General features: G+C 43.9%; 6 protein-coding genes and 1 pseudogene across 14 annotated transcripts; 4 read left to right on the top strand and 3 right to left on the bottom strand.

Moving 5' to 3' along the window:
• Window positions 1-7,160: 7,160 nt before the first annotated feature.
• On the bottom strand, window positions 7,161-12,361 carry LOC120056747 (annotated as a pseudogene).
• A 465-nt stretch (window positions 12,362-12,826) lies between these two features.
• On the bottom strand, window positions 12,827-15,718 carry LOC120056424 (proheparin-binding EGF-like growth factor). Its single transcript, XM_039004583.1, has 6 exons — window positions 15,294-15,718; window positions 14,739-14,942; window positions 14,370-14,544; window positions 14,107-14,262; window positions 13,899-13,986; window positions 12,827-13,782 (listed from the first exon to the last, which is right to left on the bottom strand). The coding sequence occupies exons 1-5, from the start codon at window positions 15,337-15,339 to the stop codon at window positions 13,914-13,916; spliced, it is 654 nt and encodes a 217-aa protein (XP_038860511.1). The 5' UTR covers window positions 15,340-15,718; the 3' UTR covers window positions 12,827-13,782; window positions 13,899-13,913.
• Window positions 15,719-16,389: 671 nt separating this feature from the next.
• On the bottom strand, window positions 16,390-23,134 carry LOC120056840 (heterogeneous nuclear ribonucleoprotein H-like). 3 transcript variants are annotated; one of them, XM_039005076.1, is made up of 11 exons: window positions 23,074-23,134; window positions 21,487-21,598; window positions 21,219-21,374; window positions 20,941-21,084; window positions 20,230-20,368; window positions 19,054-19,250; window positions 18,708-18,814; window positions 18,474-18,609; window positions 18,252-18,335; window positions 18,008-18,103; window positions 16,390-17,072 (listed from the first exon to the last, which is right to left on the bottom strand). In XM_039005076.1, exons 2-11 carry the CDS (start codon window positions 21,569-21,571, stop codon window positions 16,981-16,983), a joined length of 1,236 nt encoding a protein of 411 aa, XP_038861004.1. In that variant the 5' UTR covers window positions 21,572-21,598; window positions 23,074-23,134; the 3' UTR covers window positions 16,390-16,980. The 3 variants fall into 3 exon arrangements, with proteins under 3 accessions (XP_038861004.1, XP_038861005.1, XP_038861006.1); XM_039005077.1 differs by having other exon boundaries at window positions 19,063-19,250; XM_039005078.1 differs by having other exon boundaries at window positions 16,993-17,076.
• Window positions 23,135-29,744: 6,610 nt separating this feature from the next.
• zgc:110540 (deoxynucleoside kinase) lies at window positions 29,745-36,036 on the top strand. The gene is made up of 7 exons (XM_039004582.1): window positions 29,745-29,931; window positions 31,413-31,528; window positions 31,658-31,851; window positions 31,977-32,124; window positions 32,353-32,468; window positions 34,504-34,603; window positions 34,707-36,036. The coding sequence occupies exons 1-7, from the start codon at window positions 29,838-29,840 to the stop codon at window positions 34,731-34,733; spliced, it is 795 nt and encodes a 264-aa protein (XP_038860510.1). The 5' UTR covers window positions 29,745-29,837; the 3' UTR covers window positions 34,734-36,036.
• Window positions 36,037-41,724: 5,688 nt separating this feature from the next.
• LOC120056839 (ankyrin repeat and KH domain-containing protein 1-like) lies at window positions 41,725-83,265 on the top strand. Of its 6 annotated transcripts, none has more exons than XM_039005075.1 (34): window positions 41,725-42,132; window positions 55,665-55,818; window positions 57,345-57,501; window positions 59,035-59,182; window positions 59,381-59,528; window positions 59,623-59,856; window positions 60,036-60,130; window positions 60,225-60,462; window positions 61,022-61,213; window positions 61,685-61,794; window positions 62,237-62,324; window positions 62,506-62,633; window positions 62,911-63,054; window positions 63,171-63,273; window positions 63,446-65,170; window positions 65,466-65,587; window positions 65,706-65,817; window positions 70,625-70,770; window positions 73,165-73,307; window positions 73,412-73,625; window positions 73,757-73,932; window positions 74,044-74,206; window positions 74,645-74,740; window positions 75,205-75,321; window positions 76,052-76,238; window positions 77,321-77,780; window positions 77,899-78,054; window positions 78,307-78,456; window positions 79,475-81,021; window positions 81,249-81,422; window positions 81,690-81,932; window positions 82,134-82,297; window positions 82,441-82,605; window positions 82,704-83,265. In XM_039005075.1, exons 1-34 carry the CDS (start codon window positions 41,857-41,859, stop codon window positions 82,761-82,763), a joined length of 8,535 nt encoding a protein of 2,844 aa, XP_038861003.1. In that variant the 5' UTR covers window positions 41,725-41,856; the 3' UTR covers window positions 82,764-83,265. The 6 variants fall into 6 exon arrangements, with proteins under 6 accessions (XP_038861003.1, XP_038861000.1, XP_038861002.1 ...); XM_039005072.1 differs by having other exon boundaries at window positions 65,463-65,587; window positions 82,104-82,297; XM_039005074.1 differs by having other exon boundaries at window positions 59,020-59,182.
• Window positions 83,266-84,285: 1,020 nt separating this feature from the next.
• On the top strand, window positions 84,286-90,052 carry LOC120056838 (eukaryotic translation initiation factor 4E-binding protein 3-like). Its single transcript, XM_039005069.1, has 3 exons — window positions 84,286-84,603; window positions 87,104-87,265; window positions 89,626-90,052. Exons 1-3 carry the CDS (start codon window positions 84,465-84,467, stop codon window positions 89,655-89,657), a joined length of 333 nt encoding a protein of 110 aa, XP_038860997.1. The 5' UTR covers window positions 84,286-84,464; the 3' UTR covers window positions 89,658-90,052.
• Window positions 90,053-94,459: 4,407 nt separating this feature from the next.
• On the top strand, window positions 94,460-99,552 carry mat2b (methionine adenosyltransferase II, beta). 2 transcript variants are annotated; one of them, XM_039004580.1, is made up of 7 exons: window positions 94,460-94,594; window positions 96,220-96,414; window positions 96,638-96,752; window positions 97,865-98,011; window positions 98,153-98,346; window positions 98,452-98,565; window positions 98,766-99,552. In XM_039004580.1, the coding sequence occupies exons 1-7, from the start codon at window positions 94,475-94,477 to the stop codon at window positions 98,940-98,942; spliced, it is 1,062 nt and encodes a 353-aa protein (XP_038860508.1). In that variant the 5' UTR covers window positions 94,460-94,474; the 3' UTR covers window positions 98,943-99,552. The 2 variants fall into 2 exon arrangements, with proteins under 2 accessions (XP_038860508.1, XP_038860509.1); XM_039004581.1 differs by lacking the exon at window positions 94,460-94,594 and adding an exon at window positions 95,180-95,345.
• Window positions 99,553-118,693: the final 19,141 nt, after the last annotated feature.

Below are 118,693 nucleotides of genomic sequence, written 5' to 3'. Positions count from 1 at the left end.
TAGTGGTGACTCTGGGATTATCTGTCCAAACCTGTGTCTAGTGGTGACTCTGGGATTATCTGTCCAAACCTGCGTCTCGTGCTGACTTTTTGCACTTTCAACATACAGTAAAGGTTGTGGTCTGCAGGAAAATGAGTACACTGCTCTTTTATGCTCTATCCCACCCAACAACTAGATGAAAGGAGCTTCCTGAAACAGAGATGAGAGTTGGGTAACTGTCTGTGCATCATATCCTGTCTGTGGGAGAGTCACACCGCCAGCATTGAGGAGCAGTGACATCAACATGCAAATGATCCCAAAACCACAGTTATAATCAGAGCATTAGATATTTTTACCCCCAGACAGGTCCCTGTACCATCCTGCTCCCTTCCTGGTGCACAGGAGGTCTGTGTGGAGTGAAACAGGCTCAATTGTTCCCAGCAGGACCTCACAGGTGTCCACAGAAATTAGACTTCCCTTTGTTTGCATAGCACTCACCCACAGTAGCTAGTAGACCCCTTGTAGGAGCACACACCTGACACAACATCCCTTCCCTGAAATATATTTGTATATGTTTTATTTAGATATGTTTATATTCAGTTTTGTACTCATGTTATATTGAAGAGTGGAAAGGGGTCAATTGATCCAACAACAAGCGGCAGCAAACCAATCCATGGCATGATCCCCATCAGGAAATTAGTCTTGTTTTTAAGACCTGGGGCCTCGTTTATAAACCTTGTGTATGTACAACATTTGCCCCAAAACATGTACTTGGCAGTTCTCACGCAAAAGTTGGCATTCATAAAAAAAACTAAATTTGAGGTGAGAATGTGCCTATCCTCCCGCAAACATCAGACCATGCGTTCGCAGTTTCTAGTGGTTGAAGCACTGCATTGCAAGAAGGCAAAAGTAGAATCGTAGTAGGGTTCATATGACGACACTTTTATTCAAAACCTAAAAACAGGTAGCTAAATATAATAACAAGATGGAATCATTTGCTGTTAGTGAGAATATATTTTTTTTAATCTTTGCATTCTAAAATAATTAGAAGTATGCATTTATTTCCCATGATTTATTTCGTTTCCATGAACTGCAGAATAAATTCCCCACCTTTTCTGACTGTGATGATGTCATAGGCTACTCGTGTCACGAAATAGCCTATAGGCGAACAACAAGTTAGCACAGGCTACCTACCATTCCTCCCATCTCTCATTCAATTGGACCCACGTCACAGTAGTAAACAGATAAGCTATTTTAAGTATTTTGCTCTATGCGATCCGAAGCATAGTTTAACAATAGAACAGACGGTTCACCTTTCCCATTGACGTTTGTCATTTACAAACATAATAAATAATACATATATCATAACCATTGCAGAATAAAATCCTCACCTTTTCTGGCCATGATGATTTTTTTGCTCTATGCATACGAAAGGGAGCATGGTTTATAACATACAGTACAATTGAAACAATCTATTTACAGGTCCACAACAATATGCAACGGTCAGATACAGCAAATGTCACAAGAAAACATTCTGCTAACACCTCCAAAGACATTTGATCAAGTTCGCGATCTCCATTTATTTTCGATAACCTAATGCAGGGATCGTCAACTATATTAAAAACGCGGGCCGTTTTTTTCTTGAGCGCCATGTTTAGGGGCTGCCGGTACATAAATTACATATCATTTGTAGACTGCAAATTGACCAGAAGAATCCCAAACAGATATAATATTTGACTAAAACATAATAATTTCAGACCTTGCTTACATTAGTCTTTCTATTATGCATGGGAATACTTGAGAACATATGTCCTAAGTTAAAATCACTTGGAGCTGATTTCCTTGTCTTTTTACAGTATTTTATGTCCAACTATGAAAAAATAAATTCTCATTAAACTTGGGGGGGGCAAATAAAACCACCCGCGGGCCACCAGTTGGGGAACCCTGGCCAACTGTCTTGGCCTAATTCCAATACATCCGAACTATAGAGCAAATAAGGGCGTTATTGTCCCCATAAAAGGTGGAGTTATATCGCTGGTTCACATGCGCACAGTTTTAAGACATGTCCGATTTTCTATGGGAAACAAGCCCCAAGTTTCTGTTCCAAAATGGCGCACGCTGATATTTAGTTTAAAATGTATGTTTATAAATGAGGGCCCAGGAACAGCTGTTGATTAATATAACATAGTGAAATCCCACCGAACCCAATGAAATCCTTGTTTCCAGGGAAACTAGAAACTGCTGTTCTGGTCGATAGCGGACAAAGGACTGGTACAGTGAAAAGAATTTGTTCAGAAATGCCAGCTGACGCCATTCTTTGTGACCAATATTTCCTACGGTACAGGGTGGAGGTGTATGGGAGCTTTGTCCCCACAGGCCACGTTCTTGACAGGTCAGGGTGGAACAGTAATACCGTCATCGAAGCTCCATCTCACACCAGTGGTTCAATCACATATTTGACACTAGTTGTTGTTGGGATAATACATTCCATGTTAGTTGCATTGGTAATTACATTTCTACATTGAACAGAAATATGAAACGCAACACATAGTGTTGGTCCCATTTTTCTCTAAAATGTTGTGCACAAATTTGTTCACATCCCTGTTTGTGAGCATTTCTCCTTTCGCCAAGTTAATCCATCCACCTGACAGGTATGGCATAGAAGCTGATTAAAGCTGATTAAACAGCATGATCATTACACAGGGGCACCTTGTGCTGGGGACAATAAAAGGCCACTTTAAAATGTGACGTTTTGTCACACAACACAATGCCACAGATGTCTCAAGTTTTTATATTTTTGTTCAGTATAATAAGGAGTGCATTAGTATGTACTTCAGAAATGGAGAAATGTCTAGTGAAAGCTATTTGTGTCTGCTGGAACATGAGTAAGGAAGAGCTCTTGGAATTCCCATTAAATATGCTACAGATACTTTCCATATCTACACACATAGGGGAGAGAATTCCATGCATTCTGCGATAGAGAGCTGGTTTTCTCAGTCACTTCCTTCATGGCCTGATAACCCAGTGTCACTGTCAAGTTTCTTTAAATAGACACAGGGCTGTTCACACAGCCACAGACTTCTTAGGAACGACAAATTTGTTGTGCGAAAGATTATTTGCATAATTTGTATTTGGCCAACATGGGATGTCTGTTTATTCACAGATATCCGTTACATTCCAGACAATATAAAAACGCCCATAAGCCATCATTCATTTAAGTTAGACTGGTCTCAAAAATGAATAGCATAAATTATATAGAAAATGCTACAGGTTATATTTGAGACTGCAGAGAGAAAACAAACATCCATTTCTGATTTAAAAAGAGAGGCTGTGTCACTCAGGAAAAATGGAAAGTATGCCAGAACTGGGATTAGGTCTTGGCATGAAGTCAATATTCACAGTACAGTGACTACAATAGGGTGCAGTGACTACAACAGGGTGCAGTGACTGCAACAGGGTGCAGTGACTATAACAGGGTGCAGTGACTACAACAGGGTGCAGTGACTACAATAGGGTGCAGTGACTACAACAGGGTGCAGTGACTGTAACAGGGTGTAGTGACTACAACAGGGTGCAGTGACTATAACAGGGTGCAGTGACTATAACAGGGTGCAGTGACTACAACAGGGTGCAGTGACTACAACAGGGTGCAGTGACTATAACAGGGTGCAGTGACTATAACAGGGTGCAGTGACTACAACAGGGTGCAGTGACTACAACAGGGTGCAGTGACTGCAACAGGGTGCAGTGACTATAACAGGGTGCAGTGACTATAACAGGGTGCAGTGACTACAACAGGGTGCAGTGACTGCAACAGGGTGCAGTGACTACAATAGGGTGCAGTGACTATAACAGGGTGCAGTGACTATAACAGGGTGTAGTGACTACAATAGGGTGCAGTGACTACAACAGGGTGCAGTGACTACAACAGGGTGCAGTGACTACAACAGGGTGCAGTGACTGCAACAGGGTGCAGTGACTGTAACAGGGTGTAGTGACTACAACAGGGTGCAGTGACTGCAACAGGGTGCAGTGACTACAACAGGGTGCAGTGACTGCAATAGGGTGCAGTGACTACAACAGGGTGCAGTGACTATAACAGGGTGCAGTGACTATAACAGGGTGCAGTGACTACAATAGGGTGCAGTGACTACAACAGGGTGCAGTGACTACAACAGGGTGCAGTGACTGCAACAGGGTGCAGTGACTGTAACAGGGTGTAGTGACTACAACAGGGTGCAGTGACTGCAACAGGGTGCAGTGACTATAACAGGGTGCAGTGACTACAACAGGGTGCAGTGACTACAATAGGGTGCAGTGACTACAACAGGGTGCAGTGACTACAACAGGGTGCAGTGACTACAACAGGGTGCAGTGACTACAACAGGGTGCAGTGGCTACAACAGGGTGCAGTGACTACAACAGGGTGCAGTGACTACAACAGGGTGCAGTGACTGCAACAGGGTGCAGTGACTGTAACAGGGTGTAGTGACTACAATAGGCTGCAGTGACTACAATAGGGTGCAGTGACTACAACAGGGTGCAGTGACTATAACAGGGTGCAGCGACTACAACAGGGTGCAGTGACTATAACAGGGTGCAGTGACTACAACAGGGTGCAGTGACTACAACAGGGTGCAGTGGCTACAACAGGGTGCAGTGACTATAACAGGGTGCAGTGACTACAATAGGGTGCAGTGACTACAACAGGGTGCAGTGGCTACAACAGGGTGCAGTGACTATAACAGGGTGCAGTGACTACAATAGGGTGCAGTGACTACAACAGGGTGCAGTGGCTACAATAGGGTGCAGTGACTACAACAGGGTGCAGTGACTATAACAGGGTGCAGTGACTATAACAGGGTGCAGTGACTACAACAGGGTGCAGTGACTATAACAGGGTGCAGTGACTACAACAGGGTGCAGTGACTACAATAGGGTGCAGTGACTACAACAGGGTGCAGTGACTACAACAGGGTGCAGTGGCTACAATAGGGTGCAGTGACTACAACAGGGTGCAGTGACTACAACAGGGTGCAGTGACTACAACAGGGTGCAGTGGCTACAACATCTACAGTAGGGTTTGGGTCAATTCAGAAAGTGACTTGAAATTCATGAATTGAAAATTAGATATGGTTATGACTTTAGTGGTTAGAAGGTACGTGTAACATCTGTTTGGACACATCACATGCAGTGTGTTGATCTCAAACATTGTTTGTGTGCTATGTTAGGTAACTCTGTACTTCTAACAGGAAATTAAGAAGATTAGATGTACCGATGATTAGAACAAGCCCTAAAAGCCATGTTTCTATATTGACCAAGCCACAAAGTGATCATATAAAAGGACCAGATGTTTCTGTACTCACCAATGAGAATGTATATGTTGTGTACGTTGACAGCATATACTGTACAGTGCATTCGGCAAAGTATTCAGACCCCTTGACTTTTAACACATTTTGTTACGTTACAGCGTATGGGGCGGCAGGTAGCCTAGTGGTTTGAACGTTGGACTTGTAACCGAAAGGTTGCAAGATCGAATCCCCGAGCTGACAAGGTGAAAATCTGTCGTTCTGCCCCTGTTAACCCACTGTTCCTAGGCCGTCATTGAAAATAAGAATGTGTTCTTAACTGACTCGCCTAGTTAAATGAAATAAAACAGCCTTATTCTAAAATGGATTCAATTGTTTTTTCCCCCGTCATCAATCTACACACAATTCCCCATAATGACAAAGCAAAAACAGTTTTTTAGAAAATTTTGCAAATGTATTAAAAATTAAATATCACATTTCCATAAGTATTCAGACCCTTTACTCAGTACTTTGTTGAAGCACCTTTGGCAGCGATTACAGCCTCGAGTCTTCTTGGGTATGACGCTAAATACAACTGTATTTGGGGAGTTTCTCCCATTCTTCTCTGCAGATCCTCTCAAGCTCTGTCAGGTTGGATGGGTAGCGTCGCTGCACAGCTCTCCAGGGATGTTAGTTCGGGTTCAAGTCCGGGCTCTGGCTGGGCCACTCAAGGACATTCAGAGTCTTGGCTGTGTGCTTAGGGTGGTTGTCCTGTTGGAAGGTGAACCTTTGCCCCAGTCTGAGGTCCTGAGCTCTCTGGAGTGTGTTTTCATTAAGGATCTCTCTGTACATTGCTCCATTCATCTGTCCCTCGATCCTGACTAGTCTCCCAGTCCCTGCCGCTGAAGAACATCCCCACAGCATGATGCTGCCACCACCATGCTTCACCGTATAGATGGTGCCAGGTTTCCTCCAGACGTAATGCTTAGCATTCAGGCCAAAGAGTTCAATCTTGGTTTCCTACGGGCCAGATAATCTTGTTTCTCATGGTCTGAGAGTCCTTTAGGTGCCTTTTGGCAAACTCCAAGCGAGCTGTCATGTGCCTTTTACGGAGGAGTGGATTCCGTCTGGCCACTCTACCATAAAGGCCTGATTGGAGAGTGCTGCAGAGACGGTTGTCCTTCTGGAAGGTTCTGCCATCTCCACAGATGAACTCTGGAGCTCTGTCAGAATGACCATCGGGTTCTTGGTCACCTCCCTGACCAAGGCCCTTCTCCCCTGATTGCTCAGTTTGGCTGGGTGGCCAGCTCTAGGAAGAGTCTTGGTGGTTCCAAACTTCTTACATTAAAGAATTATGAGGCTACTGTGTTATTGGGGACCATCAATGCTGCAGAATTTTTTTTGGTACCCTTCCCCAGATCTGTGCCTCGACACAATTCCTTCGACCTCATGACTTGGTATTTGCTCTGACATGCACTGTCAACTGTGGGACCTTATAGAAAGGTGTGTGCCTTTCCAAATCATGTCCAATCAATTGAATTTACCACAGGTTTACTCCAATCAGGTTGTAGAAACATCTCAAGGATGATCAATGGAAACAGGATGCACTTGAGCTCAATTTCAAGTCTAATAGCAAAGGGTCTGAATACTTATGTAAGGTGCAAAAATGTAAAACTGTTTTCGCTTTGTTAATATGGGTTATTGTGTGTAGATAGATTCTTTGTTTTTCTTATCCATTTAGAATACGACTGTAACGTAACAAAATGTTGAAAAAGTCAAGGGATCTGAATACTTTACAAATGCACTGTATAAAAGGTGATGTAAAACTTAGATTTAGCAAGGTGTTCGCCTGAGCATGACCCAAGCGTTTGTCACTTGTTCTCAATATCCTCATTACCACCACAACTCAGAACCCTACAAAGTTAATAAGTGGGAGAGATATCAAGGGTTGAATCTTCGTAATATTTAACAGTGTATGGATCTATGCGCACTCATATCTGTGCCAATATTACTGCGCACCTCAAGCTCCTTAATTTTCTCATTCGCCGTCTTCTGTTTGTCAGTCAGCTGTGTGTTGATATCTTCTTTAGACTGCAAGATGAACCTGAGAGAGAAGAGAGGGAAAGATGAGAGAGGAGAGGGAAAGAGGGGAGAGAGAGAGGAGAGAGGAGAGGGAAAGAGGAGAGAGGAGAGGGAAAGAGAAGAGGAGCATGAGGAGAGAAGCAAGAGGAGAGAGGAGAGGGAAAGAGGGGAGAGAGAGAGGAGAGAGGAGAGGGAAAGAGGGGAGAGAGAGACGAGAGAGGAGAGGGAAAGAGGAGAGAGGAGAGGGAAAGAGGGGAGAGAGAGAGGAGAGAGGAGAGGAAAAGAGGAGAGGGAGGGGAAGGGGAAAAGGGAGGGGGAGGGAGGGGAAAAGAAAATCGAGAGAAGAGGGGAAAAGAAGAGGGAAAGAAAGAGGAGAGAGGGAAAGAAAGAGGAGAGGGGGGGGGAAGAAGAGAGAGGGGGAAAGAGGAGAGAGGAGAGGGAAAGAGGAGAGGGGAAAAGAAGAGGGAGAGGGAAAGCATGAAATCAGGGTGTGAGGGGAGAAGCCCTTCACAAGAAGTCACATTTAAAAAACAGTAAAAAAAAAAATTACAATACAACATTGTAAACCCAACATTAACCCTTGCCATGCTAGCGAAAGGCATTAATAAGAGCACACATTGAATTCCAGTTAAATTTGGGCACGATGTCGCCTAATGATAAACTGAGGCGTTCTTGTTTTCGGGATAAAACAGTACACTAACTGTACAAGACTCAACAAAGGACATTGTCTAAGTAGAGGGAATCGAGACAAATTGAAGGATACAGACATTTATCGACACACACACACACACACACACACACACACACACACACACACACACACACACACACACACACACACACACACACACACACACACACACAGAGGAAGTGAAAGTGAATGAGGGTTCAAATTAAATCAAATCAAATTTTATTTGTCACATGCGCGAATACAACTGGTGAAGACCTTACAGTGAAATGCTTACTTACAAGCCCTTAACCAACAATGCTTTCAGAAGTTTTAAGAAAAATAACTATTAAGTAAAAAAATAGATCAGTAAATTTTTTTAAATAAAGGTAACAAATAATTAAACAGCAGCAGTAAAATAACAATATCAAGGCTATATACAGGGAGTACCGGTACAGAGTCAATGTGTGGGGGCACCGGTTAGTCAAAGTAATTGAGGTCATGTGTACATGTAGGTAGAGTTATTAAAGTGACTATGCATAGATAATAACAGAGAGTAGCAGCAGCGTAAAAGAGGCACGGAAGGTGACTGGTTATGTCATGACGGTGGTGGGAATTTCATTCGGATCTTACTACATCAGGTCTATATGTGTAATGGGTTTCCCCTGACAACCAGGCTTATGTTTCAAAATTGTGACGTGAGATTTGCGCTCCGATCTTTGGACAGGATGAGATTACATTTAGGTCAGCATAATTGTGCTACTGAAGATCTTAAGTGACAGCAACATAAACAAGTTACTTCATGGGAAGTGTTCTCTTGGTGAATAAAGACAGTAATCAGCCAGAGAGTGCTACTCACATGCATCCTACTCCTTCATACATGTGGGTGTTGTCCGGGAAGGGTTTTGATTTCTGCACGTGTCAGGTTGGCATGTTTCTTCATGCCAGTGAGCTGGTCGATCTGAAGACCTGCCAGTTTCACCTTTTGTTGTGTGTCAATCTTTTTCCATTGCAGCTCTGCAAAGGCCTACATGAACAAATAAGACAACATTGTGTCAACATCAGCCCTGAGTTCACATACTATTTTTATTTTTAATTTAACCTTTATTTAGCTAGGCAAGTCAGTTAAGAACAAATTCTTATTTTACATTGATGGCCTTTTTGATGTTGGTGGGGTTTACAATTTTGGGACTTTTCTATTGCAACAGGTAAGCTCAAGTTTTTCACAGCTAAAGTAAGTATTTGAAATGTTTGCAAATAGTGAACCTAGGTCTGGTCAAAATATTGATGATCCCTCTCTGCTCTGCTGCAGCTAGCTATCAGGCTAGCTAGCTTTGCGCTTTTGACTTGGCTAGCTAGTTTTGTTTTACTAGGTAGGTCTAACCTTGGTATGAATAATTGTGTCAAAGCTAATTTTCATGTAGCTATCTAACCAAGAAAAGAATTGTCAAAAGTTATACTATCTGTAGCTAACCTAACTGCCACGAGTTTAGCTAGCTAGCTGAATTAAGAAGCTAACGTTATCTAGCTAGCGCACAACCCTCCTTTGTTGTAACTGACACTTATATATTTTTCGACAACCCAGCAGTTGAATCATGTCCCCGGTACAGTTAAAATTTTTCGACCATTGTATTCAATAAAAATAATGAAAAGAGGGTTTCATATTTGACCTTCTTCGGGTCTAAATCTATAGGGGCCGCCCTGTTGAACACAACGAGAACGTCACAACAAACCACGTTCCTAAACTAGCCTACCGTTTTTGCCTTGTACATCTACAGCTGCCCACTGTCCAGAATCACTTTTACAAAAGGACTATAAAAACATTTGATTCAATGATTATGGCTGTCATATTTTTTCAGCATCAGCAAAGCTGAACACATTTTCTCTGTATGTGAGAGTAGCCTAAATGGCAGGGTTTCCAGTGGTGGAAAAAGTACCCATTGTTATACTTGAGTAAAAGTATAGATACCTTAATAGAAAGTTACTCAAGTAAAAGTGAAAGTCCCCCAGTAAAATACTACTTGAGTAAAAGCCCTAAAAGTATTTGGTTAAAATATACTTAAATATCAAAAGTAAAAGTATAAATCATTTCAAATTCCTTATATTAAGCAAACCAGACGGCACCATTTTCTTGTTTTTTAAATGTACGGATAGCCAGGGGCACACTCCAACACTCAGACATAATTTACAAATGAAGCATTTGTGTTTAGTGAGTGCCAGAACATAGGCAGTAGAAATGACCATGTGTTCTCTTGATAAATTTGTGAATTTCACAATTTTCCTGCCCTGCTAAGCATTCAAAATGTAATGAGTACTTTGGTTTGTCAAGGAAAATGTTTGGAGGAATGTAGTAAAGTAAAAGTTGTCAAAAATATAAATATTAAAGTAAAGTACAGATACCCCAAAAAAGCTACTTAAGTAGTACTTTAAAATATTTTTACTTTAGTACTTTACCCCACTCGGGTTCTCCAACTGGCACCCCGGTTTTATTCCCCCCACCCAGTTTTCTGAGTAAAGAAACAATTTTTAAATGATTTGTAGATGAATAGAGCAAAGTACAGAGAGATCCTTAATGAAAACGCACTCCAATACGTATTGTATCCCCCTAGAGTCTAAGGGCTGGGTTTCTACTAAGTTAACATATGGAATTGTTTTAAGATGGTCAAACCAAGGATCATTTAGCTACACATTTAGCTACACACTACACATACATGGGCTACACATACAATAAATATGTATTGTATCCCCCAAGAGTCTAAGGGCTGGGTTTCTACTAAGTTAACATATGGAATTGTTTTAAGATGGTCAAACCAAGGATCATTTAGCTACACATTTAGCTACACACTACACACACATGGGCTACACATACAATAAATATGTATTGTATCCCCCAAGAGTCTAAGGGCTGGGTTTCTACTAAGTTAACATATGGAATTGTTTTAAGATGGTCAAACCAAGGATCATTTAGCTACACATTTAGCTACACACTACACATACATGGGCTACACATACAATAAATATGTATTGTATCCCCCAAGAGTCTAAGGGCTGGGTTTCTACTAAGTTAACATATGGAATTGTTTTAAGATGGTCAAACCAGGGATCATTTAGCTATTTGATTTGGAATTATATGACCCCTGTAGGTATCCCCCAAAAAGATGTAACAATTATTTGATGAAACATTGAATTTGGCCTTATTGCTATTAGCCCATAGAAATACATTTAAATAACAGATTCATACATTGGAAAAACAGGCAAAAATGTAATCAAAAGGAAGTTGTTTTGAATTGTCTGTCCTATATCTGAGAGATATAAGCTCTGAAATATTTTTACAGTGGAATTACCCGTATACCTTTGAAGTGGAAATGACCCGATTCACTTTCTTTCATTTTTTCGGCACAGTACCGGGTTACCTTTAGACAACTCGTGACACCCCTGCACATCAACTCGGTACTGGTACCCCTTGTATGTGGCCAAGTTATCATTACTCGTTGACTAGGTACTGGTACTTCTTGTATATAGCCAAGTTATCATTACTCGTTGACTCAGTACTGGTACTCCTTGTATATAGCCTAGTTATCATTACTCAGTGACTTGGTACTGGTACTCCTTGTATATAGCCAAGTTATCATTACTCGTTGACTCAGTACTGATACTCCTTGTATATAGCCAAGTTATCGTTACTCGTTAACTTGGTACTGGTACTCCTTGTATATAGCCAAGTTATCATTACTTGTTGTGTATCTATTACTACTTTCTATTATTTCTCTATATTTTTCTCTCTGTATTGTTGGGAAGGGCCCCTAAGTAAGCATTTCACTGTTAGTCCACACCTGTTGTTAATGAAGCATGTGACAAATACAATGTGATTGACTGTGACTCTTGTGGGGGTCGTAGAGCAAAACGGACAACACCATCGTGTTCGTGAGAGTCTCATCTTAGTGTGATGCCGTTCGGACGCTACAGATGTTTTCGTGAGAGGACCGACTTTCGGGATGTCTCCTGGTCTGACAAACGTCGCTGTAGCTCGGCCACCTTTCACTGCAGATGCGGAAGGCAGATACTGTATCTCTAGCTTAAACAGACAGATTTAATTTATTTATTATGCCTTCAGCGGAGCATAAGGGGGCCTCAAGCAGAGAATTTGAAAATATATATTTGTATTTTAATGCCCAGCTCATGAGGCCCCTTTTTGATGTGAGGCCTGAGGCAATTGCCTCTTCTGCTTAATGGTAAATCCACCAGTGCTTTGACCCCACTCTCTGAGAGTGTCTCAGGAAGAGTTGGGATGTGTAAAAGAACAAATGTCCAATTCACACATGCGTATTAATACATACTTGTACATGTGTGAAATAGGACAAATATAAGCACCCGCCAAATTATTATTATTGCATTCATTGAAATGTCCAGGTAAAAAAATAGGGAAGCTGTTTAGCAATCAGCTATCCCCCATACCTATAGTATTTCAACTACAGATGGTCACTGTAGAATGTGTTTACCAAGCCTGATTTGTGATATCCTATCTAAATCGAGAGATTTGTTTTACCACTGCAGCTGCAGGAAGTGCTTCCTAGGGGGTTTACTGACCGTCAACCAAAATGGCGCCAGTGGTTAAACCACATAAACTGGCTATTATCATAGCACATAATGTTCCCAGAGTATCTCCAGTGACTGGTAAACATGATTGTAACAGAAAGAGTGTAGGTAAAACAGTGTTTTGCGAATCCATATAACTTCATCATCAGTAAAGAAAATAAAACAAGAAATTACAAGAATGAGAACTACATGTAATTTGACTGTGAAAAGCTGTGTTTATTTTTCCCCCTTTTCATTCTGAAAACATTTCTCAAGTTGATGTTTCATCAAATTGCAGTTTTACATCAAACTCTGTCCTTATTCCTCACATTTTTTACAAAACGTTTCATTTCTATCATCATTGATGGTTCAACCCTCACTCTATCAATCAGTGAAATAGAAGCAAGTACATAATGAATGCTTTTTCACCTTCACAATTTCTTCTGCGTTTCATTTTTTATTTTTTTAGGTTTATTATTTTGGTATAACCAAAAATGTTAGATCAAAACATGAGCAGCATGTTGTTTTACGCTATAAATACATATTAACATAGATTTGACAGAATACAGAAGCATACAAACAAACTGCCAGTGCACTCTGAACATAAAAAAGCAAGTACAAATCGGAATAAGTACCGCTTAAGTATTAAATAAATAAATTATTTAAAGGACTGATTGATACAATACACCAATACTACAATGAAAATTCTGGTAAAAACCACATACAAAGACCAAATGAAACATAGGCACCCTTTGCTACAAATAATGGAACATTTCAGATGGAGAAGGAAAACTTCACACAGCTGAGAGCCCACAATAAATTCCCTTTTGTCATACTGTACGATAGCTTGAGGGATGAGCGTCACGTTGGTAGTGACACCAACTGACAACAATCTAAATTCCCTAAATTCTCTCCTCGGTCTGTTTTAATTCCTCCGTGTCATGTAAAATGACTTCAGTCAAGTTAGTATGCCCCAATTAGTTAATGGAGATTTCTGTTCCAATTGGGAAATGGCCCACGCATATAATCATGGTTTGCTATCCGGATTGTCTTTCAGGAAGTCTGTCAGACCATGCCGGGCAGGTGTCCTACGTGGTAGACATAATCCATCTCCTCCTACGTCGCCACAGTTTCCTCTTGGGGATGAACTTTATCTTAAAATGAACTGAGGTAGAATTGTCATCCTCCTAGCTGGAATAGAGCACATGGAAAAACAATAAGCAACCACCTATTTACTTAACTTTATGACAATGCCTCAGACAAACTGTACGAGGTCATGAATCATTATGCAATAGAAAGACACTCACTCTGTCACTAAACTCTTAAGGATATGGGACCGCCTCAAGCTTGACCTTCTCCTCATTTTCAAGGTTGTATTGACCTTGCTTATGATACCTGATATGACAAAGGAGGAAAACAATATGTGTTATTCGTGGACAGGACAGAGGCAAGTTGGTGATCCTGAAACATCTCAAACCTTTCCAAAGACAGAAACAAGCTCTGAGGCACACTGACCTGATGGCCATTAATATGGCGACGACTGTCAGGCACAGAAAGGACACAACCACTGCTACCACAGCCAGTGCTATTGTCCTGTTGTAGCCTTCTGCTTCCTTTGTCACTGGCAGGCTGAAAAGGTGACACCGCTCACCAGAGTATCCAAGCAAACATCTACAAAGAAATACAGTAAACAGTGACTTGAGTTTGGAGACACACACACACACGATAAGTGTCTAACAAAATACAGATATGGCGCTGAATGAGGGGATGGGGCTCACATGCAGGATGGCTCTCGTAGTTCTCTCAGGTATTGGCAGACCCCATGAATGCAGTAGTCTTTATACTTCCTCAGACAGGGGTTCCTCTTCTTACCCTTTCCCTTTCTCTTGCCCTCCCTTGTCCTGTCTGTGTAAGGAGCCACGGGCAGATCTTTCGGCTTGGTGGAAAATGCCACTGGAGATGAGCGGAAGATAGGAACAATATATTTATTAACAACAAATAATTGGGATTCAGAGAGATAAGATCCATATACATTGTAAATAGGTTCCGTATTAAACATTCCATATGCAAAACGTGAATCTTTGAAAACGTTGTAGACTGGAGGGGCTGACGAATACCTAGAAATAAACTCTGGTAAACTACTGTACCTTTTGGAAACTCCATTTCATAATCCCCAGACAGATAGTCCTCATCACCATGTTCATAATAGTATTCCTCGTCATATTCTAGCTGGTTGTCTCTTATTTCCGCATCATTGTGGAGGAGACTGACCACAGCTAATTGGGCAGGAGACTTATCCCCGTGCCTGTCAATGGTATTGGCAGAGGCACCACTTGATATCCTGAAAGACACTGGAGACACACATAGGAAACTTTATTTACATGAGATGGAATGCAGCCACACAAAGTAGGATAATTCCTCCCAAGCTATAGCAAGAGAGAGAGAGGGGAAACATGCTCTGACTCCAGTTCATTGACACTTTAAATAGTTTGACATATTAGGCTGTACATCTTAAAACCTGCTATAAATGTTAATATATTGCATATAGCCTACTATTATATATTCCTAAAGAATATGATTATTCTATACATTGTTAGAACGGCTGGGCTAGCCTATATAATATACCCCTATAAACAAATCGCTGCAACATTGTCACGATTTGGTTTTAAATCCAGACCAGTCATTGGTGCCGACTCACTCACCTGATCCATAAACGATAAAAATTGCAAATCTGAGATAAATATTCATTGTGGTTTTTCTTTTTGAGTTAGCGAAAATACACTCAGAATGAGGCGTAATCCTTTTGATATAAAATTCCACGGTACGATCTATGCCGAGTTAAACGTGTCTTTGTCCAGTAGGCTAAAGGTGTCGCTGCTTCTCTGCTTGTGACCTCTGTATCCCAGTCTACTGCTTGGGCGGACTGTTGGAAAAGAACTGTTCATTTTCCCTACTGGTGCAATTATGTATGTTGCCTCCCAATGATTCATGGCCACACCTTTCAATAAAGGAGGCAGAACCTATACTGTAGTGTGAATTTCATGGCAAATTACATATTGGCTATGCCTAGTATTCAATGAGCGGACATCCTAATTTCATTATTTCTGACATTCCGTAGCCTCTAGTGTGATGATCAGCCCAGCAGCACTGAGCCAGCGACCACCGCAGGTTATATGCACCCTGTTATCCAATTGTAACTGCCTATCCTATAAAAAGGGAAGCATTCAGTGTATACCTACCTAATCATGCACGTGCTAGAAAAATTCATATTTTTTTAAACTTTCAATTTACAAAATCTCAAGCGATCACTATAATTAATTTATTAGAAAAACCTGATTTGTCCGAGAATGTAAGTTGATAGAATATGTCAAATAAATAAAACGGACGGTATTTAGCCCACGCGCGCATATTGACAGGCACGTTGTCGACCAGTACCGGTGCGCTTTCTGTAGGTCTAGGTTAGGGGGATATTACCAAAAAGAGTACGGCGAATAGGAAAGAGGTATTTTGCAGCGCACAATTTGCCCAGCGCAGTCCGGGTTAGGACGTCAATGTAAATAAGAATGTCTTCTTAACCGACTTGCCTAGTTAACCATTTTTTTAAAACAAAGCACAAGTATGCGCTAAATAGGTCAACAGCGCCACCAAGTGTTAGAATGGGGTAGTAGGAACTAACATAAATGTAAATGAGCATTCTTTTTATAACAGGAAATAGCCTTTAGGTGTCTGGGAAACAGGCCCGTGCTGATTGCCCCAAAATATATTGCTTTAAAAAGGAATGACAAGAGAAAATATGTTAACAAGTTTATTAACGATGCCCAATAGAATCAAAACCAAGACAGTGAGAGGGGATGAGACAACTATGACAAGGTTTAAAACATTTAGCAGTTTGTGAGTCAACCAAAAAGAATATCCTGTTTATTAAAAAAAAAAAAAAAAAAAATCTATTACAACATGCTCTTTAACATTATAAAAATCCCTCCGGCTCAAAGCAAGTTTATAGGAACAATGAATAAGGAGCTGAAAATGTTTGTCTCGGAGGAGCAGTCATGATTACCATATTTACAAAAGCACACGTTGCTTCAAACAGAATCCAGTCATTCAGGCTTTAACTACAGGTATAACTAGGGCGGAACCGAAATCAATCACCCCATGCGGTCTCAGATTCACAATACAAAATAAAATAAAAAAACAACATACTGACTCCAGTGAGTTAAGTTTAAGAAAGGCTTGGGTAAAAACATGCCCTCCCCTCATCTTTCATACATTACAGCTGAACCACTCCAGTCTGTACAGAATCTGTAACACTCGCAAAAAACAAAAAAAAACAGAACATACTTTGCCAACAGCGAAGAACCTAGTTTTCCGGCTGCCCGCCCCCCGGAACCCCTACATGCCCCATCCCGCTCCCATGCTGCCATTCATGCCCACGGAGCCACGGCTGCTGCCATAGTAACTGCTGCTCATCCCGCTCTGATTACCTAACAGGAATAAGAAATAGCAACATTATTACCGACGCAGACTTACCTTCTCCAATACAAACTACGCAAAAATATACATAGAAAGTGGATACTCATGGATGCGCACCACAATGGTAAAATGACAACAAAAATTGGAGACACCGTGTCATTTTTTGGAGACATGTTGTTGACATGGTTATTAAAAATAGTGTAGACGTGACTGCTAACTAAAACATTTTAGCTGGCTAGCTAATCATCTTAGCTAAATGTGGGGCAAACAATTCAGTTGTTTACCATTCATTTTAGGGATTGGGGCGGGGGGGAAAAAAATCGATAGTTACCTAATGATATTATTTTACGATATATTGTATTGACAATATCGCAATATTTTTGAGCTAGTTGGCTGTACCTGCACCGAAACACCCATTATTGTTCCCTCATAGCTTATTCTCCACTTTCTTACATAGGGAGACAATTTGTTTTTAGCACTTTTATTTCCATGACTAATCAAAACTAGCTATCATGGATTTCTCATCCCTCTGCAACAGACATATGATGAGCAATAAAATCACAGTATGGAATCACAATACATATAGAATCATGAGAATCGCAATGCATATCTTATCGTGAGGTACGTTGGCAATTCCAAACCCTAGTTAAATTTGCCACAACAAATCTTTTTGCTAGTAAACGGGACGCTGTCTCCACAATGGCAATGTGTCTCCAGCAATGTTAACTTTTTGACATCTCCGCTTTCCAAGCATATATGACCCCATGTAATACTTTGGTAAGTGATGCAAATCGTGAAGTATGTAGGGCCAGGATGTAAAATATATGTATAGAGGTTAGGAATTTTTCTTATCTGATATGGTAAGTAAAAAAATGAAAAGAAAGAAACTGTGGCTTAATGTTAGTAACAACTCTCCTGTGACAGGCAGCAGAGAGCTGAAACTTACTGTAATCATTGTACCCCCCCATGCTGGACTGGCTGCTGTAACCACCTGTATAACCAGTACTCATCTGTTGGCTGCCTCCGTAGGAAGACTGGTTGGCTGTGGAAAATAGAACTCTGTCAAATAAAATACCTTACAACAATATGGTGTATGTCCAATTAAAGCCAAACTGATTCTGCACACAGAACTACACCCGTTGGCCCAGAATACACTTTTATGCCTTCATGTACTTCCCATAAAAACTCACCCATAGCCCCCATCATCTGTCCACCATAGCCACCATTGCTGCCCCCTGCTGTCGAGTTGAGGAACAACTCAACATAACGGTGCTCTGAGGAAGAGAGGGCAGTGTGAAACAAGGCAAACATCTTGATTGGATTAAAAAAGACAGAAGGTTTAGGATGCAACTACCCAGACAGAAACAGTGATGATGACCCACACACAGCACATTAAATTACTGCAGACTCACGCATGTTGGCTTTATCCTTCGACATGGCTGCCACAGCATCCTCATGCGTGGCAAACTCCACGTCAGCCTCTCCAGTCACCCTCCCGTCTGGCCCGACCTCGATGTGCACACGCACTGGGTTCAGCGGAGAGAAAAACTACACGGGGGGGGGGGGGGGGGGGGGGGAATGGCAACAATTAGCATTACAAGTCAGTGACTGAGTGTGTATATTACGTAACTAGTTCTGGTACTCACACTGTAGATGTCAGTCTCTGTTGCCCGGTAAGGAAGACCCCTCATGTGCACGCAGTGACCGGTCGTACTCTGAAAACTTGAACCACTGTCACTATAACGATCTGAACCTATAGACGTTCGGAAAGTCCACAGAGTTAGAAGGCTTATGATTAGTTCCACCCACAAATACAGTAGAAATATACAAAACTCCAGTATGCATTCTAACATCCAAAAACATGGTAAGTTTTCCCATGCTGCTGTGTCCCATCACCATCCACCTGTGATTTCCAAAGACACAGCAGAACGTGAAGAAGAAAAAAAAGAAGAAGAGGGATGGCAGGGACAGAGAACTGAACTATATTCTCACCAGCCTCACCTCCACCGTAGCCCCCACGACGCATCCTGTCGAAAGAGCCTCCTCGGCTCATGCCGTTGTAGCCGCGGCCGCCTCCACCACCGGGCCGGTCGTAGGGGCCTGGTCTCTGCATGCCGCCCATGGTTTTGCGTGGGGGCTCGTAGTTCGTCCGCACCTCTGCATTGCTGCTCTTGAATATCTCAATATACCTAAAAAGGCACACAGACAAGCATTAGACCAGGGTGCTAGTACCAAATTGTTTAACGACTATTGAGGAGAGTACTGTACACGAGCAAAACAAAAATCAGGTAGCACTAAGGACATAGGACTGTAGCATTTCCATCCTGTTACTCACATCCATGCATGTCAATCATAATATCTATAAAAGAAGTAATGTCTCAAATTAGTTGTGACTTTCACTGACTGAACATTGAGGTTTCTCTTGTTAGGGTTAGTGACATATAGCCACTGGAATGCTACAGCTATTTTCCTGTAGATTTTTAAAATAAACTATCACTGAGAAATCCAGAAAAATGAAACACTTTTTCTTATGGTTACTCAAAAGAACCATAGAGAAGTACACTGTCACCATTATGCCATTAATAAATAAATGCCATTATTGACCCCAGAAAATCAAAGCTTTCCTTGTGACTGCAGGATCCATGGCCCAAGGAAGACTGGGTCTCAGTTACATCTGTGTGCCATGAGGGCCTGTGGATTAGTGCAGAGTGAAAACTGGTACCATCTTGGGCAAAAACACCATGGTGTCAAGGTGCCATTTTTAGAGAACACATTTAAATTCGATTCAAAATTAACTGGATTTGGGGGGGGTAGATGAAAAGCATTTTATTTGTATCTGGCCCAGTTTAGTGATGTATATTCTGAATTCTCCATCTACATTACAAAAGGTGTTTCCTGACACCTTTGAGTGGAAGTCATTCGAAAACTTCCTCACAAAACCAAGTCCAGGACAATCACTCAGCACTAAGGTATGTTTTGGCCCAAAAATACGAGGTGCGTCTCTGAATTCGAAGAGACTATGGGCGATGATCTGAAATGGATACATGTATGAATGGTCCTTGTAGCATGTGCAGGTTCTTGGCATGTGTCATTACCACAGAAGACGATTGTGGTAACAGGTGAATACCATAAGAAAAGCAGCTTAGCCAGCCAACCATCCATCCCCACCTGTGCCCTATTCTTTCCTTGTGTTTCTTTAGAGCCTTTTCAGCTATATCCTGTGAAGCAAACTGCACGAAGGCCTCCCCCGTACTCCTCCCCTGGAAGTCCACCGGCAATGTTATCCCATTTGGCACGATTTCCAACCCTTCAACCCAAGGACAGATAACCCCAGCGGGGGGGACATATTAAATCACATGCCCATTCACAGAGTTGTTGCTCTTTTTCTTCAAAAATAACAAAATGAAAAGGGGGGAAAAAAACACATCAGACACGAGAACCCTATGAAAAATAACCTTATGAACAGCGTGCCAGATGACTGTCAGCATTTGTATAATTTATTTACTTACTGTTTTTTGTACTTCATTCTGGGAACATAAAATAAAAAAGGGACCCATAGAATAGTAGGGAGAAATGAAGTTAGTGCTTGTTTGCACCAATTAATAGAGTGGTGCTATGGTTGAGTGGACGACTAATGTAAGATTAATCCAAAACAGAAGTATCCATCTTGGCTCTAATTAAGTCTCAGTTCTGATGGACTATCATAGTGATGTCATATCACAGAGATCAGATCCCAATTAAATGTCAAGAGGCCATTAAGATAAGAATTTTCCTTCAGCCAAGTCTAGAACTACAGGCAGTGTATTTTCAAAGCTATTTTGATATCAACTGAGGGTGATAATCTTAATTGGACTGGAGGACAAAGGGCACCAAACACACCTAAGAAGAACTGGACAATCTCCTCCTTGCTACAGCCGAAGGGAAGGCCACGCAGCCTCACAAGCCCGTCCCCCTCAGTCTCTGGGCTGTTTGGACCGGTGTGCTTCATGACCCAGTCCATCTCCACGTTGTTCGATTTGAATACTGAGACAGAAAACAGAACATGTGGATTCTTTAGCATCTAATCTCATATCAGAACCTGTTGGCACAATCACCTTGAAGATAATCATAATTCAAGATACTATTGGAATCAGAAGACAAACAAAATTAATGAATACCTTCCACATATCGGTGACCCAGGGTCTCTCGGTCTTTCTTGACTGCAATCTTCAGGTCGTCCTCTGACTCCAGCTCTACGAAGGCCTCGCCGCTTGGCCTACCCTCACGAGTGTAGGTGAAATGGATGCTTGTCCCATTGTTTGCAACTTTACAATCTGGAATATTATTGCACCAATTTAGTCACCTGAAAAACTTACGATATACTTACAGGCTTTGTTTTTATTAGGGGGAGAAAAAAAAATAAGTATCCATGTTTGTTTTTTTTACCAGAGAAAAATCTTGCCACTTCATCCACAGCGCAAGACCAGGGAAGGCCACGAATACGCACCACAAATCCCTCTCCATCTGCCATGGTTATTTTATGATCGGTCAGCCCTGGCTTGAGAGACAGTCAAAGTAAGCTACTATACATCAGGGGTCGGCAACAAGCTGCCCTCGGGCCAAAACATACCAGCGAGGGATCTTTTTAGGTCCCTCTGTTTGAGGGTTGTTTGTTTTGGGTATAAAAAAATATATCACCAGGATTTTCAGCAAAAAAATTGTTTAATTAAGGTATGTAATTGTTATTTACAAATAAAATGTGTTTTTGTGCTTAATTGTGGACAATTTGCAGTGTACAAATAATATTATCAGTATTAATTCCGGCCCACAACCATCGATCAGACATAAATGACCCGCAGCTTAATCTAGCATACCAGTACAATACAGTCAATGCATCTAGATGGGTAACTAGCGTTTAAAGATGCACTATGCAGAAATCACTCCGCCATTTCCTGGTTGCTAAAATTTTAATAGTTAGCTTAATTTCAGTTTATGGTGACAAACAAGTATACTGTAGAGAATCCTTATTCCATCTAAACCACTGTTTGAATCTCTTTTCCATAACCAAACATATTGTATTTTCAGTTGGACAAAAACGAAAGTAAAACATGCGCAAATTAAACTTAAAGGGAAGCATAGAAATAACGCAAATCTAACACATCTACCGCTTCTTATGCTTGTTTAATGAGAATGACAAAACATCTATGTGAATTTGGTCCATTCGCCCAAAAGTCTCCTATTGCAGATTTGACGATAACTGGCCATATTAAAAAGGATCATGGTTTAGCGTTCTCGAAATATAAAATGTTTGTCCATCTCGCAAGAGTGTGGGACTTTGCTATACCACAGCTGACTATCAAGGAGAACAAACGGGTCAGGCGGGAGCCATTTTGGGAGGTAAAGCCAGAACTCACCAGTCAATACATCTTCAAATCAGAACCCGGGAAACGCAGAATCTGAATGAATTTAATTTCGGAATCACTAGCTAGCTGTTACTACATAGGCAAACTGTAATACATAATATTTTACATCAGAGTCTATTAAACTCCTGTATCAATGGCATGGCCATTTGAGTTGCTAGCTAAACAGTCATTTTTAATTTGGATGGGCTGCTCCTATACCAATCTCTGGCTGGCCTAAAAAAGAGCCAATGTGAGGTTGTATTTAGCTGACGTTAGCTAGCTAGGTAACATTTCAATGAATGAGTAGGTAACCTTAGATAGCTAGTTAGATTATGAGTTTAGACGTATAATTATCTTGCACGTCTGTTATAGTTAGCGACTAAATGCCCGAATTATAATCTACAAAACCAGCAACAATGTTGGTAGTTTTCTAGCTAGCTACACAAAGCATGCTATCCGCACGCAGACAAAGACGTCGCAGGCCTCAAGACTACCACGGCTTAGCAAGCGACCCGTTCATTAATCGAGGTCAGTCTGCAATTAGAAAAGTAATGTATAAATGCTTATACTTGAAACCTGAGTTAGCTAACCTTTCGGCTTTAATAGAATGCGACCACTGAAATGAAAATACCTGATGTCTTTTCTAGTCGGGTGTTCGGCGTGGCTAATGTTCCTACAATGCCGGAACCGCAAAACAAAGATTGCGAAGTTCTTCTTTGAATATGTATTGGCGGATCGCAACCAACTGAAAGGTGCATACACCGCCACCTCCTGTACTGGAGTGTGAGGACTCCCTATTAATCTATTTATCTTATCTGGCCCTGTGTATCTGCCTACTGTTCTGGCGTCTGAATTAATTACACTATGTGACACAAAAGGGAAGGGAAATAGGACGGGGAAATGGAAAGAACGATTGCCCTACCAACTACCCAACCCTACGCCCATTAAAACCTCACCACTATCCCACTACTTGGCCCTATCTGATCCTACAGCAGGCCGGCTGCCTGGGAGGACGGGACAATATCGTTCAACACACATTGAAACTCATCTGCAGTAAAATCTCGTACACATAAGTACTTCTCTGCAATTGCTACCACAACTATTTATCTATATTCTGTCATTTGCGTTTCATTTATGCTGTGCAGTTGATAACCATGGTTATGAACAGATTGTGAAATCAGACATTCACATAAAAACATTTTTTTTAAATTAAATGAAATAGTAACACCAGTCTTATATTTAATACATTACTATTAAGTCCAAATATAATGATTTCTCTATGACAAGGCCCCACTATGTCTGATTTCTCTATGACAAGGCCTAACTATGTCTGATTTCTCTATGACAAGGCCCCACTATGTCTGATTTCTCTATGACAAGGCCCCACTATGTCTGATTTCTCTATGACAAGGCCTAACTATGTCTGATTTCTCTATGACAAGGCCTAACTATGTCTGATTTCTCTATGACAAGGCCCCACTATGTCTGATTTCTCTATGACAAGGCCTAACTATGTCTGATTTCTCTATGACAAGGCCTAACTATGTCTGATTTCTCTGAAGGTTCCTTCTTTCCCTAGAAAGTTTTTCCTTGCCTCTGATGCCATTTGCTTTCTTTGGGTTTAGGTCTTTGTCAAATGACTTCATAAGATTGCATAATTTGTTTAAATATGCACAAATACAATTGATTAATTTACACTGAGTATACAAATCATTAAGAACACATGCTCTGATTCAGAGGGGTTAAAGCCCCCCCACCTCTCTGATTCAGAGGGGTTGGGTTAAATGCAGAAGACACATTTCAGATGAATGCATTCAGTTGTACAACTGACTAGGTATCCCCTTTCCCTTCCCTTTCTTCCATGACATAGACTGACCAAGTGAATACAGGTAAAAACTATGATCCCTTACTGATGTCACTTGTTAAATCCACTTTACTTCATATCCACTCAATAATAGGATGGTTTTCCATATATATACACACAGACCAGTCCAAAATATGGACACACCTATTTATTCAAGGGTTTTTCTTTATTTTTACTATTTTCTACATTGTACATTGTAGAATAATAGTGAAGACATCTAAACTATGAAATAACACATATGGAATTATGTAGTAAACAAAAAGTGTTAAATTGCCACCCTTTGCCTTGATGACAGCTTTGCACACTCTTGGCATTCTCTCAACCAGCTTCATGAGGAATGATTTTCCAACAGTCTTGAAGTAGTTCCCACATATACTGAGCACTTGTTGGCTGCTTTTCCTTCACTCTGCTGTCCAACTCATCCCAAACCATCTCAATTGGGTTGAGGTCGGGTGCTTGTGGAGGCCAGGTCATCTGATGCAGCACTCTCCTATATCAAATAGCCCTTACACAGCCTGGAGGTGTGTTTGGGTCATTGTCCTGTTAAAAAACAAATGATAGTCCCACTAAGTGCAAACCAGATGGGATGGCGTATCGCTGCAGAATGCTGTGGTAGCCATGCTGGTTAAGTGTGCCTTGAATTCAAAATAAATCACAGACAGTTTCACCAGAAAAGCACCCCCACACCATCACACCTCCTCCACCACACTTCACGGTGGGAACCACACATGCGGAGATCATCCGTTTACCTACTCTGCATCTCACAAAGACACAGCAGTTGGAACCAAAAATCTGAACTCATCAGACCAAAGGACCGATTTCCATCGGTCTAATGTCCATTGCTTGTGTTTCTTGGGCCAAGCAAGTCTCTTCTTATTATTGGTGTCCTTTAGTAGTGGTTTCTTTACAGAAATTCGACCATGAAGGCCTGATTCACGTAGTCTCCTCTGAACAGTTGATGTTAAGATGTGTCTGTTACTTGAACTCTGTGAAGCATTTATTTGGGCTGCAATCTGAGGTGTAGGTAACTCCAATGAACGTATCCTCTGCAGCAGAGGTAACTCTGGGTCTTCCTTTCCTGTGGCGGTCCTCATGAGAACTAGTTTCATCATAGCGCTTGATGGTTTTTGCAACTGCACTTGAAGAAACTTTAAAAGTTCTTGACATTTTCCTAATTGACTGGTCTTCATGTCTTAAAGTAAAAATGGACTGTTGTTTCTCTTTGCTTATTTGAGCTGTTCTTGTCATAATATGGATTGGTGTATATATATATATATATATATGGTGGTCAGACTGATAGGCAGTGGGGAACAGCTGGAGTTGGGCTTGAACAGGGGGACTGCTTTCGCCCAAACTTTAGACTTCTAATTCATTACATCATGAATTACTGGGCAAGTTCATTTTGCATCTCCCAGTACCCCGGGTGGGTAGAAATGTCACTTTAGGACCAATGGGCACTGGGCAATGCAAAACAAATTCGCCCAATGAAACGAGGTCTAATCGTTTTCCACATAGGTAATTCATGTGAGATAAATCTAAGAAATGACTGAGAAATTATCTGCTTAGGGAGATGGATACAGGCATCCTGGTCACATGGCCCGCCCATCTGAGCTGTGCTTTCATAAGCAGTGTGGGAATGCTCATCATGTCGGCTCCATTGAGAACTACAGTGTCTGAGATTATGTCCTGCCACTTGATCCTCAGGAGCTTCCTCAAACAGTTCAGGTGAAAGTGGCTTAGTTTCCTGGCATAGCGTTGGTAGACTGGTAGGGGTCGGACATAAGTAAGGGTCGGTAATGTGACTGCCTGGTTAACCGTTTTGTTTCCAGTTTGATGCCTGTCCTTTCCCACACCAAATCTCACAGACGGCCAAAGGCTGCACTAGCCTTGACGATCCTGATGTTCGTTTCATTGTCTATGTGAACACCCCAAGAAGTTCCGTTACCAAGGTAGGTGAATTTGACCACAGCTGACAGTTTCTGACCTTTCAAATCAAATCACATCAAATGTTATTAGTCACATGCGCCAAATACAACAGTGAAACAATACTTACAGTGAAATGTTTACTTACGAGCCCCTAACCAACAATGCAGTTTAAAAGAAATACGGATAAGAATAAGAGATAAAAGTAACAAGTAATTAAAGAACAGCAGTAAAATAACAATAGCGAGACTATATACAGGGGGTACCGGTACAGAGTTAATGTGCGGGGGCACCGGTTAGTTGAGGTAATATGTACACGTAGGTAGAGTTATTAAAGTGACTATACATAGATGACAACAGAGAGTAAAGAGTGGTGTAAAGAGGGGGGCCACTGCAAATAGTCTGGGTAGCCATTTGACTAGATGTTCAGGAGTCTTATGGCTTGGGGGTAGAAGCTGTTAGAATAGGTTTTGTTGTGCCCTCTTCACGACTGTCTTAGTGTGCTTGGACCATGTTAGTTTGTTGGTGATGCGGACACCAAGGAACTTGAAGCTCTCAACCTGCTCTACTGCAGCCCCGTCAATAAGAATGGGGGCGTGCTCAGTCCTCTTTTTCCTGTAGTCCACAATCATCTCCTTTGTCTTGATTACGTTGATAGAGAGGTTGTTGTCCTGGCACCACAGGGCCAGGTCTCTGATCTCCTTCCTATAGGCTGTCTCGTCGTTGTCGGTGATCAGGGCTTCCACTGTTGTGTCATCGGCAAATGTAATGATGGTGTTGGAGTTGTGCCTGGCCGTGCAGCCATGAGTGAACAGGGAGTACAAGAGGGGGCTGAGCACGCACCCCTGAGGGGTCCCTGTGTTGAGGATCAGCGTGGCGGATGTTTTGTTACCTACCCTTACCACCTGGGGGCAGCCCGTCAGGAAGTCCAGGATCCAGTTGCAGAGGGAGGTGTTTAGTCCCAGGGTCCTTAGCTTATTGATGAGCTTTGAGGGCACTATGGTGTTGAACGCTGAGCTGTAGTCAATGAATAGCATTCTCACATAGGTGTTCCTTTTGTCCAGGTGGGAAAGGGCGGTGTGGAGTGCAATAGAGATTGCAACATCTGTGGATCTTTTGGGGCAGTATGCAAATTGGAGTGGGTCTAGGGTTTCTGGGATGATGGTGTTAATGTGAGCCATCACCACCCTTTCAAAGCACTTCATGGTTACAGACGTGAGTGCTACAGGTCAGTAGTCATTTAGGCAGGTTACATTAGTGTTCTTGGGCACAGGGACTATGGTGGTCTTACAGACTCGGACAGGGAGAGGTTGAAAATGTCAGTGAAGACACTTGCCAGTTGGTCAACGCATGCTCGCAGTACACATCCTGGTAATCCCTCTGGCCCTGCGGCCTTGGGAATGTTGACCTGTTTAAAGGTCTTACTCACATCGGCTGCGGAGAGCGTGATCACACAGTCTTCCGGAACAGCTGGTGCTTTCATGCATGTTTCAGTGTTATTTTTCTCAAATCGAGCATAGAAGTAGTTTAGCTCGTCTGGTAGGCTCGTGTCACTGGGCAGCTCTCGGGTGTGCTTCCATTTACATTTACATTTTAGTCATTTAGCAGACGCTCTTATCCAGAGCGACTTACAGTAGAGTGCATACATTTTATTACATTTTTTACATTTTTTTTTTTACATATTACATATTACATATTACATTTTTACATACTGAGACAAGGATATCCCTACCGGCCAAACCCTCCCTAACCCGGACGACGCTATGCCAATTGTGCGTCGCCCCACTTCCCTTTGTAGTGTTTAATAGTTTGCAAGCCCTGCCACATCCGACGAGCGTCAGAGCCGGTGTCGTACGACTCGATCTTAGTTCTGTATTGACGCTTTGCCTGTTTGATGGTTCGTCGGAGGGCATAGCGGGATTTCTTATAAGCTTCCGGGTTAGAGTCCCGCTCCTTGAAAGCGGTAGCTCTATCCTTTAGCTCAGTGCGGATGCTGCCTGTAATCCATGGCTTCTGGTTGGGGTATGTACGTACCGTCACTGTGGGGACGACGTCATTGATGCACTTATTGATGAAGCCAATGACTGATGTGGTGTACTCCTCAATGCCATCGGAGGAATCGCGGAACATATTCCAGTCTGTACTAGCAAAACAGTCCTGTAGCTTAGCATCTGCTTCCTGTGACCTCTTTTTTATTGATCTAGCCACTGGTGCTTCCTGCTTTAATTTTTGATGGTAAGCAGGAATCAGGAGGATAGAATTATGGTCAGATTTGCCAAATGGAGGGTGAGGGAGAGCTTTGTATGCATCTCTGTGTGTGGAGTAAAGGTGGTCCAGAGTTTTTCCCCTCTGGTTGCACATTTAACATGCTGATAGAAATTAGGTAAAACAGATTTAAGTTTCCCTGCATTAAAGTCCCCGGCTACTAGGAGCGCCGCATTTGGGTGAGCGTTTTCTTGTTTGCTTATGGCGGTATACAGCTCATTGAGTGCGGTTTTAGTGCCAGCATCGGTCTGTCGTCGTTCAGTCACAACTCGGTGAAACGTAAGATGTTACAGTTTTTAATGTTCCGTTGGTAGGATATACGTGCTTTCAGTTCATCCCATTTATTTTCCAGCGATTGAACGTTAGCTAGCAGGACAGAAGGCAAAGGCAGATTAGCCACTCGTCACCTGATCCTCACAAGGCACCCTGATCTTTTCCCGCGAAATCTCAGTTTCCTTCTCCAGCGAATGACTGGGATCTGGGCCTGGTCGGGTGTCTGTAGTATCTCCCTCCCATCCGACTCATTGAAGAAAAACTCTTTGTCTATTCTGAGGTGAGTAATTGCAGTTCTGATGTCCAGAAGCTCTTTTCGGTCATAAGCGACGTAGCTGCAACATTATGTAAAAAAACAAAATTACGAACAACGCGAAACAAACAAACAAAAAAGCATGGTCGGTTAAGAGCTGATAAGACGGCAGCCATTCCCTCCGGCGCCATCTTCACTTTATTTAAGTATCAACTAACTACATCATATGTTATCGCAATCTGGTGTGCACGACAGCACAGTCGATGACGTGGCACGCAACCATTGGTTGATGTAATGCGATGCCTGTCCATCTAGACGGGCAGGAGCTCAACCAAGGGTTGAACATGACCTTGTGGTACAGGGTGAGCCATTAAGGTCTTTGTCTTGGATTCTTTCTACTAAAATATCAGACTTGCCTTTTATAAACCAGCTATAGACCCACCAAATTGGGGATTTTTGAAGTATGGGGAAGCATGGGGTTGAATAGATATCTCCACGACTCAATGGAGAGCATTTCCATTGAGGAATTTCAGTGTATTCAATATTCAAGGCTTTAATGCACCAGAAGACTGTGAATGTACCAACTACACGAAGCTTGAAGAATACTTGTAGTTCGGTGTCTTGTGGGTCATGTAGTATTGAAGCTTTGGTCCATCCCCGGAAGTAGTAACATATATATCCTCGGAATTCAATTTGATCTGATTATCGCGCTACTCTGCTCCTGTATGTCCCTTGGGCTCACTTCGGTAACTTGGCTATATCTAGGTTTTGAGTTTATAACTAGCTAAATAATTTAGCCAATATCACATTCTTTATAATGGCAACACCTCCTAAGAGAATATGTTCAAGTCCAAGTTTTGACAACAGTTTTGAGAAAAGAACTAAGAAGATATCCATTGAAGGAAACATTGGTGAGTTTGCACAGCCAGCTGGCTACACATTTAACGTACACAATCTGAGAGCTAGCTATCGATATATTTCTAAAATTAGATAGGTAGTTAACTAGCTATGTAGATGTTTAACTCCGTGTTTGGTCTGATTTTACTCAACTCATCCTGCCGAATCAACAGCACACTAACGAGTACATTGCATTCTGTTCACTAAACAACTATTGGCGGCAAAACAATACATTCTCAATCTTTGCCTGCATTTTATTACTCCGAAATACTTAACGCTAGCTAACGTTATCTAGTTGTAATGGCCAAGTTAGTTAAATTGATACGCTGGCGAAAAATAACTACACTAGCTAGGTTTCCATCCAATTAGACATATATTCTCAACCGCAAAAAAGCCTGCATTTTCCCAGGAGATGCTTCCATCAAATTGACTTGTTGCGCACAAAAGGCTGTGAGTGATTACCTTGTGCAGTTAAATTCTCATCTACCGACTAATTAAACACAAACTAAATGTGTTTCAATATCATTTTCATATCTACTTATGGTTTGCTTACGAAAAATGTGTTTATAGAGTGTGCCCACTCTTGTATTGGTACGCGCTCTCTAGCCCACAGGTCGGGTTTAGGTTGCGGATAAACGGCAGCCATCATGTCACCAGAATAAGACCCTCGATATTTATTAGAACAGAACATCAAACTCATCCGTTACCTTGCACTTTTACCAACCTGTGAAGTTAATGTATTTCATCTGTAGCCTAATAAACTGCATGTTTCCCGAGTCGTAGTGGGAGGACCACATGTGACTTGAATTAAACATCAGAACAGATTGTTTATAACGTTACTGCCTTGGAGCAGAAATGTATTTTTGGGTTAAGATCACTTAAGAGCCCCTGGGGCAGCATAGTTGTTCCCCCTTTTTTTATATGTACCTTATTCAACTTAACATTTCAATAAAGCAAATGTTAGCTGACTTGTATATTTGACTGTTAGCTAGCTTTATATATTAATTCAACATGAGTAGAGGTTGCAAAATGGTTCGCTAACTAGCTTGCTTTGATTAGCTTAGCATGTCGTTGCTAGCTGTTACATTTGACACAACTGGTCTCCTGAAGAATCTTAGATATTGTCACATTTGTCTGACTACTGTAACACAACTTGTAACTCGACGTTTTATTTACAAGATTCTCAGTTCAAACGTCTAACATGTTTAAAAGTTTTGTATCTGTTGTACTCTGCCCTTTGACATTTTTAGAAACCAATCTGATTGTTTAGGGCAGAAAAACCAATCATTGTTTCTGCCCTAAACCAATCATTGATTCTGTCAACCTGCTCCAATGTATGGCTTTGGGTTCTCGTGAGCTAGCTATACATGTCTTGCTAGCAGAGTGCAAATTATTCTGGTTAACTAGCTAACTTTAAAAAAAAAAAAAATGTTTGTCTTTTCCCTAATATCGTTATATTGGGATACTGCTTGAAAAGTGTTTCTGTGTGTTGCAGCTGCAGGGAAGTCTACATTTGTGCAAATTTTAGAAAAGTCTTCAGAAGAATGGGAGGTCATACCGGAGCCCATTGGGAAGTGGTGCAACGTTCAAAACACTGACAATGAGTATGAGGTAACTGCAATGTTATGTCCAGTACATAATGTTACGTAAAATGTTATCCCATTTTAATGTTCAATTCATGTGAGTCACAATGTTGGACAATTGGTCCTCCGCTTGACAATGATGTGTTCCCTGTTCCAGGAGCTCAGCACATCTCAGAAGAGTGGAGGCAACCTGCTGCAGATGCTGTATGACAAACCTAGCCGCTGGTCCTACACATTCCAGAGTTACGCCTGTCTGAGTCGTGTCCGTGCTCAGCTGCAGCCCCCTTCTGCAAAGTTGCAACAGGCAGAGAAACCTGTCCAGTTCTTTGAGCGCTCTGTTTACAGTGACCGGTGTGTACCCGTCTGGTGGTTGATTGGTTTAGTTGTAAAATCAGAATACGACCTGAGAACCTGTGATAGTGGTATGACTGTCTTTATTTCACTGAGTCTGACTTGTAATGTGGCTCTTTTGTCAGGTATATATTTGCCTCCAACCTATTTGAGTCTGGGGACATGAATGAGACCGAATGGGCCATTTACCAAGACTGGCACGGTTGGCTGCTCTCTCAGTTTGAGTCTCAAATTGAGCTGGATGCCATGATCTACCTTCGGGCTGACCCACAGGTGAATAAAGCCTTTACGCCCTCAGTTCACAAGTGTTTGAACTGCAGACAGTTTGGTGGTCAGATTACTTTCTATTTTATTTATTTTTACACAGCCATGTGCTTAAGGATTTAATTTTCATCTTTGAGGATTTAATTTTCAATTTTCAATTATACTGAAGTGCTTACATGGTCTATATATTTCGGCCTGGCAGAGAAACTAACCCAAAAAATGAAATCTGTCTTTCAGAGATGTATGCAGAGGCTGCACCGCCGAGGACGGGAGGAGGAACAAGGGATTCCAATTGACTATCTGGAGCAACTGCACTATAAGCACGAGTGCTGGCTGTACCATCGCAGTACTCAGTAAGTGTTCACCCATTTATACATACAGCGCATTTAGAAAGAATTCAGACCACTTGACTTTTTACACATTGTGTTAGGTTACAACCTTATTCTAAAATGATTTTTTTTTTTAAACGTGACACTTGGCATTCAGGCCAAAGAGTTGAATCTTGGTTTCATCAGACCAGAGAATCTTGTTTCTCATGGTCTCATCAGACCAGAGAATCTTGTTTCTCATGGTCTGAGAGTCCTTTAGGTGCCTTTTGGCAAACTCCAAGTGGACTGTCATGTCCCTATTTTATTGAGGAGTGGCTTCCGTCTGGCCACTCTACCATAAAGGCCTGATAGGTGGAGTGCTGTAGAGATGGTTGTCCTTCTGGAAGGTTCTCCCATCTCCATAGAGGACCTCGGGAGCTTTGTCATATTGACCATCGGGTTCTTGGTCACCTCCCTGATCAAGGCCCTTCTCCCCTGATTGCGCAGTTTGGCTGAGCGGCCAGCTCTAGGAAGAGTCTTGGTGGTCCCAAACTTTGTAATAAATCTGCAAAAAAATGGCCTGTTTTCACTGTCATTATGGGATATTGTGTTTTTAGATTGAAGCAAAAAAAAAAAAGAATGCTGTAACAAAATGTGGAAAAGGGGAAGGGGTCTGAATATGCCTGGGAATACAGATATGCATCTGTTTGGTCACAGATCCCTTGAAAAGGGGTAGGTGTGTAGATCAGAAAACCAGTCAGGATCTGGTGTGACCACCATTTGCTTCATGCAGTGCGACACATCTCCTTTGCTTAGAGTTGATCAGGCTATTTATTGTGGGATGTACGTACATACCCCAACCAGAAGCCATGGATTACAGGCTACTTTTGCACTGAGCTAAAGGGTAGAGCTGCCGCTTTCAAGGTGCGGGACTCTAACCTGGAAGCTTATAAGAAATCCTGCTATGCCCTCCGAACGATCAAACAGGCAAAGCGCCAATACAAGGCTTAGATTGAATCGTACTACACTGGCTCCGACCCTCAACTTTGATTTGATGTTGTCCCACTCCTCTTCAATGGCTGTGCGATGTTGCTGGATATTGGCAAGAACTGGAACACGCTGTCATACACGTCGGTCCAGAGCATCGCAAACATGGTCAATGGGTGACATGTCTGGTGAGTGTGCAGGCCATGGAAGAACTGGGACATTTTCAGCTTCCGTGAATTGTGTACAGATCCTTGTGACATCGGGCTGTGCGTTATCATGCATAAACATGACGTGATGTCGTTGGATGAATGGCACCACAATGGGCCTTGATCTCCTCACGGTGTCTCTGTGCATTCAAATTGCCATTGATAAAATGCAATTGTGTTCGTTGTCCGTAGCTTTTGCCTTCCCGTATCGTAACCCCACCGTCACCATGGGGCACTCTGTTCACAACGTTGACGTCAGCAAACTGCTCGCCCACGTGACGCCATACACGTGGTCTGCGGTTGTGAGGCCGGTTGGACATACTGTCAAATTCTCTAAAACTAGTTGATGCTAGAGAAATGAACATTCAATGCTTTGCTGGACATTCCTGCAGACAGCATAGCATGCCATTTGCACCCTCCCTCAACTTCATACATCCGTGGCATTGTTGTGACACAACTACACATTTTAGTGGCCTTTTATTGTCCCCAGCACAAGGTGGACCTGTGTAATGATCATGCTCTTTAATCAGCTTCTTGATATGCCACACCTGTCAGGTGGATGGATCATCTTGGCAAACGAGAAATGCTCACGAACAGGAATGTAAACTCATTTGAGAGCGCTAAGCTTTTTGTGCTTATGGAACATTTCTGGGGTATTACTTCAGCTCATGAAACATGGGACTAAAACTTTACGTGTTGCGTTTATGTTGAGTGTGTTTTAGCCAATATGCAACTTGTTGTTTTCTGTGCTGGTATTAAGTGTTAGACTATCATGTCAACTTTCGTCCCATTTTCACAGCATAGATCGAGTGGTTTCTTTGTCAAAGGGCTTGGCATTACTAGGCGTTTGGGAATGTTATCAGTGTAATATTGTTTCCTACTTCTAGACTTGATTTTGAGTACCTGAAAGATATCCCCATCCTGGTGCTGGATGTTAATGATGACTTCAAGAATGATCGAATTAAGCAGGAAGCTGTGCTGGACAAGGTTAGTGTTGGTTTGCACTTGTATCATCAAGAGATTGTTTAGTTCACCTCAAATCAGAATTTGTCATGGCTTACATGTGTTTTTCATCCCGGTTTCCACACAGGTCAGAGAATTCCTCAGCACGCTGTGAGCTAGAAAGGATACCGATGTTAGACTGCACCAGCTCACTGGTCTTATGCTACAGACTGCATCATTCCTGACAGTTTATCTACTTCCATGCCTCAAAGATTACACTGGTCCTCCATGCCTTAGATAATACTGGCAGAGAAGATTTTGGTAATTTTCTTACTTTATGCAATTCTCATTTTCCTGTTGGGTGGAGAAAAATGTTTTTAATGACGTTTGAGTGACGTACAAAATCATTTGGTGTCCCCCGGTTGGTAATTTGACCATGATTAGATAGCCGGCTGGTGGTAAATTAGTCTAATCTTAAAACTGTTAGCTGACATTGGCTTATTGACTGACTGTCAGTTACTGACATACAGTAAGAGAAACTGCTGCACAACAAAATTTAGAATTTGCTCCTGGTATATGCTATTCTAACTCTCAACAGTAAATTGTAACTCCGACTGAGTTACTAAAAAGAACATTTGATCCGCGGGCATATTAAAGGGGCCGCCAGTTTCTCATCCCTGGTCTGGAGACTGAAGATAAATTGAACAGGTGTATGAGTGCTGAGGTAGAACAAAGCTTGCATACAACAGTAGGACTAGGTGGTTGGACACCTGCCTTACCAACTACACCAGCTCACTGGTCCTCTTGTGTCATTCAGACTAGAGATTAACAGGCACTTGAGAAAATGTATTTACCTGCTCATGACAGTCGGTATACTTGAAAATGTATGATTTTTAGGGTTGCCAGATTTACGTGGAACTTTATCTATTTTAAATGTAATGTGTAAGGTGCTGTGTGCTTGTTTTTAATATAGTCAGTTAATTAACTTTTTTTTTTGTATATATATTGTGATTACATAAACGCACAGATTAAGCCTAGTCCAATGGAGATTCGTAATTGAGAATGCTTTTTAGTCCAGGACTAGGCTTAATCTGTACTTGGGAAACCGGACCCAGGAGTTTCTGCAGGATCTTACACTGACTGAATTTGATTCAGAAAGATTTGGTACCACCACCAGAATGTCATTGTTCATTATGTGTAAGGTCCTCCTATAGCTGTTCTTAGTCTGATTGAAACACTAAACTTTCACTTCAAGTGTTGTGTGTCACAATTTTAGATTAAACGGCTCTTTCTTACCGAGCCACATGATGTGCAGTACATCTGTGGCAGGTGGCTGTCGTTTCGTTCAAAAGGGTTAGATCCAAACATGAGTTTTACTTTGTTTTTTTGTGTAATATGCTGTGATGAAATATACCACTTACAATTTGTTGTTTGATGGGAGTTACATATTTGTTTCTGAAATAAATGGTAAAAAATTGTGACTTAAGTTGCTATATAGATATATTTATAAGATGACAACAATGGTCACTCAGCCTCAAGTATGATTTTTGAAAAAGGGTTTGTGGTTGAGACCATGGGACTGACTGGTGTTTGCTTTCAGTTGGCTTGACTGAGGATATTCAATACCATAGTGGCCATCTAGCAAAGGTAATGCTGTGCATGCTTAGTCACTATTGGATTCATTAAAGGGGCAATCCGCAGTTGAACCAACAGTGGGTTCTTCGCACCTCTGTCACAAATGTAACCACTCTAAAATTCATTGACAGTGCTATGGATGCATGGACTGACCATCCAAGATAGCGAAATTATAGTTTTAAACATGTTTTGAGGCTGTACATGGTTTGTTTATATTTGTAATGTTTACAGACATTGGAGTAAAACAAGCTTATAGTTTGGGTTCTGATGTTGTGATACGCTAAGCTTGAGGCATTTCTAAGTTATATTCTTCAAGTTTCATTGAGTATATAATTAATTTATAAGTCCAAAAAGGGCGGGAGATTGCTTATATATATTTTTTTTTAAATATCCAAGATGGTGTAGTAGTCGGACGTGTGTCCTGTCCAGTGTAAAATAAATATAACGATATTTAATCTCACTTTCCATCTACGGCCTGAATATCCTTTTCTGCAAACCGCCTCACCTAATGTGGTACGAATATGCTATTATTATACTTCAGAACCGGAACCCCCATCAGTAACTAGCTAGTAGTCAGTTAGCCACCGATAGCGGTCTTCACCGTTATCTTGGACGCCTGCCAGCCTCAGTTCGGTCAATACCTGCCAGTCTGCACAGCGCGATATCAACCCAGAGCATATCGTACAGCTTTTTCTCTACCACATCTCCGGATTCCTACCGCAAGCTCTGAACCTTTTACACCGGATCATCACAGCTAGCTAGCTGCAATCCGAGTGGCTACTCTTGGATAACGTCTCTGTCCCAAAGCAAGCACCAGTTAGGCTTGAGCTAGGCCTGTCTCCTGGCTACCCGAAGAGGTCCACCAGCTAACTCTTGGGCTACAATTCCTCTTGCCAATTGGTCTGGACCCTTTATTGCTGACACGGAGCCGATCCATCACGACTGGTCTGCTGATGTAATTCGTCCGAGGTGGTTTCAACAGGCTCTTCCGTTGCGACGTCGCCGAAGGCTACACATGCCTCTCCCTAATGGCAATGTGCCTTGTCTATTGCTGTTTTGGTTAGTGATTATTGTCTTATTTCAATGTAGAGTCCCCAGCCCTGCCCAATATAGCCCATTTGTCCCACCCCCCACACATGTGTTGGCCTCACCTGGCTTAACTGGTGCCTCTAGAGACAAAACCTCACTCAATGCCTAGGTTTACCTCCACTGTACTCACATACTATCATACCCTTGTCTGTACACTATGCCTTGAATCTATTCTTCCACGCCCAGAAATCTGCTCCTTTTACTCTTGTTTTTTGGAACGCACTAGACAACCAGTTCTTATAGCCTTTAGCCGTACCCTTATCCTACTCCTCCTCTGTTCCTCTGGTGATGTAGAAGTTGCTCCCAGCACCACTCCCATTCCCCAGGCGCTCTCATTTGTCGACTTCTGTAACCGTAAAAGCCTTGGTTTCATGCATGTTAACATTCGAATCCTCCTCCCTAAGTTTGTTTCATTCACTGCTTTAGCACACTCCGCCAACCCTGATGTCCTAGCCGTGTCTGAATCCTGGCTTAGGAAGGCCACCAAAAATCCTGACATTTCCATCCCCAACTACAACATTATCCAACAAGATAGAACTGCCAAAGGGGATAAAGTTGCAATCTACTGCAGAGTTATGTCATACTATCCAGGTCTGTGCCCAAACAATTTGAAAAAATCCACCTTTCCAGAAACAAGTCTCTCACCGTTGCTGCTTATTATAGACCCCCTCAGCCCCCATCTGTGCCCAGGACACCATATGTGAATTGATTGCCCCCCATCTATCTTCAGAGTTCGTACTGTTAGGTGACCTAAACTGGGAAGCTTAACACCCCGGCCATCCTACAATCTAAGCTAGATGCCCTCAATCTCACACAAATGATCAATGAATTTACCAGGTACAACCCCAAATCCGTAAACATGGGCACCCTCATAGATATCATCCTAACCAACCTGCCCTCCAAATACACCTCTGCTGTCTTCAACCAGGATCTCAGCGATCACTGCCTCATTGCCTGCGTCTGTAATGGGTCTGCGGTCAAACGACCACCCCTCATCACTGTCAAACGCTCCCTAAAACACTTCAGCGAGCAGGCCTTTCTAAACGACCTGGCCCGGGTATCCTGGAAGGATATTGACCTCATCCCGTCAGTAGAGGATGCCTGTTTGCTCTTTAAAAGTGCTTTCCTCACCATCTTAAATAAGCATGCCCCATTCAAAAAATGTAGAACGAAGAACAGATATAGCCCTTGGTTCACCCCAGACTTGACTGCCCTTGACCAGCACAAAAACATCCTGTGGCATTCTGCATTAGCATCGAATAGCACCTGCGATATGCAACCTTTCAGGGAAGTCAGGAACCAATATACACAGTCAGTTAGGAAAGCTAAGGCAAGCTTTTTCAAACAGAAATCTGCATCCTGTAGCACTAATTCCGAAAAGTTTTGGGAAAGTTAAAGTCCAAGGAGAATAAGAGCGCTGCCCACTGCACTGAGGCTAGGAAACACAATAAATCTACAATAATCGATAATTTCAATAAGCATTTTTCTACTGCTGGCCATGCTTTCCACCTGGCTACCCCTACCCCGGCCAACAGCTCTGCAGCAACTTGCCCAAGCCCCCCCCCCCCCGCTTCTCCTTCACCCAAACCCAGACTGCTGATGTTCTGAAAGAGCTGCAAAATCTGGATCCCTACAAATCAGCTGGTCTATACAATCTGGACCCTCTCTTTCTAAAATTATCTACCGAAATTGTTGGAACCCCTATTACTAGCCTGTTCAAACTCTCGTATCGTCTGAGATCCCCAGAGATTGGAAAGCTGTCGCGGTCATCCCCCTCTTCAAAGGGGGAGACACTCTAGACCCAAACTGTTACAGACCTATATCCATCCTGCCCTGCCTTTTCTAAAATCTTTGAAAGCCAAGTTAACACACAGATCACCGACCATTTCGAATCCCACCGTACCTTCTCCACTATGCAATCTGGTTTCCGAGCTGGTCATGGGTGCACCTCTGCCACGCTCAAGGTCCTAAACGATATCATAGCCGCCATCAATAAAAGACAGTACTGTGCAGCCGTTTTCATCGACCTGGCCAAGGCTTTCGACTCTGACAATCACCGCATTCTTATCGGCAGACTCAATAGCCTTTGTTTCTCAAATGACTGCCTCGCCTGGTTCACCAACTACTTCTCAGACAGAGTTCAGTGTGTCAAATCAGAGGGCCTGTTGTGCGGACCTCTGGCAGTCTCTATGGGGGTGCCACAGTGTTCAATTCTCGGGCCGACTCTTTTCTCTGTATATATCAATGATGTCGCTCTTGCTGCTGGTAATTCTCTGATCCACCTCTACGCAGATGACACCATTCTTTCTACATCTGGCCCTTCTTTGGACACTGTGTTAACAAACCTCCAAACGAGCTTCAATGCCATACAACACTCCTTCCTGTGGCCTTCAACTGCTTTTAAATGCTAGTAAAACTAAATGCATGCTCTTCAACCGATTGCTGCCCGCACCCGACTAGCATCACTACTCTGGACGGTTTTGACTTAGAATATGTGGACAACTACAAATACCTAGGTGTCTGGTTAGACTATAAACTGGCCTTCCAGACTCACATTAAGCATCTCCAATCCAAAATTAAATGTAGAATTGGCTTCCTATTTCGCAACAAAGCCTCCTTCACTCATGCTGTCAAACATACCCTCGTAAAACTAACTATCCAACCAATCCTTGACTTCGGCGATGTCATTTATAAAATAGCTTCCAACACTCTACTCAGCAAACTGGATGTAGTCTATCACAGTGCCATCCGTTTTGTCACCAATGCTCCATATACTACCCACCACTGCGACCTGTATGCTCTCGTTGGCTGGCCCTCGCTACACATTTGTCGCCAAACCCACTTGCTACAGGTCATCTATAAGTCTTTGTTAGGTAAAGCTCCGCCTTATCTCAGCTCACTGGTCACCATAGCAACACCCACCTGTAGCATTTGCTCCAGCAGGTATATTTCACTGGATATCCCCAAAGCCAACACTTACTTTGGCCGCCTTTCCTTCCAGTTCTCTGCTGCCAATAACTGGAACAAATTGCAAAAATCACTGAAGCTGGAGACTTATCTCCCTCTCTAACTTTAAGCATCAGCTGTCTGAGCAGCTTACCGATCACTGTACCTGTACACAACCAATCTGTAAATAGCACACCCAACTACCTCATCCCCATATTGTTATTTATCTTCTTGCTATTTTGCACCCCAGTATCACTACTTGCACTTCATCATCTGCACATCTATTACTCCAGTGTTAATGCTAATTTGTAATTATTTAGCTTCTATGACCTATTTATTGCCTTAACTCCCTAATCTTCTACATTTGCACACACTGTACATAGATTTTTCTATTGTGTACGTTTGTTTATGTTTAACTGTGTTTTTGTCACACTGCTTTGCTTTATCTTGGCCAGGTCGCAGTTGTAAATGAGAACTTGTTCTCAGCTGGCCTACCTGGTTGAAAAAAAAAAAAAGGAAATTCCTCGTCCCAAATGCCAACCTCATCAGTGGCTTTTGGAAAGGGTTTTATGGTCTAATAAAAGTGACATGGTTCTGAGAGATTGAGTTGAAATATAATTAAATTTTGTATATTTATAGACAGAGACTGACATGAAAATGGAAAGAAGTGGCCTCTTACTGTTGCATTGTTTATGTACCCCTGAAAAATCTTGGCAAAGATCTAGCTTGAATCCTAAGTTGCTAAATATATTTTTGGACTTATAAATTAATGATATATACCCCATTGATTTTTGAAAAATATTATTTATAAATTCCTGATGAGCTTAGTTCAGCTGTCATACCCCATCATAACCCAACATGTTTTACTCCCAATTTTTAAACAATTTAAAAACACTATGGCCTCAAAACATGGTATAAACTATGTTGATATCATGGATGATCGGTCTTTGCATCCATACCTGTCTATGAATGTGAAAGTGGTTACATTTATCCATGCCCACCCCTTACTCCTTACTTAGATTTACGTGTATTTTGGGTATACGTTGTGAAACTGTTAAGATATTACTGCACTGTCGGAGCTAGAAACACAAGCTTTTCTCGCTACACCCGCAATATCTGCTAAACACGTGTGTGTGATAAATACAATTCGATTTGATACCTCAGCTTTGTACCAAAACGGAAGTGTCGTATTGTTTCAATTAAGGATTTCAAAATTTGATAACGCGACAATACATTATTCATATTTGCAAGGATAGGCGTGTCACGGAGGTGGCACTTTTTGTGACAGACGTGCAAGTGTCCAATCATCTTCCAAATATTCCGTTTCAATTTGTTCTCGTAAACCTACCTTGACGTCGCGTGCTTTCCTCTGATTAGCATCTTTTCAAGCCAACGATATGTTGGTATTGTATTTTCCTGACCAATTATGTGCATGGATTCTGAATAGAGGCGGGCTAAGAGCGAACTATAGCTAAGTACGTTCGGTTGTTAGAAAGTTAATGGCTTGGAGGAAAGAGACGCTCTTCTCGCTTCAGGATTTTTCTGAAGTATAAACATAATTACTAACAACCTCAAAGAAAGTTTAAGACAATATTGCGTCTATTAGAATACAAAATACTAAGGAAAGTATGCAGGATGCAGTAGCCGGGACGGCAATGCTGACAGACGGCTTCGAGGACGAGATTGACTCTGTGACTCCGCGCTCCCCTGCCGTAGGAATGGGAGTTGGAGCCACACCAGGACCCGGACTCGGGGGTTTAGGGATTGGTGTTGGTGGAAAGAAAGTCCGCTTGTTTGGCGAGGCTGGTGGGCCTGCAGCTGACCGGCTTGATTTCCAGCTCGCAGCGGCCGCAGTGCTTTCCTCCGGCCCTGGATCTGCCAGCGACGATGATGAGGTATCTGAGGTAAGCAACTCATGCTAGCTAAACTAACCCAGCGAAACTGGTTAAGATTCATCTCAGTTAACGTTGCCTAATCCCTTCTCTTTCGACGATATCATGAACCCTCATTACTTTCTTATATCAACAAAAATAATATCAGTCAGATGTCTTGTAATTTGGCGGATAGTTTGTAGTCGTGTGGCTAGCAAGCTAGTAACATGTTCTGCTATTTGTCATATTATGAGCAGTATTTTGGCGGAGGGCTTCGATTTAGGCCTGACGTAGTAGTAGCACACACGGCGCCATCAACTGCGAAAGTTAGCTTGCTAGTGAAATTTAGCTAGGTAGTAAGTGTAGCTAGGTAGTTAGTGTTAACCATACGTTTGTTAGCCTGTTATAGGACAAACTGGTCAGTTGTTTTTAACAGGTAACAAGGTGAAGACATGTTAAGTGTCAGATATGGTAACTGGTATTCAATCATGCATTCACTTATTCATTGTCAACCCAGTTGTCTATTTGGCTCTAACGTTGCTTAACTAGCCAGCTGGCTAGGCACATTCGCCCTCATCTTTGAATAGCAAGCTAATTAGTTACAAGTTCTCTTAACTTGACATGCAGTTTTTATGAATTTCTTTATTACTTCGCCAGGGTTGATGGCACACTTTCCAAACACAACATATTAGGCCTACTATGTGATGTTTGTTGAGAAGCATGATGCCGAGCTGTCAGTCAAGATGCTTACTGGAGTGGTGATGTAACATAATTCAGCAAGGGTTTAGAAATGCCCCAGTGATCAAATCAAACGTGACATTTCAGAGTGAGCTAGTTATTTCCTCTACCTATTCTAAAATGACTAATCTCATATGTAGGGTAAAGTAATGTTCAGGCAAGACACACTCACACTTTGATTCACATTGGAATGGGTACCTGTTCATGTGATGAGCAAAAATAAATTGCCAGAATATTTTTTATTTGTATACACTTATTTTCCCCTTTGCCAGAGTCTTATCTGTACACTGTAATTGGCTACTCTCAGTCTCGGAAGGAGTGCCTGACCAGTTTGAAGAGAGTGTTGGAATAGGATGATGTGCCTCTACCATCTGGTTCCTCTGTGTGTTCTCACACTCACCTCAAGGAAATTCAAATATTTTTACACAATTAATTTTCTCATTTTTCTTTTTCCTCTATTTGGTATTTAAGTTAGTCGACTTTTGGTCACAGAAATGTTTGAGAAATACATTTTTCATTAATCTGTTAATTAGAGGGATCCTAACTATTTAATTGACGTCACCTATGAAAATAGGTGATGTCAGAATAGTGTAGACACACACACTTCATCGTAACGCACATAAAATAAAAAAACACACACACTCAGACAGAGGTTCCTGTTTCCCAGAGCTGTGTATGATTCCTCCCCTTTCAGTCTGCAGGACAAGGGTGTCTGTTGCCTTGCATAGCTCATAACGGGTGCCACTTCCTCCCCTTGGGTTGTTGGTATTTTGGTTTGAATTTAGGGGTGTAATAGAGGGGGAGGGGTCAGTGGGGTATAGTTACTAGCACTTTTCCCAGGTAGACTCACCATTAGTCTGCATTCTTAGATCAGGCAGCCATTTAAAGGCCCTGGCTGCAACACAAGCTGTTTATTAGGGCTGTGACAAAGCAATGCTTTTTCCATGGCAAAAATGAAAACACGAAGCAGCCCAAACTCTTAGGTCCTTTAAAAACCTGCTGCATGTGAAATATTGGTTGCTATAGCTTGGAAAATAAATCTGAATCTGGATGACAACATAATGTTTGTTTTCAACATTAGGGCTGTTTTCATAAAGAAGTTAAATCCGTTTTGTTTCATTGCTACGATACTAACGAGTATCGCGATACTGGTATCGTCCTGCCCCTTAATATATTTTTTTTATTCAAAAGAATGCATTCGTACAGTTGCTTATAGGGTTTCACACAACTCAGAATGTATGTGTGCTATGCTTTTGAGATGTGATGTTAATTCCAGAATATTCTCAACAGAACAACAGGAAGAGTATGTGTAACATGCACAGCTCCTGGTGGTTGTTGTAAAGTTGGTCAGGGTGTTGTCGGCTGCAGGTGAGCCTAGCGGTTAGAAGCGCTGGGCCAGTAACAGAAAGGTTGCTGGTTCGAATCCTCGAGCCGACTAGGTGAAAAATCTGTCTGAGCAAGGCACTTAACCCTAATTGCTCCTGTAAGTCGCTCTGGATAAGTGCGTCTGCTAAATGACTGCCATGTGGGGAGAATCAGCCATGATTGCTGTAGTCGTGTGAATGAGACTTGGTGAATGCCAGGCTGGTGAGCCAGAAGTGTGGGGTTCCACTTCACAATGATCCAACTGTCACTTCCTCTTTCAGAGATGGAGATCGACCCAACTTGACATTGATATTGATCTGTAGATTTTACCACAGCATGTTTTGTAAGTACAAAGCTGTACAACATTTAGGTAACAGTTAAAATGTTCCAATGTCCAAGAGGGGTCTACTGTGCTGCTAGTGATGGTTTTACACACAGATGTAGTGGGTTTTGCAAATTCTGGCTTATCTCACAGCTGGCCATGTGCTGGTAATTTTGTTTTATACTTTAATACCGGTGATCACATTCTCTTGCACTACGGCATGTTGCATGAATTAGGTTAGTGATTTGATAATGATTTTTGGTCAAATGCACTATAGACAACATGCCGCTTTATTAGTAACCCAACCATACAGATTTCTATGTCAAAATAATTAATAGTAAGAAAACGCTCATGATACAGTGCCACTGAGGGCTTCCTTCCCTGTTTGTGTTGGAGTAACGGCAGATTGACTGGGATTATTCAAGGCCCCTTGACCACAGGATGTTTTAGTCTTTAATTCCCTGTGAATCTATTAGGCAAACATATTTCCATTGAAGGTTTAAATACTGTAGCAGCTCAGTACTGTGTGGCTGAGGGTCAGGGGTCGACTACTGGACAGGAGATACTTAATTACCGGTGCCATGTACAACAGAAGTTATTTCTGCCGTAAGTCTTCACCTCATTGTTATTTATGTGTGTGTTTTTGTGGACTTTGACTTGCAGGTAATGTCTTGTCACAGTGTACTGTACTAGTTTATCTTTTCTTTGTCGTGAGGTTCACATGGGGGCCAATCAGAGATAAGATGGCATAAGTAAGTACCGGGTAATTGTAGAGCAAAATAGTGTACCAAATAGCATGATTGTGTGCAAGTAACCATGTTTCTATCCATTTTTTTCCTGCAAGTAAAGTCATACGGTATGGAGAGAGAAAATCACGGCCACTGTGATGGAAACAGGAAGTTTCGGTACAATTTTATAAATGCTGTTCGTTTGACATGGTGGGATGTTTTTGTGTCAGTAAAATTATGCGAGGAATGGCGGTTGAAACGCCCTCATGCGCAAATGTTTTATATAATAACCATCATATCAAAATGAACTTGGGCGTCACACGATAATGTGGTGTGTGGTTCTTCCACTAAGACTTGGGGAAACCATGCAGTTTTATAGGCTAATGATGAACTTCACAGGATGGTAAAAGTACACAGTGATGAGCTTGGTGCTCCTTTCCAATAAATATTGAGGGTCTTATTCTGGTGACATGATGATAGATGCTTGATTGACCTTAGTGAGAATATATTCTTAAATATTGTAACTAACAATCTTAGCTAACAAGATTAGGAATGAAAAGTCAGTTTAGTGGTGGAATGTCATTTTTATTTTCCTCATTGTGCTCCAGCTGAGAGGTCTCAGAAGTGTATGACATTTTGGCAGAAGTGGGATTTGACCAAAAACGAGCTAGTTTGTAGGGAGCAATGATGTCATGTTTCATGACAATTATTAATAATCTATAGATCTGTTTTAATAAAGCATTCTATGATTTAGTTTCCTTCCTCACTTGCATTACCCGCCTAAGTATAATGTAGGACGTAAGATCATTTACAGGCTCCATCTCTTTCTCCGTCCCGCCCTGCATCAGGGTCTGTCTCACACACACACACGTACGTAGACAGATGCGTGGATGAGGTAATCAGTTACTTGTTTATGTGGCCTCTTGGTCAGACACACCCTGAGACGTACGCACAATTAAAATTGTATTTGTCACATGCTTCGTAAACAACAGGTCTAGACTAACAGTGAAATGTCATTTTCCAACAATGCAGATGTAAAGATATATATTTTTTAAAATAGAAATGGTGACATGAGGAATAAATAGTCAATAAAGAGTAAAATAACATTGATATATACAGGGACTACTGAGTCGGTGCAGGGGTACGAGGTAATTGAGGTAGATATGTACATACATACACGGCATTTGGAAAGTATTCAGACCCCTTTTTCCATATTTTGTTATGTTACAGCCTTATTCTAAAATGGATAGAACATTTTTTTAAATAATCAATCTACACACAACACCCCATAATGACAAAGCAAAAACAGGTTTAGAAATGTTTGCAAATGTATAAAAAAAACAAAAAAAAACATACCTTTTATTTACATAAGTATTCAGACTCTTTGCTATGAGACTGAAAATTGAGCTCAGGTGCATTCTGTTTCCATTTATCGTCCTTGATGTTTCTACAACTTGGTTGGAGTCCACCTGTGGCAAATTCAATTGATTGGACATTATTTTGAAAGGCACACACCCGTCCTATATAAGGTCCCACAGCTGACAGTGCATGTCAGAGCAAAAACCAAGCCATGAGGTCGACGGAATTGTCCATAGAGGTCTAAGACAGGATTGTGTCGGCACAGATCTGGGGAAGGGTACCAAAACATTTCTGCAGCATTGATTGTCCCCAAGAATACAGTGGCCTCCATCATTCTTAAATGGAAGCTATTTGGAACAGCAAACTCTTCCTAGAGCTGGCTGCCCGGCCAAACTGAGCAATCGGGGAGAAGGGCCTTGGTCAGGGAGATGACCAAGAACCTGATGGTCACTCTGACAGAGCTCCAGAGTTCCTCTGTGGAGATGGCAGAACCTTCCAGAAGGACAGCCATCTCTGCTGCGCTCTCCAATCAGGCCTTTATGGTAGAGTGGCCAGACGAATGCCACTTCTCAGTAAAAGGCATGACAGCCTCTTGGAGTTTGAAAAAAGGTACCCAAATGACTCTGACTATGAGAAACAAGATTCTCTGGTCTGATGAAACCAGATTGAACTCTTTGGCCTGAATGCCAAGTGTCACGTCTGGAGGAAACCTGGCACCATCCCTACGGTGAAGCATGTTTGTTGCAACATTATGCTGTGGGGATGTTTTTCAGTGGCAGGGACTGGGAGTCTAGTCAGGATCGAGGGAAAGATGAACGGAGCAAAGTACAGAGATCCTTGAGTTAAAAACCTGCTCCACAGCACTCAGGACCTCAGACTGGGGTGAAGGGTCACCTTCCAACAGGACAACGACCCTAAGCACACAGCCAAGACAACGCAGGAGTGGCTTCTGGACAAGTCTCTGAATGTCCTTGAGTGGTCCAGCAAGAACCCGGACTTGAACCCGATCGAACATCTCTGGAGAGACCTGAAAATATCTGTGCAGCAACACTCCCCATCCAACCTGACAAAGCTTGAGAGGATCTGCAGAGAAGAATGGGAGAAACTCCCCAAATATAGTTGTCAAGCTTATAGCGTCATACCCAAGAAGACTTGAGGCTGTAATCGCTGCCAAAGGTGCTTCAACAAAGTACTGAGTTTTTTTTATTGGGGGGGGTGGGGTAGATCAGCTTTAATAGCACAGATTGTATCTTCCATCAATGCAATTGTCTGCAGTATTTCCAATCTGTATATGTAAATATATACAGTACCAGTCAAGTTTGGACACACCTACTCATTCCATGGTTTTGTTAGGGTTCGCTCCTTACGTCCGTCCTTGTCAATCATTGGTTCATTGGTGAAATTAGCATTATGACTATCTTTAATTAAATCATTCAAAAACTTTTATTAATGCAATTGCAGACAGAAGTTGACAAACAGGAACATAGCACGCATGTTTCTGAGTAAGTTCTGCATCAAACAAAAGGGCTCAAGTTGTGTTATTAAACTGAAGTCCCGCCTTAGTGATGTCACTGACTAGGTCATTACCGTTATACTCCTGAGAACAAAATCTTGCATCCATAGCTATACAAACATAGAGTTTCAGTGTTATAAAAGCTAGGCAATAATTGTCCCCTCCCCAAAGTTGATTTATTGTGGAATGTCTGAGTAGTCTCTTATCTCCCACACTCCCCTGCGGAGTTCTGTCTCAGTCACACATCTCTAAGAGGGGTCTTCTTTATAAGAGAGAGAGAGAGAGAGAAAAAGAGCAAACAACTGTGGAACAATTCTAAAACTATATAATGAATATACTGTATATATATTGTTAACTTCTTTCGGATCATTGGGACGCTAGCGTCCCACCTCGACAACATCCGGTGAAATTACTGAGTGCGAAATTCAAAAAACAAAAGTAGTAATATTAAACATTCATAAAAATACAAGTGTTATACACCATTCTTTAGCTTAGAATCTCGGTAATTGAACAGCTTTGTCCGATTTACAATAGGCTTTACGGCGAAAGCATAGCATTTGATCGTCTGAGGACAGCGCCTCACCCACTTCCTGCATGAATTCAACATGAATTGATAACCTGCACAGGTGTCACAACTCAAAAATAGCGATAAAATAAATCACTTACCTTTGAAGATCTTCATCTTTTTGCAGTCCAAAGGGTCCCAGTTACACAATGAATGGTTGTTTTGTTCGATAAAGTCCTCCTTTATATCCCAAAAATGTCAGTTTATTTGGCGTGTTTGATTCAGAAATCCACCTGTTCCAACTCGCCCAACAGGCCTACAAAGGAATCTAAAAAGTTACCTGTAAACTTCGTCAAAACTATTCAAACAACGTTTCTAATCCAACCTCAAGTACCCTAATATGTAAGTAATCGATCAAATTTTAAGACAGAATAAACTGTGTTCAATACCAGAGAAAAATTATGAGGAGCGTGCACTCATTCACGCGTGCCAAAAGACTAGAGTCCCTCTGAGGGATACTTCGAAAGAATACGAGTACTTCTTCATTTAAAAAAACAAAACAAGCATGAAACAATTTCTAAAGACTGTTGACATCTAGTGGAAGCCATAGGAACTGCAATCTGGGTCCTAATTATTAGACTTTCCCATAGAAAAGCATTAAAGTCCAATGACCTCAAAAAATATTTTTCCTGGATGGATTGTCCTCGGGGTTTCGCCTGCCCAATCAGTTCTGTTATACTCACAGACATTATTTTAACAGTTTTAAAAACTTTAGAGTTTTCTGTCCAATACTGCCATGTATATGCATATCCTAGCTTCTGGGCCTGAGTAACAGGCCGTTTACTTAGGGCACCTCAGTCATCCAAACTCCCGAATATTGCACCCTAGCCTTAAAACGTGAATCTGTAGTCTAGGACCCTATAAATGTAAGGAGGGAGTGGTCTTATAACCCCTCCCCTGCTATTAATATAACATAAGCATAATCAATTATTCTAATACATCAAACATTTGTACAGCCCCAATCATGACCCCTAGGTAAACCCTGACAATTTCTTTATTTGTAGTATTTTCTACATTGTAGAATGATACTGAATACATCAAAACTATGAAATAACACATGGAATCATGTAGTAAGCAAAAAAGTGTGAAACAAATCAAAATAATATTTGAGATTCGTCTAAGTAGCCACCCTTTGCCTTGACAGCTTTTCACACATGGCATTCTCTCAACCAGCTTCATGAGGTAATCACCTGGAAAGCATTTCAAATAACAGGTGTGCCTTGTTAAAAGTTTGGAATTTCTTTCCTCTTTAATGCGTTTTAGCCAATCAGTTGTGTTGTGACAAGGTAGGGATGGTATACAGAAGATAGCCCTATTTGGTAAAAGACCAAGTCCATATTATGGCAAGAACAGCTCAAATAAGCAAAGAGAAGTGACAGTCCATTACTTTGACTGACCTTCATGTCTTAATCTGGAAAATGTCATGAACTTTTAACGTTTCTTCAAGTGCAGTCTCAAAAACCATCAAGTGCATTGATGAAACTGGCTCTCATGAGGACCGCCACAGGAAAGTAAGACCCAGAGTTAACTAATGAACGTATCCTCTGCGGCAGAGTTAACTGCACCTCAGAAATTGCAGCCCAAATATATGCTTCAGAGTTCAAGTAACAGACATCTCAACATCAACTGTTCAGAGGAGACTGCGTGAAATCAGGCCTTCGTGGTCAAATTGCTGCAAAGAAACCACTACTAAAAGGACACCAATAAGAAGAAGAGACTTGCTTGGGCCAAGAAACACGAGCAATGGACATTAGACCAGTGGAAATCTGTCCTTTGGTCTGATGAGTCCAAATTAGAGATTTTTGTTTCCAACCGCCGTGTCTTTGTGAGATGCAGAGAAGGTGAACGGATGATCTCCCCATGTGTGGTTCCCACTGTGAAGCATGGAGGAAGTGGTGTGGGGGTACTTTGCTGGTGACACTGACTTATTTAGAATTCAAGGCACACTTAACCAGCATGGCTACCACAGCATTTTGCAGCGATACGCCATCCCATCTGGTTTGCGCTTAGTGGGACTATCAGTTGTTTTTCAACAGGTCAATGACCCAACACACCTCCAGGCTGTGTAAGGGCTATTTGACCAAGAAGGAGAGTGATGGAGTGCTGCATCAGATGACCTGGCTTCCACAATCACCCGAGCTCAACCCAATTGAGATGGTTTGGGTTAGACCGCAGAGTGAAGGAAAAGCAGCAAACGAGTGCTCAGCATATGTGGGAACTCCTTCAAGACTGTTGGAAAAGCATTCCTCATGAAGCTGGTTGAGAGAATTCCAATTGTGCAAAGCTGTCATATATATATATATATGTAAATGTGAATACTTATGTTTATGTGTTATTTCAATTTTATTTTTAATACATTTGGTACATTTAATACCTTTGTCTTTATGGGGTGTTGTGTGTAGATTGATGGGGGAAAAAACGAATTTATCCATTTTAGAATAAGGCTGTAACTTAACAAAATGTGGAAAAAAGTCAAGGGGTCTGAATACTTTCCGAATGCACTGTAGGTAGGGGTAAAAGACACACCCCTGAGACGACAGACGCTCCCCTCAGCTGGAGCACAGAGCACAACATTCCCAGCCAATCCGCTCGGCACAGAGAAATACCCCGGGTATGGTTTCAATTACATTCACCGCAGTCTTTTTTTTCTTCTCTCTGAAAGAAAAATGAAAATGGAGAGTTGCTGACCACACCCTCCTCCGACTCAGTCATCGGGTCAGTTCTTTTGGCAGAGCCTCAGGTCCATTTGCGCCGGTGACGCTTGCTGATATCGGGCAGCTTTCGAGTTGTTAGTCGTCCAGTCTGTAAAGAACATTGTAGGATATTGTACGGTTGGGTATGTCCGTGTTAGTAAACAGATTTTGCTTCATGAACGGCTTTGTCTACTGCTATTCCCGTGATCCAACACACCGCTCTGTCCCTGGATGGTGACCGAAGGTGATGGCTGGAATGTATTGGCACACTCTGGTGCGCTTCTGCCCTGTAGACCCTCACATGGTTGGATAGAGGCAGCTTGCTCGGGGGTCCTGTCCAGTGCAGGAAGTCCTTCCCTGTGGGCCATAAGGCAGGTATATGGAGGTCACAGAGAGAGTAGGGGAAACGTGCTGATCAGCTCATCTTGGCGCTTAATGTAATTCAACCAAGGCTCAGGGCCTAAGCACTGTTCAGCTCCGTCTCCAGGCAACATGCTAGAGGGGATGGAGCTTAGGGATGAAAAAAAAACTTTGTCACTGGTGCTCTCGTGCCAACTACTAGGCTATACCTACGTGTCGTCACAAAATGGTCCTGCCCATGCCTCTGTCAGAATATGCAAAAAATATGGCATTGTTTTACCTGTGTACAGTGTACAAAACATTAGGAACACCTTCCTACTATTGCGTTGCACCCTTCCCTTTTGCCCTCAGAACAGCCTCAATTCGTTGCCATGGACTCTACATGGTGTTGAAAGCATTCCACAGCAATTCTGTCCCTCGTTGAGTCCAATGCTTCCCACAGTTGTCAAGTTTTCTGGATGTCTTTTGGGTGGTGGACAAATCAAATCATTCTTCATACACACAAACTGTTGAGTGTGAAAAACCCAGCAGCGTTGCAGTTCTTGACACAAATTGGTGCACCTGTCACCTGCTACCATACCCCGTTCAAAGGCACTTAAATCTTTTGTGTTGCCCATTCAGCCTCTGAATGGCACACATACACAATCCATTTCTCAATGGTCGCAAGGCTTAAAAATCCTTATTTAACCTGTCTCCTCATCTACACTGATTTTGAAGTGAATTTAACAAGTGACCTCAAGAAGGGATCATAGCTTTCACCTGGATAGTAAATAGGCATGACGGGAACCACACTTGCAGAAACCATCCGTTCACCTTCTCTGCGTCTCACAAAGACACAGCGGTTGGAAACAAAAATCTCTAATTTGGACTCATTAGACCAAAGGACAGATTTCCACCGGTCTAATGTCCATTGCTCGTGTTTCTTTGCCCAAACAAGTCTCTTCTTCTTATTGGTGTCCTTTTAGTAGTGGTTTCTTTGCAGAAATTTGACCATGAAGGCCTGATTTCACGCAGTCTCTTCTGAACAGTTGATGTTGAGATGTGTCTGTTACTTGAACTCTGAAGCATTTATTTGGGCTGCAATCTGAGGTGCAGTTAACTAATGAACGTAACCTCTGCAGCAGAGGTAACTCTGGGTCTTCCTTTCCTGTGGCGGTCCTCATGAGAGCCCGTTTCATCATAGCGCTTGATGGTTTTTGAGACTGCACTTGAAGAAACGTTAAAAGTTCTTGACATTAGACATGAAGGTCAGTCAATCTGGATAAAGGTAATGGACTGTCACAACCTTGTCACAACACAACTGATTAGCTCAAACACATTAAGAAGGCAAGAAATTCCACAAATTAACTTTTAACAAGGCACACGTTAATTGAAATACATTCCAGGTGACTACCTCATGAAGCTGGTTGAGAGAATGCCAAGCGTGTGCGAAGCTGTCATCAAGGCAAAGGGTGGCTACTTTGACGAATCTAAAATATACACTGCTCAAAAAAATAAAGGGAACACTTAAACAACACAATGTAACTCCAAGTCAATCACACTTCTGTGAAATCAAACTGTCCACTTAGGAAGCAACACTGATTGACAATAAATTTCACATGCTGTTGTGCAAATGAAATAGACAAAAGGTGGAAATTATAGGCAATTAGCAAGACACCCCCAAAAAAGGAGTGATTCTGCAGGTGGTGACCACAGACCACTTCTCAGTTCCTATGCTTCCTGGCTGATGTTTTGGTCACTTTTGAATGCTGGCGGTGCTCTCATTCTAGTGGTAGCATGAGACGGAGTCTACAACCCACACAAGTGGCTCAGGTAGTGCAGTTCATCCAGGATGGCACATCAATGCGAGCTGTGGCAAGAAGGTTTGCTTTGTCTGTCAGCGTAGTGTCCAGAGCAGAGGCGCTACCAGGAGACAGGCCAGTACATCAGGAGACGTGGAGGAGGCCATAGGAGGGCAACAACCCAGCAGCAGGACCGCTACCTCCGCCTTTGTGCAAGGAGGTGCACTGCCAGAGCCCTGCAAAATGACCTCCAGCAGGCCACAAATGTGCATGTGTCTGCTCAAACGGTCAGAAACAGACTCCATGAGGGTGGTATGAGGGCCCGACGTCCACAGGTGGGGGTTGTGCTTACAGCCCAACACCGTGCAGGACGTTTGGCATTTGCCAGAGAACACCAAGTTTGGCAAATTCGCCACTGGCGCCCTGTGCTCTTCACAGATGAAAGCAGGTTCAAACTGAGCACATGAGCACATGTGACAGACGTGACAGAGTCTGGAGACGCCGTGGAGAACGTTCTGCTGCCTGCAACATCCTCCAGCATGACCGGTTTGGTGATGGGTCAGTCATGGTGTGGGGTGGCATTTCTTTGTGGGGCCGCACAGCCCTCCATGTGCTCGCCAGAGGTAGCCTGACTGCCATTAGGTATCGAGATGAGATCCTCAGACCCCTTGTGAGACCATATGCTGACACATGCACATTTGTGGCCTGCTGGAGGTCATTTTGCAGGGCTCTGGCAGTGCACCTCCTTGCACAAAGGCGGAGGTAGCGGTCCTGCTGCTGGGTTGTTGCCCTCCTATGGCCTCCTCCACGTCTCCTGATGTACTGGCCTGTCTCCTGGTAGCGCCTCTGCTCTGGACACTACGCTGACAGACAAAGCAAACCTTCTTGCCACAGCTCGCATTGATGTGCCATCCTGGATGAACTGCACTACCTGAGCCACTTGTGTGGGTTGTAGACTCCGTCTCATGCTACCACTAGAATGAGAGCACCGCCAGCATTCAAAAGTGACCAAAACATCAGCCAGGAAGCATAGGAACTGAGAAGTGGTCTGTGGTCACCACCTGCAGAACCATTCCTTTTTTGGGGGTGTCTTGCTAATTGCCTATAATTTCCACCTTTTGTCTATTCCATTTGCACAACAGCATGTGAAATGTATTGTCAATCAGTGTTGCTTCCTAAGTGGACAGTTTGATTTCACAGAAGTGTGATTGACTTGGAGTTACATTGTGTTGTTTAAGTGTTCCCTTTATTTTTTTGAGCAGTGTATATACCGAGATCATATGACACTTCGAATGCACACGGGGCGATTTTATTTAACTAATTATGTGACTTCTGAAGGTAATTGGTTGTACCAGATCTCATTTAGGGGCTTCATAGCAAAGGGAGTGAATACATATTCACGCACCACTTTTCCGTATTTTTTTGTTGCTGTTGAATTTTTCACTTCACCAATTTGAACTATTTTGTGTATGTCCATTACATGAAATCCAAATCTATTTAAATTACAGGTTGTAATGCATCAAAATATCAATAACGCCAAGGGGGATGAATACTTTTGCAAGGCACTGTATATCCATAAAAATTATGCTGATTCTTGATTTCGACTGGCTGAGAAAAGCTGCCTTCACTTTCATTACTATGCGACAGCTGGCGATCGAATTTGAATATTGATTTTTTTTTGCAAATGTCTGAGAGACAGACAGCAAGGTTTATACAAATCTCTGCTGTTAAACTATATGTCAGTCTAAAAGAAATGTGAGAACGTCTAGATGCGTTTTGATAGTGGAGATTAAGTTTATAAATTGCCTGGCTGGGCTGATGAGACAGTGGATAGTGCAGTCAGATGGAACAGAGTAAATAGGCTTTTTAACGTCATATTTAGCCGGTGGTAACTTGTGGAATAGACACCGGCTGGAATGGGGTTTTAACCAATCAGCATTCGGGATTAGACTCACCCGTTGTATAATAGGAACCACTATTGTTCTCATAAGCTGATATAGTTTTTAAAAAACCATCTGTTTTTAAAATAAATATTATTACAATAACTCCTTAAGGCGATGGGTTTCTCCCAGCAACTATCTTGAGCAAAATTAACATCAGCATGCTTCCTAACTTTCTCTCGTCTTTCTCCTTGTCTCTAGGTGGAGTCCTTCATATTAGACCAGGAAGACCTGGACAACCCCATGCTAAAGACGGCGTCAGAGCTGCTCCTGTCCAGCGCTGCCGACGGAGCTGATCTCAGAACAGTGGACCCAGAAACACAAGCCAGATTGGAGGCTCTGCTGGAAGCAGCCGGTACGTATCGTAGCACCATGCAGTGAACCCTTCACCTGTTACTTTATTTTAAATGTTATTTATTTATTTTGAATGCCCCTGTTTTGATCACGTTAAATTACGAAGATGTTACATGCTAAGGCTGCTTCAGTCCTGTTCTCTTTATCAAATAGGACTGCTGCTCTTTTTGGACTTTGAACGTTGAAACCTGCTTGAAACTCCGCCCAATTTAGTATCAATGCTTAATTAAGGCCTACAATTTAGTTTGTACTTACATACTTTCTGATGTTGGCAGGCCTGTGTCTGGTGTTTCTGTTCCTACCACTGTGCTGGGACATGACCCTGTAGGTGTGTAGAGATGGCACATTGCCAGAGAGAAATACCTGCATAACAAACGCAAGTGCTCAAAATAGATGTTCAAATCCCTGCTGCACTGCAGCCTGCGTTTACCCTGCTGCACTGCAGCCTGCGTTTACCCTGCTGCACTGCAGCCTGCGTTTACCCTGCTGCACTACAAATCAAATGTATTTATAAAGCCCTTCTTACATCAGCTGATATCTCAAAGTGCTGTACAGAAACCCAGCCTAAAATCCCAAACAGCAAGCAATGCAGGTGTAGAAGCACTACAGCCTGTGTTTACCCTGATTTGCATGTGTTTTGGTTTCTGTAGTCCACCTACTTCCCATGTTGGATTGTCTATGGGGGGTGTAATACTGATCAATTACAGTGATCAGTAAATTTGACTGCAGGGTGCTCATAGGCTAAGTGTTGCGAGGCAATTATCAAACCGGCTACAACTCTCGCTCAGGCCTCTGTTGAGCTAAGCAGAACCAGCCCATCAAAGCACTTAGCCTTGGTCTGTATAGTTAGTGCCTCGCTGCTGCCTCTTTAGTGAAACGAAAAAGCTTTCTGAAACAATGAAAGAAGTCTGTGCGTCTAATTTGATGCGCATGAACCGATGGATGGATGGTGTGGTGTGCAGCAGGTAGACATGCAGCATGTTAGCCATGTCCCAGCCAGTCAGTCAGTGTATGGGGAGTTGGTACAGGCTAGCGCAGCACATGAGATGGTAGGTAGCTAGGCTTGCGGGGGCACCACGGGGAAGATTAACATGAACAATGGATTTCGATAGAGCAGCAACAGCTTCCATCATGACTCAACACTGACCTTTAGTACACTCTGCTTCTGTACATGTCTGCCTTCCATCTATCGTTGTCTCTGTGATTGTGTGTGTGCACATTTTAACATCTGTGTAACCAATCATGTGGCGCATGCAGTGGTTTTTGCATACTGTAAGTAATATGGACTCGTGCTTCTGTTCTTAAGCTCCAATGTTGTCTGATCATCAGATTCTCTTCCATTAATTCAGTTATTATGCGCACTTACTCAGTCATGTGATCCGGTTCCCCCCCTTTGATATGTTTCCTCAACGCTGTGTTCACCACTTGATAATACAGACAATGTGTTTGTGTTCTCTTTACACCTGTTGCATAGTTTAATTGTGTGTGTTGTATGCTGCTGTGTGCCTGACCCTGGATCCTCTGAAGGTATTGGTAAACTGTCCACTACCGATGGTAAAGCCTTCGCAGATCCAGAGGTGCTACGCCGCTTGACGTCGTCCGTGAGCTGTGCGCTGGACGAGGCCGCTGCCGCTCTCACACGCATGAGGGCCGAAAACACACTCAACGCCAGCCAGGCAGACAAGTATGTATCTCCTCTGCTCTAGTCTAAACATCCACCGCAGGTGCACTACACCATATTCAGGGATCTTCCCTCACACCAGTCTTGTCTAGGCCATATGTTTCCTTTCGACATGTTGTGCTTTCTTGTGTTGTGTTTCGACATGTTGTGCTTTCCTTTCGACATGTTGTGCGAACATCTGACAATTCCTTAATTGAGAATTTTTAAAGGGGGAAAAAATCTTATTCCTATCATTTAAAGTGTTATTTAACACTGTGAGAACAATATTTTTGTGAACCAAATGTTTAATTTTGTCGTTTTAATAATGTTGGTAGCAACGTGTGAAAAAAGTTGTGGCAATCTGTTGTTCAAGTCGACTCCAAAACCCGTAATGCAATGGTCTCTCTGGGCTAGCTAGGTAGCTAGTTAGCAAACATAACTACACACAATAATAGCAAAGTCAATAACAGCATGTGAAGTAGCTACACTAGTTAGTGCAGTTTGTTTAGGCAATTTTACAGCTATCAATTTAGGAGTCTACAATCTCACAATGTGCAACCTGCAGAGTGGAGTCTGATATTTGCAACGGTACCATGCAAAGCACCCTGGACTGAAGAGCAGACAAATAGGAGAGGTGTGATAGGCCCGCTGTTAAATTACACATTTCTGGAGGTAGTAATATTGCACAAATATGATCAATGGCTCATTTTCTCGAGATGACGACCTCCTGCGTTATGACATCGGCCAGTATTGAAATCTGACGCTTTATCACTGCAATGTTGAAGCTAGGAACACAAGCATTTAGTTAGATATCACTGCAATGTTGAAGCTAGGAACACAAGCATTTAGTTAGATATCACTGCAATGTTGAAGCTAGGAACACAAGCATTTAGTTAGATATCACTGCAATGTTGAAGCTAGGAACACAAGCATTTAGTTAGATATCACTGCAATGTTGAAGCTAGGAACACAAGCATTTCGCTGCACCTGCTATAACGTCTGCTAAATATGTGTCTGCGACCAATAAAAATGTATTTGATTTGTGTGATGTTTTCACAATGTAAAAGGCATGCCTTGTCTCTCTCTCTCACTACACTGGAAGTTAATATCTCAATGTTACGTCATACTGGCTGAAGTTCTGCCTGCTTGAACGGCAATCTGATACACCTGAAAACATGAATCGATAGGACATCGCTCAGAATGAATCATTACTTTAGCGGTCTTTTCTCCTGGCCTTTGTTTTAAGGCTGTAGTTGATTTTTTTAAGTCCGTTGGTAGCTAGCTAGTGCTCTGAATAACTCCCATGATTCATAGAAGATGCTTTGTCTCTACTGTTCTCTGACTTGATCACTGTTTTACTGAAACGGTTTAAGGTGCCATATTGGTTCAAAGGCTGTTCATGAAATGTACTGCTCTGTCCTGAATGAGGCCTTTTTTGTTTTAAACTTCTTAAGAGTGTGAGTGACGGTGTGAATTGTGACAACGGTGTTCAACCTATCGATGCTTTGTCCTGCGCAGCCACAGTCCCAGTAATTGTAGCAGTCTGGTTATTTTCAGCCGTAGCTTGGCGGAGGCGTGCTCGGACGGGGACGTCAACGCTGTGAGGAAGCTGCTGGATGAGGGGAGGAGCGTCAACGAACACACAGAGGAGGGAGAGAGTCTGCTCTGCCTAGCCTGCTCTGCTGGGTACTATGAACTTGCACAGGTATAACGAAAACACACACACACACACTGACCTTTAGCCACTCACAGTATACTGCTAACATTGTTCTGCCTTTCTGTCATAGTTTCCATCCAGTTCTGTAATCAAATTTAGTTGAATATCCAAATGTTGCAGAGCCAAACCTGATCCGTTGGTTATTTGGCTGTCTGTTTTAAAACGCCGATGTGTGTCCTCCTGCAGGTCTTGCTGGCCATGCACGCTAATGTTGAAGATCGGGGGATCAAGGGTGACATCACGGCCCTCATGGCAGCAGCCAGCGGCGGCTACGTAGACATAGTCAAACTGCTGCTGGTACATGGGGCTGACGTCAACGCACAGTCCTCCACAGGTAAACACACACGTCAAACACCACTAGGTGCTGTGACCGAGACCAGAAACCATCACATCTACTTACATAAACACTGACGCTCTGTCCCTGTCAGGTAACACAGCGCTGACGTACGCGTGTGCGGGTGGCTTCCTGGACGTGGTGAAGGTGCTGCTGAAGGAAGGCGCCAACATCGAGGACCACAACGAGAACGGCCACACCCCTCTGATGGAGGCGGCCAGCGCGGGTCACGTGGAGGTGGCCCGGGTGCTCCTGGAGTACGGGGCTGGTATCAACACGCACTCCAACGAGTTCAAGGAAAGTGCCCTTACGCTGGCCTGCTACAAAGGTACGTCCTGGACAATGAACCCTAACCCTTTGCCCGTGCACCAGAGAGATCAGAGGTCTTTATCCAGAAATCAGTGACTCAAGTGATCCACTTATGTTGACAAACAGTTTGTGAAACAGGAAATGTAATTGTAGGGATGAAGCACCCAGAGCATTTTTCCCTCTTGTCACCACACACAGGGCACCTGGACATGGTGCGCTTCCTGTTAGAGGCTGGGGCTGACCAGGAGCACAAGACCGACGAGATGCACACAGCACTCATGGAGGCTTGTATGGTGAGACGCGCACAGAGACGCGCACAGACCCGCACTATTAAATTGAAGGTGCAGTATGACTGATGAGGTCTCCTGTTCCTTTGCTCCTCTTCAGGATGGGCATGTGGAGGTGGCGCGGCTGCTGTTGGACAGCGAGGCGCAGGTCAACATGCCCGCTGACTCTTTCGAGTCTCCGCTGACGCTGGCGGCCTGTGGGGGCCATGTAGAGCTTGCTGCCCTACTGATGGAGAGGGGCGCCAACCTGGAGGAAGTCAACGATGAGGGATACACGCCCCTCATGGAAGCTGCACGAGAGGGCCACGAGGAGATGGTGGCGCTGCTTTTGGCACAAGGTATGGCCTTCTCTTGCTCTCTGGTTTGAATGAAACTAGTGTTCCCAGTAGATAGGTTTTCCCTACTATATTGAACCTCCAGCTTTGTGTAAATACAAAAGTCGTCTTTAAAAAAATAAAATGTAATGAAAGGCGAAGGAGGATTGAGTCAGTTGTCCAACTGAAATGTGTCTTCTGCATTTAACCCAACCCCTCTGAATCAGAGAGGTGCGGGGTGGTTGCCATAGTCACAATCTGATGTCTTCGGAGTCCGGGGAACAGTGGGTTAACTGCCTTGCTCAGGGGCAGGATGACAGATTTTTACCTTGTCAGCTCGGGGATTCGATCCAGCAACCTTTCAGTTACTGGAAGGAATGAAGTGACATGATAATATTTAGAGTTTTGAGCTCATGATCTAATTGGGTTGATGCCGAAGGGACAAGATGGCTTTTCCAGAACTAATTGAAATACTTTTTCTGTGGTCAATATCCAGTGGAGGGAGTAGGTTAGTGCTGTTTTTAAAGTGTGTTCCCAGCTGAACCATCTTGAATCCTCCCTCTGTTGTCTGTGTGGTCTGCAGGTGCCAACATCAATGCTCAGACAGAGGAGACCCAGGAGACTGCCCTGACGCTGGCCTGCTGCGGGGGCTTCCTGGAGGTGGCTGACTTCCTCATCAAGGCCGGGGCCGACATCGAGCTGGGCTGCTCCACACCTCTCATGGAGGCTGCACAGGAGGGACACCTGGAGCTGGTCAAGTACCTGCTGGCTGCCGGTGAGCAGAACCTCTCCCCTCTGGACAGCCTCTCTGTTTGGCTGTCTCAAAACAAACTCCACCAACATCTATTTGAGATGACCTCAACTAACCGGTCCCCGGTCCCGTCCCCCCCCCGCACATTGACTCCGTACCGGTACCCCCCCTGTATATAGTCTCGCTATTGTTATTACTTCTGTTCTTTAATTACTTGTTACTTTTTTATTTCTTATTCTTATCTGTATTTTTTTTTTTACTGCATTGTTGGTTAGAGGCTCGTAAGTAAGCATTTCACAAAGGTCCACACCTGTTGTTTTCGGCACACGTGACAATTTTTTTTTTTTTTTATTAAAAATATAATTGGGTTTGAGCATTTGATCATCATTTCATAAATTATTGAAATTGACTCGGTTATTCCCAAAACCCACATTTATTTTAAGTTTGTGGTTGTTATATCTGTGTGTAATTCGACACCTGTGCTCTTGTCCCCAGGAGCCAATGTCCACGCCACAACGGCGACGGGAGACACGGCGCTGACTTACGCCTGTGAGAACGGACACACAGACGTGGCGGACGTGCTGCTGCAGACGGGGGCTGACCTGGTGAGACCTCACCCTCTGGAGAAACACAGTTCATGTCCATGCACAGCCTTTTTTGTATTTGAGTTGTTCACACGTTTGCGTAAGTGTGTGTGTGCTACTCGAATGGTACCCTATTTTGTTTTCTAGTGCACTACTTTTGACTGGCGCCCATAAGGCTCTGATCTAAAGTAGTGCACTATATAGGGTCCTTATAGGGCTCTGATCTAAAGTAGTGCACTATATAGGGAATAGGGTCCCATAGGGCTATGATCTAAAGTAGTGCACTATATAGGGAATAGGGTCCCATAGGACTCTGGTCAAAAGTATTGCACTATATAGGGGATAGGTTGCCATTTGTGACGCTGTCTCTGTGTTGTGTAGATGCTGGATACGTCGCTGCTTGAATAGGCTCTCTGTTTCTACTTGTACACTTTACACGCTCCTGTCTCTGTTTGTCTTACAGGAGCATGAATCGGAGGGGGGCAGGACCCCTCTAATGAAAGCTGTTAGAGCGGGCCACCTCTGTACTGTACAGTTCCTAATCAGCAAAGGTCTGCTCCTTCGCTGTGTAGCAACACCACACACCAGACATCTGACACGTTGTAGCTTGAGCCGCATTGCTCATCAGATAAAGCCTCATTGATACAGTAGAGTATATAAACGTTATAGGGTTGCTGTTGTTTTCATGTGGCCTCAGATTGACCCTGTTCTTGGTCTCTCTCCCTCCACCAGGAGCTAATGTGAACAGGGCGACGGCCAACAATGATCACACAGTAGTGTCTCTGGCCTGCGCCGGGGGCCACCTGGCCGTGGTGGAGCTGCTGCTGTCCCATGGGGCTGATCCTACACACAGACTGAAGGTGAGATCACTTGTCCCAAGCTCCTGGGCACAACGGTCTCAGGAGTGACCAGGGAGGAAATCTGATATTAAGAATGCCACACTGCAAGCATTATAATGGACTCCTGTGTAAACAAACCTTTCTGTAACCCCTGTAAACTCAAACCTTTCTGTAACTGCTGTACACACAGAACTGTTTCCATGTCTTTGTTCCTCTTTTAATTCTTGATCAAATTGTAACTTCTCCCAAGATCCTGATACTAATGATGACGTGTGTTTTGTGTCAATCTCTCACCTAGGATGGCTCCACCATGCTGATCGAAGCTGCTAAGGGCGGTCACACCATCGTGGTGTCCTATCTCCTCGACTACCCCAACAACGTCCTGTCGGTCCCCGTGCCAGACTTGTCTCAGCTCACACCCCCCTCCCATGACACCTCTCCGGTAGGGACTTCTACAAACATGTTTGTTTATTGTTGATACCCGTTACAATTTTTATATGTTGATTCCAAGTATTGATACTAAATATACTTTTCTAATATCCTACCTAACCTAAACAGGCTCCACGAGTTCCATTCCAAGCCCTGGCCATGGTGGTGCCTCCTCAAGAGCCAGACAGAGTCCCCTCCAACATCACAACGCCTCCACCCGTCATCACAAAAGGTCAGATCATACAACGTGTGTTAACAGTAAATACATGTCTAACTTTGCCAAGAAGACCACGAGACACCATTTGACTGCACAAGGAGTCAAAGCGTTCCATTTAATGATTACTGCGATATTGTATGGTACAACCTCGTGGCTAACTGGTTGTGTTGTCCTGTGTGGCTGTCAGGCGGTTCCAAGCAGAGGCTGAGCCCCCTACAGGGCAGCCCCGTCACTGCAGGCGGTCCAGACGCGGACCTGCTGTCTCCCTTCCACCCGTACCAGCCCCTAGAGTGCATCGTGGAAGAGACTGAGGGCAAGCTGAACGAGCTTGGCCAGAGGATCTCCGCTATAGAGAAGGCCCAGCTGCAGTCCTTGGAGCTCATCCAGGGAGAACCTCTCACCAAAGACAAGATCGAGGAGCTGAAGAAGAGCCGCGAGGAGCAGGTCCAGAAGAAGAAGAAGATCCTCAAGGAGCTGCAGAAGGTGGAGCGCCAGCTGCAGCTCAAGACACAGCAGCAGTTCACCAAAGAGTACATGGAGGCCAAAGGCCTGAAGGACGACCCGGGGCAGCTTGGCCAGGCGGCAGGGGTGGAGCAGCCCGGCACCCCCCTGCCCTTGCAGGCTGCAGAGCCGGGCTCCGACACCGAGGGGGACGGGGAGGGAATCCACCACCACCATGATGGACAGCCCCACCCCGCCGCTGAGGAACAGGAGGAAGAGGACGATGATGAGGAGGACTACGCCAAGCTACCTCAGGTGGACACCATCCTGTATAGACAGGCCCAGGAACCCCCGCCACCCGCTCCTCCTCACACCCAGGCCCTGCAGAGTCCCGCACCTCCTCACACCCAGAACCTGCAGAGTCCCGCACCTCCTCACACCCAGAACCTGCAGAGTCCCGCACCTCCTCACACCCAGGACCTGCAGAGTCCCGCTCCTCCTCACACCCAGGACCTGCAGGGTCCCGCACCTCCTCACACCCAGGACCTGCAGGGTCCCGCACCTCCTCACACCCAGGACCTGCAGGGTCCCGCACCTCCTCACACCCAGGACCTGCAGGGTCCCGCACCTCCTCACACCCAGGACCTGCAGGGTCCCGCACCTCCTCACACCCAGGACCTGCAGGGTCCCGCACCTCCTCACACCCAGAACCTGCAGGGTCCCGCTCCTCCTCACACCCAGAACCTGCAGGGTCCCGCTCCTCCTCACACCCAGGACCTGCAGGGTCCCGCACCTCCTCACACCCAGGACCTGCAGGGTCCCGCTCCTCCTCACACCCAGGACCTGCAGGGTCCCGCTCCTCCTCACACCCAGGACCTGCAGGGTCCCGCTCCTCCTCACACCCAGGACCTGCAGGGTCCCGCACCTCCTCACACCCAGAACCTGCAGGGTCCCGCTCCTCCTCACACCCAGGACCTGCAGGGTCCCGCTCCTCCTCACACCCAGGACCTGCAGGGTCCCGCTCCTCCTCACACCCAGGACCTGCAGGGTCCCGCTCCTCCTCACACCCAGGACCTGCAGGGTCCAGCTCCTCCTCACACCCAGGACCTGCAGGGTCCAGCTCCTCCTCACACCCAGGACCTGCAGGGTCCCGCTCCTCCTCACACCCAGGACCTGCAGGGTCCCGCTCCTCCTCACACCCAGGACCTGCAGGGTCCCGCTCCTCCCCTCCTGCAGGCCCGCTTCTTACCCTCCCATCTCCTGGCCACCCAGCAGTCCACAGACTTCAGTACGGCAGACTACCCCGTCAGCTCCAGCCCCGATCTGGAGAGGGTGATGGTGAACCAGCAGCAGATGTTGTGGCAGCAGTTGACAGACCTGGGACCGGGCCTTCTCACCCAGGCCCCTGAAGGACTCATGGTGGCCACCCCAGCACAGACCCTCACAGATACTTTGGACGACATCATGGCAGGTGTGTGTTCATAAACACGGTCCTCTCTTTGCTTAGTGCTCTCGGTCCAGGTCTCTTTTGACATTTTTATTTTTAACTCGACTGACCTGGTTAAATCAGAAAATAAAACTTCTAACCATTAATGACTGCTTGATCCCTCATCCTTTTCCTTTGCACTGAACTTGGTTTCAGTACATTTTCAACATACTTTTCCAAATGGTTTTAATCCATCTTAAATTCGAATGGGATGTAGTTATATTTTGTATTTTGAAGGTGGACTAACAACTCTGCTTCCCTCTCGCCCCTGTGACAGCAGCGGTGAGCAGCAGAGTCCCCATGTTGAGCACGACGGCCTCGCCCACAACACAGACGCCCATCCATTCAGTGTCCCCACACTCCATGCTCCCCCTCTACCCCTCCGTAGACATTGACGCACACGTACGTCACACAACATGTCTAACAATGCACAGGAATAATAACACGCTAGTTTAGCTAATAATAGTCTGACGGGTTGTTTCTGGTCAGGAAAATAACACCTGACTGTATCTCTTGTCAGACGGAGAGTAATCACGACACCGCTCTGACGCTGGCCTGTGCGGGCGGTCACGAGGAACTGGTGTCGGTGCTTGTCGCCCGCGGGTCTAACATCGAGCATCGGGATAAGAAAGGTACACAACTCCCATACTTTGTCTTTTTCTATGTTTTGTAGCAACAAAAAAAAAACATGTTGGGGTCAATTATCAGGGAACTTGATCATTTGTGTTTAGAAGTGGGAGTCCATCTGTATTGTTGGAAACGGACCAATTGGATGACTAGTTTTATTAACAGATCGGCATTTGACCGTTTTTTGACTGAGTACTCGCAGGATTTATTTTCTAGTACTTGAATGAAAAATATTATTAGAACACAAAATACATATGTGCACATTGATCTATAGGCCTATGCCAACAGTGTGTGACAAATTTCCTATTTATCCTAACCCTTACAGAGAACACATCCATAATGACAAAGCAAAAACGGGTATCACATTTACATAAGTATTCACACCCTTAGCACTTTGTTGAAGCATCTTTGGCAGCGATTACAGCCTCGAGTCTTCTTGGGTATGACGCTACAAGCTTGGCACACCTGTATTTGGGGAGTTTCTCCCATTCTTCTCTGTAGATCCTCTCAAGCTCTGTCAGGTTGGATGGGGAGTGCTGCTGCACAGCTGTTTTCAGGTCTCTGGCTGGGCCACTCAAGGACATTTAGAGTCTTGTCCCGAAGCCACTCCTGCGTTGTCTTGTCTGTGTGCTTAGGGTTGTTGTCCTGTTGGAAGGTGAACCTTCGCCCCAGTCTGATGTCCTGAGCGCTCTGGAGCAGGTTATCAAGGATCTCTCAATACTTTTCTTCGTTCATCTTTCACTTGATCCTGACTAGTCTCCCAGTCCCTGCCGCTGAAAAACATCCCCACAGCATGATGGTGCCAGGTTTTCTCCAGACGTGACGCTTGGCATTCAGGCCAAGGAGTTCAATCTGGTTTCATCAGACCAGAGAATCTTGTTTCTCGTGGTCTGAGAGTCCTTTGGGTACCTTTTGGCAAACTCCAAGCGGGCTGTCATGTGCCTTTTACTGAGGAGTGGCTTCCGTTTGGCCACTCTACCATAAAGGCCTGCTTGGTGGAGTGCTGCAGAGATGATTGTCCTTCTGGAAGGTTCTTCCATCTCCACAGAGGAACTCTGGAGCTCTGTCAGAGTGACCATCGGGTGCTTGGTCACCTCCCTGACCAAGGCCCTTCTCCCCGATTGTGCAGTTTGGCCAGCTCTAGGAAGAGTCCTGGTGGTTCCAAACTTCTTCCATTTACGAATGATGGAGGCCCCTTCTTGGGGACCTTCAATGCTACAGAAATGTTTTGGTACCCTTCCCCAGATCTGTGCCTCAACACAGTCCTGTCTCGAAGCTCTACGGACAACTCCTTCGATCTCTCATGGCTTGATTTTTGCTCTTACATGCACTGTCAACTGTGGTGTGTGCCTTTCCCACTCAATCAATTGAATTTAGCACAGGTGGACTCCCAAGTTGTAGAAACATGTCAAGGATGATCAATAGAAACAGAATGCACCTGAGCTCAATTTCGAGTCTCATAGCAAAGGGTATGAATACTTATGTTTTTTGTTTTTTATAAATTTGCTTAACTTTCTAAACCTGTATATTCTTTGTCATTATGGGATATTGTGTGTAGATTGATGAAAAACATTTATTTTATCCATTTTAGAATGAGTCTTTAACGTAACAAAATTTGGATAAAGTCAAGGGGTCTGAATACTTTCTGAAGTGTGTGTGTGTATAGATATTTGTTTTCACTCACTACCAGTCAAAAGTTTTAGAACACCTACTCATTCTAGGGTTTTTATTTTTACTATTTTCTACATAATAATCGAATAATAGTGAAGACATCAGAACTATGAAATAACACATGGAATCATGTAGTAACCCAAAAAATGTTAAACAAATACATTTTATATTTGAGATGATATATTTGAGATTCTTCAAATAGCCACCCTTTGCCTTGATGACAGCTTTGCACACTCTTGGCATTCTCTCAACCAGCTTCACGAGGAATGCTTTTCCAACTGTCTTGAAGGAGTTTCCGCATATGATGAGCACTTGCTGGCTGCTTTTCCTTCACTCTGCGGTCCGACTCATCCCAAACACTCAATTGGGTTGAGGTCGGGGTGCTTGTGGAGGCCAGGTCATCTGATGCAGCACTCAATCACTCTTCTTGGTAAAATAGGCCTTACACAGCCTGGAGGTGTGTTGGGTCATTGTCCTGTTGAAAAATAAATGATAGTCCCACTAAGCTCAAACAAGATCGGATGACGTAGCCACACTGGTTAAGTGTACCTTGAATTCTAAATAAATGAGACCGTGTCACCAGCAAAGCACCCCCACACCATAACACCACCACCTCCGTGATTTACATTGGGAAATACACATACAGAGATCATCCGTTCACCCACACCGCGTCTCACAAAGACACGGCAGTTGGACCTAAAAATCTCTAATTTGGACTCCAGACCAAAGGACAGATTTCCACCGGTCTAATGACCATTGTTCATGTTTCTAGGCCCAAGCAAGTCTCTTCTTCTTATTGGTGTCCTTTTAGTATTGGTTTCTTTGCAGCAGTTTGACCATGAAGGCCTGATTTTTCACGCAGTCTCCTCTGAACAGTTGATGTTGACATGTGTCTGTTACTTGAACTCTGAAGCATTTTATTTGGGCTGCAATTTCTGAGGCTGGTAACTCTAATGAATGTATCCTCTGCAGCAGAGGTAACTCTGGGGCTTTCCTGTGGCGGTCCTCATGAGAGCCAGTTTCATCACAGCGCTTGATGGTTTTTGCGACTGCACTTAGACACTTTCAAAGTTCTTGACATTTTCTGTATTGACTGGCGTTCATGTCTTAAAGTAATGATGGACTGCCGTTTCTCTTTGCTTATTTGAGCTGTTCTTGCCATAATATGGACTTGGTCTTTTACCAAATACCTCATGAAGCTGGTTGAGAGAATGCCAAGAGTGTGCAAAGCTGTCATAAAGGCAAAGGGTGGCAATTTGAAGAATTTAAAATATATTTTGATTTATCCCATTTTTGGTTACTACATGATTTTATGTGTTATTTCATAGTTTGGTATCTTCACTATTATTCTACAAAATAGTAAAAATAAAGAAAAACCCTGGAATGAGTAGGTGTGTCCAATTTGACTGGTACTGTATATATTTTCAGAAAAGCAAGTGCAATTTAAGATTATTGTTTTGAAACCGTAATATCATCTGGTTATATTATATCGTTGTACACAATCTTCAAGAAGGCAGTAACCTCAGCATTGGCACTTGCATAGAGGCCTTTTGGCTCTGCAATGGCATAGCCTTGCTTTGTTAATTTAGCAGACAAGACGCTCATATTTCCCCAAGTCCTTATCACAGTCAAGAAATGTATTTTATAGTAAAAAAAAAAAAACAGCATTTAATATAACAGAATAAAATATATTTTTCCAAATGAAAAAGGTGGCGCTGCGACGTAATCCCTATCACATCTGAAACAGTTGTCAGTGATTATTTGAAACGGGGGCTCAAACACAATCTGTGTTTTCGATATACATCCGTTCTATTTAGTTTTATGACTGTTCTTTGGATAAACAGTTCCCCACAGTGCATTGTGATGAAATACGGCCACAACATCTGTTTGGTGAATAATTCTGCTGAAAAATACGTAGTTTTTTTTGTCTCTATCAAAGGTTTTTGCCTATTTTCAGTGTGGAACCTGTCTATATTTAAGGGGGTTATAGCCTAGGCCAGGGCTATTTAACTAAACATTAATAAAATATCTGCAAAACAAATCCCCACCAAGAATCTGACGTTCAGTTCCTAAATGACAAGCACTGTGGTGGTTGTCGTCTATCGTGTGGTTTCTAGCGCCTTTGGCATGTTGATTTAGATTTTCTTCACATGACTTTGGCTCTAGTGTTTGCACGGTTTAGATACAAATTATTATGACCCCCGTTACTGAAAGCTATGACTCTCAGGAACACATACGCGACTTCTGTTTCCTTCTGATGCTAACAAGGACTCGTTAGGACTCACACTCGTTAGAGTGTGACATAAAACATCACCTAATGACCGAGGGAAATTAATTAAAATCCTACTTCCTGATTTGACAGATCTTTTATTTATATTGATGCTTCGTTTTCAGATTTTTAAATGACCAAATTACTTTTAAGAAGCTTTTAATCGTTTTTTAAAATATATACAAAATAAGGCCCTGTCAGCAACATTTCATTAAGAAAGGGGCTTTATTGTGGTGTTGCTTTTTTATACAGTTCTTCTGAAGAATAATTGCATGAAGAAAATGTCATGCTAACCGATTCTAATTGGCACAGTAGCAAAGTTGAAAATAGATGGGCCGCAATTATTTCAAAACTGCAGCTCTTTATTGGAACACATATTTTCCTACTTCAGGATTAAACTGTCATCTTTTGGCAAGAAATGTAGCTTGTGTATCCCATCCGTTAGATATGTTTTTATAGGTATTTATTTCTGTCAGACTAAACGGGAACTTGTGCACGCGCTCAGCACCTGGCGCGTAGGAAGCGGTCGGAACGCAATTGGGTGAATGAGACATGGAGGGGAAAGGGAATCTGGAAGAACTTTGATGCTTGGCTTGGTTTCTTTTGTTGTGTCACGCAAATGCACATGTACAAATGGAACACTAGAGTCAAAGCAAATTCATTTTAAAGACGACAAAATATATAATTTGGACAATTTGACTTGCCCCTAGAAAGCATTCCACCAAATAGTTTGACAGTATTTATAAAAAAATAAAAATAATAATTGATCTCTGGTTGAAGATTGACCTTTGTCGGTTCGAGCGGTCGAGTACTCATGCCCATCCTTAATATGTTGGAGAGTAATCTAAATGTCTCTAACCGTCTGTCCCCAGGTTTCACTCCTCTGATCCTGGCTGCCACAGCGGGTCATGTTGGCGTGGTGGAGATCCTGCTGGATAAAGGAGGGGACATCGAAGCCCAGTCTGAGAGAACCAAAGACACTCCTCTCTCCCTGGCCTGCTCTGGAGGAAGACAGGAGGTGCTGCTCTGCATGTCATATTTCGTGTGAACAACAGGACGAAGCAGTGCCGTAAAAAGCGAGACATATTAGCGTAGCCACTTTCCCACAGCACTCTCACCGCAGCTACACTTCAGAAGTCCCAACACTAGCATTCCTGCAATTTCAAACTCATTCGCAGGGAAACGGCTCTAATTTATTGCATCGAACATACTATGCTACATTTAAGGCTACATCGTCCCAAAATACCATGTAGGCCTAAAGACATAAGTCTAATGTCCAGAATTTAATCAATATAATTTGTAAATTAGATTTAGCTACAATATCACAGACATTGTAAGTAGATGGAGCCCCAGGAAGCACCACATGTGGATCGCTGTTTATTTTAGTTTTTATATTTCTAGCAGCGTCTGTCTCCCCTTCTGGATTTTAGTAAACGTCATATTATTTCACACATCTCTTTGTCTACTAAACATTATCTGAGCTGCATGTGATTGAACAAGTCATTGGAAGCATGTGCTCCATTCGTTACCTTCCTTGTAGACAGAATAAAACTGTTTTTGGGGGCGGATTACTATTAATGTAAACCAACTGATACATTAACGTGCTCATTTTCAATAGCCTATAGAAGAAACAAGGAAACTGAAAGAGAAGTTATTTCAACTTGGTAATAATACATTTTCTTTCAATTTGCTCTAGAATCTAATTATCAATATAATAAAGGTTGGCGTAGGATATTTCCTTAAAGTAGACTCAAACAGCATATGTTGGATATGGATTGGCTTTAGCAAGATGCTGTGGAGATTAATTCATTTTCAGCACATTGAGTTTAAAAATATATATATTAGAGATTCTACACAGCGGTTTGTTCTGGCCAATCCCCTCAATCTCTCCATCGATTGGTTGGGTCATTGCCACCAATAGGCTATCAGATGTGGGGGGTTTTTTAGATATGAAAAGGAGACGTTAAATGTGACTAACCCGGCACTGGTAGGAAAGTGTGGAGATGACTGTGTGCTGATTGACCAGTAGGATAGGTGTGAATGAACTCGTTCTCAACTGGCCTACCTGGTAAAATAAAATAACGTGTGAATGTTCTGAAAGCTTCATTTTAATCAATCATATGAATACGATAAGAGCCCCCCCCCCCCGTCGTCGTCGTCGAGACCTGATGGGTTATCAGCAGAACAACAGTCTTGCTGTGTCTATGACATGGTACGCCGATGAAGACGGTTATGTTCCACATTGGGTAAAATATCCCTAAATTCAATGTCTATCATCTGCTATTGTCTACATGATTTACAGCAGGTTCTAGTAAGATTCAACAGAGAAAGCATCAAGGATTAATGACTTTGTCCAAGCCGACAGACAGAAACAGAAAACAGTCTATTGTGTAGGATAGGCTATTGCGCAACACCCAACTATATTTTCCTTTCTATCATTAAGGACCATGGGCTTATAAACAAAACGATCAAAGGATAATTCACAAGGGATTTGTTTTTCCCAAACTTATTTCATTCAGGTCAGTCTTTTGACAGAAACCTGGAGATTTTATTCTTGGAGTGAAGATATTTCGACACCGTGTCTAGATGATTAAAGGCTACACTGCTAACTTGTGTTTGGCCCGCAAATTGATGTGTGATCATAATCATTATTTAGCGACCCACGGTATACGTCCCACCTAATGAAAATCATTGGCTATTGTAACTGTGTGTCTCTAAAATAACAATGTTTCATTTTTTATAAGTCATGTTAGTCTTTTGTTTTTTAAATTACCAAATTTCGGCCTTTTACAAGATCTTCATATTTTCAAATGAACTGTATAACTGATCACATTTGTGAAAGTATTCTGCCCAGATCTTCTGTTTTGTGTTATTTAAGTGTCTTAATGTGTTTGCACCCCAGGAAGAGGAGCTGTTACCTTTGCAGGAACTAATGGGAATCCTTAATAAACCTCAGGAAGAGTAGCTGCTGCCTTGGCAGGAACTAATGGGGATCCCTAATCAAATACAAACACATACATATTTTAGGCCGTAGCCTGAAAAACAGCCAGACATGATTTATGAAAAGCAGTGAACATACACATTGTTTCACATTCTTGAATAACAGACTCATAAACACAAACATGCTTGCGTCACAGCTGTTTCCGCCCAGGGAAACTCAACGTATTGTAGCCTACAGTGCGTTGAGGGCGAGTACGCAGCGAGCTCGGCTCTTAGAGTAGCTGCTGCTGCATAGAAACAGCTAATGGTGATCCTAATAAAAACAACAAAATAACCCCTTAGTGAAACAGGAGGCAGAATGACAACCTGACAGACACAAACTCACTGTCTGAACCAGCTTAACACTACATACATTTAGATAAACGATAGAAGTGTCCTGTGGATTGACTAACCTGTGGTCCATTCACTCCAGGTGGTGGAGCTGTTGCTGCTGCGCGGGGCCAACAAGGAGCACCGTAACGTTTCAGACTACACTCCGCTCAGCCTGGCCGCCTCAGGGGGCTTCGTCAACATCATCAAGATCCTCCTCAACGCTGGAGCTGAAATCAACTCCAGGTATCCACAACCAGCCCTCCTTGCCACAGTTTGTGCAGGCTGTGCCTCTGTCCCAATATTAACAGTTTGTATAATCATACCCTCGCCCTGTCTGTTCCCCTCAGGACTGGGAGTAAGCTGGGTATCTCTCCTCTGATGCTGGCTGCCATGAACGGTCACGTCCCTGCGGTCAAGCTGCTGCTGGACATGGGCTCAGACATCAACGCTCAGATCGAGACTAACCGCAACACGGCGCTGACCCTGGCCTGCTTCCAGGGACGGGCGGAGGTGGTCAGTCTGCTGCTGGACCGCAAGGCCAACGTGGAGCACCGCGCCAAGGTGGTAGCAACTGCAACAGGCTGGAGCCTGACATGTCGTCATGTTGTCTGGGCGTGTGTCAAAGACATTAGAAATTATGTTCTTGTCTGTGTGGTGCTGTCTCACTGACCCATTTATACGTTCTCTCTCAGACTGGGCTGACCCCCCTCATGGAGGCGGCGTCGGGTGGCTATGCTGAGGTGGGGCGGGTGCTGCTGGATAAGAGCGCTGACGTCAACGCCCCACCTGTCCCCTCCTCCCGAGACACCGCGCTCACCATCGCTGCAGACAAGGGCCACTACAAGTTCTGTGAGCTCCTAATCAACCGGTAATATCTTAATCTTTTATGTACAGTATGACAGTGAGAAGATCCTTTCAGTCAGAATATCATTCCTCTCTAGTCTCTCTTCCTCTACTCAGCCTGTTGTCCTTCTCACAGAGGTGCTCACATTGACGTGCGCAATAAGAAGGGAAACACTCCCCTGTGGCTGGCGGCCAACGGCGGCCATTTTGACGTGGTGCAGCTGCTGGTGCAGGCTGGGGCTGATGTCGACGCAGCAGACAACCGCAAGATCACACCACTCATGGCTGCCTTCCGCAAGGTGGTACACACACACACACACACACACACACACACACACACACACACGTATGAAATAGTGGAGGCTGCTGAGGGGAGGACGGCTCAAAATAAAGCCTGGAACGGCGCGAATGGAATGGTATCAAACACATGGAAACCATGTGTTTGTTGTATTTGATACCGTTCCACTTAATCCGCTCCAACCATTACCACAAGCTCATCCTCCCCAATTAAGGTGCCACCAACCTCCTGTGGTATGAAACTAAACTGTGATAAAACACTAGTGTCACTTTCTCCTATAAGTAAATTGGTTCTGATACTGATACACAGTTGAATATCTCATTATATGACCTATGCTCCCCGTTAATTTCCTGTTCTTAGCTAATGACCCCGGTGGTGCGTAAATGGAAGTGTATGTATAATAATCCCAGGAGCCTGACCTCTGAACTCTGTCTCACAGGGCCATGTGAAGGTGGTTCAGTACCTGGTCAAGGAGGTCAACCAGTTCCCCTCAGACATCGAGTGCATGAGATACATTGCCACCATCACGGACAAGGTAAGCTAAAACGGACAAGACCAACAACCCATTCATTGAAAATGACAAAGGGGGTCTCCCGAGTGGCGCAGCGGTCTAAGGCACTGCAGTGCTAGCTGTGTTACTACAGATCCTGGTTCGATACTAGGTTGCGTCGCGACCGGGAGACACATGAGGCAGGTGTACGGTGTTTCCTCCGACACATTGGTGCGGCTGGCTTCCGGGTTAAGCGGGCATTGTGTCAAGAAGCAGTGTGGCTTGGCGGGGTTGTGTTTCGGAGGACACACGGCTCTCGACCTTCGCGCCTCCTGAGTTCGTACGGGAGTTGCAGCGATGGGACAAGACTGTAACTACCAATTGGATATGACGAAATTGGGGAGAAAAGGGGGGTGGGTATATTTTAGAAAATGACAAAAGGTAAACTTTTTATTTTTCTGAAAGGAAGTGCGCTTCCAACAGTAAAGTTTGTCTCGTACTCGTCCTAGGACCTGCTGAAGAAATGTCACCAGTGCATGGAGACCATTGTCAAAGCCAAAGACCAGCAGGCAGCAGAGGCCAACAAGAACGCCAGCATTCTGCTGAAGGAGCTGGACTTGGAGAAGGTAAATTACTTTTCCATCCAACACAACCGTCTGCTCCTCATGGATTTACAGCTCTCTGTAGATGTTGTGTGCATCCCAAATGGAACCCTGTTCCTGTAGGGTTCTAGTCAAAAAGGTAGTGCACTACATAGGGAATATGGTGCCTATAGGGCTCTGATCTAAAGTAGTGCACTACTTAGGGAATATGGTCCCTATAGGACTCTGGTCAGAAGTAGTGCACTACATAGGGAATATGGTGCCTATAGGGCTCTGATCTAAAGTAGTGCACTACATAGGGAATATAGTGCCTATAGGGCTCTGATCTAAAGTAGTGCACTATATAGGGAATATGGTGCCTATAGGGCTCTGGTCAGAAGTAGTGCACTACATAGGGAATATGGTCCCTATAGGACTCTGGTCAGAAGTAGTGCACTATATAGTAGGGAATATGGTCCCTATAGGACTCTGGTCAGAAGTAGTGCACTATATAGTAGGGAATATGGTCCCTATAGGACTGGTCAGAAGTAGTGCACTATATAGGGAATATGGTCCCTATAGGACTGGTCAGAAGTAGTGCACTATATAGGGAATATGGTCCCTATAGGACTGGTCAGAAGTAGTGCACTATATAGGGAATATGGTCCCTATAGGACTGGTCAGAAGTAGTGCACTATATAGGGAATATGGTGCCATTTGGGATTCATCCTATGGGTTGTAATCATCCATTTGTTTTTTTTCTTGTTGTGTACAGTCCAGGGAGGAGAGTAAGAAGCAAGCCCTGGCCGCTAAGCGTGAGAAGCGTAAGGAGAAACGCAAGAAGAAGAAGGAAGAGCAGAAGAGGAAGCTGGAGGGGGAGGAAGAGGGGGAGGAAGAGGAGGAGGAGGAGGAAGAGGAGGCCAAAGTAAAAGAGGAGTTAGAGGACCAAGACTCCTCTGAAGGTAACCACCTTTTTACTAGCTGTACCTGAATAGCCTCTTATATAGCCTAGCGCGGCGGCACCTGAACAGCCTCTTATGTAGCCTAACGCGGCGGCACCTGAACAGCCTCTTATGTAGCCTAACGCGGCGGCACCTGAACAGCCTCTTATGTAGCCTAACGCGGCGGCACCTGAACAGCCTCTTATGTAGCCTAGCGCGGCGGCACCTGAACAGCCTCTTATGTAGCCTAACGCGGCGGCACCTGAACAGCCTCTTATGTAGCCTAACGCGGCGGCACCTGAACAGCCTCTTATGTAGCCTAACGCGGCGGCACCTGAACAGCCTCTTATGTAGCCTAACGCGGCGGCACCTGAACAGCCTCTTATGTAGCCTAACGCGGCGGCACCTGAACAGCCTCTTATGTAGCCTAGCGCGGCGGCACCTGAACAGCCTCTTATGTAGCCTAGCGCGGCGGCACCTGAACAGCCTCTTATGTAGCCTAGCGCGGCGGCACCTGAACAGCCTCTTATGTAGCCTAGCGCGGCGGCACCTGAACAGCCTCTTATGTAGCCTAGCGCGGCGGCACCTGAACAGCCTCTTATGTAGCCTAGCGCGGCGGCACCTGAACAGCCTCTTATGTAGCCTAGCGCGGCGGCACCTGAACAGCCTCTTATGTAGCCTAGCGCGGCGGCACCTGAACAGCCTCTTATGTAGCCTAGCGCGGCGGCACCTGAACAGCCTCTCGTAGCCTAGCGCGGCGGGACACGGCCTCTCGTAGCCTAGCGCGGCGGGACACGGCCTCTCGTAGCCTAGCGCGGCGGGACACGGCCTCTCGTAGCCTAGCCGGGCTCCTGAAATCAGCATGGTTTTACTCTTGAAGATGACCGTCTCTGTCTGCGTGAATTAAAGGATATTCAAGTCAGTTAATTAAAATAGTTAATTTTGCAGATTATTTTATGTTCTTAACTGAAAGAATGACGTGCTCATATTAATTTCAACTGAGACAAAGCCATTCGACATCTTTATAATGTGCTTTTGGTTGTTTCAGTGGCCCAATGGTAAAATAAGGGTGAATAACCTTCCTTATCTCATGCTCTGTTTAGACGGTGATGTCCCCATTGACCCGCCCAGCGCTACCACCACCACTACCATCGGCATCTCTGCCACCTTCGCCAAGAAACGAGCCAATGTAGCGACCACACCCAGCACCAACCGCAAGAACAAGACCATGGAGCCCATCATCCTGCAGGACCCCCAGGTGGTGCTGGCTCAGCAGAACACTGACAAAAACAAGATCCACAGGGAGCCCAGGGGCGGCGGGATGCCGGGTGGCAGCGACTCAGACAACCTGGACAGCACCGACTGCAACAGTGAGAGCAGCAGCAGCGGAGGCAAGAGCCAGGAGCTCAACTACCTACCGGACATGCCCTCTTCATCTTCCTCATCCTCGTCTTCATCGTCTGCTCCCTCGGGGGTGAGCCAACAGCCCCAGCCGGTCCCTGAGAAGAGGCACATCTCCCGAGACCACAAGGTCACAGTGTCCATCTCCAAACCACACCAGAAGTAAGAGACCAGGTCTTAATGCTGAAAAGCTGTGTCCAAACTGGGAATTCTTAAGTCTAAACTTGTGAATTGTCTACAGTACACCGCAGGGCTCTCTGTTTCTTTTTTTTCTTCTCAGACTCCATGACTGCATCAACGTCCTGGCGCCCAGCTCCCTTCCCCCCTCCTTCAAAACCATTTCACTGCCGGTCACCTCGCCCAACAGCAAGATGAACCTCACCAGCCCCAAGAGGGGCCAGAAGAGGGAAGACGGCTGGAAAGAGGTGGTACGGAGGTGGGTTGGCCTCAACTCAAACAATGGCTACTGTAGTTACGGTTACCTTTTATATTTACTGTGACCTTTACTGTGACCTTTACCCTTAAAGAGTGCAGTAAGGGTACAGCATCTCCCTTCCTCTAGTTTGGAATTTATAACTGTCACTTCTTGTTAACTAACCATCAACTGCACCTGGTATCTACTACATAGTTGTTAAGTACAGCCGTATGACCCAGATATTAATGGAATGGCTTGTTTGTCTTCTGTCAGATCTAAGAAGCTATTGGTGCCTGCCTCTGTCGTGTCTCGGATCATGGGCAGAGGTGGCTGTAATATCACTGCCATTCAGGACGTGACCGGTGCTCACATCGACGTGGACAAACAGAAGGACAAGAATGGAGAAAGGATGATCACTATCAGGTAAGACCGGCCCACTGATCACCACCAGGTAAGACCGGCCCACTGATCACCACCAGGTAAGACCGGCCCACTGATCACCACCAGGTATGACCGGCCCACTGATCACCACCAGGTATGACCGGCCCACTGATCACCACCAGGTATGACCGGCCCACTGATCACCACCAGGTATGACCGGCCCACTGATCACCACCAGGTCAGACCGGCCCACTGATCACCACCAGGTATGACCGGCCCACTGATCACCACCAGGTCAGACCGGCCCACTGATCACCACCAGGTCAGACCGGCCCACTGATCACCACCAGGTAAGACCGGCCCACTGATCACCACCAGGTCAGACCGGCCCACTGATCACCACCAGGTCAGACCGGCCCACTGATCACCACCAGGTCAGACCGGCCCACTGATCACCACCAGGTCAGACCGGCCCACTGATCACCACCAGGTCAGACCGGCCCACTGATCACCACCAGGTCAGACCGGCCCACTGATCACCACCAGGTCAGACCGGCCCACTGATCACCACCAGGTCAGACCGGCCCACTGATCACCACCAGGTCAGACCGGCCCACTGATCACCACCAGGTCAGACCGGCCCACTGATCACCACCAGGTCAGACCGGCCCACTGATCACCACCAGGTCAGACCGGCCCACTGATCACCACCAGGTCAGACCGGCCCACTGATCACCACCAGGTCAGACCGGCCCACTGATCACCACCAGGTCAGACCGGCCCACTGATCACCACCAGGTCAGACCGGCCCACTGATCACCACCAGGTATGACCGGCCCACTGATCACCACCAGGTAAGACCGGCCCACTGATCACCACCAGGTATGACCGGCCCACTGATCACCACCAGGTATGACCGGCCCACTGATCACCACCAGGTATGACCGGCCCACTGATCACCACCAGGTATGACCGGCCCACTGATCACCACCAGGTAAGACCGGCCCACTGATCACCACCAGGTAAGACACTCACCTGCTTCTCTCCCTTTGGTCTTCAGAGGAGGCACAGAGTCGACTCGGCACGCTGTGCAACTGATCAACGCCCTGATCCAGGACCCAGCCAAGGAGCTGGAGGACCTAATCCCCAGAAACCACATCCGCACCCCTGGCACCAGCACCAAGATGGGCTCCACCTACACCACCTCCACAGGGGCCACCAACACTACGGCGGCCGGCTCAAAGGGTCTGGCATCAGTGTTTCCGTCGTCCGCTGTGTCCTTCCAGACCCCCCCGGTCTCTCAGCAGGGAGGGAAGATGGGAAAGAACCTGTCCCCCGGGGTGAGGCCCCCCTTTGTTTCATTGCCCCTGGTGTACGCCAACCCACATCTGGCCCTGCTGGCTGCCCAGACCATGCACCACATCCGACACCCACGTCTTCCTATGGCACAGTTCGGTGGCACCTTTTCTCCATCGCCTAACACCTGGGGCCCGTTCCCGGTGCGGCCCGTCAACCCTGGCAGCACTCACAGCTCTCCCAAGCACAGCGGGAGCACTGCCCCCCGGCCATCCCCTGTCTCCGCTGCCCATCCTGAGTACACAACTCCTGCCTCTACAGCAGTCCCTGCAGCCACCGCCTCGCCCACCAGCACTGCCCCCTCCGGCACCCCAACGCCCTACTCTGCCAGGAAGCAGCTCTTCTCTGGCGAACCAAAGACGACCAGCATGACAGCTGTCACTTCCACAGTGAGCAACGTTCCCGCCACGCAGCTGGCCCCTGCACCCTCCACCATGCCCTCTACGCCGTCCTCCCCTTCCGTGCCCATCGCCCCGTCTGCACAGCAGCTGCTCGTCTCCAAGCCAGAGCCTGCTGGTGGCACCACGCCTGGTAAAGAGAAGTCCTCTCCAGATGCAGCACCTGTCCAAGGTGGAGCGTCTGAATGTTCCAGCTCCAACGGCCCCATGTACTTCACAGGTCCTCCAACGGCTCCACCATCACTGCCCTCCCAGCAGCCAGACAGCCGACAGCATCAGCTTCCCCTCCCCTTCTCCCCCAGCACAGAGCCCAGCCCCCCGGCCGCCCAGCCTCCCTGCTCCCACCTGCCCTCCTCTCACACTGCACCAGCAGGGGGCAGCACCGTACCTCACTACGCACAGCCTTCTCCCTCGTGCGTGCAGCCCTCGGCTCAGGTCTACCCCATGCCAGCTGGGACATCTCCACAGGACCACCATTCTATGTTTGTTCCCTCTGGAGCCTCCCAGGAGCAACACCAGAAACAGCAGCAGCAGTATGCCAACCAAGGCATGGCACCCCCTTCCATGGGCATGATGAACGGCTCCCAGATGCACAGCCACAGGGGCAAGACCCAGCAGCTGCCCCCCAACTACGGCCCCACCGCCCTCTTCAACCATTTCAGCAGCATGTTTGACAGCAACCAGGTGGGCAACAATCAGGTGTGGGGAGCATGTCACCTGCCTGCCCGGACCCCTCCGGAGCAGCCCTACATGGGAGGCATGGGACAGATGGAGAACGTGATGCCAGCTCCTGACGGCTCCAAGGCTCCAGGGTATCGCTGTAACTCCCAGAGGATTGTCACCAGTCCCATTGGTAAGCAACAAGGACCATAGATTCCACTACACACACACAGCAGGAAATAACACAACATAACCCATAATACCATGTAACCTAAGAAAATAATTTGGTTCCAGAGAAACAGAAATTCTACAGGTTCCACAAAGCAGCACTAATCACGTTTATATTGACGTACTTGTTCAGTTTTATTAGTGGTTTGTGCCTAAATATTTTAACCAGGTCAGTTGACCTCTTTGTTTCAGGCATGCACCACATGGACCCGTCGGGAAACTCCATCTCTTCGTCTGCTGCTCTGACCAGCTTCGCCACCAGTATCTCTGGCAGTGCAGTGTACCTGCAGGGTCCATCCCCGGTGGGAACCCCCTCCTTTAGCCGCCAGCACTTCTCCCCTCACCCCTGGAGCGCCTCCACCTCCAGTAAGAACACAGCACGGGGCAGGGGACGGGGGACAGGGGACAGGGCAGTTCATTCATAGATCTACAGTGTTTTTCAACCCCCCCCCCCCCTTTTTTTTTTTTGACAACAAAGTAGCTTCAATGTCTACTTTTTGGTAAAAGAATGAAATTAAATTAAGCCTAATCAAAGGATTTCATGTAATTTTATCTTAAGTCTTCTTTGATAAATCCAACATTTGGAAAGTTAACAAGCCTTTGCCCCCCCCCCCCCCCCCCCCCCCCCCTCAGGTGAGTCCCCGGTGTCCTCTGTGTCGTCCCCTCTTTGTGCGTCCACGGTGACCACGGCTCTGATTCAGGCTAAGCCCAGCAGCAACAGCCAGCAGGACCGCAAGGTGCCCCCACCCATTGGCACTGAGCGCCTGGCACGCATCCGCCAGACGGGCTCCGTGAACCACGCCATGCTCACAGCCAGCTACACGCCGCCTGTCGGACAGGGGGGCATCTGGTCCTTCGGCGTGGGCAGTGCGTCTGGTGAGTGTTTTGGAGAGAGGTGGATCGGGTTAGTGTACAGTTGTAGAGGAATGGATAGTTGTAGAACTGATCATCTTTAATTGTGTTTTAAGATGTTTATTATAATGCTTTGAAATGTATTGTAAATGTTTTGAACATAACGATTAACTCTCACACGATACAAAATCTCAGTCCTCCCCTGCTCTTACCCTCCACCTTTAGAGGCGATGTCAGGCTGGTCTCAGCCCCTGATGGGCGGTCACGTGATGCACCAGCAGAGTGGCTTCTCCCAGCACCAAGCCATGGAGCGGGACGACACCGGCATCGTGAACCCCTCCAACACCTTCCATCAACCCATGCCCACCAACTTCATGGACTTCCCAAAGGTAGCGGACAGACACTGCTAAATAGTTGATGCAAAGATTTTGTGGTTGGAATGATCCAATGAGAACTATCACAATTTTTTTTTTTACATATTTAATTTAATTTTTTTTACCAGTTCTGTCTTTTTTTAAATGGTCCTTTCTAGGGTTTGCCAATGTCAATGTATGGCGGGACGATCATTCCTCCCCACCCTCCTATGGGAGAGGCCCCTGGGGGCCCCATGTACAACGGGCTCCATAGCGCTGACCCTGCCTGGAATCCCATCATGAACGTGGTCTCCAACGCTGCAGAGACTGCAGAAACCCAGCAGGTAAGCACTCCCATCAACATCATTCACTTATTTTCACCATTAATCAGTCTTCCTCGGTTGTGGTTTTGTAACTAAGTGATGAAAACGTGTCGTTTCAGGTCTGGCCTGGGACTTGGGCCCCGCACGTTGGAAATGTGCACCTGAATCACGTCAACTAAACACATCTAGCGATTGAAGCATAGGACCATTTAACAAGACTCATACACGTTTAAGAGAACCAGATAATTACATAATATACAAAGATATTAACCTAGGGAGTGTCCAGAAACTGAGAAATTGGATGGTCGGACACCATTTTGATGTGCCTAACTAAAAAGATGAATTCAGTGTGGGCTGTAACGTGTTTATCACTGTCTATGAACAAACCGATTGCCTGTTAAACAGGATCCATTCTTTGCGTAGTATAGCCATTATTTTGACTTTAAAAGCCCCACATTTAATTGTTCTTGGTCTGCAGGACTGTACGCTTATTTATACTCAGCCCAAGAACTAGGTGATAACATAAAGCGAGAACTCAGACCTTTTTAGTGGTAAATACATGTATAATTGTTTACATACTAAAAAAAAGAAGGGTTAAAACCAGATTACATGTCGTATAGTGACTCTACTGTATTAATGTGTAATATTTACCTTAATAGTCAATAAAAAGACAAAACTGTACTGTTGTGCCTTTATTCATATTGTATTTACCTCATGACGACATACACCTCATGATTATCTCTGCACACTTTGTTGATATGAAGTGCCCTTGGTCTGTCTATAGAAGTAGGAGACTGCTCCTGTGTGGCATGTGTACTCATGATGATGTAATCGCTCACTCTGACTGAATGTTCTGGCACGGGGTCCTATTTATCATTCACGGAGAAGTTTCCACGAGAGACTGCAATCGGACACTTCATTTTACATTCACTAAGAGTCTACCCAGAGAACACCATAATGTCAAAACATAAAATGACCAACGTTCAACTAGGATTGCTATCTTTTGTTATCTAACTTCAAATTGATTATTGCTTATCAACACTGCCTTGTTTGAATTGCACTTGTAAACAAGTAATGCCGGAGATGTTTACTTTTTTCCCCCCAACAAGATTGACTGGGAATTTGATATATTTGAGGAGAGACCAATCACTCAAGCCATAATGGGACAGTAAAGTAATCTAACATTTTTTGGATGATTTAAGAACAGAGGACTGGAGGCTGGTGGGAGGAGCTATAGGAGGACGGGCTTATTTTAGTGGCTGGGATGGAATAAATGGAACATACTGTATCAAACATATGGAAACTATATGTTTGATTCTGTCCCATTCATTCCAGCCATTACAATGAGGCCATCCTCCTATAGCTCCTCCCACCAGCCTCCACTGGGAGAAGAACATTGTCATGACATCACAAACATATAGAACGTCAAGTATATTTGGGGGATGGGCTATTGCGTTAGTAGTATTTTGATTGTTTTAAATGCAAACTTTCTGTTATGCTATGCATCTGTCCTCGTTTGCAGGGTATATAAAGATCTACCAGGTCGAATCATGTGACGGTTCATGTCAGTTCATACGGAGTTCGCATATGTGATTGGTGAGCTTTAAAATGAGATGTTGCGCAGGTTGATACAGTAGTGAGGTGATTGTGAAACTCAAACTAAACCACGCCTCAAATCAGCAGATTTTTCATAAACACCTGCACGTGGCTGCTAGAGCTCACTGCGTAGTGCGTCTCCCAGCGCCGCAGTCCCCTAGTTGTCAAACAAAACTTCAGAGTTGGCGCAGCTTTATAATCTTACAGGCTATAGTAGACATCGATCACAAATAATTTGCAGTGTGTTTTTTGTTGTTGAACTGTTCATTCGTCTGCTGACTACGATGTCTTCTAACGGTACCACCAGTATAGGCCTAAACTGCCCTATTCCCAGTCGCTTTGAGCAGTCAAAAGACTGGTCTCAGCTGCCCGACTCCTACAGTCAGACGCCTGGAGGCACCCTGTTCTCCACGACACCTGGAGGTAAGTTTAGCAAAATAAGGGACTACTTATCGTATTGAAGAACACACTGATACGGCCTCGGGCGTGTAAGCGCTGCGCTAGTTTGGAGAACAGCACATTGCGCACAATTGCATGAAGATATTACCTGGGAGCTTGGTGACGCTTTTGTCCAGTTTTGAATGAACGGTTATGTACTTACATTCCTATTGCATTAAATGCACTTTTACCTTTTCCAATAATTTTAGTTGAATCATCCAATAAACATTGTATTGTATGGATCCAGCAATGACATTCAATTATCTCTGTCAAGGTGCAGTTGATCCGATTTATCAACGTGTGTGTGTGAGGAGGACATTGTGTGGCCTTTACAAGGAGTCCAACGTGGAGGGGAGAGAGGCTGAAGGAATGGGGTTGTTTTCACTGGTGGTGTTACATAGCTGGAATTGCTGAGGACGTTACGGCTCAGTTACAAGGAGGCACTACAGGGGTAGAGGAGTTTGTAAAGCCAGGCAACACACCTGAACTGAGGGGACTGAGATCCAGAGACTTCTATTGAACTGTATGACAAAAGAGTGCATAGGTGTGATTGCGTTCAAATTATTTTCCCAGTACAGCATATGAAACATGTCAGACCAGTAGATTCTCAGAGGGTGTTTTCACATATAGTCCTCTTTATAGTGAACTCGGGTAAAGAAAAATAATTATAAAAAAATATTTTAAGCTGCAAAACAACTTTTGCCTTTGCCTTTGAATGAGGACTCAGCTATTTTTCCAGTTCATTTCACCTAAACCCAGAGGCCTCTTTGCATTCACATTGCTATGTTTAGAAAGGAATCAAGATATTTTTCCAACATGCACTCTGGGTTTTTATAAAGTGCAGTACAAGCCATTCAATCAGAATGTGTTATCGGACAGCTAGATATACCAACTTACATTTTGGAAGCTAATAGATTGCATTTAGTTAAAATGAGACATAGTTGTAATCAGACGATACTATTAACATGTACATTTAATTGGTAACAGAATAAATAGAAATATAATAAATAATGCTGTAATTGGAAATTGTACACCCAATGTAGGCTACTGCCCCTTTAAGAGCAAGAATAGATTTTGGAATTTATGTTGTGATTCTCACCAAATATATTGTCTTCTCACGCTAATCAAACCCCACAATCAATAAACGGTTTATGGCGTTCTCTTTGCCTATAAATCACATATTGCTAAAAAAATAATCTAAACTAAAAACATAACACATGTTTGAGTTTCTGTGCGTCCTTGACAATCGCTAATCAATATCCAATCAATATTCAATATCCAAAAACGGGATATTTCGCGAAACCTGCACATCTCTTTTTTTTAGTGGCACCAGTGTGCGGATTTATGGCATGGGAAACGGTGTTACAGTAGTCTAGTGTGTGTGGTGCGGGAATAATGACACGCGAACCTGGGGAGCTTTGCGTTCACATTGTCCTAAAAAAGGGAACCGGACGATAGAATTCAAACAGACCACCTCTCGAGATGGCTTCGGTTCGGGGGCTCTTTTGAGTGTGCCGAGTTCCTTTTCGAGTGTTCACACTGCACAAAAACGAATCACAAAAATTGGCTGAAAGGGACCAAGTGTGAAAAGACCCTGATATAGTTGCTAGTAGTATAGGATCCAGATCAGATCAAGGTGAGTTATTCTATTGAAAAGTACACACGGAGTATAGACCGCCCACTTTTCTATGTAGCCTGCACTAACACACCTTGGATAAATATTGTGCACAAGAATACCTCGTGATCTAGACGGATTGCTGCACATCATGACTCCTGGTCAGTGTTGCCAACAAATTTTCATGGTGAGTTGCTAGAGGCAGGTTGATTTGTTGATAAAAGTTGCTAAATGACGTTGCTGTCATTGCGTGATAACGTAAAACTGCGTCATTACGTAGAATACACAATAACGTTTTAACTAATTAACTTGCCATCTCGGCAAAAAATATGATTTGACATTTGTTCAGGTACAGACTCCCACTCTTTTCTGTACTTCTTTCTGGCTGTACATTTTTGATTGAGGCATGTTGATTGATGTAAGTTCTGTTCAAGATCAAACATTCGTGACCAACTATATTCATTGGGTTTGGCCCGTCGAATCCGTACTACTGCTGCTGCAGTCAGCCAACAATGATTTGCAATTTGCTGAAATTGCTGCTGGCCTGCTGCTGACGTCACTCACAATGCACTTTTGCAGCCAGGCACGTGTGTTTTGACTGAGTGTGTGACAGAAAATCGTTTTCGTGTCATTTAGAGGGAAAATGTGTGGATTTTAGCGTTCGAGTCACTTTTCAAAAGTTGCTAAATGTTCAAAATACATTTTTTAAAGTAGCTAAATTTGTTGCTTGGTGCTTTTTGAAAAAAAAGTTGCCAGGGTAGTCTGAAAAGTTGCTAAATCTAGCAACAAAATTGCTAAATTGGCATCACTGCTCCTGGTACTTCTGTGTTCTTACCCCGAGACAGACACTTCAACCCTTTGTCCTCACAGGAACCAGGATAATCTATGACAGAAAGTTCCTGCTGGAATGTCGGAATTCACCGATCACACGTACCCCTCCGTGCTGTCTCCCCCATATCCCAGGGGTCACGGCGCCGGCCCTGCACCCTCTGGGCAAGCTGAAGGAAATGGACGAGAACAAAGACATCCCAGGTTGGTCTGGTCCGACACTACTGTATATCCTATGAGACCCATTAACCTCTTCCCCTAGCCAGGCCTCTTGGTTACCTGCTCTCCTAAACACCTGACTCCTCTCCCACATGGCTTTGCAGCAGATGTTTTTACTGAGCAACTCAAGAGGGAACACCTTTTTAAGGGCTCCTCAAGGAAATACTTGAGAAACAAGTTCTTGTTTTGTTATAGAAGCTGTGCAAGGACAGTAAATCAAGTCATTGCACTTATTCTGTCTTAGTTCACAGTGTAGGGAAATGGAAAGCAGTTGCTATGTCTGAAAGGCATCATGTTTATATCCCAAGATACAAATACACTGCTCAAAAAAATAAAGGGAACACTAAAATAACACATCCTAGATCTGAATGAATGAAATATTCTTATTAAATACTTTTTTCTTTACATAGTTGAATGTGCTGACAACAAAATCACACAAATTATCAATGGAAATCAAATTTATCAACCCATGGAGGTCTGGATTTGGAGTCACACTCAAAATTAAAGTGGAAAACCACACTACAGGCTGATCCAACTTTGATGTAATGTCCTTAAAACAAGTCAAAATGAGGCTCAGTAGTGTGTGTGGCCTCCACGTGCCTGTATGACCTCCCTACAATGCCTGGGCATGCTCCTGATGAGGTGGCGGATGGTCTCCTGAGGGATCTCCTCACAGACCTGGACTAAAGCATCCGCCAACTCCTGGACAGTCTGTGGTGCAACGTGGCGTTGGTGGATGGAGCGAGACATGATGTCCCAGATGTGCTCAATTGGATTCAGGTCTGGGGAACGGGCGGGCCAGTCCATAGCATCAATGCCTTCCTCTTGCAGGAACTGCTGACACACTCCAGCCACATGAGGTCTAGCATTGTCTTGCATTAGGAGGAACCCAGGGCCAACCGCACCAGCATATGGTCTCACAAGGGGTCTGAGGATCTCATCTCGGTACCTAATGGCAGTCAGGCTACCTCTGGCGAGCACATGGAGGGCTGTGCGGCCCCCCAAAGAAATGCCACCCCACACCATGACTGACCCACCGCCAAACCGGTCATGCTGGAGGATGTTGCAGGCAGCAGAACGTTCTCCACGGCGTCTCCAGACTCTGTCACGTCTGTCACATGTGCTCAGTGTGAACCTGCTTTCATCTGTGAAGAGCACAGGGCGCCAGTGGCGAATTTGCCAATCTTGGTGTTCTCTGGCAAATGCCAAACGTCCTGCACGGTGTTGGGCTGTAAGCACAACCCCCACCTGTGGACGTCGGGCCCTCATACCACCCTCATGGAGTCTGTTTCTGACCGTTTGAGCAGACACATGCACATTTGTGGCCTGCTGGAGGTCATTTTGCAGGGCTCTGGCAGTGCTCCTCCTTGCACAAAGGCGGAGGTAGCGGTCCTGCTGCTGGGTTGTTGCCCTCCTACGGCCTCCTCCACGTCTCCTGATGTACTGGCCTGTCTCCTGACACAGCAAAACTTCTTGCCACAGCTCGCATTGATGTGCCATCCTGGATGAACTGCACTACCTGAGCCACTTGTGTGGGTTGTAGACTCCGTCTCATGCTACCACTAGAGTGAAAGCACCGCCAGCATTCAAAAGTGACCAAAACATCAGCCAGGAAGCATAGGAACTGAGAAGTGGTCTGTGGTCACCACCTGCAGAACCACTCCTTTATTGGGGGTGTCTTGCTAATTGCCTATAATTTCCACCTGTTGTCTATTCCATTTGCACAACAGCATGTGAAATTTATTGTCAATCAGTGTTGCTTCCTAAGTGGACAGTTTGATTTCACAGAAGTGTGATTGACTTGGAGTTACATTGTGTTGTTTAAGTGTTCCCTTTATTTTTTTGAGCAGTGTATATCCTTGTCATTCAGTCCCTGTTACTTGATTTACTCCATCTTGCATTCACATGATGTTCTGATGTCTCACCTCTATAACTTGCCTAATTCTTCAGTCTCCTTAAATTCCTTACCAGTAATTAAAGGGAGGGGATAGGTTGCTTTGTTCAGGTGACGTTGGTGACAAATAAGTAGTTTATTTCCGAGGATAAGGAAGTACAGTGTGCAGTGTGTATGAGGTGTCAAATGCCCAGACTATCACCTGGTGTACAAAACAGTTAGTGTGTTTTGTTGACTCTTTTTTTTACCAGCACTAGACCAAGTTCCAAGGTGAACCGCTCCTCGAGAAAAGCAAACAAAAACCTGTCTGATATGTCAAGCTGCTGGCCAAGCCATATGCTGCATGTCTTGTGACCAACTCATTTAGTTTGTAGATGCACAAAGCTTTTTGGAAGTTCAGGAAAGGATATGTCCTCGACGCTGACCTGTGTTCTCTTTTCTGTCCCTACAGCTGACGATGCCCAGTTTGTGATTGACATCTGAAGCTACTCATCCAGACCCATTCTGTTGGAGAAATTGTATTCTGTTCAGACCACTGGGTGGTCGCTCTACTGGTCACACTCACTTTAGATTCCCTCCTGTCTAATCCTGGAGGATGATTTGGGAAGGGTGGATGCAGTCAGTCTGTTAACTGCTTTTCATCTTGATGTACTTTTTCTTTTTGTACACTTGGTACTTTCTGTTTTTACAGGATTAATGAATTTATCATTTTGAGTTTTATTAAATGGCAACGAATATTGTCAAGTTGCATTTTTATATGTGGTCTGGGGGTTGGCAGCTGATTACAAGGGTATTCAGAGATTACTTCAATTAATCTCTGGGCTCTTTGAGAGTGTGCTGTTCTGCTGCAAAGAAAATAAATGAAATTAAAAAAGTTATGGTGCTTTGTGTTTTTTAATCATCTGATGGTTTGAATAGACTTGGCTATAGGCCAAGAAGTGTGTCATTTGTGGTGTGGTTGAATGAACTCACTTGTAATGTACAGAGCCCTGAAACTCTGGACCTTGTAGGCAGTGGCACTGGCTTCATTTTTTTTATTTTTTTATCCTCTAATCAAGAATTGATTTAGACCTGGGACACCAAGTGGGTGTAATTCATTATCAGGTAGAACAGAAAACCAGGAGGCTCCTCTGGAACTCATAGGGTAAGAGTTGAATACCCCTGGTATAGAGCAGGGATGTTCATTTCTGTTCCTGGAGGGCCAAAACACTTCCGTTTTTTATTTATACCTGGTAGTTAATTGCACTCACATGGTGTCCCAGGTCTAAATTAGTCCCTTATGAGAAGAAGAGGATGTAAACCAGAAGTGTTTCCACACTCCAGGACTGACATCGAACAGCCCTGCTATAGAGTATACAGTACATTCGAAAAGTATTCAGACCCCTTGACTTTTTCCACATTTTGTTACGTTACAGCCTTATTCTAAAATGTATTAGTTATTTTACCTCCTCAATCTACACACAATACCCCATAATGACAAGGCAAAAAAGGTTCTTAAATGTTTGCAAATGTATAAAATAAAACACATTTACATAACTATTCAAACCCTTTACTCAGTCCTTTGTTGATGCAACTTTGGCAGCGATTACAGCCTCGAGTCTTGGGTATCACGCTACAAGCTTGGCACACCTGTATTTGGGGAGTTTCTCCCATTCTTTTCTGCAGATCCTCTCAAGCTCTGTCAGGTTGGATGGGGAGTGTCACTACACAGCTATTTTCAGGTCTCCAGAGATGTTTGATTGGGTTCAAGTCCGGGTTCTGGCTGGGCCACTCAAGGACATTCAGACTTGTACCGATGCCACTCCTGCATTGTCTTGGCTGTGTGCTTAGGGTTGTTGTCCTTTTTGAAGGTGAACCTTCGCCCCCAGTCTGAGGTCCTGAGCGCTCTGGAGTAGGTTTTCATCAAGGATCTCTCTGTACTTTGTTCTGTATATCTTTCCCTCAATCCTGACTAGTCTCCCAGTCCCTGGCACTGAAAAACATCCCCACAGCATGATGCTGCCACCACCATGCTCCACCGTAGGGATGATGCCAGGTTTCCTCCAGACGTGACGCTTGGCATTCAGGCCAAAGAGTTCGATCTTGGTTTCATCAGACCTGAGAATCTTGTTTCTCATGGTCTGAGTCCTTTAGGTGCCTTTTGGCAAGCTCCAAGCGGGCTGTCATGTGCCTTTTACTGAGTGGCTTCCGTCTGGCCACTCTACCATAAAGGCCTGATTGGTGGAGTACTGCAGAGATGGTTGTCCTTCCGGGAAGGTTCTCCCATCTCCACAGAGGGACTCTGGAGCTCTGTCAGTGACCATCGGTTTCTTGGTCACATCCCTGACCAAGGCCCTTCTCCCTGATTGCTCAGTTTGGCCAGGTGGCCAGCTCTAGGAAGAGTATTGGTGGTTCCAAACTTCTTCCATTTAAGAATGGAGGCCACTGTGTTCTTGGGGACCTTCAATGCTGTAGAAATGTTTTGGTACCCTTCCCCAGATCTGTGCCAAGACACAATCCTGTCTCGGAGCTCTAAAGACAATCCCCTCGCCCTCATGGCTTGGTTTTTGCTCTGATATGCACTGTCAACTGTGGGACCTTATATAGACGGGTGTGTGCCTTTCCAAATCATGTCCAATCAATTGAATTTACCACAGGTTTACTCCAATCAAGTTGTAGAATCATCTCATGGATGATCAATGGTAACAGGATGCACCTGAGCTCAATTTCGAGTCTCATAGCAAAAGGTCTGAATACTTACGTAAATAAGGTATTTTACTTTTTTACTTGTAATAAATTTGTAAAAAAAACAACTGTTTTCACTTTGTCATTATGGGATATTGTGTGTAGATTGATGTGGGAAAAAACAATTGAATCAATTTTAGAATAAGGCTGTAACGTAACAAAATGAGAAAAAGTCAATGGGTCTGAATACTTTCCGAAAACACGTATGTACAGGGCTATTCAGACCTTATGAGGTCTGGAGCCCGCTGGTTTTCTGTTCTAATTAATTGTACCCACCTGGTGTCCCAGGTCTAAATCAGTCCATGATTATAGGGGAACAATGAAAAAACGCAGCAGAACTGGCTTTGAGGTCCAGAGTTGAGTTTGAGGGCTTTAGTATATTATGGTATAATACTCTATAGATGTATAGAGTATTAGTGACCCAATTCATTACTCACGTTTTAATATGCATACTCCTGCAATAATGGTTAATATGATGCATGTATGTATTATTGTATTATATATTCTGAGAATTCCAGCTTCACCAGGTTCCAAAGATGTAGGACTTGGATTTTCTGTTGAACTGTGAATAATTGTTCAAAACAAATTATATTGGTCGTGTACACATATTTAGTATGTTATTGCGGGTGTAGCGAAATGCTTATGTTCCTAGCTGTTTAAGTATCCTACTAATACTTGAAGTACACACAACACTCATAATTCATTTCCTATAATATAATTTACCCATTTATTATGGTGCATTCAAGACAACCTGGAACTCTGGGGGAAAAAAACAAAGTCAAATCATGACGTCAGTGATCTTTAGGTAGGAAAGTTTGAGATCTAGAAAGATGCCAAGTTTCCGACTTGGAATTCCGAGCTGGATGACAAAAACGATTTTTCCCAGTCTGAGATTTTTTTTAACGCGAGATCCCAGTTTACTTGAACGCACTGAAGTCGGAGATTCCCAAGTTACCAGTTGTTTTGAACTCAGCATTACACTCTAAGAAACAACATCCAACATGTACTGGGAAGTTCACTGGGTTTCTGCTGACCATGAGGAGTACAGCCTCTGGATTGTTGTAAAATCCTGTCACTCACTCTTCGCCTTGACCTACCACAGGGAGGAGGTAGTGTTGGCCTATTCATTACAGGAGGAGGCATGAGGGTGAGTGAGTGGGATTGCTGCCATACTAACAAACTCACTCTTGTCCAGTTCTAAGAAATTAGGCATGCAGAGTACACCAAAATACCAAAACTTCAGGGCATTGCTTATCCCCATTAGTTATTTTCCTCTGAAATGTAAGTCTAATTCTGCAATGCACATGGCTGATGTGAAATTTACTTCAACTCTCAAGCAACTTCAGACCATGTTTTAAGTCACTGACAACATTGAAATAACGCGATGTCCCTTCACAACTACTTTTAACCTTTTGGCCAATGAATTGGTCATCTGTTCCTAAATTCCTGACTGGTTTCTATCTTGACCTTTTCACTACCCTTCAATTACATAGTTAAGAAATTTGTTTTTGATTGTTACTCTTTTTCAGAGGTGGTCAATCTATTTATTTCTGTTCGATATTATTTAGTATTTCTTGACCTGATATGATACCTTCAATCAGGTTTCTAAGGAATATTTTGTTTTAATGACGTACTGTGTAAAAGCCAGAAGCGTGAGCTACACCATCCAGGAGGAAAGGGGTATTGACATTTGGGGGTCATGGGAAGGAACACCTGTTACTTTATCTCTCACCCTTCACACGTTTCTCCACCCCAACCTTGACCACAAATATTGCCCATGCATTGCTGTTATTGCAAAAAAACGGATTAAAGTTTGGTCTTTGAAGTGACCGTTCCAAGTGTGCACGTGCAGACTCAAATGTGTCAGGATGTCACTCTCAGGAATGTGTGGCAGGACACTGTCATGTCTAGATGGGATACAGCTTTTGTTAACTTGACGTCAAAAGTAAATGTTTTGCATTCTAGCTAATCCTAACCCTTTTCTAACCTTAACATAACTCTCATAACCTGCTACTTTAATTCTCCTAACCTACTGTGTAAATTCTCCTAAACCTGGTATGAAAAGTCCATTTTGACAAAAGCTGTATCCCTTATAGACGAAACCACAGGACACGCCCAGCCCTCTCACTACTGGGTTGACTGTCCTAAATATATATATTTTATTTTTATTTAACCTTTATTTAACTTTATTTTAATATGACGCTCATGCTCAAAGATATAGCAAACCAGAAAGCCCACGTAGCCCAGCCCATATCACATCGGAATATGGCAACTTGCTAAAGTAACCGAGAATCATACATTACCTTATACCATGGGGCCAGAACAGAGGGTGTTTGTTATAAGGTTGGTAGGTAGCTAATGACAAAAAATTGAATGAAATAATTTCTAGTAGCTAGGCTTCATTAGAAGTGGCTATGGGAATATCTGCATTAGCTAAAAACACATGTACATATTCAAATAATTTATGCAACTGATGATGCTTTATTAGACCTGCTGGATATGTGAGATAGAACTGCCATCTATTGGTAGCTATGGGTAACTATGGGTACACCACAAAACTTCCCCTTTAAGAATTGATGTTGCCGGAAAAAATTATCTGTCTTTTTTTCCCCTATAAATTAGTGGTGGTGCTTGATCGAGTTGTATGGTTGTATTTGTGGGAAACGATGCCGGGATATGAATACGGAGATTACGAGGTAAATGTACAGGGTTTACGTGAAGATCGATAATTTAGTAAGGGGTAACGATTTAACGTTAGCATTTGCCACTGCTATAAAGGTAGCTAGCTAGCTAACGTTAGCTCGCTCAACGATTTTAGCCACGGGAGCTATGTATGTGTGTGAATGCACCTGCTAGCTTGCTATCCCAGCTAGTTGGGGGTTGTATCCATTGGGCCAGTTGCTGAATTTAGCATACATGTTTAGTGTTTGTAAGGAGCTATACCAACGTGATTTGCTAATACGGCACAATTTAAACACTTGTCGCCCCCCCCCCCCCCCTGATAATTGACATGTTTAAAAATATGTTACTATTAAATTGTGCCTTCATTTATTATAGTTGTGCTAAAATGTCAACTCTATTCTACCGAGACATTTACTTATGTTCGTTTTCTTAGCTTTTATTAGTTCTTCTTGTTGTTGCATTGTCGAGAAGGAACCTGCAAGTAAGCATTTCGTTGGACAGTGTATCCTCTACATACGCACTAATACATTTTGAAACTGTAACCAGTTGGACTAGCTAACAAGAACCTTCGCTGTTGTATCGCTACATCCGCGCAGCCTCTCGCGAGACAGGAAACAGCTGATCTGGGAAGATGCGCAGCGGAAATTATATAAACATTGGCGTTTATAGAATGAGCATAGTAGATATTACATTGATATTTCTGTAGAAATGAACGAAAAGGAACTTAAGATACATTTCACCCCAGGGCACGTGGAGGTGGTGCAGGTAAAAGTAGGAGAGAGGGGGGAGAATCGGGGGCATTTTTACTGTTGAGAGAGAATTGCTACGTTAGCTAATAACCTTACATCACTGTATTACAATGAATTAATCTAGCTAATCCTGTTGCTAACTAGTGATGGTCGAAGTTGTCTAGCTAGCCAGTAGAGTTCAAATAAATTAAGAAATGATCGAGGCGAAGACTAGTAATGTCTCGAATCGTGTCTAATCGGTTTAGGCTCATTGGGCACCCATTTTGGCACCGTAGTGTGACAGGTACTGGGGTGTATTCATTACGCCTAGTCTGTTGCAAAAACGTTTCGAAACCTTATACTACAAACGCTCTTCAACGTAAGAGCTGTTGGGTTTAAACGGAAGTTGTAGATTTTAATTGTGTGGTTTTCACGCGTTGCCATTCCAATCTGAATAGTCTGCGAAGTGTTTGGTACAAGTTGCACATCTATAAATTATCGATTAATTCGTGCTCTAAAGTGGAGTGAAGTCCGCGGGGTACCTTCCCAACTTCTTCCAGACGCTTAAAAAAAAAATGAAGACAGACGATTGAACTACAGCATCCGTTTAAGAACAAAACGGAACTCCATAGCATTTGGTGTAAACAGTTCCTGTTGCAGACAATGTTTTGCAACAGAATCAGCATAATGAATACACCCCGGTTGCCACTTATCAGTACACAGTTCAAAATGGAAATGAAAGATCGTTTTACAACATTAGGCTGTAAATGATTAAATTAATTTCAAAATGTTTAGCTTCGTATAACTACAAGTTCATATTTAGAGCGGATGACATCAGTTTTTATATTGCCAGGAGTCATAACAAATCAATGTATAACTTAAGTTGTATTTTTCCTGTGTCTCTTCTTTAGGAGAATGTGGACATCCCCTATAGGCGTGTGCTAGTGACAGGGGCCACAGGGCTGCTTGGGCGTGCGGTTTATAAAGAGTTCCAGAATAATGCCTGGCACGCCTTGGGATGTGGGTACAGACGGGCTCAGCCCCGCTTCCTACGATGCAACCTAACAGACGAGGATGCTGTGCGAGCGGTCATTCAAGACTTCCAGGTGAGGATCAAAGTCTGGAATATAACCGGTGTCTTTTGTCATTCTGTGTAGGCTGCAGAATTTTGGAAGTACTGTATTCCTTGTGGGAATCATTGTCATCAGAAATTTAGATGAAAGGCGAAACAGCCTAAAATGGGATAAATGGCTTAGATAGCGTTGTACATACATATTCCTTACTTTTCCTTAACCTTGTGTTGAATGTATTCTGTGTCATCTACCCAAGCCCCATGTGATCGTGCACTGTGCTGCGGAGAGAAGGCCAGATGTGGTAGAGCATCACACAGAGGCAGCCCTGAACCTGAATGTCCATGCATCTGGGACTTTAGCTAAAGAGGCAGGTGGGTCTGCTTTGTTATCAGAATCAAACACACTCAGAATTCATGATGCACAATTTCAGGTGTTGAATGTATACAGTTTGTCATATATACTGAACAAAAATATAAACGCAACAATTTCAAATGTTTTACTGAGTCACAGTTCATAGAAGGAAATCAGTTAATTGAAATACATTCATTAGGGCATAATCTATGGATTTCACATGACTGGGCAAGGGACTGCCATGGGTGGGCCTGGGACAGCATAGGCCAACCCACTGGGGAGCCAGGCCCAACCAATCAGAATTAGTTTTTCCCCACAAAAGGGCTTTATTGCAGACAGAAATACTCCTCAGCAGCACCCCCCCTCCACAGACAATCCCGCAGGTGAAGAAGCCGAATGTGGAGGTCCTGGGCTGGCGTGGTTACACATGGTCTGCAGTTGAGGCCAGTTGGACATACTGCTAAATTCTCTAAAACTACGTTGGAGGTGGCTTATGGTAGAGAAATGAACATACAATTCTCTGGCAACTGCTCTGTTGGATATTCCTGCAATCCGCATTCCATTTGCACCCTCCCTCAAAACTTGAGACATATGTGGCATTGTTGTGTGACAAAACTGAACATTTTAGGATGGCCTTTTATTGTCCCCAGAACAAGGTGCACCTGTAATGATTATGCTGTTTAATCAGCTTCTTGATATTCCACATCTGTCAGGTGGATGGATTACGTTGGTAAAGGAGACACGCTCACTAACAGGGATGTTAATGCATTTCTGCATAAAATCTGAGAGAAATAAGCTTTTTGTGCATCTGGAAAATTCCGGGGATCTTTTATTTCAGCTCATGAAAGATGGGACCAACACTTTACATGTTGCGTTTTATTTTTGTTCAATATAATAACTTCAAAACTGTGCAGAAATATTTAACACATCTCTCTGGATAATGCGCTATATTAAATAAACAAATTCACAAAATGTTCAAATGTAAATTAGCTAATTTTTACTGTACTAGTGTGCCATTGAGAGGTTGTTGGAAATATAATATGACTATTAACAAGTTTCTAAAAAGCATGTAGGCCTATGGTTTCTACAGTTCACTGAACATATTTTCCTGTTTGCTTTGTGATATCTGAAGCTGGGATCTTCCTCATCTACATCAGCACTGACTACGTGTTTGATGGTCGGAACCCTCCCTACGGAGAGAACGACGCTCCTAATCCTTTAAATGTGTACGGCAAGTCCAAGCTAGAGGGGGAGAGGGAGGTCCTGAGACACAGCCCTGGTGCGTCAACACTCTACTCATTCCTTTACTATCGGTGTCATTGTGGTTGTCATTGTGTTTGGTTTTTTGTACTCTATAGTCCTCCTTGGCTCCCTGATCCCCCAAATGTTAATCTGTCATTCCAATTCCTCCCCTGTGCAGGTGCGGCTGTGCTGCGAGTGCCTATACTGTACGGAGAGGTAGAGCGGGTGGATGAGAGCGCTGTGACGGTGCTGTGGGACAAGGTTCAGGAGGGGGCAGAGAGCTGCAGTGTGGAGCACTGTCAGCAGCGCTTCCCCACCTACGTCAACGATGTGGCTCGAGTCTGCAGACAGATGGCTGAGCGGAGGCTCCAGGTGAGCTCAAACTGACTCGTTGATTGAACAGCCCTAAGGCAATGTCTATGGTCTGGTCCCTTTATTATATTAATTGTATCTTCTGCATGTGTTTGTGCTTTCCAGGACCCATCAATACAAGGGATCTTCCATTACTCTGGAAAGGAACAGATGACCAAATACGAGATGGCCTGTGCGATTGCAGATGCTTTCAACCTGCCCAGCAGTCATTTGATACCGGTATGATAGCCTGTGTGCATTTCCTTTTTCTGTTACTCATGAATAAACGTGTATTTATTGATCGGTCTCATCTCATGCTGTTTCTCCCACAGAAATGCATTTAAAGATAATTCTCCATCTAAACATTTATTTCCTGATGTAGTCCTTACGAGCTGTTTATCCCCCCCTCCCCCACCGCCTCTGACCCTCTTCTACCCCAGATGACAGAGCAGCCTGCCGGTACGGGGGCTCAGAGACCTCAGAATGCCCAGCTGGAGTGTTCCCGTCTTGAGCTGCTGGGCCTCGGCGTGGAGCCCATCCCCTTTAAGACGGCAGTGAGGGATAGCCTCTGGCCCTTCCTGTACGACAAGCGCTGGAGGCAGACCGTCTTCCATTGATCGCTGTCAGGAGGCCAAACGCACTGGATCAAGAGCAACCCTTTACCTACTTCAAGCTTTGACTTCTGCCTGCTCCTTAATTGAGAATGTATTTCATTGTGTATTAGGAAGTAACTGATTCAAAGAATTCATTGATTCCTGCTGGAATGCACATTGCCTGTGTACCAAACGCATGTAGTGATTTGACCATTTTGAGAATTTTGTTTAAATGTGTAGCTAAATGATTTTAATTCAACGTTCCATTATCTGCTGGATCAATTAATTTAGGTCATTTATGTGAAGCCACTGTAGAAAACTTGAAATGTCAAATTTTCCATACCAATTAATGGCATTGTTAAATATATGTAGTCTAAAGATGTTACTAAAAACAGAATTTACTTTTTTATTTTTGAAATACGTTTTGTCAATGGGTTACTTAAAAGTATGCCTACATTTTACTGATATGAGAAACATGTGTGTTTCTTCACACAAACCCAGGCTGGGTTTTATTCAGTTGGTGAAGGAGACCTTTTTTTCTTAGTCTGTATCAAGCACTGTATTTGTAATTCAAGCACAATATACAATCATACTGAAAGACACAGCAAAAAATAAAGAAATCGGTATCTTGTGACGTTTAGTCCTGCTCAGTTTGTGATTCTACCTCCTCAAAACAGTGTGGAAGATGCTCCCACTGATCCTAAACCTCTTGGTAAGTTGCCTATTGGAAGACTAAATCAATATCTTTATCAGAGAATAGCAAGTGAAGGTTGTTTGAGAAATTGAGGACATTCCTGTGAATTTGAGTTGCATAAAATTATATTCTGTAATTGTCATTTCTCTCATTAAAGCATTAAATGGTTTTATGATCTTAGATTCATTTTGGGGATTTTATGGAAGTGAAATGGTCTTCTAACTCAAATTAAGAAATCCTAAGATTTCCTGGGGTAACAATGTAAAATGTCATTAATCATCATTAACATCATTAACCAAACACATAATCGTTCAGGAAACAGACCTCCAAGACTGAAACCTGGTTTTTGTTTTTTTTCCATAGTCAACTGCTTGTTCAATGGCTCTTTAAACAAGGAGTCAGATTATAGGCCAATGCTGCTTTCAAAACACATGGAAATCTCAGACTTCTGACTTTAGTGTGTTCAGACTGCACTTGTGAAGGTGGTAAATTACCTTTTAATGGCGTCAGACCGAGGCTCTGCATCTGTCCTCGTGCTCCTAGACCTTAGTGCTGCCTTTGATACCATCGATCACCACATTCTTTTGGAGAGATTGGAAACCCAAATTGGTCTACACGGACAAGTTCTGGCCTGGTTTAGATCTTATCTGTCGGAAAGATATCAGTTTGTCTCTGTGAATGGTTTGTCCTCTGACAAATCAACTGTACATTTCGGTGTTCCTCAAGGTTCTGTTTTAGGACCACTATTGTTTTCACTATATATTTTACCTCTTGGGGATGTCATTCGAAAACATAATGTTAATTTTCACTGCTATGCAGATGACACACAGCTGTACATTTCAATGAAACATGGTGAAGCCCCAAAATTACCCTCGCTAGAAGCCTGTGTTTCAGACATAAGGAAGTGGATGGCTGCAAACTTTCTACTTTTAAACTCGGACAAAACAGAGATGCTTGTTTTTGGTCCCAAGAAACAAAGAGATCTTCTATTGAATCTGACAATTAATCTTGATGGTTGTAAAGTTGTCTCAAATAAAACTGTGAAGGACCTCGGCGTTACTCTGGACCCTGATCTCTCTTTTGACGAACATATCAAGACTGTTTCAAGGACAGCTTTTTTCCATCTACGTAACATTGCAAAAATCAGAAACTTTCTGTCCAAAAATGATGCAGAAAAATGTATCCATGCTTTTGTTACTTCTAGGTTAGACTACTGCAATGCTCTACTTTCCGGCTACCCGGATAAAGTACTAAATAAACTTCAGTTAGTGCTAAATATGGCTGCTAGAATCCTGACTAGAACCAAAAAATTGGACCATATTACTCCAGTGCTAGCCTCCCTACACTGGCTTCCTGTTAAGGCAAGGGCTGATTTCAAGGTTTTACTGCTAACCTACAAAGCATTACATGGGCTTGCTCCTACCTATCTTTCCGATTTGGTCCTGCCGTACATACCTACACGTACGCTACGGTCACAAGACGCAGGCCTCCTAATTGTCCCTAGAATTTCTAAGCAAACAGCTGGAGGCAGGGCTTTCTCCTATAGAGCTCAATTTTTATGGAATGGTCTGCCTACCCATGTGAGAGACGCAGACTCGGTCTCAACTTTTAAGTCTTTACTGAAGACTCATCTCTTCAGTGGGTCATATGATTGAGTGTAGTCTGGCCCAGGAGTTTGAAGGTGAACGGAAAGGCTCTGGAGCAACGAACCGCCCTTGCTGTCTCTGCCTGGCCGGTTCCCCTCTCTCCACTGGGATTCTCTGCCTCTAACCCTATTACAGGGGCTGAGTCACTGGCTTACTGGTGCTCTTTCATGCCGTCCCTAGGAGGGGTGCGTCACTTGAGTGGGTTGAGTCACTGACGTGATCTTCCTGTCTGGGTTGGCGCCCCCCCTTGGGTTGTGCCGTGGCGGAGATCTTTGTGGGCTATACTCGGCCTTGTCTCAGGATGGCAAGTTGGTGGTTGAAGATATCCCTCTAGTGGTGTGGGGGCTGTGCTTTGGCAAAGTGGGTGGTGTTATATCCTTCCTGTTTGGCCCTGTCCGGGGGTTATCATCGGATAGTGTCTCCTGACCCCTCCTGTCTCAGCCTCCAGTATTTATGCTACAGTAGTTTATGTGTCGGGGGGCTAGGGTCAGTTTGTTATATCTGGAGTACTTCTCCTGTCTTATCCGGTGTCCTGTGTGAATTTAAGTATGCTCTCTCTAATTCTCTCTTTCTCTCTTTCTTTCTCTCTCTCGGAGGACCTGAGCCCTAGGATCATGCCTCACGACTACCTGGCATGATGACTCCTTGCTGTCCCCAGTCCACCTGGCCGTGCTGCTGCTCCAGTTTCAACTGTTCTGCCTGCGGCTATGGAACCCTGACCTGTTCACCGGACGTGCTACCTGTCCCAGACCTGCTGTTTTCAACTCTCTAGAGACAGCAGGAGTGGTAGAGATACTCTTAATGATCAGCTATGAAAAGCCAACTGACATTTACTTCTGAGGTGCTGACTTGCTGCACCCTCGACAACTACTGTGGTTATTATTATTTGACCATGCTGGTCATTTATGAACATTTGAACATCTTGGCCATGTTCTGTTATAATCTCCACCCGGCACAGCCAGAAGAGGACTGGCCACCCCTCATAGCCTGGTTCCTCTCTAGGTTTCTTCCTAGGTTTTGGCCTTTCTAGGGAGTTTTTCCTAGCCACTGTGCTTCTACACCTGCATTGCTTGCTGTTCGGGGTTTTAGGCTGGGTTTCTGTACAGCACTTTGAGATATCAGCTGATGTAAGAAGGGCTATATAAATACATTTGATTTGATTTGATTTGATTTCAAGAAAACTGGGAATTTGGGGGGGAAAACTAGCTCTGACTGGGATAAATAGTTTTGAAAGGTTTTTCAACTCTGAATTCCAAGTCTGAAGCTCTGGCATATTTCTTGAGCTGATGCCATGTTCAAAACAACTGGGAACTCGGAAATTTCTGAGTTAAGTGCTTTCAAGACAACTGGGAACTCTGCAAAAAACAATCTCACACTGGGGAAATCTCGTTTTGAACGGTCATCCAACTCAAAGTTGTCTTGAAAGCACCATCAGAATTTCCGACCTGAAGATCACTGTCATGATTTGACCTTGTTTTTTTCTGAGTTCCAAGTTGTCTTGAAAGCACTCATAGAGAATGATAGAGGCCTCTAGTGGCCAAAAGGCCATTTTAGCATGGGCAATGCCATGGGCAATGCCATTGCAGACTTCCACCATTTTAATGTAGTCAACTGTAGATAGGGACTTCCAACTTATTGGTTGATCCCTCCTGATGACCTTGTTGGAGTCATGTCATGATGAAGAAAATTGACTACTTCAACTGGACATTGCCTCAATGGCACACTGTCACATATGTTATAATGGCACAGATATAAAGACCTCTATCTACAGTGCCTTGCAAAAGTATTCACCCCCCTTGGCATTTTTCCTATTTTGTTGCATTACAACCTGTAATTAAAATTTATTTTTATTTGGATTTCATGTAATGGCCAAAAATGGAAAAGTGGTGCGTGCATATGTATTCACACCCTTTGCTATGAACCCCCTAAATAAGATCTGGTGCAACCAATTACCTTCAGAAGTCACATAATTAGTTAAATAAAGTCCACCTGTGTGCAATCTAAGTGTCACATGATCTGTCACATGATCTCAGTATATTTACACCTGTTCTGAAAGGCCCCAGAGTCTGCAACACCACTAAGCAAGGGGCACCACCAAGGAAACGGCACCATGAAGATCAAGGAGCTCTCCAAACAGGTCAGGGATAAAGTTGTGGAGAAGTACAGATCAGGGTTGGAAACTTTGAACATCCCACGGAGCACCATTAAATCCATTATTAAAAAATGGAAAGAATATGGCACCACAACAAACCTGCCAAGAGAGGGCTGCCCACCAAAACTCACGGACCAGGCAAGGAGGGCATTAATCAGAGAGGCAGCAAAGAGACCAAAGATAACCCTGAAGGAGCTGCAAAGCCCCACAGCGGAGATTGGTGTATCTGTCCATAGGACCACTTTAAGCCATACACTCACGCTATGTCTGGCGCAAACCCAACACCTCTCATCACCCCGAGAACACCATCCCAACAGTGAATTATGGTGGTGGCAGCATCATGCTGTGGGGATGTTTTTTATTGGCAGGGACTGGGAAACTGGTCAGAATTGAAGGAATGATGGATGGAGCTATTCTTATTCTTTAGGGAAACCTGTTTCAGTCTTAAAAAGATTTGAGACTGGGACGGAGGTTCACCTTCCAGCAGGACAATGAACCTAAGCATACCGCTAAAGCAACACTCGAATGGTTTAAGGGAAACATTTAAATGTATTGGAATGACCTAGTCAAAGCCCAGACCTCAATCGAATTGAGAATATGTGTTATGACTTAAAGATTGCTGTACACCAGCGGAACCCATCCAACTTGAAGGAGCTGGAGCAGTTTTGCCTTGAATGGAAAAAATTCCAGTGGCTTGATGTGCCAAGCTTATAGAGACATACCCCAAGAGACTTGCAGCTGTAATTGCTGCAAAAGGTGGCTCTACAAAGTATTGCCTTTGGGGTGGTGAATAGTTATGCACACTCAAGTTTTCAGTTTTTTAGTTTTATTTCTTGTTTGTTTCACACCCAAAAATATTTTGCATCTTCAAAGTGGTAGGCATGTTGTGTAATGTTGTGTAAATCAAAATCTAGTTTAATTTTAGGTTGTAAGGCAACAAAATAGGAAAAATGCCAAGGGGGGTGAATACTTTCGCAAGCCACTAAGTCCTCTATCTATCTCTATGAAAGCACCACAAGTCGGCAGACCGTCTCAGCTGTCTTGACGACATCAACGCACCCATCGTCAAGTTTTCCTTTGCTGCCTGTGGAAACGGAGGTGCCTACAAGCAACACTCAATGGGTTTTTATACAAAGTAAATCAAGAAAAAGGCTTTGTTGATGCAAATATACAGAAGAAAATCGCATTACAGATAAGTCGATTCAACCCGAGGTAATACTGCAATTATTCACCCAGGCACATTATAGATATCTTTAACTGTGCAAAGGGAAGATTTGAAATTATCTGCTTGATTTATTTATTCTTCAATGTTGAATTTATACAGTTGTGTGTAAATTAAACTAAGGAAAGTTCAAATATAACTTTGGTGCTGCAGCTGCTTAAAACTATAGTTTTACTTTTCTGAAACAAATGTCAAAACAAATATAATATAAAAGTCTTTGATATGGGTGGGACTTGTCAGCCATAGAAAGGGCTCTTGGCCATATGACCCACACACATCTCCTTATTAACTGTGTCTGTGGAAGTGGAAAGTATTGCACATAATTCAATTCAGACCTTGACCTGTTCTCTGATTATCCTTACAATGTTAAGATATACTGAACAAAAATATAAACGCAACATGTAAAGTGTTGGTCCCATGTTTCACAAGCTGAAATAAAAGATCCCCGAAAATGTCCATACGCACAAAAAGCTTATTTCTCTCAAATTTTGTGCACCAATTTCTTTACATCCCTGTTAGTGAGCATTTCTCATTTGTCAAGATAATCCATCCACCTGACAGGTGTGGCATATCAAGAAGCTGATTAAACAGCATGATCATTACACAGGTTCACCTTGTGCCGGGGACAATAAAAGGCCACTCTAAAATGTGCAGTTTTGTCACAACACAATGCCACAGATGTCTTAAGTTTTGAGGGAGTGTGCAATTGGCATGTTGACTGCAGGAATGTCCACCAGAGCTGTTGCCAAGGAATTGAATGTTAATTTCTCTACCATAAACCACCTCCAACATTGTTTTAGAGAATTTGGCCTCACCGCAGACCACGTGTAACCACACCAGCCCAAGACCTCCACATCCGGCTTCTTCACCTGCAGGATTGTCTGAGACCAGCCACCCGAACAGCTGATGAAATTGTGGGTTTGCACAACCGAAGAATTTCTGCATAAACTGTAAGAAACCGTCTCAGGGAAGCTCATCAACTAAATCTTGTAGTAAATAATGTGGAAATTGAGCAAGTTGAGATGACTAAACTGCTTGGAGTAACACTAGATTGTAAACTGTCATGGTCAAAACATATTGATGCAGTAGTAGCTAAGATGGGGAGAAGTCTGTCTATAATAAAGCGATGCTCTGCCTTCTTAACTTCTTTGGGGTAGGGGGCAGTATTTTCACGTCCGGATGAAAAGCGTGCCCAGAGTAAACTACCTGCTACTAGGATATGCATAGTATTAGTAGATTTGGATAGAAAACACTCTGAAGTTTCTAAAACTGTTTTAATGATGCCTGTGAGTATAACAGAACTCATATGGCAGGCGAAAACCTGAGAAAAATCCAACCAGGAAGTGGGAAATCTGAGGTTTGTAGTTTTTGTGATTGCCTATCCAATATACAGTGTAAATGGGGTCAGATTGCACTTCCTATGGCTTCCACTAGATGTCAACAGTCTCTAGAACGTTGTTTCAGGCTTCTATTGTGAAAGGGGAACAAATAAGAGCTGTTTGAACCAGTGGTCTGGCTGAAAGCCTTGAGTTTAGTCATGCACGCGGCCGTGAGCACGAGCTCTGTTCCCTTTAATTTCTAATGACAATTAGGAATTGTCCGGTTGGAATATTATTGAAGATTTATGATAAAAACATCCTAAAGATTGATTCTATACATCGTTTGACATGTTTCTACAAACTGTAATGGAACTTTTTTGACTTTTCGTCTGGACTTATGCGCCTTGTGCATTTGGATTGCTGGACTAAACGCGCGAACAAAAAGGAGGTATTTGGACATAAAGATGAACTTTATCGAACAAAATGAACATTTATTGTCTAACATGGAGACCTGGGAGTGCCATCAGATGAAGATCATCAAAGGTAAGTGATTAATTTTAATGCTATTTCTGACTTTTGTGACACCTCTCCCTGGTTGAAAAATTGGCTGTATGGTTTTCTGTGGCTAGGCGCTGACCTAACATAATCGCATGGTGTGCTTTTGCCGTAAAGCCTTTTTGAAATCTGACACAGCGGTTGCATTAAGGAGAAGTTTATCTTTAATTGTATGTATAACACTTGTATCTTAGATCAATGTTTATGATGATGTTGCGTCAAAAAACAGAACACTCAAAACATGAGCACAATGGCAGCTCTTCCTTTAAAGAACTCCAGGCCTCAAGAGGGCAGATAACCCAAAAACACGGGTGGAACTAAAAAATTGAGCCAGGATTTCTGGAGGAACTACTTTTACATGCGCACCTGGCAGATAAGCATGGGTATAAAATGTTTGGGCTTAGCTTTGCTTGGGTCCTCAACATACAAACAGCTCATTGTTCAACCCTAAAGACGCAACTGGTATGTAATGTTTGGAATTATTTATTATGTTGCATCCAGTGCTTAGCACAATTTACATGTTTAACTCTGGTAGGAGTGGTGACTTCTTTTGTTGTGGATATTTTCTCACTGTAGAAGTAATTGCTTGAAGTACTAGATTAAATTGTTTAAACGTTTACTTTATTCAAAGCTATGCTTTGTTGCTTTGTCATGCATTGTTTATTGTGTAAAATAATGCATGTTTATTCTCTGTTTAAGGTTATCAACCTATTCCTATTCCTTATTCCTCTGTCATTCAACTACTCTATTCAACAAATCAACTGTTTCAACATATTCAACAAATGGCATCAAAACCATAATAAAACACTGGAAAGGAATTGAGTTGTCCCTTTGCATCCTTCACGTGTTGAGCAAGCTGTTTTCAAGTTTGGGCAGAGCTGAAATAATTTTAACACCTAGACAACTTGACAGTTGATAACCACCGTGGCAGTGAAGACAAAAGGATTAACGGCCTGAAGTCAGGAAAGCTGTCGTCGCAGAGAGGAACACCTGTGCGACTGGAGGATTGGCTTACATCTCAAAATGGCGGAGGAAACTCTTGGGAAAACAGTGAAGGAGCTGAAGCAAGAAAGAACTTTGGCTAAGAGTGCTTTTACCAAGCAAGCAAACTTCCTTAGCAGAGGTGCAAAACACATGACTAAGAGCGAACTGCGAGAGGAGTTCAAGAAGCTCAAGTCGGAGGCAAGGAAGGTCAGTGAGACAAATGATGAATACAGGGCTGGACTTCTGGCAGACATTGAAGCTGAAACCGATGAGGGTGAAGAAGCTGACCTGAGCAAGCAGCAGCAGACTGAACTTGAGAAGACATTCCAAGAATGCAAAGTACGATTGGATGAGGTCAGGGGGATGATCCAGTCCAACCTATGGCCTAGATACGGGGAGGACGAGGTGAAGTCTGCAATCAAAGAAGCTGAGACCGCCTGTGATGGAGTTGCTCAAATACCTGTTATTGCTGTAAATAGAGATGGCTTCGAGCTACGGTGGGATGGTGCGAAGGCACAAGTCCAAGATGCAATCACAAGCCTAGCAGAGTGGGAGATGTGGATTCCAGTAGCAGAAAAAGAACGGCTGGAAGCCAGAGTAAAGGATCTGAAAGCATTCAGAAACAACCTTGAAGCAAGGAGGGCAGGATTTCTCACACCGCAAAGAATTGCAGAAGAGGATAAAGACAGAGGGAGAGTGCCGCAGATGCCCGTGCCAGCTCCACAGCCGACACTGAGAATAAAACCAACCTGTTTACCCAGGTTCAGTGGGTATAAAAGGAATTTCCATCGATGGAGGAGAGACTGGGAGAGTCTACAGAAGCAGGGGGAACCAACAGGCTCAGTCGAAGTAAAGAAGATCCAACTCCTTGACAGTGTAGATGAGAGAATGTGCAGAGACCTCCGTTTGTCTACTTACAATACTGCTGAGGACATGTTCAGGGTGCTTGAGAACAGGTATGGAAACAAGTCTACAATTGCCTTGGAGATAATTGAGGATCTGGAGAAAATTCCTGCTTTAAGAGCAAATCAGCCAAGGAAAGTTATCGACATGATCCAAACTATAGAGAAGGCACTGGATGATCTCACAGAGCTTGGAGGCACAGGAGCCATCAACAACCCTCTAGTGATCAAATCCATAGAAAGCAAGTTACCTGACAACATCAAGCGAGATTGGCTTGTCTTCATGGTTAACCCGAGGAATAATGTCACACCGGACAATCACTTTGAAAACCTTCTTAAATTCCTGAAAACACAGGAGGAAATTCTTGAAAAATTAGAGCAGCTGGGAGTGAGTGAAAAGCCAGAAAAGAAATATGCTTGTGTGGAGAGAAAATATGCGTCCACACGTTCCACAAGAAAAGGCGGCTGTGTTGTCTGTGGAGATGAAAAGCATAGAGAAAAGATCTTATTTTGCAAGCGTTTCAAAGAACTGAAGCCTGTGGAAAAGTTGGATGCTGTAGAAAAGCTGGGGGCCTGCAAGAGGTGCTTGGTCTGTCATGGAGAAGATGATGAATGCAAAGACACTTACCTGTGCAGGAAAAGAGACTGTAAGAAAGACCATCATTTCTTTCTTTGTCTGAATGGAGATTTCAAGAGGAGTGACTCAGACAGAAGACAATCCAATGTGAGAAGGTATACGCTTACAGAGGAGCAGGAGGAATTGGTATCTAAGCTCTCCCCAGAGATGGCAGAGAAATTCAAGAAAGCATTCACCAACATCACTGCGAAAACAAACTGTGTCGAAAAGAATCAGCTGGGAGTGACTGAGTCAAGTGCAGTAGAAGAATTGCCAGTTATTCTAATGCTGCTCAAGGTAACTGCCAATGCAGGACAAAAAATTGGAACCCTGATCGACTTGGCATCGGACACAAACTACATTACTCACAGAGCTGCCAGAAGATTAAATCTTCGAAGTGAAAACATCACCTTAGTCATTCATGGAGTCGGAGGAATGGCCATGAAGGTTAGAACCAGAAGATATCTCCTCAGAGTGAGGGTCAAAACGCCCATAGGCACGGAAAGAGCTCATGAGCTTATCTGCTATGGTTTGAATGAAATTGCCAACGTCCACAGAGTCATCAAACCTGAGCAACTCAAGAAGTTCTTCCCAGAAGTCAATCTAGGAGATCTGAGTAGACCGGAGAGTATTGAGCTACTGATAAGCCACCGCGAAGGAAGACTTGCTCCGCAAAGAGTGAAGGTGATTGGAGACCTTGTCTTGTGGGAAGGCCCGCTAGGAAAGACTGTTGGTGGAGCACATCCAGATCTGTTTGAAGAAGTGGATATAGCCGCACACAGGTCTGAAACACACTTTGCTCGATCCATGAGAGCAACCGCTGTCAAGTATCAAGAGATAGCTAAGCTGTTCACAGCTGAAACCAAAGGCACAGTTGCTCGCAGAGAGTTCTTGGATTGGTGGAAATGGGACAGCATTGGAGCAGCTTGCGACCCAAAGTGTGGAGGATGCCGGTGTGGCAACTGTCAACCAGGAGGCAAGGAAATGACTCTGAGTGAGGAAAGAGAGCTCGAGATCATAAGGAAAGGCCTCACCTACATCAAAGCAGATGCTCACAGTGATGAACCCCACTGGGACACAAAATACCCCTGGATTCAAGATCCAAGTTCCCTTCCTGACAACAGGAGTGGGGTGGAAGCCACCTTCTTGAGAACAGAAAAGCAACTCAAAAAAGAGCCAGAGTGGAGAATAGCATACACAGCTCAAGTCCATGAAATGGTGGAGAGAAGAGCAGCGAAGAAACTCACCAAAGAGCTCATTGCCAGCTGGAAGGGGCCAGTATGGTATGTCAGCCACTTGGTGGTGGCAAACCCGCACTCTCTCACAACACCTGTGCGACTGGTATGGAACAGCAGCCAGAAGTTTAGAGGGCTCAGCATGAATGACCTTCTGCTGAAAGGGCCTGATGTCCTCAATCCCAACCGAGCAGTACTACTCAGGTTCAGGAGAGGCGTCCATGCTGCCCTCGGCGACATTAAGAAAATGTACAATTCTGTGTGGTTGGAAGACCTGGAGATGCACCTCCACAGATTTCTCTGGAGAGACACTGAGGAGGAAGAGATTGAAGAGTATGCGATCACCAGAGTCAACATTGGCGATCGACCAGCAGGGTGCATTGCGCAATTGGCTATGAGAGAGACAGCCAAACTGCCCATGTTTGCTCACCTGGAGGAGGAACGTAGGATCCTTGAAGAGGATACCTATGTCGATGACATCCTGACTTCCCATAATGACTTGCAAAAGCTGGACCAGAACACCAAAAGGGTTGAAGAGGTCCTGAAGGCAGGCGGCTTCGTCCTCAAGCCCTGGGTCCGGTCAAATCAAAGTGGGAGGCAGGAGATCGTACCAGGAGAACAAGGAGCGCAGTCAAGCACAGCACTCATTCTCCCAAACCAAATGAGGGAAGGAGACAATAAAGCCCTTGGAGTTGGATACCTTGTTGAGGAGGATAAACTGTACCTCATGACTTCAATCAATTTCTCAAAGAGGAAAAAGAAAATGAGTCGGCCAAAATCTCCTTGATGAAGAGGTGAGAGGGAAAACTCCAAACCCACTGACGAGGAGAGAACTGCTGAGCCAGGTAGCTAGCCTGTATGACCCAATAGGCCTCGTCACACCTGCCAAACAAAAGGGTGCCATTCTTGTCAGAAAGGCGTTTCAGGAAGCTGAAGGCAAAACTCTGACCCGAGACACTTGGGACAAACCTTTGTCTGAAAATTTGAGGGAAGAAGCCATCCAATTCTTTGAGGAATACACACGTCTTGGCCAAATCACCTTTCACAGAAGCCTCACACCAGTCAACTGGATTGGAAAACCTTGGGGAATAACATTCTTTGATGGAAGTGACAAGAGCTATGGAGCCGTAGTGTACTTAAGATGGGAGACCCAGCAAGACATCAAAGTCAGACTGGTTGAATCCAAAGCAAAGCTCACACCATTGGACCAAAAGGGAGAACCAGTAAAAGCTGAAATCTGCGGTGCTGTCTATGCAGCACGACTTCGAAAGTACGTTGAAAAGCACAGTCGAATAGAAATTGAACGATGGCTCCATCTACTGGACAGTCAAACTGTGTTGGGAGCAATCCAGAGAGACAGCTATGGATATCAAACTTTCTTTGCGAATAGGGTTGGAGAGATCCAGAAATCCACATCCGTAGAAGACTGGTGGTGGAGCCCAGGAGGCCTGAACAGTGCTGACATCATAACAAGAGGGGCAGCCCCAGAAGACCTCCAGGAAGATTCCATGTGGCAGGATGGACCAGCATTCCTGAGGCAACCTGTAAAAGAGTGGCCACATAAGTCAGCCAAAGAAATCGCCGCGTATGCCAAGGAAGGCATAAACAAACTTCGAAGGAAAGCTTTCTCGGCAACCAGAGCGCAGGTCAAGAGAAACCAGAGTGATGCACAGCAAAATAACCCAGATGAACCCAAGACTCGGATCCGAAGATCACCAGCCGGCTCTGCGGTAACCAAACTGATTGACATCAGGAAATTCAGCAGTCTGACCAGGTTGATCCGAGTCATTGCCTGGGTTTGGAGAGCCGCAAAGAGATGGAAAGAAATGTTGACCAAGAATTCAGCCTCAGATAAACCAAAGTGGGAGGACACTCTTTCAACAAACTGGAGGTACAGAGCCAAACAAGCTGTACTCACTGTCGGGGAGTGTGAAGATGCACTAAAAGACTTGTTCCTTGCAGCTCAAGAAGGTATAACCTTTCAAGACACCACTCTCAACAGACTTGCTGTTTACAGAGATAAAGAGACTGGGCTCTTAGTTTGTGGAGGAAGGTTCCAGATCTTTGATGAGGACGAAACTGCTGTACCAATTCTACCATATGAGGCATGGATATCCACTCTCCTAGCTCAAGAGGCCCATGGTGCAAACCATGAAGAAATAGCAGGCACACTCCTCCGGATGAGGAAGAAAGCCTGGGTGATAAAAGGCCGGAAGCTGGCTAAAAAGAGAGTTGACAACTGTGTCGTGTGCAGAAAGGCCAGGGCCAGAAAGTGCCAACAGATCATGAGTGACCTTCCATCCGAGCGGATAACACCAGCCAGACCATTTGAGTACACAACAGTGGACTTATTTGGACCGTATGAAGTCAAGGACGAGGTGAAAGGGAAAACCAAGCTCAAGGTGTGGGGTATTGTCTTCTGTTGCATGGTATCCAGAGCTATACACACAGATGTTGTCAGTGACCAGTCGACTGAAGGCTTCCTACTGGGTTACCAAAGATTCACGGCACTAAGAGGGCACCCAACACATAGGAATGTGGCTGTTGGAGATGTTGTCTGGCTGGCTGACCAAAATGCCTGGAGGGGTCACTACAAACTAGCCAGAGTCATCAGTGTCAATATTGACAAGAAGGGCATCGTCAGAGATGTGCATGTCAGAACTTTTCCCAGCTACCCAGTCCCAACTGTGAAGCCTGCTCAAGAGAAGTCAAAGAAACTCTCAACTAAAATACCTGCTACAGTTCTTCATAGGGATGTCAGACGCATCATTGTTTTACTTCCTGTTGAAGAAGGAAGAGCCTGATAGCTGAAATCGAACCTGCCCCAACACCGAGGTTCGTGTGACCTCCTTGGGTTCAAGAACCAGGAGGTCAAGTGGGAGGTGTTGCGTCAAAAAACAGAACACTCAAAACATGAGCACAATGGCAGCTCTTCCTTTAAAGAACTCCAGGCCTCAAGAGGGCAGATAACCCAAAAACACGGGTGGAACTAAAAAATTGAGCCAGGATTTCTGGAGGAACTACTTTTACATGCGCACCTGGCAGATAAGCATGGGTATAAAATGTTTGGGCTTAGCTTTGCTTGGGTCCTCAACATACAAACAGCTCATTGTTCAACCCTAAAGACGCAACTGGTATGTAATGTTTGGAATTATTTATTATGTTGCATCCAGTGCTTAGCACAATTTACATGTTTAACTCTGGTAGGAGTGGTGACTTCTTTTGTTGTGGATATTTTCTCACTGTAGAAGTAATTGCTTGAAGTACTAGATTAAATTGTTTAAACGTTTACTTTATTCAAAGCTATGCTTTGTTGCTGTGTCATGCATTGTTTATTGTGTAAAATAATGCATGTTTATTCTCTGTTTAAGGTTATCAACCTATTCCTATTCCTTATTCCTCTGTCATTCAACTACTCTATTCAACAAATCAACTGTTTCAACATATTCAACAAATGGCATCAAAACCATAATAAAACACTGGAAAGGAATTGAGTTGTCCCTTTGCATCCTTCACGTGTTGAGCAAGCCGTTTTCAAGTTTTGGCAGAGCTGAAATAATTTTAACACCTAGACAACTTGACAGTATTTCTGTAATTTGATGTGGCTCTCTGCACTTTCACCGGATGTTTGTTTGAGACAATGCATTTCTGAACATAACGAGCCAATTTCTAATGAGGTTTTTGGACATAAAGATGAACTTTATCGAACAAAACACACATTTATTGTCTAACATGGAGTCCTGGGAGTGCCATCTGATGAAGATCATCAAAGGTTAGGGATTCATTTAATCGCTATTTCTGACTTTTGTGAGCCCTCTCCTTGGCTGGAAAATGGCTGTATGGTTTTCTGTGACTAGGTGCTGACATAACATAATCGCATGTTGTGCTTTCACAGTAAAGCCTTGTTGAAATCGAACACTGTGGTTGGATTTACAAGAAGTTTATCTTTAAAATGGTGTAATAATACTTGTATGTTTGAGGAATTTTAATTATGGGATTTCTGTTTTGAATTTGGCGCCCTGCAATTTCACTGGCTGTTGTCGAGGTGGGACGCTACCATCCCACTGGTACCAGAGAGGTTAAAAACACTATCAACAAGGCAGGCCCTACAGGCCCTAGTTTTGTTGCACCTGGACTACTGTTCAGTCGTGTGGTCATATGCCACAAAAAAAGGAGTTAGGAAAATTGCAATTGGCTCAGAACAGGGCAGCACGGCTGTTCCTTGGATGTACTCAGAGAGCTAATATTAATAATATCCATGTCAATCTCTCCTGGCTCAAAGTGGAGGAGTGATTGACTTCATCACTACTTTTATTTATGAGAATGTAACGAGCTGTTGAAAATTGAATGCACCGAGCTGTCTGTCTAAACTACTGGCACACAGCTCGGACACCTATGCATACCCCACAAGTGAGTACATGAGTACATGGAAATGAGTACATGGAACTCTATTCTACATCAAGTAACTGACGCAAGCAGTAAAATTAGATTTTAAAAACACCTTATGTAACGGGGGGACACACACACGCATGCACACACACACACACACACACGATAACATACGCACTATACATACACATGGATTTAGTACTGTAGATATGTGGTGGAGTAGGGGCCTGAGGGCACACAGTGTTGTGAAATCTGTGAATGTATTGTAATGTTTTTAAAATTGTATAAACTGCCTTAAATTTTGCTGGACTTAGGAAGAGTAGCTGCTGCTTTGGCAGCATCTACTGGGGATCCATAATAAACCCCAGGAAGAGTAGCTGCTCCTTTGGCAGCATCTACTGGGGATCCATAATAAATACAAACACCAGGGTCTTGACCTGACTGCAGTTCGGCGTTGTAACCGACTTCACTGAGCAAATGCTCACCTTCGATGGCCACTGGGACGCTGGAGAAGTGTGTTCTTCACAGATTAATCCCGGTTTCAATTGTACCGGGCAGATGGCAGACAGCGTGTATGGCACAGTGTGGGCGAGCAGTTAGCTGATGTCAACGTTGTGAACAGAGCACCCCGTAGTGGCGGTGTGGTTATGGTATGGGCATAAGCTACGGACAATAAATACAATTTAATTTTATGGATGGAAATTTGAATGTACAGAGATACCGTGACAAGATCCTGAGGCCCATTGTCGTGCCATTCATCCGCCGCCATCACCTCATGTTTCAGCATGATAATGCATGGCCCCATGTCTCAAGGATCTGTACACAATTCCTGGAAGCTGAAAATGTCCCAGTTCTTCCATGGCCTGCATACTCACCAGACAGGTTACCCATTGAGCCCGTTTGGGATGCTCTGGATCGACGTGTACGACATCATGTTCCAGTTCCCGCCAATATCCAGCAACTTCGCACAGCCATTGAAGAGGAGTGGGACAACATTCCACAGGCCACAATAAAGAGCCTGATCAACTCTATGTGACGGAGATGTCGCGCTGCATGAGGCAATTGGTGGTCACACCAGATACTGACTGGTTTTCTGATCCACGCCCCTACCTTTTTTGTAAAGCTATTTTTATATTCCCAGTCATATGAAATCCATAGAATAGAGACTAATGAGTTTATTTAAATTGACTGATTTCCTTATATGAACTGTAACTCAGTAAAATCTTTGAAATTATTGCATGTTATATTTATATTTTTGTTCAGTGTAGTTGTGCCTCCAGAGAGGAATGTCACCTCAGAATGAGTCAGTCTCACCGTCAGTCACAGGGCTGACATCTCCCCATCACTGCTACAGCAGGGTCACAAATCTCTCATTCACTAGATTGGACTGTTTTCAGTCAAACCTCAGCAGCACATGCTCCCTTCCAAGTACAAGACAAGGGAATCTGGCAGTGTCATGGCTTTCTCATTGACTTTCTGACATTTGGTCAGATCGACATTACTTGTCACATGCCATATTTATGCTTTTTTTTGGTTGTTTTGTAATTTCCCACATTCCTAGGCAGATTCATCTTGCTGTCGACAGATTAACTTTTGATTAGCCCCCTCCTTACAGGGGCCCTGGCCCCTCTGCCCCAGGATACCCTGCCCCCCACGGCCCCTGGATACCAACTCCAGGGATACCAACCCCAATTGTTCCCAGATCAGGGATGCCCAGTCCAGGGATACCCTGCTCCGGGGTGCCCACCCACAGACCCCTCTACTCTAACTTCCCCCCCCAGGAGCCCCAGGTTACCAGGGTAACCAGATGCCCCCTCAGCCACAGGTTGGATGGCAGGATGCCACACCTGGAGCACAAATGTATGGAGAAGTCCCTAAGAACACAGGTAAGATAATTGGAATTATGAAGCAGCTATGGAAGTGAATAACCCACTGATCCACTTTTGTCTTGCTGTGTATGACACAGAGGTTCATTTGGGAATTCAGAGCCCTATTTTGAGCAGGTTAGGGTTAAGCCAGGGTTGACCATGAAGCTAGTGTTACAGATAGATAATATGCCAAGATTAGGGTTTGTTTTTTTATCATAGTTTATTCTACTTTTCCCTTTGACACAAGGTGCCAGAGCTCGGCTCCGGGTATGTGAGGCTCAATTTAACCACTGCCTGTGCATATGCAAAAATAAACTGTTTCACCTCTTTCTATAGAGAGGATAATGCTTGCTTTCATTATTATTGATGACTAGTTGAGGTGCAGGGGTGTCAGTGATATTTGTAGAGTAGGACAGTACAACTCAATACATAATGTTCCCAGGACGGACACAGTCTGTGCCAGGCAACCTCTGGCTCTGTGACAATAGGCCAAAGTAATAAGATCAATTTTAATCCTCATAGGCATGAATTTAACCCACCACCCATTGAAGAGATATGACACTAATAGCATTACAGCTGGCTTAATCCACATTCCTTCAGTCTCTGACAGTGTTGGGCAACACCAGTCAGTGGCGTTACAGTCAAACCCCAGAGGCATCCAATTCCAGCTCCTAGTCTAAACACATTCTAGTCATTTAGCAGACACTCTTTTCCAGAGTGACTTACAGGAGCAATTAGGGTTAAGAGCACATTGACGGCTCTGGGATTCAAAACAGCGACCATTCAGTTATTGGACAAACACTCTTAACCACTAGGCTACCCTGCCACCCTCTACATCTCTCGCCGTAGGCGAAGGTTTGTGGATCTTCCCTCATCCCCTCAGCACACGCTGATATTACTAGTGCTTTGGTAGTAATAAGAATGAATGCCTGATAGCTAATGAGTGTCGTGAGTGTCGTGAGTGTCATAACATGGAGCGGCCTAGCACTGGCCAATTACTGATACAAGCTTTTTGTTATCACAACATTAGGAACTGTGTGTGTAGGGAACACAGCATTGAATAACTCCTCTTCTTTGTCTTGCAGGTTGTCGTTTTATTGTCATGAATCTTGCCCTGGAGGCAGAACTGAACGATTTCTGCTAGATGGGCCGGCTGCTAAGTCAAAATTGGCTATAACGTAACAATTCATGAAACCAAACGTTTTTTTTGGTCTTAATTTAAGGTTAGGGTTAGGCATTAGGGTTAGCACTGTGGTTAAGGTTAGGGTTAGGTCTAAAATGAGATTGTGCCAGCTAGTAACCAATCTGCAGAGCTGCCTCCAGGACAAGATTCATGACAATAAATGCCAACCTGCCTTTGTCTTCCTCCCTGTCAGTGTATGTGGTGGAGGACAGGAGTCGAGACGGCGGAAGAGGAGGAGGGGAAGCGCGCCTGTCTCACGGCCTGTTGGACGGCCTGTTGGACGGCCTGTTGGACGGCCCTGTGCTGCTGCTGCTGTTTCTGGGACATGATGACCTGTTCCCTGAGCCTAACAGTGTACAACGGTTTTGACTAGGTGGAATACAGCTATGACCGGAAGTTACTTTTTCATAGCAGGTTAGGAGAAGTAACGTAGCAGGTTTGGAGAATTAAAGTTAGGAAAAGGGTTAGGGTTAACTAAAATGCTCTTCTAACTGTACTCCATCTAGTGACAACTGTGTACAACCCTCTGGGAGTTTCAACTGATTTTTCACTTCCTGTCTCTGTCTCTTATTTGTGGTAACTTCCTTATGCTCGCTAAATTGTTGCATACTTTACATTGTACGTCATATGCCAAAGAAAAACCGGAACACTCGGAGTACTAAAGCAAACTGTTTTTTTTAAGTATTTGTCACGTCTTCACCAAAGAAAAATGTCTCAATCAAGGATGAGTAATCAGTTGAATTAATAACAGTTGATATTTAATTGTAGTTTGTTTTTCAGATTGGAAATGTAGGAAATTCAATCAATAATAACAAATATTTGCTTTTCATGGTAAAGAAAACTATGTAAGGTAACTAAGGAACTTCCCCAAAAAATAAGTTAAACAATTCAAACAACAGACTTTACTTGTTAGTCAAAGGAGTCGCTACAGTTAAAACCAGTTATAGCTGGCTTACAGCTTTACAGTTAGCTATACTAAACACGTGTAAATATGTGCCTTTTTAGCTGTG

Source organism: Salvelinus namaycush, chromosome 12, assembly GCF_016432855.1.
Source record: "Salvelinus namaycush isolate Seneca chromosome 12, SaNama_1.0, whole genome shotgun sequence".
In the NCBI taxonomy this organism is placed as follows: Eukaryota; Metazoa; Chordata; class Actinopteri; order Salmoniformes; family Salmonidae; genus Salvelinus; species Salvelinus namaycush.
Note: the sequence above shows the minus strand (reverse complement) of the source record. Positions and strands in the feature narration are given on the sequence as shown.

Coding starts and splice junctions, on each gene's coding strand:
- LOC120056838 (XM_039005069.1), top strand. CDS start 84,465: ATGTCTTCTAACGGTACCACCAGTATAGGCCTAAACTGCCCTATTCCC. Junction 84,604..87,103: donor GTTCTCCACGACACCTGGAG/GTAAGTTTAGCA, acceptor TTGTCCTCACAG/GAACCAGGATAATCTATGAC. Junction 87,266..89,625: donor CGAGAACAAAGACATCCCAG/GTTGGTCTGGTC, acceptor CTGTCCCTACAG/CTGACGATGCCCAGTTTGTG.
- LOC120056839 (XM_039005070.1), top strand. CDS start 41,857: ATGCAGGATGCAGTAGCCGGGACGGCAATGCTGACAGACGGCTTCGAG. Junction 63,274..63,445: donor TCCACCCGTCATCACAAAAG/GTCAGATCATAC, acceptor TGTGGCTGTCAG/GCGGTTCCAAGCAGAGGCTG. Junction 74,207..74,644: donor TCATGGCTGCCTTCCGCAAG/GTGGTACACACA, acceptor TCTGTCTCACAG/GGCCATGTGAAGGTGGTTCA.
- mat2b (XM_039004580.1), top strand. CDS start 94,475: ATGTTGCCGGAAAAAATTATCTGTCTTTTTTTCCCCTATAAATTAGTG. Junction 98,347..98,451: donor TGGCTGAGCGGAGGCTCCAG/GTGAGCTCAAAC, acceptor TGTGCTTTCCAG/GACCCATCAATACAAGGGAT. Junction 98,566..98,765: donor CCAGCAGTCATTTGATACCG/GTATGATAGCCT, acceptor CTTCTACCCCAG/ATGACAGAGCAGCCTGCCGG.
- LOC120056840 (XM_039005076.1), bottom strand. CDS start 21,571: ATGGCAGATGGAGAGGGATTTGTGGTGCGTATTCGTGGCCTTCCCTGG. Junction 21,375..21,486: donor AGTGGCAAGATTTTTCTCTG/GTAAAAAAAACA, acceptor ATAATATTCCAG/ATTGTAAAGTTGCAAACAAT. Junction 20,369..20,940: donor GATTGTCCAGTTCTTCTTAG/GTGTGTTTGGTG, acceptor CTTGGGTTGAAG/GGTTGGAAATCGTGCCAAAT.
- LOC120056424 (XM_039004583.1), bottom strand. CDS start 15,339: ATGAATATTTATCTCAGATTTGCAATTTTTATCGTTTATGGATCAG. Junction 14,263..14,369: donor CTACGAGAGCCATCCTGCAT/GTGAGCCCCATC, acceptor ATTTCTTTGTAG/ATGTTTGCTTGGATACTCTG. Junction 13,987..14,106: donor GCCATATTAATGGCCATCAG/GTCAGTGTGCCT, acceptor TTGTCATATCAG/GTATCATAAGCAAGGTCAAT.
- zgc:110540 (XM_039004582.1), top strand. CDS start 29,838: ATGGCAACACCTCCTAAGAGAATATGTTCAAGTCCAAGTTTTGACAAC. Junction 31,529..31,657: donor ACACTGACAATGAGTATGAG/GTAACTGCAATG, acceptor TCCCTGTTCCAG/GAGCTCAGCACATCTCAGAA. Junction 31,852..31,976: donor CGCTCTGTTTACAGTGACCG/GTGTGTACCCGT, acceptor CTCTTTTGTCAG/GTATATATTTGCCTCCAACC.